Source organism: Corvus cornix, chromosome Z, assembly GCF_000738735.6.
Source record: "Corvus cornix cornix isolate S_Up_H32 chromosome Z, ASM73873v5, whole genome shotgun sequence".
Lineage (NCBI taxonomy): Eukaryota > Metazoa > Chordata > Aves > Passeriformes > Corvidae > Corvus > Corvus cornix.
In genome coordinates this window covers 71,291,620-71,435,798 of record NC_046357.1, presented here as the reverse complement: position 1 = coordinate 71,435,798, position 144,179 = coordinate 71,291,620, and the positions used below count along the sequence as shown (strand labels likewise).

The 144,179-nt window shown below is 39.0% G+C and overlaps 1 protein-coding gene and 2 long non-coding RNA genes across 5 annotated transcripts; 1 reads left to right on the top strand and 2 right to left on the bottom strand.

Moving 5' to 3' along the window:
• Positions 1 to 38,308: 38,308 nt before the first annotated feature.
• LOC120411562 lies at positions 38,309 to 43,964 on the bottom strand. Its single transcript, XR_005603959.1, has 2 exons — positions 38,943 to 43,964; positions 38,309 to 38,843 (listed from the first exon to the last, which is right to left on the bottom strand). It is a non-coding gene; the product is annotated as an uncharacterized LOC120411562 (long non-coding RNA).
• A 23,005-nt stretch (positions 43,965 to 66,969) lies between these two features.
• On the bottom strand, positions 66,970 to 123,037 carry ST8SIA4 (ST8 alpha-N-acetyl-neuraminide alpha-2,8-sialyltransferase 4). 3 transcript variants are annotated; one of them, XM_039566979.1, is made up of 6 exons: positions 122,497 to 123,036; positions 117,880 to 118,011; positions 107,984 to 108,241; positions 95,092 to 95,385; positions 72,677 to 72,750; positions 71,677 to 71,761 (listed from the first exon to the last, which is right to left on the bottom strand). In XM_039566979.1, the coding sequence occupies exons 1-5, from the start codon at positions 122,607 to 122,609 to the stop codon at positions 72,681 to 72,683; spliced, it is 867 nt and encodes a 288-aa protein (XP_039422913.1). In that variant the 5' UTR covers positions 122,610 to 123,036; the 3' UTR covers positions 71,677 to 71,761; positions 72,677 to 72,680. The 3 variants fall into 3 exon arrangements, with proteins under 3 accessions (XP_039422911.1, XP_039422913.1, XP_039422912.1); XM_039566977.1 differs by lacking the exon at positions 72,677 to 72,750 and having other exon boundaries at positions 66,970 to 71,761; positions 122,497 to 123,035; XM_039566978.1 differs by lacking the exons at positions 71,677 to 71,761; positions 72,677 to 72,750 and adding an exon at positions 78,564 to 78,718 and having other exon boundaries at positions 122,497 to 123,037.
• A 132-nt stretch (positions 123,038 to 123,169) lies between these two features.
• Positions 123,170 to 130,893, top strand: LOC109145505. Its single transcript, XR_005603770.1, has 3 exons — positions 123,170 to 123,311; positions 123,920 to 124,036; positions 126,113 to 130,893. It is a non-coding gene; the product is annotated as an uncharacterized LOC109145505 (long non-coding RNA).
• The last annotated feature ends 13,286 nt before the right edge of the window (positions 130,894 to 144,179 follow it).

The following is a 144,179-nucleotide window of genomic DNA, read 5'->3' as shown; positions in this document are numbered from 1 at the left end:
GAGCAAAAATGCCCTTGTATAACATGGTCAACATTTTTATTTCCCCCCAACTCCAGAAGTCTGTTTATTTTTTGTGAAGTACAAGCCTAGAAGAGGTTTTTATGACGTTCAATTACTGAAGGCAATTCTAACATTTTAATTGCACAAGCTTGATCCTGTAGTTCCAATAAACCTAAACATAGTTTGACTCAGCAGGGCTGGAACTACACTTTAAGAAAACCTTCATTTCTCTTTAGGCACTTAAATAGCTTGATGAGTTTTAAGAGAAAAGTGCAGTGATGTTTTAACAAGCATGTCTGACTTCAACAAAATAACTTTTTATTAAAACCAGTAATAGTTGCCTTTGTTTCAAAAACCTAACTGTAGACTATTCAGAGGCTTGAAGGAGTTTTAACAGGCTCCCAGATGAAAAGTGAATCATGAAACATAAAATACTAAAATAGAGCTGAATAAGCAACCAAAATATGTACTTGGCAGCAGAGATGTCTGGAATTTTATTGGTTTTTTCACTTCTCTTTCTCTCTGCTGCATCTGTTGGTGGTGGGAGATGAGATGACAAAATCATTACAGAAATACACAGTCTGAGCAGGGTAACACACAGGCAAATTCTCAGCTTCCTCCTTTCTCTCCCTGGGTGCTGGCCACACAACCATTTCAGCTGCGATCATTGGGTTAGTAATTGAAAAGTGGAGGAGGGTACAGATGCTGAAAATCCCCCAGGAATGGCAAATACAGGGGCTGGGATTTCTTCATCTGTGTGTAGTGTTTACATGTGTCTTGGTTTGAAAGGCAGGTGTCTGCTATGGAAGGCAGGAGCGGAGCCTCCCTTGGAATGGCAGATGCAACCCCCCCTTCCCTCCGAGTTATTATAATTTTGAAATCAAGGGGCTTTCAGGTAAAGATATGGGAAATAGGAATAACAGTTCTTTGCTATTATATATCTGTATGTGTATAACAAGTCAAATAAACAACAATAACCATGGCAGTAACAGCAAACAGAACCATAAACCCAGTCCCAGCCTTCTCGGCTGTCAGGCTATTTCCCCTCGGGTGCAGTTCCGCTCGCAGCCGGCAGGGGCGCTGGCGGCTCCCGGTGAGCAGGGCAGGTGCGATGGTTCCCCCGCGGCTGCAGGGGGCGCTCCGGAGCGAGCTCGGGGAGCACGCGGCACTGGCGGCCTGGGATCCTGGGAAGGGATGGAACAAAGGCTTCACAAACCCCTGGGCAGCCGATCCCGGTGTCCGGCCGGACCCTCGGAAACAGGAGGCTGGAACAGCAGCGATGAGCACAAATCCCGGGTGGCAGACGAGATGTATCCAAACTCAGGAGCTGCGGTAGGAGCCCCCGGAGGTCTGGGCAGGCAGGGCACAGCGGGGTTACAGAGTAGTGAAGGCTCAAAGCAATGGCGGGAGCAGGGCGGCCACAGCCCGGTTCCCAGTGGGGCAGGGAAAGGCGGGCTTGGGATCCCGGGGTTTCTCCGATAGAAGGAAGGCAGCCAAAGAAGCAGCCTCTCTCTCTGTCCAAATGCCGGGAACTGACTACCCACAAACCTAGGTGAAAGAGATGCACCCCTCCCCCTATGGCCAGGTCCTTTGTTTTCCTTAAGCACTCAGTAATTTGTCCCCCTGGCAACATGTATGGGGAAAATTCCTTTAAGAGAAAAACAGTAGGAGAACTAAAACCCCAACAACATGCAGAAAGGGCATACTCTTTCTTATGGTTTTGTCCTCTCTTCTGGGTCCCTAGAATTAATTTTGCAGGCAGATCACTTTATAATATATCACTTGCATTTCCATATTTAGTGGCACTTCCTAGCACTTTTAGCAGGTCCTGCTTAACTCATATTTTTTCATCCATTCTCTTTCTCTCCCTCTCTTCTTCCCTCAAAGGGTACAGCCCTTTTCTTTATTAGCACGACCCTTCATCCTTCTTAGACAAAGACAATTGCATTATTCTTGAAAATATTTGGCACTCTGGCTGTGCCTGGGTATTGCTTACTCAACAGTATGCACAAAGATTTTGCTGCCATGTTATGCCTGGCACATGTATAAACCAGTAATTACATTAAAAACTTATTGCGGAATTGTTAAGAAAGTCTGTGCTACGGCTGGTTCAAAGAGATAGGCAAAATAGTATACAACTTAGGGGCTGGGAAAAAAACCAGGAATTTCTTCCCTTCTGTGCCACAAACAGACAATCATATTTATGAGCCCCAGCCTTCCAGAAGTCCTTGTATGCTTTGATTTCTCCTGTTCATGTTTGTCACCCACAGATTCTCCTCCTGAGGCTTCCCAGAACTCCTTGCTCCTTGAGTGTCACCTGAAAGTGATTACTGATACCAAAGGTTGTTTGTTATGTGAAAATTCAACCTGAATGACAATGCTGAGAAAGGCTGGTAATATGCTGTATGACCCAGGTCTATGAGCTACTAATAAACACTCTAAAAGTAGCAGATTAATTTTGCTAGTTCATTGTGCTGATTCTTCAGACTGGCAGTGTCCTTATGAGTGTCTTCCTTTATTTCTCCTGTCATTTCAGGAGTGCACTCTCAGCAAGTTCACAGACAACACCAAGCTGAGAGGGAGTGTTGATCTGCTGGAGGGCAGGAAGGCTTTGCAGAGGCACCTCAATAGACTGGATCAATGGCCTGAGGCCAACTGGCCTCAGGTTCAACTGGTTCAACATCGCCAAGTGCTAGGTCCTGCCCTTGGTTCACAACAACCTCCTGCAGCACTACAGGCTGCGATAGTGTCTGGAGAGATGCCTAGGGAAAAGAGCCTGGGGGTGCTGGTCAACAGTAGCTGAACATGAGCCAACCATGCCCAGGTAGCCAAGAAGGCCAACGTCATCCTGGCCTGGATCAGCAATAGTGTGGCCAGCCAGACCGGGGCAGTGACCATCCCCCTGTACTCAGGACTGGTGAGGCCACACCTTGAGTGCTGGGTTCAATTCTGGGCCCCTCAATTCAGGACACTGAGTTGCTGAAGCGAGTCCATAGAAGGGCAGTGGAGCTGAACAAGGGTGTGGAGCATCTGGAGCACAGGGAAAGGTCTGATGAGGAATAACTGAGGGAATTTGGGTTATCCTAAGAAAAAGGAGGCTCAGAAGGACCTTATCACTTTCTACAACAACCAGAAAGGAGGTCGTAGCCACGTGGGGCTACGCCTCTTCTCCCAGGCAACAAGTGATAAGTAAGAGGAAATGGCCTCAAGCTGTGCCAGGAAGGTTTAGATTGTATATTAGGAAAAATTTTTTTACAGTATGGACTGTCAAACATTGAAACAAGCTTCCCAGTTTGTGGTGGAGTGACCATTCCTGGAAACGTTCAAAATAAGTGTGGATATGGCACTTGAGGATATGGTTTAATATGAACATGGTGGTGATGCTGGGTTGACAGTTGGACTTTCTTAAAGGTCTTTTCCAGTCTTAATGAATCTATGATTCCATGATGTAGAGTACTTTCTCAATAACAGATGAAAACTGACACTGAATCTTACTATCTTATTTTAGTTGTTAGTCAGGCAGCAGGTGTAAAGATGCCAGGACACAAGCTATTGAGAAACAGACCAGAAGAAATGTCCAACATAAGGAGACTGCTGTCTGCCCCCATTGCAAAATCTTGAAGGCTGTAGAGTGAATGTAGAGTTAACTTTGTCATATCCTGGAATGTGCTCTAATAAATGTTTCTTTCCTATTGAGGTGAAGCCAGCATACTCATAATGGGAAAAAAAAAAGAAAATTAAACCCAGCCAAAAAACTCCTCAAAAGCAGCAAGTTTGTATACTGATGTAGTGAAGAATGGAATAAATGGAATAGGGAGCTAAGAAATATATGTAATTTCAGAGTTTAAAAATCATTAGGGTTTTACTGAAAAAGAGTAAACATTCATCAGTTTGAAAGGGTGGCTGATTGCCTAAATTGTAAGTACAATCTTTCTTTTAGCCTTTAGATGCTTAAAATTTCAATAGCGTACATTTCTGCAAAGTTTTGTGAATTAGCTATTCTAGATGCTAGCTTTTCAACCAAGATTTTCCTCTCATTTTGGAATAGGTCAAAGATCTGAAGAAGTATTCAAACTTTTAGCAGACTGTATTTATAGAAGGGATGGGCAAATACTCAGTTTACAAAGAGATGTGATATTATTTCTGCTTACCTGTGTTTTATTTCCCTCTGACACATAGAGGTTCATCACTTCATATAGAATCCTAGAATCATACACTCATAGAATATGCTGACTTGGAAGGGACTCATCATGATCATCAAGTCCAGTTCCTGGCCTGCACAGGACACCCCAAGAATCACACCATGGGCCTGAGAGCATTGCGCAAACATGACTTGAACTCTGTCATGCTGGTGCTGTGACCACTTCCCAAGGGAACCTGTAGTATAAGTAATATATAATCAAGAGTGTAGAGAGGAGGATGGATGGATGGATGGATGGATGGATGGATGGATGGATGGATGTTTCATCTACTCCCAGAGAGGAGTAGGAATGTTTACCTGACTGCTCTCCATGAAGAGTTTGAGGGAAAGGTGAACAATTTGGAAAAGGAATGCTTCCAGCTAGCAGAGTAAGTCTCCAAATATATCACGCAGAAATTTGATATTTTGCATTAAATAGTAAGTACATGTTTGTGTAGCAGCTCAGTTTCACAAGGTCTGTTCTACCTAGGTTTGCAGACAGATTTTTGTGTTTGTGTAGTACACCAGCAAAAAAGAAACAATCTGCAGTACAGCTTATAGGTTCAGATCCAAAATTTGTAACATATGATCAAGTGTTTTGGGATGAAGGTCAAACATGAAATACTCACATTATTAATTATATATTTTTACTTCACAACAGTTTCAGTTATTGTCAGTATATTCCACTTTTATAGTTTTATAAATCTGAAACATTATCAAAGCAAGGAGGTAAAATAGGAATATTTGTCCTTTGGACATTTTCATCAGTTTTAATTTTCTTTCTGATTCATGTGTTCAGATGTCTATACAACCTCACCTTCCTAGATTTTTTTATTCTCTGAAATGAACATTGCTGACTGCATAGGTCATATGCAGATTGTAAACTGTTTATGCATTACATTGCATTTATGCTTTGATCACCAGCTCTGTCGTTTCCACAGGCAGACACTTGTGATGTCAAAAGTAATGGCAAGACTTATTGGCAATGTCTGCAAGCAAGCTTATAGTCTAAGACAAATGGACAGATTTTTGTAAACTGCTGCAACCAGTCTGGCAAAGATAAGTCACATATTTTTGCTGAATTGCCTTTGTTTTACTAGACAATGATCCTTTTACTGGATTTTTCATGATGAACAAAATAAAGTGTTTTTTTATAATTTTCCAGATTTTTTTCCTAATTGATTTTGTAAAGCAGCTGTTCAGATTTTATCTCTGCATCTGTTCAATGGCTTTTCATGTTTTCTCAAGGTTTGAGCACTTTTTTTGTTCTTCATTGTCCTCAGCTTGGCCTGCTTTAAACTGGGCCCCTAGGGAAAAAAAATACTGCATAAGCAACCTTTATAGTATTCAATTCCTTATCATATGTCACCTTTAGGACTACATTTTGTATTTGTCTTCAGCAGGAAACAGTAATAGATTCTGTAAATCTCTTTTTATAATGTCTTCTATTTATTGCACACATCTAACAGGGCTGCATGTCATACTTCAGTTACTTTGGAGAGTATGTTTAATAACCTGCTGTATTTTAGAGAACAAAGACTGGTCTAACAGCCTTTGCTCTTCACCAGCAGGATTAGTAACACTAGTAAGGCAGAAAATGCTTCTGTATGTGAGCACATGTTCAAAATTGGACAGGTGTGATAAATATTATATATTAATAAAAATCCTGAGTGTCCTGGCATTCTTTTCTGTCTGACACTGTTTTTAACAATGGAACAAATAATTTCTTACTTTGTGTGCCTTGGAAAAGGGTAGTTTTTGAGCATTTTGACATAAGCAGGACTAGTATTTATCAACAATTCACATTCAGAAAATCTGCAATTTAGTGAGAAATCACATATAAGTGAGTGAAAGGACATGGAGAAATTTGTCATCCTCCATATTATTAGCTGATCCGTACACAACCATTCACTCCCTACCCATTCATAGTTATATTACTTAAACACACACATACATGCACACTATGGCATTAATTTGCTAGCTTTCTGTGTGAATGTGCAACAGCATTAAGACTGCATAAGCAACCTATGTATTTCACTGAGCTATAATACTCATTGTTTTCTATTTCTCTTCAAACAAATAAACTGGCACTTCATTTCATATACAGGAGGCACAAAGAGCTCTCTTTTATCCTGCCCAGTGTCCTGACACTATTTCTGCACTATTATTCAGGTGTCATGTCACTCCTGTGTTCCACTTTCAGTAAAAGCTTTGTCTACTTGTTCGGTGACTAATAAAAATTGAAAATTACCTATTATCTGCCAAATTCAGATTTTACTTTCTGTTCCTGTCAAAGCATTTAATATGAGGAGGATTCAACAGGATGGAACAAAAAAAAACCTGAGGAAAGATAAGGACAAGACCCTCCATTAAGTTTAACCTTGCAGATAACATTCTTTCCTCCCTTGAAGAACACTTTTTTGTTGTTGTTAGAGTATGTATCTTAAATTTCATCAAACACTTGAAATGGATTTGGGTTTCTGAGTGTGAACATCTATTGAGTAAAATTCAAAATAATAAATTTAACATAAATCTGAAGTACTGGTATCTCAGCATTATGGAGAGCATTTTGTGTTTTGATCTAAATTACCAAAAAATGGGGTATTCCAAAATATGTTTTGAAAATAATACAATACACAGAAGTACACTTTTGTATGACAAATATTTTGTGCTACTGGATGGACTTTAAAGATTGTTTTTTATACTTGATAGACTCCTATTCCTATTTGTGTGTGAAATTGCACTTTTTCCAGACATCTTTTATTTTAGTAACAATTACTGTAAAGTTGTATAATGTCTGTCAAGCAATTTTTTGGTGCAAAAAATCATTCCCAGTAGAATGAAACATCAAATATCTCTGCTTTTCTTTGGCTCTCAGTTTGATTACATGGTATTGCAGTGGAAATGTTATTGTAAGTAAGTTCCTGGTTTAGCCTGTCTTTTTAAGGGAACAAACATCATCACCGCATTATCTGCATGAGTACAAAAATCTTTCTGCTAGCATCTCTTAGTAATGAAAATGCTGGCCCATTTCATCCAGATGTGGCAGAGAGAGAGGGAGTTCTCACAGGCATTATCTTCCTATACATAAAAGAAAAAAAGAGATAGTCCGGTAGGGAAGAGAGACCCTAGAGAAGAGACAAAACAACAAATCTAGTCTATTAAACAGAACACCAAGTGTGCAGGAGTAGTACTATGGAAACGAGAATGTATAAGTTTGATTGAGTATGTAATGGTTTTTTCCTTTGGCCACACTAACTGTACATTCCTATCAAACTGCCAAAGCTTTCATTATGCATGTAGGTATGTATGTATGTATGTACAATGAAATCGTGAGTTTCTCCTGAAGCAATTAGGAGACTATTGTGCACAGTAGCCATGTTGACTTTTGTGAGCACAGCAGGTATACAGACCTCTGAAGGCTGTTTTATTCCTGTGAAACTGTTAGGCTACCTAGTCATAGCATCTTAGGGTTTGTGCATGACAAAAATCTCAACAGCTTTCCAGCTCCAAAATTCTTTCAAATTACCACTTTGTGTGTATGTGGGATTTTAAATTATTTTCTTTTAGATCCATTCTTCCAATGCAATTACTCTTCAGTAGAGAGAGTGCTTAAAAAGCAGAAACAAATTTCAGATACTATAATAATTCCCCGTGCTGCAGTCTGAAAAAAATTCAGACTTTTTACAAAGGCCCATACAGATGAAGTACACAGGGATTGTTCATCTAAAAAGAAAGATGCTTATTCAAAGAAAATTTATAAATGTGATAAAAGACTGTGCTCTTGGCAGGCAACCTAGCATGGCAGAAGAATAATTTATCTCCGAAATATAACTTGCCAAAGAATGTGCTAAGTATATTGGAGGTCCAGTATTAGTAGCATTGCATGAGGCTCTAAAAGAGAAAAGGATAGAATAGTTCAGTTGGAGGGTGTCACTGTTGAGATGGACATGACACACACAAACCCCACCAACAACTCCAGACAAAAAGGTGTTTATTCTAAAAAGCCAGTGTCATTTATACACTTTTGTATGTTTATCACTCCTGTTAGTTATCCATTGGTTGCTTAACTACTACAATAGATTCATTGGCTATTATTTAACTACAACATACTATTATTGGTTACCTATAGCATAAGCATTCTAAGCATTCAGAAAAATAAGAGGTGCAGCCTTGTTGCTATTTTCTCTTTCTGTTGTTTAGGTTTCTTGCCTCTATTGACACTACATTTTCATGGATAAAAACTAATTGTTTTTCTTCTCACGGACTTTTCTCACAGTCCTTCTCCAGCCGAAGTAACAGGCCTGAGCCATAATTTTACAAAGGCAACAAGGCCTTCATTTTATAAGGTTTTACTTAAGTGCCACAGGAAAGGACCTATAGTGACAATGCAATCCAAGTACCTGACAAATTCAGGGCTGACCAAAAATCAAAGCATGGTATTAAGGTCTATACAAATGCCTCTTAGACACTGACAAGCTTGAGGCATCAACCACCTCCCTAGGAAGCTGTAACTGCCTGTCTGCACACATTCTATACATCACGCTGACTACAGATTGCACCTAATATCTAAAGTTTATATTATGGCTGGACTAGATTTTCTTCCCTTTTTCTTTCCAGTCCTGCTTTTTTTTTCCCCCAGTGGTTTTAACCTTTTATTTAGGTATCTCTTTTTTTTTTGTCCCCTGAAGCAGTAAGTGATGGAGATCTTGTCACTCTCCTGACATATTTTTCCGGTGCCGGGTGGCACTTCTAGGAAATGACAGCTGCATTCATGGTTGATTTTGCCTAATTTCACTTTCCAACCATTTCTTCTTACTATGAATTCTCTGAAAGACTGAAAAGCTCCATAGAATCAATGGTCTTTCCAATGTCGGACTTATCAAGCTACTTCTAAACCCCTTTAAGAGAAATAGAGTAGACTAAATTTTAATCTCCTAACACAGACACTCCACCCCAACAGCTGGCACCACACACATGAGCTGTCACTAGCTAACCATTTGACCATTCAGAAGTAAATTTTTTCACTCTAAAAATTTTATTAACAGAAGTAATGCAGTATCTCTACTGCAGTTGGGGATGACTTATAATGCTTTAACTATCTCCTATTTCAGTAAGCACATGCTTATGTTAAAAAAAACACCAAACATAAAAATCAGTTTTGAAAGTACTGGTAGTAGAATAAATTCTAGTTAAACATATTTGTAACAGTTTACTGAAAAAAATAATGGTTTTTATCGTCATTTTCATGGGGCCAGCTTATCCAATATAAGGTAGAAATGAAAAGTAAAGAAAAAGTAGTCAGACCTAGAAGACCCATTAAAAAATAGAAGGGGAAAAACAAGCCCCGATAAAGATCAAAGCCTTTAGTTATACTATATATATAGATTCTATAGATAGATAGATAGATAGATACTATATATATAGATTCATGGTGCTCATTGACAAGATCTTTCTCTTGCAAGCTTCCTTTCTCTCCCCTCCTTTGCCATTTCCTTTGCAAGTATGGCTAATGAACACAAACTGGGCTGGTTTTTGGCATGCTAGCATTGAACAGCCTTCATTCTTCCACCTAAACATATTTCAACCTCCTAAAAAGGATAGCAAGCTGTCCATTGGAATCAGTTTTTAGAACTCAGTTTTTAAGTCTTAAACTGGGTCTGAGAATCCCCTAGAACAGACTTTCTGGTCCCCTAAAATTGCCTGTGAAAAGTTTAATATTATGACAGAATAGCTTTTTGAATTTTATTACTGCAATACTACCTGTCACTGCTTAATTCATAGCACAGATAAAGTTCTGCTGAAAGTCCCAATACCACCACAGTAAGATAATGGGTAAAGTGTAGGAGCCAACAACTGGTACTCATCAGACATTTCCTCCTAACATTAGCTATCAAAAGCTTGCTGCCAAGAGCTGGAGTCCTCACAGAGCACGAGTTTGAGAGGAATTGGCCCTGCTTGGAGGAAACAAGGATTTGCCATTACTCCTCAGGACCAACTCTGCCATCAGAGCTGACCCTGCTGTAGTCAGAAGCTGGGCTTGAGATGTCCTGAGGCCTCTTCCAGCCTGAATTGCTTTCCCTGTGTGTGATGTTGTGGTACACTGGTCTTAAACCTCCTTACAGCTCATCTTCCTGAGACTCAGAGCATAAGGGCACCATGTCTTCAAATGTGGCCATATGCTAACGCCTTCATAGGCAGTGCCTAGATCTCAAAACACCTCTTTTACTTTTCTCGCCCTTTTTTTTTACAGCTATTCAATAAGTTGGTTCTGCTTCTGCTAATATAGACTATTCTGGCAGTAATGCATTCACTGTGCTTCTCTACCTTATTTTATTACTGTGTTACTCAAAAAAATCTCTAAACCAAAACAGAAGCTCTAGGCTGAACTTCTAGGACATAGGCCATTTCTACTGTCAGATGATTTCAATAAACAGAAAAAAGAGGGTTTTTTTTTCTTAAAGATAGTCTTAAAATATTGTCCTTTAATAATTTCCTGTATAACTACTACTGAGTTTATAGTTGCGTAAGTCTAATTAGTCATGAATATTTACCAGCCAATGATTTTCACTTCACTTGCTCTGAATACATATCTTCCATGTATAACTTCTATTTTTTTTAATGTAGTGTGATTTTTATTGTCAACAATATCTAAGTGGAAGATTTTCTGCAAAGAATATCTGCAAAGAAGTATAAATAAACCAAAACTTTAAAAGATGTGATACCACCAATTTCTCTTGAGAGCAAGATTCTTTGTTTTATAACCCAATATTTACTTACGAATTCATTATTTAGATGTTTAAATATTACTTTTCTAGATACATCCTCTGTACTTAGCTCTTTGCCTCAATTCCAAAACCAGACAGAATCCCTTCACACCTTCCAACACTCCTAACTTTAATGTGAAAATAAAATTTATAACTAAATTATCTAGCCCAATTTAAGTTCTCAAACAAAGCCTATGTCAGATTTCTCCAGCTTTATAAATGGACAGAAGCCCACTCCAAAATCCAGTTTACTTGTATTAAGTTACTGTCTCCTGAATTGTAGTTTAAATAGCAAATAAAATTACATTGTATTAAGTTACAGCATATCCACTATAAAAGTGGCTGAAGGAAAGGAAGACATCTTCTTATAGTTTCTCTAGGAATTTTGAGGAAAGAGGTCTGTTTTATTCTGGTTTTTCTAGAAACAATAAAAAAAAGTTGTTAAAACCTATCCATTACTGACAATATGTCAGGCTCCCAAACACAGCAGAAAAACTGGCAGTCATAGAAGAGGAATGGAGCTGGTCAGATTTTTTTTTTTGCATAAACATGTTTTCTTTAGTAACTGCCAAATTCAAGATTCAAATTGCTTTGATAAATGTAAATTTGAACACAGGCTGAGTATCCTGTCTATTTGGATGACAGGCTGCTTCTAAGTGGAAACAATATGTATGGACTTGAACAAAAAGGAAAGAGAAAGCCTGCACAGGGAATTTAAAAGATTAGCATAATTAGATGGGGATTACAATTATTTCTGTATTAAATGCTTAATTATTTTTAATAGCATTGTCATCTTAGTTTGTGAAAATTAACACAATGTTTTCATGCTTAAATTTCTGATCATAAATCATAAAAATCATAAACCCTCCCATTTTTAATGGATGGAGTAGGTTAAGAAAGGACATATACTGTTTGCTCATGCATAGTGTAATCTCTATAAATTTTTATTGATATAATCAATACAATTAAGTAATAGGAGGATAGAAAAGAATTGTTTTCTTAGAGAATTAGAGGACAATTTTATTTTCTACTGCACAGAGCAAGATTGAACAGACAAAAGGAAGTTTTTAAAATAACATGATGGAGTCCCTTGCCATCATCTCCTGGCCATTTGATATAATCAAAGGCAGCTCAAAAACCTGTCCAAACCCTCAGCTATTCCATATCTGCATGATATCAGTGGGACAAGTCACATGTTCTTTGCCTGTCACTCTTAATTGACTTTGTGGTGTCTTTGTTTACTTCTATGTTTTATGCTAATCTATCAAGGAGTCCAAAACATTAGGTTGGTCATTTCATTTTAGTGAAAGTATTATTGTTTATATTACAGATATCTTAGGGAGCATCATTTACTCACCTAAAAGGAACATACTGAAAATATGAAAACACAGCAGTGCTTGCTATGATAATATGTTGGAATACAGATTTCTTGATGTCTATGAATATCAGTAACATTATGAGTTTCCAGTTGTTTCAAATTCTTTACAGAAGATATGTTGAAGTTGAAACAAATGTAATAAATACCAACATCACTCCATTTCTGAAAATGTAATTTTTAAACTCTTCCATACATATAACAAATGTTTCAGTACAAAATGAACACTCTCTACTTTTTATGTGGCTTAAAGCTATGGGGATGCTGAGAACATAAAATACTTTAGGATATCAGCATTAGAAAAAAAGTTATGAGGAAATATGGAACATATATTGAGTATATTCTGGACTTGATTACAAACTCTAAAGCATATAGTCTGGAAGTACACAAAGTGATACCATAAAATTCATTAAATAACACTAGTAAGGATAGCAGTAGTGATAAGGATAGTTGTATAATTTTCCAAATATTTAGGAGGCTGTCTGGTTTGGCTGCTCTTTATCCAAACCTTATTCAGTCTGCAAACCAGAAGTATGCAACTGCACAAGAGTAAGATGTTTTTTCTGCTCCAAAGCCCCCTTTTGGTTTTTTTTTGTAAATGCCTACACTATTAAAAGGACCAATTTTTCAAAGAAATAAAGCTACTAGGAGCAAAACTTTAATCCTAAGAGAAAGAAAATTCTTTCAAGCTAATCAAGAGGGTTATTGTAGGTCAATGTCCCTGAGCATTACCTTGAACGGATACATTGCAAAGCAGTCAACATTACTTTTATGAAAAAAAAACCAAGCTTAGATTACATATTTATTAAAATCCTGAACTGCTGAGTTCTTGAAGCATCTGACCATGGAGGTTTTCTAAAAATATTTCATTAGCATAAAATACCTTCATTTACTCTTAATAAATATCTTAACATATGACACCACCAGTCAGAAACTGTTTTCGTTCTTAAATATGAATCATAAAGAAAAAAATCTATTCTGTTTGCTTTAGGTTCATTCCTTATGGTTAGAAAGTCTAGTTAAAGGGCTGCTGGTCAAAACTGACATATGAAGCTCATTGCAGTTTCAGCAAAGTTCAAAGTTGAAGGCATGAGAGACAATGACCAAGTATTGGGTTTCTCATCTGGCCACTAAGAACTACTACAATATTTGATCAAAGACAAACAGCTTACTGATGTCTCATAAATTCCCCTAGAAGAACACAATAATTTTGGAAAATACAAGAGCTGAAATACTACTTTTAACTAATGCTGCATTGAAGTGTGTAACAGTTTCAAGAAAGCCTTTGTAAACTGTCAAACACTGGAAAATTTGTATGTGCAATTCTAGTTCAACTTAGTGCCCGAAAAGCTTTTAATATGTGGGGTTTTTTTATTTTAGGTGGCTCAAAATTTTCACATTATAAAAATATCAAACATCTCAAATATCTTTTAGGTGCCCACAAAGGCTTTCATACAAATAAGAAGCTGAAAATGTTGAAGCTGTTTATTTGAGAAAGTGAAAGATAAGAGTTATATCTAAATGATGGGGTTTTTAGAATGTTTTTTAGGTGTTTGCAGTTCTCCAAGTCTGTTTACAATAGTTCGAAAACTGAATAGGAATTCAGCTTTCATTCTATTTTTTGTTAATTAGTTTTAGTGGAAACATCATCATCTCTTAATAAGTTTACAAAGTCAGATTTTACAGCTTTGTAGAAGAAATGCACCCAATTCTTGTATCAACACATCTGAAGAGAATCAGAGATTAGGTTTTCCAAGGTGGTTCAACCTGTCTTGCTCTGACACTTTTTCTGATACATGGTCTCACTGCAATTTTGCTTATTGTCTTTCATACTGTAATTTCTATAGCAAGATCAGATGCTCTTTATTTTAACTTCATGGCATTGGAGCACATCATGGCTGAAGCTTTTTCTCCTTTGCCTCTCCACCATGTCACTGGTTTACTCCTAGGAAGATAAAGCAGGTTTGAACAGCCTGTTACCCACTTTGCATGCATAATACCCAGATGTATGTTGTGTACTCAGGTTTGAATAGCTGCCACTGTAGGAACTTGGCTAATTAGTTTTAGAATTTAATAATTTCCATGGGATTTATGAAGGAGCTCAAACTCTGACTTCATCATCAGGTAGATAAAGTAGGGTGGCAAAATCAAAGATGCACATAGGAGATAGGAATATTTTTTACCTATGTTAAATATATTAAAATTATTAAATTCTGTTCACCGAAAAGCATTCTGGGAAGGGCTCAGCTGCGGATCAGGTGGTCAGTTGAGAGTTGGTTGAGAGTCAGTTGAATGTCGGTTGAGTGTTGGTAGTGAGACAGTGATTGGTTGGGGAGGTGTGAGGACCACATGAATAGGAGGCTGATTGGATGCAGGGACGCATGAGCAACAACACTGCAGCTGCAGCAGCCAATGAGTGCTCTTCTCGTTTAGGTTTCTGTTAAGTTCTGTTAAGGTTAAGTAAAGTTCCGTTGAGTTTTAGAATATAAAAGGACCTGGTTAGCTATTATAAAACGATCTTCTTCGGATGTATAAGGAGGTTCGTGTGTCTTTGTTCCCCATTGGTTTGGATGCACATTTTTTGGAAGTGGGAATTTAAAAATTCCAGACTCTGAGCCATACAGGCAGAAGATTTGTATCCTTGGAGACTTAGAGAGCTGTCAGTTCTCAGACCGCCTTTGACACTTTTCAAACAAAACCTTCAAAAAAGTAGATTCCAAACAAAATTTAAACAAATAGACAAGATGAAATATACCATTATACTCAAAATAAGTAGTTACTATGGAGAGTTTCTTACAGAAATCAATATCTATAGTGATTCGCCCCAAACCAGGCCAAGAGACACTTCTGAGACAAAGTCCAAGAAGCAGGTATTTGCTTTATTCAGCGCGCTGGGTGCATGGGGGATCGCTCCTCCTAGCACACACACCAGGCACACAGCAGTTTAAAATATATGGTTGCAATTGATGTTTATTCATCGTTTTCCCTAGAAAAGGTGTGGTTATGGAAACTATTTCTTAGAACTCGTTATTATCATTAGCATACATGGAGCACAGGCACAGTGCTCCCTGGTAGTCATGCTGAAGAAGGCTCTGTGGTCATTTTGATGAAGGCTGAATGTCTTCCTCGCTTTGCACTTTTCACCTTTCTTTCCTAGGCATGCACAGTCTCTTGATAGCTGTTACAGCATTTTCTTCACTGGATCTAGCAAGTTTTTGTTCCCTATCTTTTGCCAAGTTTCTCAGCTGGCTTCTACATTGGTTACAGTGTATCTTATTCTAGCCTCAGTATACCTGAGCATGCCCAAGTACAATAATTTTCACCCTTTCAATAGTCACAATTGTGATGGAAATTCAGAGCAAACACTTGTTCACCAGTTACTAGAACATCCCTAGATTAATACATGAGACTTCAAAGGAAGTAATTTTCTACTTAACATAAAATTAAATTTGATTGCCTGACATTTTGCCAGGATGTTGTGCCTGAAGAACATACAGGCTTAACAAATTAGGAAACCAAAAGTACATCGGAACCATCGGAACACAAGGGCCTTAGTAGAATTTCTAACAGGGAAACTCTCTGAATCATGCTTTTTGGAAGCAAAGAAAATATTTCCTGTACTTGCCTCTTCCTAACTTCCTTCTCTACTGCTGTGGTAGTTGTCAGTGTCTGAGATGACATATCTGAGCAGAAGCAGTTTTGGTCTTCTTAAGGCTGGGATGTCACAGAAAGGACAGATTTGCTGTGAATGGGAAGGACGACATTTGCTGGAAAAACCAAGAAACCTGAAGTTGTATGTTGTTGCAAGAGTGTCTACTTTTCATTGTAAAAGCATGGAGAAATCTTAGAATCCATCGAGATCAATTGTGACTGCTCAGCTTTACAAAGACATTTAAAGCACATGCTTAAAGGTCTTGTTAAAAGACAGGAGAAAATACAACCAGCAACTTCAGTTTTCATGATCCACAAGCTTTAGTTCAGGTTGAAATCAATTTATTTACCTCCTAGCGAGAAATCAAAGAATGGAGGAAGTACTTAAATACAGAACTCTATAGAAACTCAAATATGAAATGCATATGTTTCTAATAATGGGCCAAAATTTTAAAGACTTTAACTTTCTCAGGTGTCTGTCCAAGTTGTGTAATTCTAAAGCTGCATTCTATTGTTTCAATTTGGGTTTGTTTTTTTGTTTTTTTTTGTTGTTGTTTCAATTTGGGTTTTTGGGGGGTTTTATTTGTTTTGGTTCTTTTTAGTTGCTTCGAATAAATAGCTTCAGTTTGGGTATTTGAATCAAAACTGCAAAAGCAATTTTAAATCTGAAATAAGGCTTTCCACTTTTTTTATGCAGCAAGGAAGGTAAAGAATCAGTTCATTAGATATAAAAAATATCTCAGAAAATTAATATTTAAATAATATCTGTATTTTATTTGTAACCTTTGATAAGGGTTGTGAAGAAACATACTGATATAGAGGATATTACAACAATTCACCTTACAATGAGGGGATTCATTAAAATATAATTTATTTCAGTAATTTTTGCAGTCCCAAGATCAAAAGCAATGGTATTAACAGGTTAGGACCTAGTATCTATATATGTCCAAAAGAAGACACTATTTTTTCATTATTATTACAAAAATACATTAAAATAAATGTACACCCAAAACCCCTCCAAAAACATAACCAAAGAAAAACACAAACCTAAACCCAAACTGAACAATTAAAACCAATTGGTTTCTATGCATCTAGAATAAATTTTAAAAACATTATTCTGTCTGTCTTTTCAATATGTGAGTGTATTTCTAGCAATTCTCAAAGATATATCCATAAAATACAATGGGACACTAAATTAGACACTACAATATGTCAACAGTAATCAATTTGAAAATGGTATATCGGTAAACAACCTACCTTAGCCATACCTTATTTCCACAAATTAGTCAGTTTATGGCACAAATGAACTGTATTAAACGTCCTCATTTTATCTTGCTTGCAGTAATGATAAAGAATATACAGTCTGAAAACAATTAAAGGGAAGGTCGAAAGAACAGCAAAGCCTAATGAACTGTAAGCAGTATTCACAGGTCTGTGTTAGGGGAATGTTTGAAATTTTTAATTCAACACATGTTGTCAGTGAAACTTGCTCAAAGGCAATATTCCTGTGCCCAAACTAAAAATAGGATCTATATCCTGTAATATGGAAACAGCTATAAATCACAGCAGTTCAATTTTTTCTTATTAGCTCTACAACTTACACTGGCAAAGACAATACTAGCAAACACCTGAGCTATACCAGTGGAGCTCGATGTATTGCTGTTACTGCCGCCATGCACTATGTGCATTTCCTCCCCCAAGCCTGAGTCAGATCCAGCTATTCCTGAACCCCTGATCAAACACACTAAGGCTGTAAGATGGTTCTTGGAGACACCCTCCTTGAATAATGCCAAAGGGTCAGAGCTTGGGTTGTTTTGGTAACAAAAAATTGCCAGGATAAGGCCTGTTGCTTTCCAACCTAGTTATGTTTTGAACCTTGTTCTACAGAATATTATTAAATGTCTGTCATTTATGTAGAGAACAGCAGTTCATAGCAGTTGCAGCTAGAAACTGGCTGAGGGAAAAATCAGGTATTCAATCCTTATGAGAGAAGTGAGAGCAAAGAAATACTACCAGCTGTTTTTCTGCAGGATTTTATGTACTCAGTGCATACAATTTGACATAAAACCTCCTCTAAGTAAAACAACAACAACAAAAGAAATTCATTTACTGGTATGAAATACTTACCAAAAAAATATTTTCTATGCTAACTATTTTGACCTATTGGAATTACGTAACATATATAAAGGTTTTGAAACGAACCCTTAAAACCTAGTAGTATTCCTTTGACAATTTTATGATAGGACTGAAATGGTCTTCCTTTAAGGTGCAAAGGCCTTTTTGTTTGTCATAATTTTAGTGGTTTTTAACCACTAAAAAATAGGTGAGGGAGTATATATCATGTAAATAAAGAAATGCACCTGTTGGGTTCCAGCTACCGGTGGTCATTCGGTCATTGGAATCACAGTGGAACCTGGGGTACATACCTGAAAGGCATGTAGGATGGCAGTGGTGTCTCAGCATTAATTTATTTTCCTCTACAAAAGTACTTCTATTTGCTAAGGTGAGTACAACCTTAAAGCAGGTCATCTCCTTGAGGGAAAAATATTAATAAAATACCTACACTATCTAAATTAGATGCTGACTCTTTTCTGAAGCAGAACACATTATGCAGGAGACCTCATTCCTGCATCACAAGGGTTGGAAACCAAAACTCAAACAGCTTCAGATAATACAGTGCAACGGGGTTTTAAAAGCTCTGTTAAATGCCTAACCTAACAGAAATATGAACAATGTAAAAAGTCAATTAAGTGTAATTGATATGCATGCTTTTTAGTTATGGCAATCTTTGTTTTTATACAGGGCTCATAAAGAGTATCAATTTCTCTCAGTCTGGGTACAGAAACGTTTTTGGTTTCTTTTCTTTTTTTTTTTTTTTTTTTTGGCAGCACTTTAAAAATTGCTTGGTTCTTGTAGTTCCATAAAAGCTTTTCACAACAGTACTTATTCTTAGAGCATACTGGCTTCTCTGAAATAGAAGAGGCTTTGGAAATGAAAAGGAAATATATAAGCCAGACAGTCAGATGCCTGAACATCAGAACAGAATTTGCATGGCTGCAAATGCACATTAAATAGTTTAAAACACTATTCAAAAATGGCGCCCACTGCATATGACCATCCCTAGATAATGCATCACAAGAGCTCTGACAAGAATCCCTCCACAGTGCTCAGATTCCCCCCTCTTACCTAGTTTGTTCAATTAGCTCTGCTGGGAGATTGCAAAATGCAAGGAGGAAGCCCTGAGCAGTCATCTGAAGGAACATGACAAGGAGAGGTTCAGATACAATGTTACAGCTCTTTCCTGTGTCAATTCATAATACGTGGAGGGAAGTTTCTTGATAATGAAAGAGGACCTAGAAATGTTTTTCGCTTCTTTATTCTGAAAAGTGACAGTTGTTTTTTTCTTGCCTATTTAATGCTCAGTGGATAAATCCTTGTTGTATCAGGCAGCAAGACCCACGTATCTCTTTCCTTATTCAGAAAATGACTGAAAAAATATCCAGGACTTTTCATTCTCCTAGGCTTTGCAATACCCCAAACAAAATGAGAACTTGACATGAGTCCAGGCTTCAGTGAATGTCATCATTTTCATATCCATCATATCCAGTAAGAGTTTCTGTCACATTCAGATTCAGAAAGGAAAGGCAGAATGGAAGTGGGGGCAGAGAGGAACCTGTGGGTTCTAATTTTCCCATGCAAAAGAAGAAATGGTAAAAGTGAAATGGTACAGCTGTTTAGTAATGCTGTAAAAAGGGTACTTGTTGCTGCCAGAATTGCTAATGGAGAATGACCAGGCATAAATATCTGACTTCAGAAGGGAAATCAAGTGATGAACATCTGAGATTATCTGGAGATAGATATGAATGCAGTCTTTCTTCCTAGGGGTTTTGTTTGGGTGTTTAATTCCTCATTTCCTGCCTTGGCTGTTGTGGACCACCGTCTGAGACATTTATGTTGCTTGACTAATCTAGCCATGATGAAGTCACTACAGCAGTAGATAAGGGAAGACCTTTGGATCTCACCAAACATCTGTAAGGCCTTCGATATGCTCCCCTATGATGTTTTACCTCTAAGCTGGAAAGATATGGGTTTGGTGTGGAATGAGAGTGTCGTGGTTTGAAAGACAGGTGTTTGCTGAGGAAGGCAGAAACTTCTCTTGGAATGGAAAATATGACCCCGTCCCTTGGAATGAAAATATGAACCCCTTTCCTCTGAATTATTATAACTTTGAAATTAAGAGGCTTTTAGGCAAAGAGATGGGAAAAGGAGTAACAGTTCTTTACTAGTAGGTATGTGTATGACAAGACAAACAAACAACAGCAACGCAGCGACACCAAACAGAACCAAAAGGCAGCAGCAGCCTTGTTCTCGGCTGTCAGGCACCTTCCCCTTGGGTGCAGTTCCGCTCCACAGCCGGCAGGGGCGCTGGTGGCTCCGGGCCGGGCAGGGCGGGTGCGGTGATTCCCCCGCGCCTGCAGGGGCGCTGTGGCGCGAGCTCACCGCCTCCCCCTCACGTGGTAATGGCGGGCGGGCTGGGCGGTGCAATGGGCTGCAGCAGGAACCTCGGAGAGGCGGCTGGGACGGCAGGGGTGGGCAGCCCCCTGAGGTGGCAAACAAAATGTAACACAAAACTCCGCAGTCTCAGCAGGAGCGGCAGGGGTCAGGTGGATACGGAGTGCTGGGTTAGAGTGTAGAGAAATAGCCTGAGGCAATGGCAGAAAGCAGCAGGGCTGAGCAGCGGCAGCTGGGCTTCTCAGTAGCAGCTGCCCACACAGCCAGGGAGACATGCCCTCTGGGAAGGGGGGGTCTCGGGGTCCCAGGTTTTCCTCTGAAGCACCTGAATAGATGGTGAGGGTCCTTTCAAGTCAGATTGGGTGTTAATAAGGTCCCAGTGCAACAGCTACTCTTACGAGCAAAGGCTCACCCAACAGTAAGGAAGAAGAAATACAGGGCTGGGCTCCACGGTGGCAGTGGATTCTCCCAGTGGTAAGCAACAGTTTGACCGACCTCCTATGCCGAGGGCCAGAGATCGAGAGAGGAGTTGAGCCCAGCCACTCCGTATATCTGCTCTTCCCAAGAGAAAACCCCTCAGGTAAGAGAGTATCCAGCTACACCCTTCCCCCTCCTTCTCCTCCCAGCCACATCTTTTGTTCTCTTAAGTATTGGTAGTTATTGTCTCTTCGCAACTAATGGGACAAAATTCCATGAGAGAAAGAAAAATAAGGAAAAAATCCTAACCTCCAACAGAGAGATATGTGAGAAACAGGGTAGATAGCCTCATCCAAAGTGTTACAGTCAGTGGTTTAATTCCAGCTGTAATGAATGATGTCCCTCAAGACTCAGTATTAGGAACCATGCTATTTAATATCTTCATTAATGACATAGACCAAGGGATCAAGTGCACCCTCAGCAAGTTTGCAGATGACACCAAGCTGAGTGGTGCTGTTGACAATCCTGAAGGATGGGATGCCATCTAAGGGTGTTGGAGTGAAAGCTCCTCTGGACTCAGGCCCAGAGGGAAGCCAAAGCACAGGGGTTGAATTAGAACCTTTGGACAAGCTGAGATACATGAAGCCACATCAAAGTGAAATACAAACAGAGATTTTTAACTTCTAGTAGAAATATATGCTAAGTGCCTTAAACATTAAAAAGCTGTAGCAGAGACCTTAAACACGGTTCTTGCTGCAGCAGTGTTACCTTTTCACAGAATTCTTTACTTTAGACAAAATATAGATAAAATTATACTGTTCACATTTTTTAGATAGAGCATTCACATAAACGATAAGAGTTGATAGAAACTGTGTACACAAATCTGTGTAATACCTATGTAAAATTTGTGTAAGACTTACAACTGTTAGAATTACACCAGGATAGGTTAAGAAAAGGAAAACTAGAATCGTGTGTTAATCTTATTGGTCAATTAACAAATATAATCCACTCTTCTGTAAGAAAAAAATATATGGAGCATATAGAGCATACAGAATTAGAAGAAGCTGGTTTTGCCTGCTGTTTGCTGTTACTGCTTGCCTTTATCATGTAACCCCCTTCGAACTCTGCCTTTAAGAAAGCTATGAGACTATGAAATAAAGAACTTGAGAAGTGCCCATGAGAACATCATCAGTGTGAAGGATATCAAGTAGCAGGAAACAGAATGTTTTGTTCACTAAATATCAAGTAGCAGGAAACCAGCTGCCTAGATCTAGATAAAAGCCAGAGACAAGTATGTGCTTGCCTAATCCCTATCTGTACTTGCTTAATCAGCTTTCAGTTCCAGGAACTTGAGCATAATGACCACATAAGGAGGGGTCAAGCATCTCTGTGACCACCAGGAGGAAAAAGACCCCCTAGCAACAAGTCACACACGTGCAGAATACCATAAGAAAAGACACGTTAACTGGAAAAGAGACTGTATAAGAAGGAACTGGAACTGGCAGAAAGCGCGGCAATTGGTGGAGCGGAGACTCCCCTGTCGCCCAGCGCTGTATTTGCCTTTGCCTTGCTCGCTTGCTGTTAATAAATAAAATTGTAATTAGCAAATTGAGTCTCAGAATTTATTACAATGAGGTTTAACAAGGTCAGGTGCTGGTGCTGCACCTGGGTTGGGACAACCCCTGGTGCCAACCCAAGCTGGGGATAAACAGATCGAGAGCAGCCCTGCCCAGAAGGACTTGGGGGTGCTGGGGGTGAGAGCCTGGACATGAGCCAGCTGACACTAAACCGTGCCATAAATCAAGTCCCTCCTGATGGGAGAGAATTTGCTGAAAGTCCTTGCAAGGAGTTTAAACGATAAACCGAGACTTTTCCTTGAGTTTCAATGCTTCCAGATAGTTGTTAATTGAGTCTTATCAGAGGAACAGAGCCACTAGCGTGACCCAGGTACAGCATAGAAGACAGAAAAGCAGGAGGGAAGACAATTACCAAGATTTACACACACTTTTAAATATATTTTAACCAATAGTTACTAAAAACATACATTATTTTCACTTTCCTACCAATTATTCAGTAACACGACTAGGAACTGCAGAATTTTCTATCCAATCATTCCAAACTACTTTTACTGCAGAATATGGAGTAGTAGAAGAAGGAGAAGAAGGTTTAGAGAACAACAACAATCCTCCATTTTGATATTTTTTACTCTCTACAAAGAGAAGCCTAAAACCTCTAAATTTTTCACCCTGTGACAATCTTACATAGTAGTCTATCACCTAATTCACACCACTGTATTTTCTAGTTCTTATCTGACTTGGTAATTTTTTTCCAAGGTTTGAAGCTAAAACAGTGTTGTTCAGGGGGGTAAGAACCCTTAAAAACAGCCAGAGAAATATTCTCGGCACTCTGGGTTCCTACACCAGCCATGGGTACTCCCAGCCCAGAAAGCCAAGTGTGTCCTGGGCTGCATCCAAAGCCCCGTGGGCAGCAGGGGAGGGAGGGAATCCTGCCCCTCTGCCCTGCTCTGGTGAGACCCCACCTGCAGAGCTGCCTCCAGCTCTGGGGTCCCAGCACAGGAAGGACATGGAGCTGTTACAGAGCGGGTTAAGAGGGGACCCACAAAAATGGTCAGAGGGCAGGAACGTCTCTCCTATGAAGAAACACTCAGAGAGTTGGGGTTGTTCAGCCTGGAGAAGACTTTGGGCAGATCTTACTGCACTTGCAATAATTAAGTGGGCTTATACGGAAGGTGGAGACACACTTTTTACTGAGGCCTGTAGTGTGAGTGCAATGATTTTAAATTAAAAGAGGTTACATTTAGATTTGATTTAAGGAAGAATATTTTACAAGGAGGATGGTGAGACATTGGAACAAGTTTCCCCAAGAAGCTGTTGATGACACAACACTAGGGGTGTTCAAGTTCAGGTGTGGATGAAGCAATCTGATCTAGTGAAATATGTCCCTGCCCATGACAGGTCAGTGAACAAGATGAACTTTCAAGTGTCTTCCAAGCCAAAGTGTTCTGTGATTCTATTACTGTATCTTCATATGCACAGATAAGGCCTGTATTCAGAATCAGGTGCAATCTCTCTTGATAGCAAAGAATCTCAAACCTAGAAGGTATCTGAAATGGAGTAACTATAGGCTCAATCTGCCAACTAAATACAGAAAAAATCTATGAAACAGCTTTTTTTTCCTTTTTCAGTTTTAACCTAAGTCCGCTGCCATGAGTCACTAACTTAGCAATGCTCACAGTTATTCAAAGACCATATATTTTCATGTTTTGTTGTCCCCAAAAACTTTCCAGACAAATGACCAAGTCCAGTAATGCAGCCTTTCCAGGCAATCATATTTCCTTGAGCACTGTCCACCACTTGATGTGTATCAGGTTCATTGGCAGTTTTGGGAGTCTAATAGGACATAAAAGAAAAGCCAAAATAAAATGCAAATCATTCAAGCACTCCTATGGTCTTTTTTGTTAGCTGAATAGCTGCTGAGAATGTATGATTCAGGGAAACAAGGGTTAACTGAATTACTAAAGGGGCTGCTTGCTAAAACAATGCATATAGCTTGCCTAACATTTATTACATTTGTCAAGTAGGAAAAGGTAGGATACAAGACTATTGATAAGGAGAAGCAGCCATGACCAAAAGATCCTGCTTTGGACCTAGGAACCAGTTCAAACCAGCCTTGGGGTTTGAACTTGGGCCAGGGACTCAGGGAGCATGCACAGGGAAGCAAGGTGAGAAGTTCAAATCGATGAAGACTCCTTACTTCATCTGAGCAAGACTCCTTACTTCATCCCAGAGACCCCTGCATGAGGCACTGCGAAAGCACAAGCCATATGGAAATGACTTTGTGTGGGGTATGCCCAGCCCCTGCCCTGGAGGGAGGCCTGCTGATAAGTAGATTGCATAACCTCCCAGCAGAATCCCCTTGGAAAAGGCAGCACCTTTGGTGAAGGTGAGAGAAAACAAGAACCATGATCCTCTGGGAGACCCTATGTAGATTCCTTGTAACCCACTGGCCTCTATCCTCTCACACCCACCCTTGTATCCCTATAAGATCTAGCCCTCTGCCCCTTTGAGGGGGAGAACTCGTCCCTAGCCTCCCCTTCGCAGGGGTGGGGACTAATAAAGCTGCCTCATGCGGAACTGCTATGCGAGCCTCCCGTCTCTCTCCTCCTGGTCCAGCCTGGGGTTTGCCTCGCAGAAAAAGAGCTGAAGTCACTCTCGCTGAATCACTAAAGAGCTGACAGCCTGCTGAGACAGGCACCCTTTTCTGCAGAGGCATCCCTGGCGGCTGAGGGATTGCCACAGACCTCTGGAACTGTGTCCCTTGCGGGACACTCTCTCTGGATCGGTCACAGCTTCCTGGCTCTGAGCCACAGACTCCAACCCGGCCGCTATAACTTTGGGCTCATTAAAATAGGAAGCGGGGCTAGGAAATGAATATGTATGGCTCATTGGGAAATTTAATGAATATGCAGTTTGTAACTTGATCTATACTGAGCCAAATGGTTTTGCTGGTGCGCATGCATTTGGTGGAGCAATCCACATGTGCCCCAGCACTGGAATAAACATACCTACTTTACTGCTTACTTCAGTAGTGGAGTCTTTCCCGCGTATCATGTATATGACATTTTAATAACTTAGTGTGGATACAATATTGCTGCTAGCAAGAATTTTCTTGCTTCTTTCTAGGCCCATGAGATACTTTTCTCTCTCATGAAGACATTAGCAGACGTTCTATAAACTATGAACCCCTGCGGCCTTGTAGACAGTAGAAAAATATTTTGACGATGTTTTAGGATTCTAGCCAATCACCCCAGGGGGGTGGCTGATCCTTTGTCCAATTAGACTATGAAGAAAAAAGTCTATAAAAGAGTTTGCAAAATAATTAAATAAATCAATCTTGCTGCACAATTCCTGCCTGTTGGATCTCCTCTCCTCTCCTCTCCTCTCCTCTCCTCTCCTCTCCTCTCCTCTCCTCTCCTCTCCTCTCCTCTCCTCTCCTCTCCTCTCCTCTCCTCTCTCTCCTCTCCTCTCCTCTCCTCTCCTCTCCTCTCCTCTCCTCTCCTCTCTCTCTCCTCTCCTCTCCTCTCCTCTCCTCTCCTCTCCTCTCCTCTCCTCTCCTCTCCTCTCCTCTCCTCTCCTCTCCTCTCCTCTCCTCTCCTCTCCTCTCCTCTCCTCTCCTCTCCTCTCCTCTCCTCTCCTCTCCTCTCCTCTCCTCTCCTCTCTCTCCTCTCCTCTCTCTCCTCTCCTCTCCTCTCCTCTCCTCCCTATGGCTGCGGGATACAGTAATAACCTAGGTGTTATGATCTGAATGTATTTCTAGCTTATGCAGAAAAGAGATAACTTAATAGGTACCTGTCCATCATTGTTTTCAATAATAAGGTCAAATTGAACACTTTATTCTGCTACGAGTCTCATTTGTTTTACCAATTCTGTGCTTTATTAATTTATAGGCTGGTGTCATAATTTTAATTCTTTGTACCTGTACAAGCTGTATTTTAAATGTCAGATTTTAACTTTGATAGTGTCTCTTTAATTATATTGAGTAATAATAACATGATTAGTTAAACTGTGTGACTATTAGCATTTACAACAGCATCTGGAAGACATAGTGCACTTAAAATATAATTGGTTTTTGACAATTTTGCATGGTCTTGGGTAACTGTTCTTTTAGAGCTTCTCAATAATGCTTAATTATACTAGCTAAATATGTAATTTTTAAAAACTTCATTTAGCAAAGTGTCACAAATCACCTTTTCCGATTAAATGGAAGAATAAATCTCAAAAAGCCTAGGAGGTGGAATCTTTCACATGACCATGTAGCTTGATGCCATGGGTGGTTTCACAGAAGTATATCACATCCTCTAACATAAACATGTCTGGTATGTTTCAGCTTTGAAGTGTTCTAGTTATGCAGTCAAACAAGGAGAGGGTTCTCTGTTATAACAGGCTCCTTGAAAAGAGTTTTTAATTTCTTTGGCCTTTAAACATCTGCTAACTCTTGCTGAATATTTGAAGGATGATTTATTCTCTCTTCCCATCACCACCAGAAAACTACACCTTTCTGCACACTAGAAGTACAGTGTCCGTCTAAATCATCAATGGCTCTTTTTGTTAGACAACCAGATGCTGTTAGTAGTTCCTCAATTGTCTGCTAAAAAGAGTTACAATAGCTTTACTGTGGAGGTGAACTAAAGAAGAATGTGAAATACAAATGAAATATCCATGAGGTTTCACTTTGTTCTCTCTCTAAAGCTCCATTTCCCAAGAATGTGAATCTCGGACTAGCTATTTCAATTTCTGAGACAATTTTTTCATCTACATGGGTATTAAAATCAAGACAATTCATTTCTTTAAGTAAATCTTATCCCTGATTGTGGCATTTAAGTAAAACCTTATAAAATGAAGGCCTTGTTGCCTTTGTAAAATTATGGCTCAGGCCTGGTACTTTGGCTAGAGAAGGACTTTGAGAAAAGTCTGTGAGAAGAAAACCAAATAATTTTTGCCCATGAGAGTGTAGTATCAACAGAAGCAAGAAAGTTAAACAATAGAAGGAGAAAACCAGCAACATATCCACACCTGTTATTTTTCTGAATGCTTGAATGCTTATGCTATAGGTAGCCAATGGTAGTATATTGAAGTTAATAATAGCCAGTGAGGCTACTGTAGTAGTTTAGCAGCCAATGAATATGTAACACAAATGATAACATACAAAAAGTATATAAAAGAGCTGCTTTGTTTAATAAACAGCTTTTTGGCCCTTGAAAGAAGCGCTGTCCATGTGTGTCGTGACTGCCCCAACAGCGGCACCTGATCAGTTTTTTTAAAGTAAGTTTTCAAAATGTTTTCCCTGCAATTTGTGAAATAATACATTTAGAGTGTTTGGATAACTGCTGCATGGTTTTTTAATGGTCACTGTCAAGCAGAAATGTGTGTACTCATGTACAGAATTAGGTTTAGATTAAAGTTCACTCATCATAGAGAGCAAAATAAATACTGGTAAGTTACTTATTTGTTTAAAAAGATTTCAGTGGGCAATAAGCAGAGGTCTAACTGAATAAAAATCACCTGTTTGCAGAGTATCAGTACAGGACATATACAATACCTAAGCTCATTCTGAGGCCTTAAATGGGTTTAATACAGATTTAGCACGGTAAATGAAAGATTTCGTTTTGTTTTTCCATTTGTGTTGTATCTTATTTGTGCTACTGAAAGTGCAGTGTCTGTTTTCATATGAATGCTATTCTGTACAATCACAAAGGCCGCAATTAGCAGAGGCAACAACATTTAAGTTTTTTTGAATCTTACAACACATTTTGTACCACATCCATTATAGTTGTAAAGTCTTCCATGCATCTCATTGTTCCATTTTATTTTATTTTATTTTATTGTTTTATTTTATGAATCAGTTTTGTTGGGTTTTGTTTAGTTTTGGTCAATTTATAATTTAATTAGGGAAATGGCTAAAAGACCTAGCAAAAGTAATTTCTAATAATTAATTCACTGTAAGGTAATTGTGTTTAACCAACTTTATTTAGAAATTAAAAGAACTATATACAATGCTCTATGACAAATTAGTAATGCAGTGCTGGTATGATGATTTATTAAGTCCATCATAATGATGGAACAGACTCAGTGGGAGAACAGTACTGTCTAAATAATGAAAAATTGGATTTGAAATCTAGTTTTGAAGGCCACCATAAATTATTACATGAGATGCTTGTCTGATAAGCACTTGCAGACAGCTGTAATACTGGGATTTGCCAAGAAAGAAGTTGAAGAGAGATGGATTCAAAGACAACTCAGTGAAAATGTTCCTGCAAAGGCTTTGCTAGTAAGTATGTAAGAGATCGCACTGAGGGGATTACCTGGCAGAAGTTCTTTAGTTTTATCTACCATCTATTTCCTGGCACTGCTCATGTGTTTAAAAGTAGCCAAAAACTGTTGCAGAGGGATTTGAAGAAGGCAACCTTTGCATATATTTTCACTGAAATGTTTCACTGTAATTCTCCCAAGCTCCACAGAGCTGGATGGTTGAGCTCTTCCTGTGTAACAATTCAAGTAATGTGTTTCTACTGCTCTGCATAACAGAGATTAATTCAATATTTAAAATACTTTCTGTGTGTTTATAAAATCAGTCACCTTTGAACCACATCTGGTTCGTCAAAATATGGATTAAAATCAAAAGCACTTGTGCAGGTGCATTTTGCATTTTAAGGACCTTTTTATGTGAGTTGGTATAGGACCAGAGATGTGGTTTGACACTGGTTAAAATGCCAGGCAGCCACGAAACCCGTTTACTCACTCTCCTCTGCTATACTTGAGCAGAGGAGGGGTAAAAAAAATCCGAATGGTTCACGAGTTGAGATAGGACTGGAAGAAAACACTCTAAGGGCAAAACAGGTTCAAATTTTTAAAGAAAATTTATTATTAATAGAGTCAGAGGAGGATAATGAGGACTAAAGCCTTTAAAACACATTTTTCCCCCTAGCCCCTCCCTCCTTCCCACTGCAGCGCAGGGAGACAGGGCGTGGGGGGGTTTTGGTCAGTTTGTTACTCAAGATCTTTTTCAGTTTGCTCAGGGAGAAGTCTTTTTTCTGCTATGCTGTGAGTCCCTCCCACGGACAAAACAGTTTTCCCAGAACAGTTGTGGCGTCACTTGTTCAACGGGTTGCAGTCTTTTAAGGATAGGCTGTTCTAGTTTGGAAGCAAGGGCTTTCTCTCTCTATCTCTGGAAGCAGGGACCATCTCTCTCTATTCAGATCTCCCACTGGATTACAGCTTCTTTTGGCCTCCACTAGCTCTGGCATGACATGTTTCCCATGGGCTGCTAGCGGATTTCTACACTCCCTGTGGACTTCACAGATTACAGGGGGACAGTTTGTTTTATCATAGTCCTCACCATGGCTTGCAGAGGAATTTCGACTCTGATGCTTGGAGCACATCTTCCCCCTCTTTTTTTCCACTGACCTTGGTGCCACCATGTTGTCTTTCCCTACATGCTCCTAGAAGAAAAATTGCTGCTCATAAGTACTATTGTCAACAAATTCCACCGATTCAAAGATTTCTGCAGGGTCTTGCAATGCCAAGAGGTTGATTTCATCTAGGTTCTGCATCGGGGAATCACTTGCCATGTTTTAGCTGCCAGCTCTGTGGCGCTGCCGCCGCCGCTCAGGCAGCGGTGCCTGCTGTGGCAGTGGCACTATTCTAACACCTTTCTTCATGCAGGGTGCTGGGAAGGAGAAGCCACAGCAGCGCCTCACCACCCCTGGGGAAAAAACTGCACATACGCTGTTTTGATTTTCTTCTTAGGTACGTCATCACAGAGGCATTACCAACTTCTCTAATTGGGCCAGCAGCATGTCCATCTTCAGAGCCATCAGAGATTGGCTCTGCTGAACATGATGGAAGCTTCCAGCAGCTTCTGACAGAAGCTGCTTGTGTGGCACTCCCCTGCTACCCAAAACCAGGCCATGTAAAACCAATACACCCGGTATTTTGCACAGGGTCAAGCTGTTAATTTGGTCATTATATTTCTAACTATGAAAATCTCTTTTTCTGAAAGGTTTGTCTTTCCTGGGAATAGCTGAAAGGTGAGTTATAAGCTGTCAGTACTGGTTTCAAGTAGGAACAAGGGGGTGCTATAATTTCACTCCAGTTTTTATAGAGACAGAGACTCAGATATTCAAGTAGTATTTTGCTTTTCCAATTCTTTTGCACAGTAAATGGGGACAGATATTTTGGCATTGTACAGTGTCCTAAAAATTTCCTTTTTTCTTTTCACCTGTCTGTATTGTGTATTGCTGAAGTGTTACGAAATAGCTTTGCTTCTTTATCATACTTACCTTGACACTGACTTTGTTAATAGCTCAGTGATTCACTGGCTAATGGCAGGTTTACAAAACAGCAGACAAGAAGGGCGTCAAAAGAACTAGGCAGCCAAATTCATCAAAGATATCTAAATCAAGGGTATAAATTTACTCTGTAAATATTTGGTAAGATTAATTATCCCAACTTTAAAATATATTAATAAGGTATTTATGAATACTCTCCGGCCAACCACTGCTTCATCTACAACTTGAAACACGTGCAGAAGCCAAGTGCATTTTCTACCTGATGCACAGAAACACAGATTTTTCATTGCAAATGCTGATAAGAGGGCTAATATCTGTTATAAACAAAAGACTTGTAGATTAATATATAGTTATATGTTATGTCAAAAAAAGAATAATCACTAAACAAATGCACCTAGTGCTTCGAATTTTTTTTTTTTTCAATTGGTTAGGGTTTTTAATCTGATTTCTTAGCTGAGATTAAATGTTATCCAGAAAAAAAAGACTGATAAGGTGCAGTCACAAAGATATTGTGGTTACTTAAATGCCTCTCCAGACCTTGTACTTTGATCTGTGGTCTGTATATTAGTGTCCACTAAGTCTTCTTCTCATTGTTGCCTGGCATAAGTAGCTACATGGGCTTCAAGGAGAGCTAAGTGTGATACTTTACACTGTCTGAAAGGTACAAGTCTGGGACCCTGCTAGAACTGCACTGTCTGTGCTGACTTACTGACAGTGTGGGGATCTCCCACACAGTGATGCATTGTCTCATATAGAATTGCCCCTTCTCCTGTGTTTATTTCAGGGACCCCTGACCTGTAGCTTGCAGCCATGTGGCAGATCATCCACACACCGGGAGCTCTGGCTCTCACTTTGTGCTTTTAGCTCTGTCTGAGGTGTGGCAAGTACTTTGCTCACCTCATTTCTTTCCGACCAAATGTTCAAGACTGAGCAGAACCTGAGAACTTCTGTTTTACTTACATGAAGCTTAATGAGTAAAATATTCACACTGAAATCAGTGAGTTTGGATCAGAACTGAAGGACATGCTCAAACATATGTAAGTTTTAGGTTGGTTTTTCCTGAATAAGCATAACTGTAATCAGGTTTTGCAGTATTTCATTCTTTCACAGCAGCTACCACCACTAAGCTGTAAGAGCAGTGCTAGCAAAATCCCTTTCTGTGTATTTTATATTTCTTCATAATATATCTTCATAATATCTTTATGTATGTAATAATGTTTCATATCTTCATCTCTTCTTGCTTAGTATATTCCCAACTGACCTGGAAGTTGGGATCAAGCGTAACCTGATAAAGTTTGCCAATAATACAAAGCTGAGTGGTGAAGTGGGCGCTTTGGCAGGGAGAGCCACCCTGGAAGAAGACCTGGATAGGCTGAAAGAGTGGGCTAACCAAGTGAGGTTAGACAAGTGTGAGGTAATCCACCTGGAAAAACATAACCCAGGAGTGCAGGACAGGTTGGGATCTACCTGGCAGTGGAAAGGATCTGGGGGGCAACAAGCCCATATGAGTGAACTCTTTGATGATGCAGCCAAGGAAACCAATGAGATGCTGGGCTGTATCAACAAAAGCATCACCAGCAGAGACAAAAAAGTCATCTTTCTAATCTACTCAACTCTGGTCAAGACACAGGTGGAATACTCTGCTCAGTTTTGGTCTCCACTATACGAAAAAGATGTGGACAGGCTGGAAAAGGTCCAAAGAAGGGCCACAGAGATGATCAAGGGGTTGAGCAGAGAGCTGGGTTGAGCTGAGATAGCTCAAGAGGCTGAGAGAGACAGGTTTGTTTAGCTTTGAGTAAAGAAGGCTTAGGGGAGGCCATGTTTCAGTATTTAAAAGATTACTGCAAAGACAAAGGAAACTCTGTTTTTATGAGGAGTTACATCGGAAAGACAAGGGATAATAAGTTGCAAGTTACTCATAGGGAGATTTCAATTAGACATAAGAGGAACATTTTTCGCAATGAGAACAGTCAGACATTGAAATTATCTCCACTGAGAATGGTTAATTACCCTGACACTAGAAAATTTTAAGACAGAATTTTAAGAGGAATGCTGAACCAGATGATCCTTGAGGTTCCCTTCCAACCCAGTATTCTATGCTTCTATGATTGATATCACCCGGGATATTTCAGCTTCCTTCCCTTAACATTCAGATGTGGAAAAACAAAGCCAAGTGCTTATATTACAGAAATTTTGTGTCCTCTGTACACATGCTTGCAAAACTATGAAGACAAACTCTAATTCCATGATAACTAGACATATAGATAGAAATAGTGTTTTCTGCTGTGAACTTACAGAGCTTTTTATTTTGTTTTTCCTATAAAGGAATAGAGATAATTCAGAGAAGGAAGGGTTTCATAGTATTAAGTAAAAGTATTTATTATTGAATTTAACAAGCCTGAGAATTTCATAGGAGGAAGTGTTTCCTCCCATTTATCCTAGCAGTTGGTATTATAAAAAGTAGATCTGTAAGTGCTCAGTAGTGAATATACTTCTTTACTATGTTGGCTTTCTTTTTTCCTCTCTGGAAAACAGATATGAATCTCAGATACCAATTTTAGATAACAATATTTCATATGTATTTTTTACCAGCAGCATCTTGGCAGACAGCTCATAGTTTTGGTGGCGGCTCCAGACTCGTCCCTTGGTGCAACTAGAGGTAGTGATCTGAGTTACCCTCTTACCCAATATTGTTCAATAATGAATAATTTTCTTTCAGGTACCATATTTCCCTTCATGCATCAACTTTCACAGACTGATCTGCAGTATGAAAAAGGCCAGGAATTGCTAGAACTTTATGACCAGTTGGCCGCATATAGAACCATTTAATCCCTATCACTTTATTAGCATATGTTTCTGAATTTCTTTTTCTCTCTCATTCTTTCCAAATCTCACATGAAAACAAATCCTTTTTGCCCTTCAGATGATTTCAATGCTTTATCTCAAATTTTGCTCACATCAATCAGTTCACAAAAATGCAAGAAAAGTATTTGGTATAGAGCTTGCCTGAAAAAACTGCTGTGAAATATTTCCATATATTGTAAAAACTGCAGTCTGATTTTTTGCCTGTTCCACATCAGTAGATGCTTTCATTTTGCATCAGTTTTCATGTTATATAAATCACTTTACACCTGCTTTTTAATACATGAGATACTACTTGCTGTGCCATATTAATCAAGGAAGAGTTTTTGGGCCTGATAACATCTTTTACTCTGAGTATTAATACATAATTCATCTTGGAAAGTAAGCAAATTTGACCTTACTAACCTTTGAAAATGAGAATAGTTAGAAATCCCACACAGGCCTGGGATCAAAGTGAGCATTTAACAATCACTGCATCATGGGACCAGATGAGTTGAAATAATCTGTTAGTCTCCCTTGCCACTGCTTTGCTACTGGAAGGAAAAGAAGGCAAAACTGCAATTTAATGGAAAGTTCTGTAAAGAAAAATACAAAACACATTTCTAAAACCTTGGGTTTAGTGGCAAGCATTTATTTATTTGTAGAGAGATTAAGGAGTGAATAGTGAATCAAATACAGATTGACTCTTCCCTGCTGAACAGAGGAAATGTCTATAAAAGAAGTTGCCAGGTTTGTCTCTTAAGTACTTTGAGTGAACCTGTCATACGCACATGGGAAAGCTGTCAGCCATAGCTGGTGCTCCAGAGAGGCAGAAACAGAGAAAAACACGTGTGAATAGCCAGAGATCTGCCGGGATGAACCACGCTTCTCATAGAGATATGATGGAACTCCGTTTATTCTATTGCTAGTCCCATAGTTATACCCTAATTCCCCAAGCACACATAAGCAAGCTCCGTACTATTGGATTACAGCTACTGTTCATGCGGCCTTTAATAGCAAGTGATTGGTTACAGGTTAATATGCACACGACTAACTAACATAAGTCTTTCTCTTTCTATGGTCAGCATCCCCCTCCCCAAAATCCTGTTGGCTTGCCACATCAGCATTGCTCTTTTCTTTTTTCCCTAGCCCAGGACAGTTCACTAATATAGCTTGGATTGTGCATGTATACATGTCCCTGTTCACTCAGCCATTGCTCTACAATTCCCCCTTTTTCTTCTTGCACAAGCCAAGCCTGATGAACAACTTTCTCTAAAGCTTTCCGTATACACCCAAAACCACAACAAATTATTATTGCCACAGTTACTAGTGTAGCTAGCAGACATAATCTTTCTTGAACCAGGTTTCCTAACCATCCTGTCAGACCGAGCAAGGACAGCCACTCAGAGAAGCTGTCTGTATGGATCTGTATCTTTTGAAAAGCATCCTGCAGTTCTGAGAGCTGTCGATGGATACTCTGGGATGGTCTGATAGGTTCATACAACACATACCTTCAAACTCTTTGCAACCATGGCCGTGAGCTAGCAATAAAAAATCAATTGTGGCTCGATTTTGTAGTACAGCATACCTAATGCTATCTACATCAGTTAAAAGCTCATTTAATATATGGGAAGTCCTATTAAATTCCTTTTCTGACCATCAGGCCAACTTTTTCAGATTGTTATAGCTGTGAGCTGCAGCACACCCTGGGTTAAAAATAGCCAATGGTATAAATGCACTCAAACTCATAATGTTTACCTTATCATTACAATCTTTATCAAATGTGGAAACACTACGCTGGTATCTATTCTGCATCCTACTTTTCCAACTTTTTGATGCCGTAATGTTTTTCCATGCTCGTATAGAAGGGGCAAACATAGTTAGCTTTCCCAGGTAGCAAAGACCCCCAGTTGGACTATGAGGAATCCCATTCCATGCTCTATCTCCACATATCAAGAACACTCCAGGAGGTAAAACCTTTCCTCCGGTTGTGTCAATAGACTCAGCTCCTCCCAATGTGGCTGGCATGTTCCAGCCTCCGATGGAGTGTCCTGATATGTTCTGTCTCCATGGAAAGGAGGCCATGCCCTGTCGTGCCTGATAGTCCTCCCAAGGATCTCTGAAGAAGAAAACCCATGACCTGTTGGCATATTGCATTGGAGGCACCACATTGGAACAGTTGGTCCACGGTGTTGCGTTAACAAGCGTACTGGGAAAAAGGGACCCATAAAGCTGTAGCTCTTGAAGAGGCAAGGTTGCATTTTTTGTTAAATTGGCAATAATATGGGTTTGCTGCAAGGAGTGTTGATAACTAAACCAACAACCTAAGCACTCGCCCTGGTTTCTTTTGTTTTGCATTTGTTGCTTCACCTTCTCATTAATTTTCTCTAGATCTGTCACCCATTTTTGAAACGTGTCCTCAAGTGAGATCCATGGCACTCCAATTAGACATGTGCGAAATGGATCTGCTGCCAACCCCATGGCCAGAGAAAAATCCATCTGGTTTGCCTGGTGAGCCCATGTTACCCACATGTTTTCTCTTTCTGACACTGAAGTTATCACAGCTTTACTCAGGGTGAAAGTACCTGAGAGGAGGAGTCACATGTAGGGCACCATGCCTGGGTTACAGTGGTCTTTTTACTCACTTGCAGGCGTCTGATGGCTTCTTTCCCTGCCCACACTTCCAAGCTTAGTGAAAACTCGTGTGGATCCCTGAATGAGCTAACTCTAATCTGTTGTGGTGGAATTCCGAGCACGATAGACTCACACTGCCTAAAACTTCTTGTCTCAGGCACTTGATAACATTCTCAGCATAAACTACCTTGCTTGTCTACATTCCAAGTTCCCCCAGTAAGCTCTTCCCCACAACACCCACAGCACAAGTGCAAGCACAAGCTATTATAATAGCGTAAACAATTTCTGCGGTGATTAGCATGCACACTTGGTGACTGTTCCCAGACTCCGAGTGGTCGTCCAAATGTGAGGTCGTCAGCCACCAAGCGAAGGTTCACTTCCCAAAGGTTGGGAACATCTGCTGTACGTGCCACGTCTTGGCTCAGTTGGTCATGCACTCGCTGGAGTCACTTTTGTCGACAGCGGGACTGGGAGCAGGCTTGGTCCATCTGCTAGGAACCCATATTGGTCCGGTATCTGTAGGAACACAGCTATAACCTCGACCGTTAAATAACAATGGAGCCAGCGCCCTCCATTGTCCCATCCGTGGGTCTTTATAACAAATTTGTACCCCTGGGGTGGCTTGTAACTTAATATGGCTGTTATGTGTGACTATGGGGGGTGGAGCGGAGGGCTCAACTTGAGCCCATTCCTGTAGTTGCAGGGCCGTCTGGGCCACACCCTTTCGGGACTCAGTGGCACCCTGTTGTGACTCCTGCTTCCAATTGAGCTTTTCTTCCATAGAAGACAGAGCACAATCAAAGTGTTGTTTCATTTGATGCATTGCCTCTTCTACTTGATGAGCCCATCTTTCCAATGCTTGTAGGTTCACGCAAGATCCTGGGGGATGAGCAGGTACCTCATTTGTCGCTTCTGTCATTGGTATGTCATCATCTGGCAGAGGAACGGTCTGTGGCTCGGGATGAATCTCTGTTGGCAGTGGAGGTGGCGGGCAAGCAGGGTAGAGGCACGGTTGACAAGAAGGACCGCCCGTTGCTCCGCCATTGACTGGTCGACTGTAACTTCCGTGTTTGCCTTCAGTTTGCTCTGAGGCATGGTGGTGGTAACTTCCTCTTTTGGCTCTGATTGCAAGAGCTCTTTCTCCTGCTCCTGCAGGAGCTCACTGGCAGTCTCAAAGTGCTTCTCTGCTTTCTGCCTTTTTATCGCGCTCGGGCTTTTAAACAGTCCACTCAGCCCCCCGCGCTGTGTAGTTTGGGCAGGAGCGACAACCCCAGCCAGTGTTGCAATCGCCTCCACTGCAGCTGCAGCTACTTTCGATTCGGCTTGCATATTTTTCAAGGTATTTATAACAGTTCTCCAGGTGGGCCCTAAGTTTGTCATTTCTTTCCCTTTTCCCCAGACAGTACAGTCCCACAGGTGATCCCCTACTTCCCTCCACTCGGCTGCATTGAAGAGGAAAGGGGGTACCCGCAAATGTCCATGCTCCCACGTCCATAAAACTAGCTTATTTAGATCCTTTTCCTTGACTTCCTCCCCTTGCTTAGCAAGGATACTGAGGAGTAATTTCTGTGCTGCCGCAAACTCTAAATCCATGCTAGCAGGGTATGATGGAGGGAAGGTAGCGACCCTTCTTACCGGCCTGACCGACATCCTTTGACTCACGGTCGACACTCTCCGCCCGCAGTATCTCTGTCGCTTGTCGTCGTCACCCTTCTTTCGGTGATCAGCGAGCGTATCTTCCTCTGAGGAACGGTCCCTGGTCGGGCGCCAGAAATAGCCAGAGATCTGCCGGGATGAACCACGCTTCTCATAGAGATATGATGGAACTCCGTTTATTCTATTGTCAGACCCATAGTTATACCCTAATTCTCCAAGCACGCATAAGCAAGCTCCATACTATTGGATTACAGCTACTGTTGATGTGGCCTTTAATAGCAAGTGATTGGTTACAGTTTAATATGCACACGACTAACTAACATAAGTCTTTCTCTTTCTATGGTCAGCATCCCCCTCCCCAAAATCCTGTTGGCTTGCCACATCAGCATTGCTCTTTTCTTTTTTCCCTAGTCAAGGACAGTTCACTAATACAGCTTGGATTGTGCATGTATACATGTCCCTGTTCACTCAGCCATTTCTCTACACGTGTGTGTGTGTGATGTCTAATAAATAACAGAAACATGAAACCTGACAACTATTTGCATGGTTGCATTCTCAGAATCCCCAAACCCTACATTTTTCACAAGAAAAAGTAAATCACCATTTTCAGTGGAACCTGGGGTTCAGCAATTTTTTAGATGATGTATCCAGCTAGTATGAGTAATACTTACCATGTATTCATCAGTAAGCGCTGAGCTACTATGCAGAAAGAGGGGGTTTCCTCTTACATCTTTACTGGTTTTGTAAAAAAGAAGTGAGCCATCAATGTAAATTATGAAGACGTGACTTAAGTGCTTCATTCTGGAGGGAAATTTGATGGTGAACCCCAAACTAAATAGCCATCTTGCAGTATTTTAATTCAGGAGGAGAGAAATGGGACGATCTCTTGCATGTGTTTAAGTACTGTAGAAAACATGTCACATAAATATCAAATGGTTTATCCTGTAATTTTGTAATCGATAATTAGATTGAATGCAGGTTGTTTAAAATACCTTAAATAAACTGTGCACTTCTACATGCACCTCCCACTGCTCCACATACCTTTTGAGAAATTATTTTTTCTGAGAAGACATCTCTTTCTCCTTTCCTTCTGCAAGTTAAAGAAATTTCCATACCTGATTCTATAGAAAATAAAAAAAAGAAAAAATTAGATTCTTTTTTCTTTAGCTGCAGCAATATGATCAGAACAATAATTCTTGAGCCCAGAGACAATCCAATCATCTAACATATTAATTGCATCCATCTTTTCCTATGGGATTGCATCTCTGAAGCATTGTGGAGAAAGGAGATTACTTTGCTTGTGATGATGGGGCAAATTTGTTTATGATATTGGAGCTTGCTTCGGGAATGACATACCACTGTACTGGGAAATGGTTCAGGAATGACACATCTCAAGTTACTAATTAAAGCATACCCCATATGGAAAATGTGTATTTGGTGGTTGAAAAGCATTTTGGTTAACACACTTGAGGAAGCTGTTGCCTAATGATTACTATGCTGAAAACCAAATAGACAAAATCACACATATAAACCACATGAAATTACATGAAGAAAGTTACACTGTTTTCTTTCTGTAGTGTCACAACATCAGAACTTGAATGTTTATAACTTTTTCAAGCTAGATTCTCAGAGATGCTGAACAGAAACATATTCTCCTAAGCCAAGGTGAATCACACATTCAAGAATATGCCGTTTGGATTTTCATACAAATATCAAGGCCTTTATATGTTCTTGGGTATTCAAGAGCAGCTCTTTTCATCATTGAAGTCTAAGTATTCAGAGTTGAAGGCCCTATATCATCTAGTCCAATTACAACTCTTTTGAAATATCAGTTCAATCCTTACTTTCTAAGCAATTCTTAAGTACAAGGCCTCTGAAATCTGTTACTGAAAACCATGCTCCTTTTCTAAAGAATTTTATATATAGCCAAAACTTCTTCAGTAGTGTAAAAATGGAATAAAAACACTTAATGGTGATGCAGATCTTGAAAGAATCAACTCAATATTTGTAAACCCTCACATGAAAATTGAAAATGGACATTCACAAATACAAAAGTTTTCATTTATAACAACTACTCTAGAAAATGTTGATCATGAAAATATGACAACACAAACAACATGCAGTGAACCTCTTCAGTACATAGAAACAAGAAGTAATTCCTCAGTGCAATAAAATAAATAACATGGTGGGAGATTTAGTTATTACTAGGACCCAGCAGAAAAATGTATTTTTTACTTTTAATTGGATGGGGACACTGAGGAGAAGTGAGATTTGGAGCACCAGCCCTCAACTAAAGGAACCCTGGAGCATGAAGGATGAAAGCTCCTTCTGGAAATACTGAGAGGCTTAGCTTGGAGCTATGTTTTTTGAAGACAGGCTGCCAAACTTCCGTATATTTCCTGATTTTTAAACACCTGCCAGCATCCAGCCAGTGTCCTTTCACAGCTTATAATGCTGCTCTCTGAAGACTTACAAAGATTTGCAGTCTCTTTGCATTTTACCTAACATCTAAACATCAAAAAAGGGCTCAACCCATATTTTTCACTTCTCATTCTTCCTACTTCTCTCCGTCGTGTAACTCCAACTTCTTCCAAAGGCAGGTATTCCCTGCCTTCCAGTCCTAGCCCAAATGACAATAGGATTTGTACATCAATGATTTAAGAGATTTGCTTGTGACTCTGCCATGGAGAGTCACAGACATACGGCTGTGGGTTCCAGCAGCTCCCTCTCAGCAGCAGCACCATGACTGTGAGTCCTTGTCTGCCTCACATACTGCCCTGGAATCAACTGCACTGCCATCTGAGAGCCATGGAAGTCACAAGTGTGATTCTGTGACAGTTTTCTAACCAGTAAATTCAGACTAATTAATCTCCAATGAACTAAACAGCATTTTATTTATATATTTGAATTTATTTCAATTTATTTCTTTCCTTTCCTCATCTCATTGTAACTTTCAATTATATATTAATTACATAACATACTGCTACAAGATTTGCTGGCTTTAATGTTTTGCTTAAAAACCCCTGTCTTATAATGTTTTTGCTTAAAACACCCCTCTATCAGATTTTATGATTCTTTTCCAGTTATACACTATATAAAAATGAATTTAACTGCAATAGGTATATGAACAAAAGTATTCAAAATAGAGGACAGATGTACAGAGTAATTTTCCCTTGTATGATATGAATCCAAGTTATAATATTTTTAGCAGATTTTTCTAGATTACTTAGTTCTTTTTCTTTCTCCTGACTTTCATTCTCCCAGCTTTTTGAATCACCTTTCATAAGTCTTCTCTTGCTTTTTGTATTTTAGTAATAATGCTGTCCCAGTGGCTCATTTTTGAGTGTAAGGTATCCACTTATCTGTGGCCAAGTCAGAAACTATAATGAAAAGATGTAACTGTACCTCAAATTCCCTGTAACAAGGCAAATGCCACCTCTGGTGTCTTTCAGCACAGATTTCTTGTGCCTGTGTTGTACAAAACAAGGTCTTGCTAGAACAGAAAATCTGCATACATGATGTTTAGTGTATCCAAGATTATAACTTAACTGCATAGCTATGCCATAAGCGTTCCTTAGGCCTCTGTTATGTACCCCAAACCACAAAATCTGAAAGGTGGGAAATAACCACCTGGAGGTCATCTGGTCCAATCTCCCTGCTCAAGCAGGGTATTACAGAGCGTGTTGCTCAGGATTGTGTCCAAACACACTACTTGTCTACCTCACATCCATGACATTGAATTTACCATCCAAAGAGACACCCTAAGTCTTTGTGGACTATGGCACATGGTCACTTAATCTAGTCCTGATTTGTCAAGAGTTAAGTTACAGATCCTTCTGTAGAAGGAAGCCAGTTGCACCATCCAAATATAAACCTGGAAATGGCGGTGATGACACAACTATTGCTTGAGACCAGATTTTGCGGCAGCACATGCATCTGTTGCAGGTCTGGATGGCTTATTGACTCATGTGAACACAAACTATCTTGCCAGGATCACGCAAGGGCTTTTGCTGATCTATGACCTGCTAACAAACATGGAAGATCAATTAAAGGTTATTAAGTGCCTATTATCATGGAGATCAAATCAATCTGTTTCAGTCTGTGTAAGGATGTTACAGAGCCAAACTAAAAAAACTTTGTATATTCCATGCCATGCTTTCTCTAGTTCTCATCTCTGTAAACACATGGATTTTTTCACCATCGTCATGCTGAGGATATCGCTGGAGAACACTGGACCAAATGGATCCTGCCAGCTGTGCTTGCATTCATCCGCAGACTCCTTGTATCATACTCAAAGAAAAAATAAAACAAAATAATCTTTCCTTGCCATTCCTTTCTTGTCTCACAACCATTCCAACAAACTCAGCCTGAATTCCGGGATTCTAATTCCTCTTCCAAAGCTTTCAAGAATAAAAAAACCCCACCCAACAACATGATTTTACTTTCTTTCTGTGTCAGGCTGCTCTTTCAGCCATGAAAATACTTTGTTTCTTCTGTCAAAAACTGGGGAAAAAATGTGGGTTTTTTCCTCCCTTGCGATCCAAAAGGTAGCGAGATGTACTTCACTCAGTCCTCTCCTTTCCCAACAATCCTGCATAGACTGTTACTCTCCTACAAATGAAAATATCCTGTTAGTTAGCTACCTAGACTTCATTCTCTTTCATTCACTCGATAATGCTTTTTTCCCCAAATAGCCATGTATGTATTGGTTCACCAGTGAATAAATAGTTGCAGCCCCTCATGCCAACACCTGCCTTGGGACCTGAATAGTACTGAGCCATTCTTTCCTTCCTCAGCCACATTGTTATGTCCTAGGGCAGGTTAATAAAAAAACTTAAAATGGTGACAGAACAGAGCACAGCTGAAGTCAAAATATCTCTTTATTGGATAAAGAGTGCTAAACTACAAAATTCAAATACTGAAGGCAAACCCAGAAGATTTTCTCATTAATGGGTAAGAAGAATGGGTCATGGAGCAAAATAACAATCATAGCAGTAAAATCCCTAGATAAATGAACAAGAAAGAGAAGTTATTAATAGAAATGAATGGTGACCAAAAATCTGGGGAATAGGAAATACAAACATCTATGGGGTTCTGCAAAATATAATGAAAATGAGGATGTTTTGCAACATAGCCCAGGAAATGTATCTACTCTACCTAGAGCAGTTCTATTACCAGCAGACAGTGGTCCTCTGCCAAAAGGTTACCAGGGTAGCTCTTGGCTAAGCAGAGGGAGCAGGAGAATTATCAAGAGATTTGGCAGTGTCATAATAACACATTGCAATGCAGTGTTCAGGTGTCTCCCTATTCCTGTAGCTTCCTTTCCTTGCAATACCCATGCTGGCCTTCACCGTAAGATACCAGCAGGAGTTGGTGGCCAATCTGTTCTGCAGTGCCTGTCATGTTCAGCAAGTATTTCTTAGTCTTTTAGTCTAAGTTTTCTTGTCATTTTCCATTGTCTCATTGGCATCAAAACCAATCCTTTGTCATTTAAGAATCCAGGGAAAGAGAGAAAGCATCTCTTTACTACTGCCTGGGAACACACAATATTTGATACGGTTGCCCAAATCAGTCTTCACAAAGAGCAAGCACATGTCAAAATTCCCTTTAAGAGTATGTCTGAATATGCCACAATGTCAAAGCACTGGGCAGGTGCCTTATAGCTTTTCTTTTTTTTTTATTTGGCCTTTGTCCCAGAGAGACAGCAGTGTGCCTGAGACTGCAGCTCCTTTGGGAATTTATCCATAAATAAGGGCTTAGAAGATCAGCGGGAAACAGATAAGTAATATGGTTGGGAATTACATTGCAAAAAGTTGGTTGGTTAATTGAAACTCTTATTAACTATCAGTCAAATGTAGTGTAATTTGAAGAAAAGGTAAGGGAGACAGAGGTAAATAAACTGCTAAAACTTAGCAACACAATGGGAGATGGAAAAATACTAAATATAAAAATCTATCTCCAAACTCATACTTTGCATTTATGTAAATAAGGTTTGGGCACAGAGAGTAAAAGAAAGGACAGTCACACCCACTTGACAGTATGACCTCCTGCCCCTGCTTGACTTACTGGAGTGACATGCTTCTTACTGATTGCTGATGTTAGAACTTTTGGAGTCTGAGAAGTTTCCAGGCTCATGGGCAGGTTTTGCCCTTCCTCAGTAAATGATCAAATTGCTACCAAAATGCTTGACAGAGAGAATAGAAACAGGTAAACATCCCCAGTGTGCTTGCCAGTGGCTTCAGCCCTTATTGCCCCATGGGGGGAGTGAGAAAAGGCATCCCTGTGATCCAGTTCAGACTGGAACTGGATCTGAACATGGACTGAAACAACACCAAAGTCCTTGTGTGACTGTCTATTTTCGTGACAAAAGATAGGCAGATTCTTTGGAACATGAATATACTTGTGAGAATTTTACTAAAAAGTCTCAGACTGACAATTAGAGAGTGAGCAAAATAAAAAGGAAAATCAGCACATGCCAAAACTAATGGCATTTCAATTCCCTTAATGGAAAGTGCAGCTTTCACTGACAGCATGTCCTGATGCTGTCAGGAAAAAAACAGTCATCCTTTTTCTTTAGCAGAGTTCAGTAAGTGAAGGAATTACACTTTTTCTTTTCTACAAAGGACATTTGTAATTTAATTGTGGTAGAATGATGTGTGTCAACACAGAAACAAAAAAAGTTAGGAAATACAACTGGCTGATGTCAAAATGAGAGGGAATGTGCAAAAATTGGCAGTATCAGGGTACAGACTGTTGAGGCACCATAGGGAAATAGGGAGAGAGGAAAAACTAATTGCAGAGAAATATAGAGCATCTTCAAGAAAAAGTCTTCTCAGAGCCAATGCCTATTTGCTACCTGTTGGTTTTACTTACTTTTTTTATTTTATTTGCTTTTTATGCCAAACTCTTTCTAAAATGACAAAGTGGAAGTGTGCAAAACTTTCATCATATTAACCTACAAATCATAAAAAAACCTAGCCTTTGCTTTTAATAAAATACATCAGTATCTAAGACCAGTAGAACAAGAAACTGTGTTAATTTTAACATTCATAATTTGGCAGTCTTCATATATATGTGTGTGTGTACGTGTGTGTGTGTGTGTGTGTGTGTGTATCAAACAACTAATATAGAGGCAGGCTATGGCCCTAAAAGACAATTTTAAGACAAGTCCACTGGTTAACAGTAGTTCAGAGCAGGAATGCTAGAGATACAATGTGACTCTGTGATTTCAAGTAGAAATGTTTGGAGATGGCTGAAACTGTGGGAAGTCACTGACAAATGAGGAAATTCTGGATTGCCTCCTCAGATAGTATAAATCAGGGTGCAGCAAGCACTGTGCATCTAACCCATGAATATAAAGAATATATTTTTTTAGCTTACAACTCTTCCTTTACTTTTGCAAAGATAAAACCACAGAACACACAAAAAAGAAAATACATCAGTAGAAATACAACCACCTTAATACCGTGTTGTCATCACATTGTAGTTACACTTGTCACTAAAAAGTAATCAGCTTTACATTTATCTGCCATTTTTTGGAATACTTTTTAGAGCAGACTCATTTAAGCCTTGTGCAAAAATTGACCTCCTTTTGTCATCACTAATTATTGTTTCTATTTTTTCCCCCAGGATTTGCTATTTACAGGGTTTTTCCTCAGGAACGTATAGAATGGCCTGGACTGAAAGGGATGATAAAGATCATCTAGTTCCAGCCCTCCCATCATGGTCAGGGATGACTTCCAGTGCCCCAGGTGGGGTCTCACCAGAGCAAAGTAGAGGGACAGAATTCCCTGCCTGGCCACACTGCCCATCTCTCCCAAAGGGTGCATAACTTCCACCTGCATTTGGCAGTAGTAATTTTCAGACATATGTAAGAATCTGAGCGCAGAAATACAGAGAAAGGCTTTAGGGACAAATGGAGCTTGCATTGATGAGACACTTGGCATATGTTTCAGCAGGCTCTTGGACTTCTACAGAGAATGTGCATACACACATATGCCTACACATGCACACAGAGAAGAGACAGTCTCTTTCACTGATGCCTTGAAGTGGCTACCTGAAAACAGAGGCTAGACAAGATTAAGGGAATAAAAGCAGGTATTTATTTGAAGGGCCTTCAAAGGTACACCTTGGGCAGTCAAAAGCCTCCGAGGGGCTCCACCCAAGATGGACCATGGGTCATGGGCTTTTCACACTTTTATAAGTTTGGTCCATTGGCACATCAAGGTTAATTCTCCAATTATAATTTCAGGTAGTGATGTAATTACCCCAAGTTTGCTCCTCTTGTAAGAAGCTTTAGTTTACATACTTTGGGGCCTGAGACAAGGTGTCCTTGAGTTCAGGCCCAGAGAGGGTTTGTTATGTCTAACCAGCATGAGAGAGCAGTAGCTAACAGGCTGTATGAAGTTTTAGAGTTACATACTAAGCAGTATGGGATTTGAAAAATATAAAAGTTAAAACCTAAGGCATCATCACAAGGGAATTTAAGCACATCCATCTCTTCAGTATTTTCTGTTAGCAATATTAAGGATTTTGGTGCTCAGTGTGCTGGTTTCTGTGAAAACATTTTTGAGAGTCTATATCTCCCAGTTTTCCATGGGGAATTTAGTTACTTGAACTCAGCTTTTTGAATTTTACATCTGAGGAAGAAGTTGATCTTGAATGTATGACAGTAGAAAGTATCACAACATTTCATCCTTTCTTGGCATTTGATCCAAGACCTTCACAAAGTCATAGAGCAAGAATTTTTGAGCTGTTTTAAGAGCCTCTTAGCCCAGCCTCTTGTATGCTCACAAGCTGTCTCACTGGGTACTGATACGATTTTCAAGTATAGGTATTTCCATTTCCAATTATATTTAACTTTTTGTCCTGGTTTGATGCTGGCTAAGAGCCAGGCATGCACGAACAAACTCACCTACATATTTTTCTCTGCTATATCTGAGCAGAGGAGGGGGAATTGAAAACTTCATTTTCATGAGTTGAGATAATGATTATCGAAAAAAACCCCCACTTTAAGGCAAAAGAGGTTCAAAACTTAAACAGTATAAAAAAGATTTATTATTAACAGAATTAAAAGTAAAAAGGGCAATGACAACTGAAGCAAACCTTCAGAACACCTTTCTTTCCCAGTCCCTCCCTCTTTCCACCAACTGCGCAAGGAAAAAAACATGGGGTTTTGGTCAGTCTTTCACTCTCTAAGAATCTTTCTTCAGTATGCCTAAGGAAAAGAGTTTCTTTTGCTGTGCCATGGGATCCTTCTCACGGGAGATAGTTGTCTGCGAACTTTTCTAGTGTGGTTTTAACTTTCACAAGCAGCAGTCCCGCCCAAACCTGCTGCAACATGAGTCCCTTCCACGGGCCAAGCAGTCTTCCCACAACTGCCCAGCACAGGTCATTTTAGCTCATGGGGTTTAGTCTTTTAAGGATCAGCTGTTCTAGTTTGGAAGCAAAGGCTCTCTTCCTCCATCTTTAAAAGCAAGGGTCATCCCTCTCTGAGTTCCTCACTCGATTACAGCTTTTCAGCATCCACACGCTCCAGCGTGCTTACTCTTCCTCACGGGCTGCGTGTGGATCTGTGCACCCCGCCATGCACTTCATCAATTATAGGGAAACAGTTTGTTGTATTATAGTCCTCACCATGGCTTGCAGGAGAATCTCAGCTGTGGTGCTTGGAGCACCTCCTCCCTCTCCTTTTTTTTTCACTGACCTTGGTGCCGCCATGTTGGTTTTCCTCATGTGTCCTCACTTTTCCTTTTTCTCTGACTTGGAAGAAAGTCGGTATCTGTAAGTTGCAATTGAGAGGTTGATCTTGTCTGGGCTCCACACTGGGGAGTTACTTGCCATGTCTCTCACTGCTGGCCACGTGGTCCCTGCTGGCACCGCACAGCCAGCCCCAGCTGTGTGGTCCTCACTGGCACCGTACGGGTGGCTCCAGCCTTGGGATGGCCTCAGCCGCGTGGTCCTGGCCGCAGGAGGGCCCCAGCTGTGTGGTGCCAGCCCTGGGAGGGCCGTGGCCATCCAGTTTTGGCCTTGGGAAGGCCTCCACCAGGACTGGCCCTGGAGGCTGCCTCACCACTGCTCAGGAGAAGAAGGAGAACTTCCCATGGTTTTTCCTTCCTTAAATATATCATCACAGTGGCATTACCAACTTGTCTAAATTGGCTAGTAACCTGCCCATCGTCGAGCCTTCAGCGATTGGCTCTGTGCTAGACATAGAAGTTTTGAGCAGCTTTTCTTCTGCCCCCACTAAAAATCAGGCTGTGTTAAACTGACACCATTTTCTATCTAAGAATAATGCAGTTGGAATAAAACATCTTTGCCCTATGACTAACTGTGGAGTAAGTATTCTATAAATATTCTGTATTGCTGTTTCTCCCGAGGAATGTCTTGGTAGGGAGTTAATGGAAAGACTGTCTTTCTCTGTGGTAGCTGTGGCAGTTCTTCTATGGGTAAAACAGCTGGAAATATGATCAGAAAGATATCTCTTGAGTAATTTATTTTGGGCTCTGTCCTGGCATGGAACTAGGTACCACAACTGCATTTCCAAGCTTTATACCTCATCATATCTTAAATCTCTCCAGGTTACAGGTAATATAATGTTCATTAAAAATCCCTTATTCTCTTTTCTATGTATATTGCTGAAAGTCTCCTTGATTTCCTTACAAAAATACAACAGATAATTTATATACAAAGAATTTTAAAATGGGAAGTGCATTCTATAGAGGCAGAGGAATGAAGTTGTTGTGCCTCTTGGGCTGGTGTAAAATTTTCAAGCATTATGGACAACTGCTTATGGGTATATTTGTTTTTCAAGGAAAAAATAAGAAAGCAAGGGGACAGTCAAGCAAGTGGAAGCAAGGGAAACTGCCTGCCACTAACAATTTCACTTGCATTACTATCATTTTACTAAGAACTCCCAACTTCAAACAGATAAGCAGATTGAAAGGATCAAACAGCTAGAAAATGTTTGGAAAAGCATGTAGCAGCTTGCCTCCCTCAACAGTCCTGCAGAAGGCCATGAAGAAAAAGGAATCACTTTATTTACGATGAATTTCACCATTTAGATGCACCAGCTGGACTAAAAAGTGTGTCCAGACATGATCATTGCAATCAGGATAGACCAATCTAAAAGATGAACAAAGCTGGGTTCTTCCATTGTGTGGGAAAGCAGCTCAAAAACCCTAAGAATACCTTGGAAAACACACTCCTCCTAAATACATATTCCAGATTGGCAAGTGTAATACACCCCAGTCTCACAGATCACCGAGTCACCTCTACATCATGTATGAGCTATTTATTATACTAATTCTAAAACACACGATATGCTACAGAGTCAGTGTTTGTTCATGTCAGTTCATGCTTTATGCATTGCCTTCTAATGATGCAGAACATTAAATCTGATGCCTCAGCTGTTGTACATTCACACAGTGAATTTTCATAGACAACATACTAGTGCTTTTATGCTCCAAATGCAAATACCATATAAGGATATTGACAGACTACTGAGATACAAGTTTTAGCAATAATTTCCATGAAATGGAAGAAAAAGTTAAACATACGTTATCATGACCTGGTCCTAAAAGAAACTGAGGAAATGCATTAGACACACAGCAGCTATTTTAATTACCAGTTTTAAAGCTTCACTAGTTCTTTCATACTTTGTGATTAATGAGCTTTTATAACAGTTTTTTATTATCTCCAAATTAAATTTTCTCTCTTTTTTACAGGAAGTTATGAAGCAACTCAGATATTTTATTGTGGAGATGCAGCTAGAAAGCAGAAGTGAGAGCACTGCTAAAATCATGTCAGAAGTAGACGCGCTAACGCTGCTAGGACGCAAACCGTGGCAGGCAGTAAGGCCTATAATGAAACAGCATAAAAGGTATGCTTGGTATGTACCTGTGATAGTTAGTGCTAGCTTCTAGTTTTGCAATGTTACTAAGAAACATAGATATGGTTGTTATAGTGATTGCTGCTTATATAACTGCTTATATAACTGAAAGGTATAAAAACTCAACCCTGTATCAATAAAATCGGCTTATTGCATCCAAGCAATCTGCCCCGTCTCTTTCATTGCTGACTGTCTCGCGACTGTATCGCAACATTTTATTTCCAACATACAACTGTTTTAAAAAATAATTCTTACCACAGTATTGTTCATCTGAATAGCTAATAAATAGGAAGAGCTTCTACCACAAGACCAGTATTTCTCGCTTAGTTATTGTCAGCTCTTGAATGAAAATAAAAATGGTTTGATAATCTAAATTCCTGAGCTTATGAGCTAGTGCCTTGAGAAGAGATTGGGATACTGCAATATTCAAATATTCCTAATATTCATCCGAGATGACATGAATGCTTCTGTGCTTGGTAAAATTCTTCACAGTGTTTTTCTTTCATGTAGTTTTTCCAATACCTGCTCAGCAACAAAGGCGAAGCTTTGCAGTAGAGATCCTCTCAGAGGTATTCTTCTCTTTAAATGGGAAGCCATGATCCAAAGAACTTTGAAACACTAAAATGCCATGGAATGCAAATGGAGCATATGTATTTTGAGGCAGACCTCTGTGTCAGGGTTAGATAATGAGAAATTGCTAGTTTCTCCTGGTACTGCTATTATATTTCATGACAGATCACAGATAAATTTGTAAACCCTCAGTCAAATCACAGAAAATGCTGAGTTGGAAGGGACCAACAAGGATTGTTGAGTCCAGCTCCTGGCCCTGTCACACCATGCACCTGAGAGCATTGTCCAAACACTTCCTGAACTCTGTCAGACTTGTTGCTGTGAGCACTTCCCTGGGGAGTCTGTTCCAGTGCCCAGCCACCCTCTGGGTGAAAAACATTTTCCTGCTATCCCGCCTAAACCTCCCCTGACACAACTTCATGCCATTTACTTGAGTCCTGTCACTGGTCACCATAAAAAGGAGATCAGTGTCTGCCTCTCCTCTTCCCCTCACAAGGAAGTTGTAGACCACAATGGAGTCTCCCCTCAGTCTCCTCTTCTCCAGGCTGGACAGACTAAGTGACCTCAGCCACTCCTCATATGGCTTCCCCTCTAGACCCTTCATCATCCTCATGGCCCTCCTTTGGACATTCTCTAATAGCCAAATAATTTTCTTCTATTTTGGTGCCCAAAACTGCCCCCAACACTCGAGGTGAGGCTGCACCACTGCCGAGCAGGGTCGGACAATTCCCCTCCCTCACCTGGCTGGTGATGCTGTGTCTGATGCCCTCCAGGACATGGTTGGCCCTCTTGGCTGCTGACTCATATTCACCTTGCCATCGACCAGGACCCCTATGTCCCTTTCCACAGCTCTGCTGTCCAGCATCTCATTCCCCAGTCTGTCCATATATCCAGGGTTGCCCCATCCCTAGTGCAGAATCTGGCACTTGTTTTCATTAAACTTCATATGGTTTATGGTTGCCCAGCCCTCAAATTTGTTGACATAGATCTGCAGGGCCTCTCTGCCCTCAAGGTGTCATTGACAAACTTATTTAGTGTGCTTTCAAGTCCTGTATCGAAGTCATTTTATGAAGATGTTGAAGAGCACTGCCCTTGGAATGGAGCCCTGTGAAACCCTACTACTTACAGGTCACCAGTCTGATGCCACCCTATTCACTATCACCCTTTGTGCCTGACCCATGAGCCAGTAGCTCATCCATGAGATGATGCGTTTGTCATACTGGACAATTTGTCCAGGACACTGTGAGAGACAATATCAAAGGCTTTACCGAAATTCAGAAAGATGATTACATCAACTGCTTTCCCTTCATCAATAAGATGGGGAACTTTGTCATGAAAGAAAATGAAGTTTGTCCAACAGGACTTTTCCCTCATGAACCTGTGCTAGCTATGACTGATGACTATGTAATATCACTTCTTTCAAAGCTATTACTCAAGATTTATTCAACATCAGTGAGATCAAGAGTAAGATTTTAGTCAATTCCCAAAGGACTCCCTTGCCAAAATTACTTTCTGATAATCTCCATGTTATTATTTTATATTTTCTTGAAGCCTCTGGCAAAAGCTAAACCAATGTCACTTCTTATATATCATAAGCACAGCCACAACGCATACCATATGTAGATCTAAAACTTGAAGATTATTAAAATAAAATAATGTAAGAGTCTGCCAGGTTCTTAGGCTTACTAGAAGGCATCCAATGTCTTTACTGCTTAGTATTACTGCTTAGCCATTTGTAGTGGTTTGGTCCAAAATACTCATTACTGTTTACCTTCTGTGAGATAAGAATTAGGAGAAATGCAAAGCAGGCACCAAACTTGAAAGAATATAAAGAAGTTTATTAACAGACATAAAAGAAGAAAAAAAAATCATACCACACCTTCAGAACTCTTCTCCTCCCCCCACCTTCCTCCCTTCTTCCAGTGACAATGTAAAAATACAACCCTTGAGATGTTCAGTCTGTTTACCACTTCCATAATAACCTTGTTCAGTCTATTTAGGAAGAGAAGTCTCTCTTGTCCATGCTATGAAAGCATTATCACAACAAACAGCTGCCCGGGTTGGTTCTCTGCTCGCATGTGAGTCTCTTCCCCCAGCTTGCAGCTTTACCCACAACTGCTTTCAAGGGTCCACTCTTGAAGTTTTTTGGGGTACAATTTTAAGGTTGAGCCGTTCAGAAACAAAAGTTCTCTTCACCCATCTCTGGGAGCATTTCATCTCTAAGAACAGAGGCCCTTCTCCTTCCCTGGGAGCAAAGGGTCCTCCTCATCTTCATCTCTAGGACTTTCTCTGGGAGCATTTCTAGGAACTGAGGTTTTCTCCCTTTCCATTTGGAGCAAAAGTCCTCATCGCTTCTATCTCTCCCTGTTCAAACTTCTCACGAAATTACAGCAGCATAAGCATCTGCCTATCTCAGTGCAGGTACTTTTGCTCACAAGTATGAGTTGAACACTCCACCCCCCACGCCTTCATGAAATCACAACGGGTACTCTGATACATCATAGCTTTACAACAGAATTTCAGCTTTAAGCATCTCCTATTTCTCTTCCCTCAGGGTTTCAGCTCTTCACAGCACTAAAAGGGTCAATCTCACCTAGGCCTTGCAGCTGGAATGAAGCTTATTGCTGTGGGTCACATGATCTTTTGCCAGACAGCAGTGGGCAGCTTCCGGCTGAATCTTGGCTGCACTGGAGAGGGGGAGCCGCCTGTCTGCACATAGCAGGGCTGTGGGGGGCGGCCACGGGTGGAACAGGGCCCATCTCTCCAGGATGGCCGTGGCCCGGCCCGGCCTGGCCCAAGCAGGGCCTGGCTGGGCCCACTGGCCCCCGCACGGGGCCCGCAGCCACCTGTGCCAGCACGGAAACGAGAGAGAGCTGTGGAGGGGTGTTGTCTATTCTTAAGTGTGGATCACAGAGGCCGTCACAACTCTAAGTGGCTTAAAGAATTGTCCATATTCAAACTGGCCAGCTGATAGGTTCTGTCAGGTCACAGAGGAAGCTGTAAGCACCCCTTTGCAAGAACATCACTTCCGGGACTATGCTTGCTAACCCATGACACCATTCAAATTTTGATGAGAGAAGTGAGTTAGATGCTAACAACTCTGCTTTGATCATTCCCAAAGGTAGTAAGCATCTAAGATCTTTCCCCCATGAAAAATTGTTGAAGCATAACAGGCCACATGTTCTTTCCATCCTGATATGCAATGAAATTTCCATTCCATGGAATATACTGCCTGATAATTAATATGGTTTGGTTTCACTGCATATCAAGGGAACATTGTTACTTCAATGTAAAACTTCAATATAAAATACATATACATGAGAAGGGCTTGACTAGCTTCACCCTGTTAAAGCAGAGGAGACTTGACCCAAGAAATGAGACATCAATAATTCGCCTGATAGGAGTCAGATTTCTCTACTTCCATGTGATCCATGTGGAAGTTAGAACCCAGAAATCATGTTTGGAGTTGATTATAGATTACCATACGGGCCTATAAACAAACTTGCAAGGGCAAACATTACTATGAATCCTATGGTAAAGGCAGCCGTGTAACTTCTGTCCCTCCTTCCACAACTCTTTTGTTCTACACTAGCAAGCTTTTGCATAAAAACCAGAAATAATGAGAATTAAACCAGGAGGGAAAACAAATGCTAGGCTTTCTTTAGGATAGCTTCTCAACACTGGTAGAAATGCAAATGTCTGCATCAATTTTCTGTGGCATTTTTTGCTTCCATCCTCATTTGTCTCCTATGTGAATTTTTGACAGGAAGTTTTCAGTAACACCCCCTCACATCATTACAATAAGGGCCCAATAGCCATAAAAAGTAAAAGTGATAATGTGCTATTTTAGTTGCAAATACTACATTTCATCCCTGTATAATCAGTAGTTTTACGAATAACATTGCAAGCAAGACTGTCATTCTGAATAACAGTTTTCAAGGGCTTAAAGTAGAATGGAACAGGAATAAAGCTGGGTGTATCTGTGTGTGCAAAAAGCACTGATCAGGGTCTCCACAAAGTCCCATGAACTCCATTACCTTCTTTTCTATTTCTACAGTGTGTGTGATTTTCATTTTTCTAATTCAAAGAATATCCTAACAAAACTCCTGTTCCTGAACTTGATGTTCAGAACTTTCCTGGTCTGCTTCAAAAATGAAATCATGGTCAAAAAAAACGTCAGATACAAAATTCAACCAAATACACTGGCATCCAAGACAGTCCATTTTGTGTCTACAGATTTTAGGTTCTTGGCTACTGTGACAGCAGTGACAACTATAACATTTAAACAGTTTTTTCTCCAGTATGGTCAGAATAAGATATAAAACAATTTATCCAAGGAGTACTTCTAATCTTCATGGTTTTTCCTACATGCAAATAGTATAAATATGACCTAAGACTAGTTTAGTCTTCTTTGGTTACCACTAAACTGTATCACTGCAGTCAGAAACATGCAGCTTTAAAATCAGAGGACCAACAGCAAAATGAAGTTTATTTGAAAAGGCCCTTAAAAAGAACTGTGATTACTTGGGCTCATTAAATCTATTTTTTTACTACCTTTATCTTAGATGAAAGCTTGTAAGACCCATTTATCTGGAAAATTAATTTTAATGTAATTGAAATAACCACCAGAACTACCAGGAATGAATCCTTTATGTTATTATCTTCATTTTGATTTCTTTAGCTCAAAGGAAACAAATGGTCAAAGTTAAGGGACACATATGCTAACTTTTTCATTTAAATGGATTCTTTTTGTGATGAATAGAGGTGTCTGCAAGGCCCTTTTTTGTGCATTGAGAAATGCAAACAGCAACAATAATGATGGCTCTTCAGTAAAAACTGTAACTCAAATAACAAGATGAAGCATTTTGCTAATGTTCAAACTGTCATTGTTTCCAAAATGGTACTTCTTTTTCCGTTTTGAATCTTCTGCTCACTTCCACTTTTTTGCTATTATCATATAAAAATAATAATAATACATAGAATACAGAAATCAGAACTAATTAACAATCACAACATGATCTGGATCTGCTTCTGAGAAATGTCTTTTAGTTTCTTCCAGAGTTTCATTGTGTATGAAGCATTTTCTATTTTGATACCAGAAGCGCCATCTGTACTTTCAGTCCTTCACAGTTCTTGGTTTTTCTCTGAGCTGAAAAATCTATTTGCCATATATACATATATTACTGTAGATAGAGAGGTATAGATACATATCAATGTACGTGGACTTCTCAACTCCTTTCTTTCCTGGTGTTTGATATTCCACTTGCTGTGTCATCCACAAGAAGAAGGAAAGAGGGAGGCAGACTTAGTGAGAAGTGTAGAGCCTACAGACTTCATTCTAGAAGAATATGGCTTCGCAGCCTGGTGTTCTGTTATCTTTGTCTGACTTATGGTGCCATGAAATCTTCCCAATTTTATGATTTTGTTGTCAAGACACAGTTGGTCAGCAATGCCTACTCTGGAATGGTGAAGTGAAAATGGAGCCTGAGGGAGCCTACAGTATAGACAAGCGATACACTTTTCTCTAGCTGAGTACAGTTACTTTGAAACCTGCAGCATCTTTGATGCTCAGTTTCCTTCCTGGGGAGTGGGTCTGTAGGACTCAGCACACTGGAGCCACACAGACCTACAAGAGCCCTTAGAAGGTACCTGGCAGCAGCATTGTCTTCTTTGTGAGCAGATCTGTCCCAGGAGGTGAAACAGATGTCTTCATATGCCTTTCAAGGAGAGGACAGTGTGGTTCTGTCCAGCTGCACCTTTAATTGTAGGAATGTTAAGTTATGTGATAAAAACTCACCTGCACAAACAGAGCAGCACAGAGAAACAAAGCAGGTGTGGAAGGCCAAGAACACACTGCCTTGCCATTTCTAGGCCCATCACAGGACTCATTAACACATTGTCTTCCTGAGTTCAGAAGAGTCCTGGGGCACAAATACAAATGGGAACCCAAGACAAGGACACAGAAGGGCCCCTGGTTTTGGTCCCTCCCAGAGCTGCCTCAGGAGAGACCCAGTTGCTTTGTCCAGGCATTAAATTCTTTATTGTCCAGGCATGAAACCCTTCAAGATAAACCAATTCCAGAGCACCTTTCAGACTGCATGGTCACTGCCAAAGGGAAACAGGACATATTACAGCATGCAGAACAGCATTTTGAGACAAGTCTACCTATGGGATATATAGTGCAGGAACCACAGGAAAAGAAAGGGGATGGATTTGAATGATTTAAGAGAAACAAGAGTGGGAAAATAGAGGAATAAGGTAATGGAAAAGGGTCAGTTAAGTGTAAACACTTTGCTGGGAAAAATGTACTAGGAAACACACTGTATTACAAACATTTACATGCTGTTTATTCAAAGGTTCAAAGTAAGATAAAAGAATTTAGAATATACGACAAGTCTAATAAATTATAGAGGATAAGCCAAATATACATTTTCCTCTAAAATGGGGGAGAGAGGACTGTATTGGTGGTCTGAGTTACTCTATGTCTTAGACAGCAAATGCTGTTTCTGTAATCCACCTCTTCCATTCACCACCTTGCGTAAGTAGGTGCCTTTTCTTTGCAGAGAAAAGATGGTTAACTAGTTGCTCCTTTCAACCACTTACCTTTTGATAAACAGCATTTTATGGATTGAACTCTGTATTTTGCAAGAATAATGCAAAACCAAAGCAACAATTTCTAGTGCCTTCAATAAATTCCCTCTGCGTTTCCAGAAGAGGCAAGTTGTTCTGTACAGTCTACATGCAAGAGATCAGAACAGCTCACTCTGCAGCATAAGAAACCAAGAAATAGACCCTAAAATAGTACACATAGCAAGAGGAAATTACAATACTTGAGCTCATCTAACAGATTGCTGTTTCATAAAGGGTGTTACTGGTTTAATCCATGTAGTGTAATTTTATCCCCGATGTAATACATATGCAGTGGCAATAAAGCTCACTAAATGTCATCAGTCAAATCAAGGTATGCAAATTTAAAACAGAAATGCAAGTCAGAGTGAATGGCATTTCCTATAATCGATAGCTTGGCTTTGTTGAACTTTGTTCTAATACTTCAAAGAGACTGGCCCTTCCAGATTCAGCAGTTTTCAGGCATAAGAAAGACTGATACTTTTTTCATTTTAAGATGCTACTGCCATTCCTTTCATGAAGAAAAATGTCTTACTGTCCCCTTACAGGTTGCAGACCAAACTCTGAAGTACATTTCAGGAGCTTTTATTTTGCTTAATTTGTTCATTATTAAAACCCTAAAGATAAATACAAAAGGAAGAACAAAATGCTCATAGCACTTATTATTACTGCCTACTGCTATTTAATTTTAGGCAGCATAAAGCTGTTCATATATAGGAATGCTTACTGTGGATTTTGCAAACTCTGTAGGCTACAAAAAAAAAAGACATTTAAAAACTGAGTTTTATGGTAATATAAATATTAACCAAGAAGGTAAATGTTTTTTTTTATTGGGGATATTCTGCATCTGGTGCTTCTTTCCTCACTATTCCTATTACATTGACCTCAATATGATGCCACAAAGACATTACTTTTGCACTTCCAAGCACACATCTGGTAAAATTTTAAGTAGATGCAGTTATTATATCATACTGATTTGGAGAGTACCACAAATATCAGTAATACTCAGACCAATCACTTTCCTCAGCAACTGTCCTTCTGTTGTTCCTAACACTCATGACAAGAATGGCCTAGTTGCAGATGATCTAAATTCTTTAGTTAAAGAATTTCAAGTTGGTAGAAGGTCCCCTGAAGGGGCCAGACTGCCAAATAGGAAACACTATACTGAGGGATTCAGAAGGAATTTCAGCTACACATAACCTCTTTTAAACACAGACTTAAACTTTGAGATCCTTCAAGTTTCAACTCAGAAACCTTCATTTGGATAATGAAGACATTAAAAATAAGCAACATCTTTTTATTTATCTAAATTTATCATCCTGGATCTTAAACTTGTTCCACTGACAACAGTATAAACTAAACCCACATTTACTGGAAGTTCAGGTTTTTTCTCAGGAAATTCACTTTATTTTAAAATCTATAAACTTCCATGTCTCAAATGGCTATGAATGAGTATATTTAAGATAAAAATAAGAAAAAGTTTAGTTTCAGAACTAAAGACTGAGTTTAATTCCACAGTTATCTGAACTGTCAACAGTACATACAGGACATGATAGGTAACTTTCAAACCTTCAACTTTTCATAAGCTTTTAGCTGACAAACAAATTCATCTAGAAGCTACTTAAAATCTCATATAAAAGCACAAAGCACACTTTATAAGTAGCTTGTTCCAAATTAAAAAGACAAAGGGAGCTAAAATATTGGAGTATTGCAGTAAATTGAGAATGACAACAATGTAACTTTGGAATCCAGATCAACAGTCTTAGAAATTAACAAATCACCCAATAGTTGTAAATCTTTATTATAGCCTTTGTTATATATAGTAAATAAAAATAGATATGTATTCTTGTTGTTGTTCTACTGAAAATCAAGTATCTATTTCCATGCATACAGCTTGAAATCCTGGTGAATCAACCAATATAACTAAAATTTAAAAATGCTGTCTTTTAATCTTGAAATCAAATAAATATATCAATATATGAATAACAAATTGGAAAGAGTCAACTCATTCAAATAATGGAATATCACAGGTATGATGTTATCTGAGTTAGTACGACCCCTCTGAAACAGAAGGACAGAGCTTGACATCAACATGAGTCTGCAAATGCATAATTTTAGGCTATTGTTTTCTAAGCAACAGGTACAACTAACTCTTATCCTGCCTAAATATTCCTTTCCAAAATGGAATGTCTTACAATCACTGTAACTTTATGTGGTAAACTAATTTTACAAGCAAGCATAGATTATGGCTGCATTAGTCTTTGTCAGAGCTAGTGTGATGTTCAAAGCAGAACAAAAAACACACCATGAGTCTGAAATACTCTACCCCAAAGCAACAAGGGGCGATCAAAAGCTCCCTGCCTCTACAATTAGTAGGGATCAAATGCTGTTCTTTCGCATACCACATAGCATCACTTTTAGTTAGTAACTTCACCTGTGGTTATCCTTTGGCTTTGGGCTTGGTACAATGAGTCCTTTTTAGACTCTCAGTACAGTAAAGGCTTCCATTATGATGTGGATGCTGAAGGAAGACACATATTTTTGGTATCTATGAATACCTAATTTAACAGCTTGTCTTTTTTCCCCCTTGGATACTTCCAGAGAATTCTTTAAAACAAAAGATACATTAAGTTGTTTGCTCTGGATCTTAAATCATATATGCATAGCCCAATGATCACTTATTTCTACTGTTTATTCTGATTATCTCTTGTTTCTATCAGTAAAAATTACTTCAATGATGTTATGAGCAACATCTGGAAGGGAGATGTCCTCACAGGCACAGCATTAAAGTCATTATCCCATTCCTCTTTGTGATGCTGAACCTGCTTAATTTCCCTTGTTTTTATTTTTTCACTGAACAAACAACTAATATTTTCTCCACACACACACACAATTAACTTTCTTTAGTTTCTTTACATTTCCATTACCCAAACAAATTTAAAAGTAATCATAACATTTCTTGTTTATTTTGAGGAAGCAGAAGTAATTTTCTTTATTTGATCAAATAAAACTAATTCTTGGGAATATATCTCTCACTCATGAATTTATATTCCTTTTGTATCAGTTAAACAATAAATTAAGAAACAGTTTGCTGATTTAATTTTACACAGAGAAAGCCCAGCTTTCTATGTCAGTATTGTTATTGTAACACAGCTTGCAAAGTAATATCCAAATATCCATTTCTTTAGAATAGTTAGATTTGATTTTGCAAAACTGAGTATGTGAAAATAAAAATAGGGGATATTTTTAGAAGTTTTTTATTTAACTAATTTCTGTAGTTGTTCTATACATTTTTTTGTACAAATAACAGTTTAATTTCATAGTTTTAATCAATATTTCTCAGTGTAAAATGTGTATTCTACATCTGCCAGGATTCAAGACTAGATCATAAACTGTAGGAATTTTTCTTTATTCTTATTAGTCAGCATAAAATATATCTTTTTATTTATGAAGAAAGACAGAGTTTTTTGTGCTGGACCTTCAGCTACTGATCTGATTAAGCTTTTATCCTGAAAGATACACTGTTTTAAAATAACATTTCATCTTCTTTTCAAAGTAAGGCCATCCATGCTTTATTTTTCCCTTCTATATTTAGGAAGTAAAATCGAGCAACAACAAATACTATGGAATTACTATTTTCAAATATGCTGAAGAATTCTCAATTAGCCCAATGTCTTAAAATCGGTTTTAAATTTAGACCTAAGATCAGTCCTATGGAACAAGCAAATTTTCAGGCATCTTTGCATGTGCTGATATGAACCCAAGTTAAATAAGACTAACTTCCATAAACTCAAGCCAAAAATAAGTAATCTCACTCTCAGATAAGATGTGTTTTCAATATCAGATGGAATTTCCAAATGCAAATTCTTGCATCATATGAAACCTCTCTTCTTCCACATCATTCAGATAAGCACTGGTGCAGGAAGTGAAAGAAGGAGCAAGACTTTCATTTCTCCTATAGATCATGTGGAAATTCATTTGCAGTCTGATCTGAATCTGTCGACTTCTCCCTTTCATTTTTTCTTCTCTTGGAGGAGAATCAAACAGCATAGAAGCGAAATGAGATGAAGTCTGTTTGCAGGAAAGTACACATGGAGATTTTAACCTCAGCTGGGGTAAATCAGCCCTTTTTCCAGCAAATCTCACAGAGGTCTGGGAATATACCCAGGCTGAAGGACTGCTCTGTTTTGAATAAAAATGCAGACAGAAGTGGCCTTCTTAGCTAACAAGGGATATGCGCGCTGAAGTTAAAATAATTGCCTTAGTAATGATTAATGGAGCTGTAGACAGCACACCCCTAATGAAGTATCTACTAACAGCCAGTATCATAAAAGACTTCCTTTTTCATCTCAGTCTACACATAAGGGGATTCTATACCCTTGATGATGAAAGGAAGGTAAAGCTTAATTAGCTTTAATTTAATCACATTTAATTAATGTGATTAATTATCTGAGAACATGTCAACATATAAGAAAAAGTAAAAAATTGTCACTGATTTATAAGTAATTAAAAATCCTTTGGGGAATATTATATGCATGCCACTAGGATTTATGTATATATATTTAATATATACACATTTCTCTTCAAAAGATTAGTGTTACATATAGGTTTCTATTTATATGTGTATATTCTAAACCTATGAAACACATGTGCAAGTGCACATTCACAGTCAGTAAAGCAATAAACTAATTTCATGTCAGTTGGGAATAAGCAAAATGTAGAACCTCTGGGGTAAAAGTAGAAAAATACTGAAAAAATCTTCTGTGGTGTAGAGAACTTGATCTGCAACAGACTAGCATCAGCAGGAAGTCAACAGTTTCCTAGTATGTCATCTTCCTGAGGTTAAAGAACATTAAAAATATATTCTTTGCTGTCCTGTATGTGCTGTCAGGGAACCCTGTGAGTCCCTGGTAGATGGGCAGGAGAAAAAGCAGACCTCATAAACATAGTCAAGGGTCACGGACAAAAAGAATTAAGAAACAGTAGGCCATCAAAGCACACAGACCCTACTTAGTCCCATCATTATTTGCCATTGTAAGCATAGTGAAATAAAAGTCTGCACTTACAGAGAGTGGTCATCTTCCAGTTCCCCAGAACTTCCCCCTTTTCCTTGGGATATCAATGCTCCAGAGACCTGTCAAGTTAGATTTTATCCTATTCCAGCTTAACTCGTTTGGGAGCTATCCATTCCATCCATAACCAAAGATAAAACTCTGAGGCAACCATGCCAGGGGACTGTAGAATATCATCATTCCAGTCTAGAAAGCCATTTCTCCTTATCACATTCCATATTTTAAATTGTTTTATTTCTAGATTTTGAGGGTCTGTAAATTTGGAGAAATTGAACAGTCTTACTTTAAAAGTTAACATCTTTGGTTACAGGTCCCTGTACAAGTATTTGTTACAGTCCTAAATTCAGGCATGTACAACTGAAAGCTGAGCTGACAAAGTGTAACAATGATACCTGGTCACTGAAAACAGAAGGATTTTTGGAGTGAAAAGTAAATGCTACTGGTTTTATGTTGAGCTTTTGATGGGCTATCCTCCCTTGTTGGATGAGGGTGAAAGAGCAGAGGAGGCTGCTGTCCTGCTAAAGTTCTTTATTTCATGGTCTCAGTTTTCTAAAGGTAGAGTTCGAAGGGGTTACATGATAAGGCCAAGCAGTAACAGCAGCAGCAGCAGGCAAACACAAGTAGAAAACAGCTGCTTCTTCTTCTCTAAACTTGCAGAAGTGTGGATTGTTAATTGACCAATAAATTGACACACGATTCTAGTTTTCCTTTTCTTAACCTATCCTGGTGTAATTCTAACAGTTGTAAGTCTTACACAAGTGCTACATAGGTATTACACAGATTTGTGTACACAGTTTCTATCAACTCTTATTATGTGAACACTATCTAAAAAATGTGAACAGTATAGTTCCATCTATATTTTGTCTAAAGTAAAGAAGTTCTGTGAAAAGGTAACACTGCTGCAGCAAGAACTGTGTTTAAGGACTCTTTGCTGCAGCTTTTCAATGCTTAAAGCAGTTAGCATATATTTCTACTAAAAGTTAAAAATCTGTATTTCTATTTCACTTTGGTGTGGCTTCATGTATCTCAGCTTATCCAAAGGTTTTAATTCAATCCCTGTGCTTTGGCTTCCCTCTGGGCCTGGGTCCAAAGGAGCTCTCACTCCAACAGTTTTAAGTTTTCGTTTGTACTGTCTGCTTTTGAACATATTTGCTGTCTATCCATGTGTGAATAAAATGCAACAGCTTGTGAAGAAGTAAGGGTTATTTGTAATTCGTTAAAGGTTTCTGCAGATTTTTAAATTTTTCTTTTGATGCAAAGTGAGGCCAAGGTGATAATGAACTCTTTCTGTTTTGTTGCAGATGTGTTAAAAGGCTTTTGAGACTTAAGAGGTAGTTTAGAAAGGTTTTTAGCCCTGTGAGAGTGAACATATTTCCTTTCTCACATGCACAGTTTGCAATGTTGTCACTCATTTGAAGAAAAGTCCTTTCCCCTTCCATCTATTTTGGCTTATGCACACAAAATCCACACTAAGTCTGAAGGGAAGGGAAAAGCTTCTTCATTTTGTTGCTGTTGTGTGACATGACCGCTGCTGTGGTTTTTACCATCCTTGGCCTCTTAGAAACTCAATTTCTTCTGACATTATAATGAAACATGTTCAGTCTTAGACAGCAGCACACATTTGTCACTGATGCCAAATAGCCACTTTTCCTTTGGATTGCCTAGCAGTGAGATGTAGGATCTCTTTTCTTCTCAAATAGCTTGTTCCCTTTACTCATACTTCACCTTGTTCCTTGGATCCTAATATTCATTACAATTCCTCAGTGGAAGTTAAATGATCTCAAGACAAATGTGTGAAAATCAGCTAAAGTGAAGAGGTAGGAGCAAACATCAAGATTACATCTGGTGCTCCAACAGAGGAACTTCATGTGAATACTCAGGTGAGAAAGCAACATACTTGGTTGCAAAGTTAAACTAGTTATAAACAAACAAAAGAGAATTATGATTTCTTGATATTTCAGACACAAAAGGTGTTTTAAAATATCATCATCTGCTAGAAACTGCTGTTCAAGACTTACGCATGTTACTATTACTTCTTTATTGTTGTAGCTGTTGAGTAAAATTGGATTGAAGAACGATTCAAACTTTTTATATACTCTTTAGTAAAGAAAAAACCCCTGAACACTCATTTTCCCCTCTAAACCACAACTCCTTGCCAGGAAGTTTTATCTAAAGAAAAAACAGAGATACAAAAATTGAAATAGGTTAACACAGAAAGAATAGTAAAGTTAAGGAGATAGATTTTTAAGGGAAATAATAACAAGAATTTAACACAAATATGAAATAATAAAAATAGATACATAATCACAGACTCTTCTTGCATCACATCACCTACATATCTAACTAAACAAGAGTCAGTTATAGCTTCTTTAACCATATCATCAGTTGAACAAAAAGCTCATCCACATGAAAATAATTTTCTCTAAATATTGGCAGAATATTTTTTTTCAATTCATGCCATTATCTGGAAAAGAATTGTAGCCAGACAAGGAGATGACATTTTTAGAATATGGAGTTTTGTTTCTTACAGCTCACGCTATTATCTAAATACTGTCTTGTTTACAATTACTTACTGCAAAGATGTACTTGTTCTGACAAAAACGCAATCTAAATCCAAACTGTGTACTTTGTAAGTACCATTTTCTTAAGGGTAAAAAAATCAACTTAACTAGGTGAATTTTCCATTTCTTTACTTTTAGGTGAACTAGAGAGAGAAGGAAGTGGGTCTGGGGGTGGGGAGAGAGGCAAAGCATGAGGGAGAAATGGCTGGATACAGAGGCTATGAGAGAGTGAGAAATACAGTGAGAGAAGCAGAACTATATGAGAAAAGAATGAAAGAAAGAGGAAGAGATGGAGACATAAAAGAATGAGGGTGAGTGGAGAGAAAATGTGCATGAGGAAGAGAAGAGCACAAGGAGCAAATAATTTTTGATTTATTAGTAAAACTGAGAAGGATTTATGACATCTAACGACATATAAAAAAACTTCTGAAGAAAATTAAATGTTTTCCTGCCATAAATTTTCTTATTTTTGACTTGGATTTCATCTTCACTTTTAGAACCTCCCTCAAACCCAAAACCTTTCCCCCTTTTGACATCACTTTCAACCAGCTACTTTCTCAAACATTATACCAGCTCCACTTAAGAGTACGGCAAAGCTGTGATATCAGATGACTTCCAAAAATGCATTTCTACCAGCAAGCAGGTCAGTGGGTCTCACTGTGACAGATGCAGAGCTTAATCTCCCCTCCACACTTTCTGCTGTGAAACTGTGTAGGTATTTGGGTACTGCTGCTTTAAGCACTGTGATCTACTAAGCATGAAAGCAGTATCTCTATAAAATACATGTACCTGAGAATCACACAGTATTATGTTGCTATGAGAAGAATCAGAAATTTTATTGTAATTTGGAGTACAGAAGCAGGGCACAAGCAGGAAAAATCCCCAAATCCCCACAGGCAAACTTCCAGACCAACCTCTATATGTCACCTTCCAAGATTCAGTCTGCAAGAGGTGGTTCATTATATGCACCATGTGCACTAAACAAAATAGTCTCTTCTGATTAAAATGAAAACCATGTTTTAACAAGGTGACCTCAGCAGCAGCACTTCAGCTGGGCTATGGCTGCTGTCTTTGAATGACTGATTTGGCTCATCACAGATGCTTTTCTGAGATGTTAACTACACACTCCAAGCAGAAAAAATTCATTTCTGATGGCGCCTTGCTCACACAGTGTGGAACAATATGAATGGAGGCCTGAAAATTGTGACTAACATGGAATTCAAAGCTTTTGTCAGAACAAGTAGACAACCTGCAAGTGAGCAACAGAGATGTGAAGGGTCGTTGAGCACTTCCTGGTGAGCTGTCACTAGCTCTGATCGAGTGGCCCTAAATTAAATGCTCATTCAATAATTTTCATTTATGTGTGATTTGCATACTCTTTTCTAGAGGATTTTTCTGGTCTCATCTTAAAACATTTGCTAGGTTGCAAGCAAAAAGACATGCAAAACATCCTGAAAATTATAAAGAGATCATATTCTGGTTTAATCCAGTCCTATGTCAAAACACAGTAAAAAATGAAAATGGGACAGTTTCTCTGCTAATGCTCATGTGCACCCTCTTTCATCTTGGCCACCACAGGCCAGGGTCATCCACATCCCTCATCAGCACTCCAGCAGCTGGCACCCACTCCTCTCACGACAGTTCCCCAGCATCTGGCACTGAGTCCTTCCAGCATTACACAGAGAAGGAGGTAAGAGAAGATTTAAAGGAGTTAAGATAGACTGGGGCAATCAGCCTTAGCATACTGACCCACCATGGTTTACATGCAACCATCCCCTTTTCTGTCTATTCCACTTCTCTTCCTCCCCTGCACATTGCTCCATTTGCAAAGACCCACCGACTCCCCTCCAGCATCCTGGACCCTCAGGATTCCATCCTTATCAGTTGCAAAGTACCATTTGCCCACAGTTTCTTGATAGCTGTTCAGTGTGACTAATGAGGTTGGCTTCTTCTCCTTGTCTCCATTATGATTAACCTGTCTGGTTTGGGTGTCCACATACTTTGCTTCCCCCTTTTCCTTAGTATCCCATTTGACAAAGTCCTTGATCAGAAAATTACACTGGAATAAAAAATCCTACACTGTATATACCCTTACCATTTTCTGTGACTCATCAGTTTTGGTTCTCATCTCTGCCTTCCTTATTATTGGTCAGACAAGTTTGTGTCTCTCTGTTCCTGTTTATGGCTTCCTCCTTTTCTTAATATCCCTTTTGTGTTGAGAAAGTCCCTGATTAGATACCTTAAAGGAGCAGACGCTCTTCTTCCACAGATTCTTACAATTAGCACAAGACTGATAAAATTACCGTAACGGTGTTACAAAGGAATATGGAACAGAATATACCAGAAAATGTGAAAGAAATTTTTTTATTTTTCAGTTATACAAATAAAAAACAATCCCCATAGATGTACTTGAAATAATACTAACAGTGTCAAACATGACAATTCTGAGAGAATATGTATCAATACTTTAAACCACAGAAATTGTATGATATACACTCAGTAGCAATAATACTGTGCTGGAATGAAGCTCTCTGTAAACGCTCTTCCTTTATCTACATTTATAACAATTGTGCTTTTCCCTACACAAAGTAACAGTGCTCTCAAAAATAAATAATGTGCAATTTCAGAGTTCTATCCTGAAATATGCTAATCTGGATCCCCATCTAGATCCTGGACATGTCTCTCCCAGGAAAGTCACCGCAAAGTGTGCTTAGCACTTTGCTAGATCAACCACTAAAATAGGTACCGAACCCGCACCTGTTTTTCTTCAAATTGCAGTCAATTAGAGAAAAAGTACTGATCTCAAGCACATGTTGCTTATATGGTTTAACAAAAGAAGGATACAGTATTATGCATCAGTCTCAGATTTGAAAGGTTCAGTAGATCTTGTATCTGGAGAGTGGCTCAGAGCTGTGGGAGAGAACTGTCCCAAAGCTGAAAAGGTAACAATCAAACATTTATCTATTATTTTTATGAAACATGAAAGACTGTCACAGAAACATTAACATGTATCTTAATAAGCAATTTACAATCAATTTATCTGAATGAAATCAAGTTGTTTAATGCAAAGCTGCCGTAAGCTTTGGAAAAATACACATGTTCTGCTGTCTTGATTTAATTTCCAGTTCTTATTTTTAATGTACATTTAAGAACCACAGCTGGCAATTGAAATAGCTGATGAGAGGATAAATTTGAGGAACACTCAGAACACAACTGATTGGCATTTCAGTTGTTTCTCACCAGGGCAGATAACATTACAACGTTAGGGATCTTTCTTTTTATCCTACTACTTTGTATTAGTTGTTGATAGTGTTGGATTATAAAAGTGGTAATTATAATATAAAGCGATCATCTGCTTTGTGCTCTGTGGGCAGCAGATGTGTGAATGTAGAGAAACAACAGGAATCACCTAAGGCAGCTACGGAGGCTTAAGCTGTTGGCTGCTGACCAGTGAAGGACCACAAAATGAAATCTGTTCCACCTAAAAGCCTCTGTACAGCAGTTAAGCCTTTGCTGCTATGCCCTGGGTCACCTTTAGGGAAAAAATTACATAGCGGAAGTAATCTGTCTTTTTCATTTAGGTCCTGGGGTGCCTTAACAGAAATGCTCCAAGAGCCCCAGGAGGTACAAGGGAAAGGTAAGAAGGGTGTCTGCAATGAGTCCACTGCTACAGCTTCCCAGCTGTAGAGTGCAAACAATAAGGAAAATCCTGGGCATGTCTCACCTCAGGTTGCCTCAGACCAAGCAGAAACTGGTGGTCACAAACCATCTCAAAACAAACAATTTGTAGCACAGCAAACCACACACCAGGGAGCCCCTCAGAATCTTTGGGCTCCACATGGACGCAGGTCTTATACAAGAACAATAGTTTAAATTGACCCCTAGTACTTGTGAAAACCTGCACAAAGACCACAACTGCTACTTGCCTCAGAGAATGGTTTGAGACCCACTCCTCACTACATCACACCTCAGCTCAGGACAAAGTGAGGCAGGTGAGGAAGAGATGTCCTGGTGTAGAGTCCCATGGTTTTGGAAGGGAGGCACACCTAGGTGCTGGTTTGAGGGGAGAGTGCTATGAGAAGGATGAATACAGGTAACAGCAGAGAGCCCTGAGCCCATGGCTCACAGTGCCCAAATGTGCAGTACTGAAGATGGAAAGCCTGCAGAAGATGAGGTTAAGGCCCAGTTTTGAGGAGGTATGGGAAAACTGTTGTCTTGGAAGTAGGTGCTACTGTCATGTCTTGTGCCAAACCAAGTCAGAGAAATTTAGTGATAGGGTAAAAACCTGGACTCCATGGCTTAGGTACTAAAGTTAACTTCACTTGTGGAAAATCAAATGTGAAGCATGCAGAACAGGCGTAGGCCAAGATTTAATTTGTCTGCTGACTTTTAAAGGCAAATTCTGTCACCTATCTTTCTATTTACATGATATTCTTTTCATTTATTCATTTACACAAATATTTTTTTTTACTGCCAAGGAATTAGAGAGTCCCCATGGACTTTGTTGTCAGATACATAATCGATTGGCATATTCAAACCTTCCATGAGGGGAACAAAATCACCTGTCAGTTAATATTTTAGACTACTTGAGCTTCCTGTTTGTCAATGGCCTGACACTAGAGAGAAGAAAAGACATTCCCAGAAGAGAAAGCTAAGCAGATTTTTCTCTGAGCTTCTGATAGACTGGCAATCTGTGAATTCTTTATTTCAATAGCAACTTTGTCAATGTATGTGAAATATGCTTTTCATAGCAAAACCCTAACAGCAAGAACAGGAATATGTTCACTCTCCATCAAAGAAATAACCTTGTATTAAAATGAAGGCATACATAAGTGAACAAATAGCACCCTCTGGTTTATCAATAACAAATTAAATACATTCCAGTCTCCATAGCTGTTTAGCTCCTCATGATGCCTTGGTTTCAGTGAGTTTCATGTTAGGACCACTTATCACACATTAGCATGTGGCCAAAGTAAACTGTCCTGGGTACGAGAGCCTGGTGAATAAGGAAAGATGTTACTGTGTCTTACATATAGCAGAACTGACTTTCTACTTCCTGTAATATTTGGCTGCAAGGCAGTGATTTAGCTACCAAATTTGCATAATCACAGATCTCCAATCATGCAGGACGAAATACATGAACTTAAGAGGAGAAAATGGGTAATAAAGAGCATTTTCAGCTAGTAAATGTTTGTGAGTGTGGTGATACATATGAAATTGCACAAACTAATTCAAAATTCAGTAGATACACTGAATATCATATTTGGAGACCAGGATCTAATGTAGATCTGAAAACGTAACAAGAAAATACCCATACATTATACCTGCATACCTACTCCCTAGCCAAGGAAAGATGTGAAACCATTATGTTACCCATTTATGTGCTCTTTTAGCACTAAAACATATAATAGGATAACAGGTTTTGCTTCTTAATGTACGCTGTACTGATACTCCACCCTCTCCTATGCTCCTGTAATTTCTTGTTCTCTTTTTTTGGAAAGAAGGAAGTGAAAGAACTCTTGGTTTTGTGGATAAACAAGACTGTTGATCCAAAAAAACCACTGTGAGATAATGCAGCTCTGTGATATTTCAGTCAGTTACACATCAGAACATCTAGATGATACAAAAGAGTTACATTAAATAAAGAGATCACCTAACAGCATTAGAAATTTCAAAGAATTGCATGATCTGCAGTTTTTTCCATTAATTGGCTAGGTCTTTTTTTTCTTTAGTTCCAGTGTCACCTGAGTTTCTTTAGACTTTTCCTTTCTACCAGGAATAAAACTGTATATATATACACATATATATTTGAATGTATGAAGTAATTTCTTTACTCCTGCAGATTTTTCTGAAGAATTCTATATGCAAAGTCAGTAAAGAGGCTTTGCTTTGAGATGCTTAAAAAATATAAATAACAAAGAACATGTTCCCTTAAGCAGCAAAGAAATAGAAATCCACACAATTTCTCCAAGATAAGGAAAAAATGTTTATAAGAGTATCTTTGGCACCGAAAAGAAGGGCACCCTCTTGTATGTCTTCAAATCTGTACAGGAGAGAAAAACTTCTCTTTAAGTCAGATCAAAATGATATCTGCGTGGTTTCATGTAATGGGTACTGACAACAGGAGCTAGAAAAACAATCGGGATGTTAAAGATTGTATGACAGCAGGATACAACATGATAACACTTGATAAAATATTTGATGTTCCCCTCCACCCTCCCACGCTTATGGATCTTTTTTTCTTAAGACAATTCCATAAGATAAAAACATTTACTTATAACATGCTTGAAATCTTGTAAGGACTCCAAAATTTAAAAGCAACAAAACCCAACCAACGGCAATAAGAAAAACAGCAACAAAAGCTGAGGTTATAATACAAGATCAGAAACAGTTCTCTGACTGAAGGCATTTACTGATTTGTTTGATCTTACAGACTTCACTTTCTCTACTCAAATCTATCATGAAATTTTCTGCCAAAGCCTGATTTATTTGCTCAAGTAAATATTCCATCCACTGGATATTCTTTTGTAGGTTGTCTGATCACAGTGGCAAATTGGCAGGTTCTTTTTCTTCTTTAATACATGATGAATGTGTCACTGCATCCTGTAAACACTACTGAGTATACATTCAAGCTTTGTTCTTAGTGAAAGTGGCACTTACTTGAATCCTTGCAGTCAAGATAGCTTAGTTATATAGCACTTTACAGGTATAATAGCTGGTTATGTACTTCTAATATAACACCTTTTTCCAATGGCTTAGTGGGTATTGAAACAAATCCCCACTGTGGTCCCACTGCCATTGCACATCATCTTTATGATGAGATGGGTATTCTGTATTTATTGTACTTTACATGTGCTTTATTGCTGTACGCATTTCTCTGTTGTTAGTTTAAGTGCTCCTCTATTATGTAACACATACAATGTTTTAAACTCTAATGGCATCCTATGAGGACTGGCACTAGAAAAGTACCGATACTTCAGATCATCATAATAATGATACTTGACTGGTTTTCCATGTAAATCCTTTGGGAATGGCCAAAATCCATACAGGTGAATTTCATCACAAAATCTGGTGGCAAGTGTATACATGAGGAGACCAGTGCTGGGTCGTTTAATGTGGACCTTGTTTGTCAGCCAATAGCTGCAAAGAAAGAAAAGGTGCATTAAGAAACTCATATAATTTCATGTGAATAAATCCTGTGAACTTATTTTATCTACTATGCATTCATTTTACACTATGAAAAGGTGAAAGTCTCCTTTTCTCTAAGCTGAGATCATAATGACACTTCTGACGCACTTTTATTCCTCCTAGAGGAGCTTAAGGGAGACCTTATTTAGCACAGTGCTGAAAAAAACCTGGCCAACTAAGGGACTTAGTTCAGGACTGAATCCTAACACACCACCATATCTGCAGAAGCTAGAAAACTGCAGTCAACCTCCTCAGCCAGATCAGAGAACAGCCTCTTGCTATAAAATCTGACCTGTTGCAGTATCCAATTCATGTGATCAAGTGAGCCCTACACTGAATATTTTATTGGCCTGGTGATTATTTCGCAGATTGCTTGTCTAAATAGCAAATGGAAATGATAAACGTAAGTTGACTGTAACTTCCAGAAGTCAGAAGTGAAGCTTGATTTACTTGCTTGTGATTAAGCACATAAAACTACCTGTTGCTAACAGCAGTCTCCAGATAAGCAACATCTTACACTACTGATTTTTAAAAGGCTTTGTTTTGTACTCAAACATTCACTGGTCTGACTTAGGCTACGGGATAGTTTTCCTGGGCCAGTAACAAGAAGTCTGATTATGGCTTTAAAAGCAGCAGAGTTTTCAAAGAGACAAATGGAAACTTAACTGGATTCCAGCACATAGCTCACACTGGTATCCCCAAAGTCTGTCACCGACATTGTTCTAATGTAATCTCTAACCTTTAAAATCAGAACTTCATTAAAATAATGCCAGCCTATTACTGGTAAAACACTTCTCCCAGGTCTGATTCAATAGAAAGACTGCTAGTACTTTAGGGAAATAAAAAAGGTCACTTAGATTCTTATACCTGGTCATTCTGCTGATTTGGACAAACAACAGCCATGCACACAGCTGTACTGATCAGACTGTGGGAATGTGTGACTGCAAGTAAGAGAAGTAAGTATTAGCATTGCCACACAAATGTAAAGCCACTGCAGTGTGCCACTGTATTCTTAGTTGTAGGCTGTGAATTGCTTCTACCACAGTCTAAGAAGAAGGTCAAGGAAGATAAGCCTCACCAGACTGGAGTTAGCCTTGTTTTAAATGGGATTACAATAAGGCTGGAACTTAAAACTATACATCCAGAGTGCTATAAAGGCATTAATGATGTAGTAGGAGGAACATCCCACCTCCCAGTATGAAACAGGACAGCAAAACTATATCTTTAATCAAAGATTAAAGTATTTTTAAAGCACCAGATAATATGCAACAGTTAATTTAACCACCCTATTGAAACTGGCCTTCTCAGTTTCATTCTTTGCCAAAACCATAGCTTTGAATCACAGATACATATGCATATGAAAGCTAATTTGGTATTTTTGATTGGGTTGTTTTTTTGGGTTTTTTTTCTGTTTTGGGTTTTTGTTGCTGTTGTTGTTGGTTTGGTTTTTTTTGTTTTGTTTTTTTTTTTCATTATACTCAAGTTCATTCTTTAAAAGGTGACGGACCCTGCAAGCAGGAAACAGTTCTGGGCTGAGTGACTGCTTCTCCAAAGCCAGCATAGGGAATGACTCAGAATTCTGCTTGGCTGTAAAAACAGGATGGTAAAAAGCATATTTAAGGAGTGAATGTAACTGGGAATGGGTACATCTACAAATGACACATGCATATATCATTTTTCAGTATCTTCATAAACATGATTTTTAAGACATAAAATGCTAAGCAGTTTGTTTCTCACTCTGATAAACTGAAACTCTGTAAGACAGGATAAACCAAAGGAGGGACTCCATTCTAGAAAAGAAATGTTTGTTTATCGGAAAGCTGCTGAAGAAAGAAATTGGAATGCTTTTAGCACTTCACAGATACAGCAAAACAGATTAAAAATAAAAGCTAATTATTTAATTTTTGTGGAAATTGGTATTTGTCTCTTGAGAAGTCAGTACTTTAATCCCATGCAGTCATCCATCTACATGAGTGTTTCTAGCCAAACAGCAATTAAAACTGATGCATCAGGTACTACAGGGTACCACTGCTATCATTCCAGCTGAATTTCACCCTTCCAGGTTGCTCATGGCAGAAAATCAAATTAATAGTATACAGGTAAATGTTTGAAAAGGAAACTACATCTCACTTAAGCATTTCTGTCCAGAAATAAGTACGTAATTAAGGAAAAAGATGCAATGAAGACCCTCTTAAACTTTTAGAGTATACAAGCATATTTTCTCTTCTGTTTGTTATATTCAGGTATTATACAGAACAGAAGTTTAACTATTTCTTATTTCTTAAAATTGAAAAGATATCCAAACTCTCTCTATATAATGAAAATATAGTACTTGCTGTAATTACTATAAAAATTTTGTAACTTGGGATCGATTATACTTAAAATGAAAAAAAAAAAGTAATGCAACAAATGAAACAGTTGGAGGTGCTCAGTGCTCAAGGCTGATGCTTCCTAAAGATCATCTATCTCAGCACATTCCTGGCTCCCAAAGTCTGCTTGAATTAATAAAATTTTCCAGAAGTGACAGAAATCACAAGTAGTCTTTGTGATTTTTGTTCTGAAAAATACATGCAAACTTTTCAGTTGCTCAGGTAGCTATTCTAATGTGAGGTTGAGTTAAGGCTGATTAGGATTGATTGATGTTGTAGATACTTTAACCAATAAGCATCTTTGTACCTGTTTTCAGTTTCCAAAGTTTTATTACAGCTTTAGTTTAAAGCATAAAGATACTCTCCTGATCTACTTTTCTGGGATGCACTCATTTTCTGTTTAAAATTACAACGTGAAGGAAGCAACTAACTATAGAACAGAATGAGAATCTCTCTTGTTTCTCATAACTAATCTCTAGGTCTTCACCCATGACCAATTCCTAATTTTCCAGCTGGATAAGGAATCAGCTTAACTGACAGGACTGGGTGGATCTTACCATGTTAGAAAATAGGCATCGCTGTGAAGACTGTAACTGCCCCTGCAGTGCACCACTACACACACTCGTTTCCTTCATGCCTCATGCTAAAACAACTCCTTTGTGGGGCCTAAAGGCTGAATTTATTGAAGGTTACTGAATGTGCCAATGCATAAACACCCTTTAAATCTATAATTTTTGTGACTTGAAGTTGAGTAGCTCGAATTCAAAGAGATCTCACATCAAATTACTTTAAAATAGATGGCTGATGGTAGTGTAGTAAAGACATTGGCAAGATACCATGAATTTCAGCTTATGCTCAACAGTTAAGAGTAACCTCTAGCGGTAAGTGAAAAACAGCACAAATAGAGAGTATCCTGAACTATCTGCAATGAAAGGAAGGTCAGGTCAGTACTTAGGTCCATGTATTGCATTTTATAAAATTGTCATTAATAAATACCATGTTTGCAACAGGTAACTAAAAAATGCCACAGTACATTGTAAGAGTAAAGGTCACCCTGCTGACAGTAGGGGACTGCTAAAAATGCCTCTTCCATGTAAAAAGCTATATTTGAGCTGGTACTGGTTCCTGTAACAATGTCATTGTGCTCCTACTATCATTCTGTCTATTTTCACCTCAGCTCCTCATCCCAAATCCAAGTATCTTTGCCTCCAAAACTTCTCACCCGCTTCAGACCTATTAGTTAGTGAGCCATGGCAACACATCTGAGACCTTTCACACAGTCCAATATAGATCTCTCTTCTAGAATCCTTTCTTTGTACATGCACACTTTAAATAGATTTCACATGCTTTTAAAATCTGAACAGTGATCTCTTGCATGTTTCACTCTATTTTACATTAAAAAATGCATATATGCATTCTAGAAGAATTTAAGTAGCAGAAATGTTAGTCATTAAGGAGTAATATTAACATTAAGGAGTAATGTTAACATTAAGGAATTACGCCAGGATAGTAAGCAAAGTAAGGAGTAGCAGCAGGATCACAGAGCAGGGCCATCAGAAGGAAGGTTTACACGGCATCTCACAGTGAGAAAGTCCTTGTACCTCTTTGTTGAAAAAATGTGTTTCACTGGATTTTTGGGCTGAACATGACCTTGATGGGATGCAGATTTTTGATATTTCTATTAGTACTGGAGAGAAATACTGTCAATAATGGATTTGTGTCGGCCTTATTCTAGTACTTTCTGATGCTTTAGACATACATGTTTTTTCCTTCCTTTTTATTGTTATTACCTTAATGAAACCTAGTTCTTATATGCAGTTCCACACCATAAATAAAATAAATGTTTTAAAATTCTGTATGTAAAAATGTAATTTTTGTCAAAGATCCTTCTTTGTCTCTACTGTGATAACATGAAAAGCCATAAAAAATAGGAAAAAAAATTATTTTAAATTGAGGCACTAGTACAAAACCTAACATCTCAGTAATAATGACTTTTACAAGAATCATGAGATTATTCCTATTGGAAGGGATGTCAGCAGACCTCTGACCAACCTTTGACAGATCTCAGTCCAATCTCTGTCTCCAAGTAGGGTTCCTCAGCCACTGCTGGCTGGGCCTGTGCTCCAGCTCAACTAGCTTTGTTGCTTTGTAGCTCTCTGCTCAGCTTGCTTCAGTTGGCCAGTGTCTTTCCTGCTTTAAGGGGCCCATAGGTGCTTGAGTACTCCTTCTACACTTAAAAAAAGCAGTGAAGAAAGTAAAAGTGTGCCCTGATGAATATGAGATACATAAATTATTTACAACCATAAGCATTGTTAAAAGATTACTTTGACACTTATATTGGTCTTTGAGTTTATGGAACCTCAATATTTTGGCCTTTAAAAATTCTGCCAGATCAAAATAACCCCCTATGGTTAAATATACAGTCAAATCCACCAGACTTTCACCTATATCTAGCAAGATATCCTCACATTTATGAAAATTGAATGTTCTACTATCAGCATGATTGCCAGAGGAATGTCAATTGAATAGCATGTTGCTACCTGATAATGACTTCCTGCAGCCATTGACAAAAATTAAATGAAAATAAAACCATAAATATCTGTTTTAAAAATAGTTAATGTTAAAATGATCTTCTGGAGAGACTCTATTACAATGACTAATACATACAATAATTGATGCCAATCATCATTACATTATATGAATACTGGGGAATTCACATTACAATTGTTTATCCTGCTACTGTGGAATAGATGACTTCTGACTAAATTAAAACATGAGATGTGCTTTCCCATGGCTGTACTCAGAATGAAGTGCTGTCTCAGACAAAGAAAATCAGATGTGATGGGTTACATTCAAATACCAGGTAATTTAGTGTACTTAGCATATTTATTTGCCTTATCTACAAATTCCACAAGATATCATAGTATAAATAGATTCAGAATCTGGTTACATATATTTCAATGGATTTTGAATTCCTTGTTCTGGACAGGGCTGAATCTGAGGAAACATTCATGTTTCAACTCTCAATAGCTCCAAAGATTATATACTGAGCTCTGTTTCTTGAGATGTCCAAGCTGATCTTCAAGTAAAACTACTCAACACACCTGGCTGTCACTGAAATTCTGTTCCTTTTACAGACAGAGAAAATATTTTTAAAAAGAGCTTTCTGAGAAATCATATATGGAATTTGAGAAGTTAAAATATTAATAAAAAGGTAGTGGAAAAAAGATTTTGAAAGATGACAAAACATCTCACTGTTACTCAAGAGTGTCTGTGTGAGAAGCTAGAGGATGTATATTGTCTTGATCACACTTCCTCAAAAAATACTTCACAACAAGACAAAACAGAGTAAAGCAACATACGCTATCAGAAGAATAAAGTAACTTCTGTATGAGAAGAGAATAAATAGAGTAGCTTGAAAAAGAGACAACTAGGTGGGGAGATGGCAAAACGCTCCAAAATTAGGAAGTGTGTAAAGGTGGCAAATAGGAATTTAACTACTACTTTAACATAAGCACTGTAACATAAAGCGCTATGGACTCATCTGTCCTAGGGTGATGTTATGAAGCCACTTTATGCCTTAACCGTCCGCTCAATGCCCAAGGACGCTGTTTCTCTAAGATGGACCCGGGGCTGGAGCCATGGGACCGAGTGCGGGGCAGTTTAACAGGGCCCAGCGGCTCCAGGGGCTCGGCAGGGCTGGGGAGGGAGTGCGCCGGGAGCGCTGTGCTGCTCTTTGGGTTTCCTTTGTGTTCCGGCTAGCTGGAAAAAGGTTCTGTTGGATTTTTTTCCTGTTCCTTTTTCCCTTTTCTTCCGCTTGCCTCACTGCCTTCCTTCCCTCCTCGCTGGTCCGGGGAGCCTGCAGGGGTGGCCCCGGCGGGCCCGCGGAGTCGCCCCAGCTGGTCCGAACCCACGTGTCTGTTCCCTCTCCGGGAACGTGTTGTAGTTTGAGGGGTTTTAAGAATCCTGTTCTACCCTGTTTTGTTTGTGTGTTAATAAATAGTTTGGTTTCTTTTTCCCACTTTCACTTCTTGAGACTCATTTGTCTCATTGACGGAGGAAAAGGGGAGGCCCTTTTCCCTTCAGAGGGGACACTTATTCCAGAGTGTTTCCTCCTGAAGTTTTGTCTCAAAAACTGAGACATCAGTAAAGTCATTTATTAGCAGGTCTGAAATAAACAGATGGAAGTACTTTTTACACACTGTAACACTGAACTGGGAATTCATGGTGTGCAGGTTTGGGCAAACTTGGAAATATATCCTCTGAGAGAAGGCAGGTTACAACCATCCCTCCCCCCACCAGGTTCGGGAAAAAAAGAATTTTCCTTGAAAGAAAGTGAAAGAGATAAAAACTATTTATTTAACAAATACACAGGAAAAGGATAATAATGCCAAATAATAATAAAACCTCTCACTCTGCTGAGAGAAACCTTGGAAAATTTCAGAGTCCTTCTGTAGATCTCCCTCTCCTTGGAGCTCGGATGGGGTGGTGGGCCCACCGCCAGGGCCAAGGCTTCAGCAGAAAATCCTCCCAATGTATTCTGATGTTGAAGCCGTCCAGCAGAGAAGAAGGGAAAAATCAGACCCCCAGAAAAACAAAGTTCAACTCTCCAGAAGAAAAGGAGCTGAAAAACTGGCTGGAAAGCTGGCTGGAAAGAAAGCAAGCCAGGTGCTTCCCTCCGCTCTCTCTCTCCTGCTGCAGCTGAATGCAGAGAGCTGTCTCTATGTGTCCTTGAAAACATGAAAACAAACTGCAAAGCGGCTTTGAAGAAGTTTTGCTCAGTTTTGTCTCTCTCCCCTCTCAGGCTCAGTTAAAGGCATAGAAAGGCATAAAACTAATTTCAGGGCATAGAGAAGCGATATGGGATACAACATCATAAAGTAACCCCAAGACACATGGCAATAGAATGTTTTGGATGCTGTTGGCCAACTAAAAAACCCACAACTTGTCAATGTTCTCAAACCCAGTGGTGCTGATGAAGCTCTTTCGCAAAGGTTTGCTAAGCTGCTGGCCATGGGAGCATATATCACAGGGTAATCTTTCCTCTGTTTCTAATTTTTCTTCTAAGTTTCTGTGTTGGCACCTGGCACTGGTTAAGTCTACAGGCTAGAAAGGGATCTCTTAAATAGCCACTTTTATGTTCTTGGACCCAACATCTGTTTTCTAAAGAAGGTGTTAGGGCACCTAACCTATCTTCCTCAAACTCAAAGGACAAATCCTTTTCTTGTGCTTTCTTGTCTTCAGTGGGATTAATCACACCAATGATATGAAAAACCCTACAAGTGACCCTCTCAATTTATGTGAATGTTTCAATTAAAAATGGACTATTTGGCTTTTTCTTACTGAGATATGCTTTGCGCAGAATGCTGCACAAGGAATCTAAAGTGTAAAATAATTAAATTGTGAACAAGAACACAGAAAATGTGACAGCCAGCACAAAAACACTGCTGAGTGTTTGCACAAGATCTACTTGACAGTTTTCAGTGTACAATATTTTCAAAGAGCATACATAAAAAACCTGTTTCATTAAAACAAATGAAGAACTGAAACTCCATCAGAGCTCTACCCAAAAAGTCAGGATTCTGTCCTGATCTGATCTGCCTCTTTAGTAGTTAGAAATATTCTCTGTGATATACTGCACTACAGGACAACAAGGGTTGTAAGTAAGGGCTACTTACTTACGTCTCTAGTGAAACTTGCTAAGAATATCCATCGATATATTTTTAAAATTATTTAAGCCCTTAGGAATCTATTTACATGAAAAAGAGACCTGAACCTTTGCCAGTAAATATGGTTAGTCTTCTGGTGCACAGAGACTGAAACATCTATCCTTGCTTCAGAATCATGAAAGTCATCAACTGACATTCTAGCACAGTACACGCCTCTGCTAAAAAGTGTTGCTCGCTCAACGCATGCACAAAACCATTTTCAAGAATGAAACATAGCCTAATTTTAGAAGAAATAATCTATAAATAATTTGAGATCACAGATACACTAGACGTGCACACAGACACATAGCAAAGGTGCAGCAAAACAGACCTAGAGTACATTTTACAGGCTTAGAAAGTCAAGAGAGACACTTTTTCCCGTGTCTCAACACCCTCATGATAAAATATTTCTGCCTTCTATCTAATGCAAACGTACCTTCTTTCAGTTCAAAACCACTGTCCTTTGTCCTATCACTACAGACCTTGGTAAAAAGTCTCTCCCTCTCCAGCTTTCTTGTAGGCTCCCATCAAGTACTGAAAGGCCACAATAAGGTCTCCCTAGTGTGTTCTCTTCTCCAGGCTCAGCAAGCTCAGCTCTCTCTACCCTTCTTCAGAGGAGGGATGCTCCAGCCCTCTGATTGTTTCTGTGTCCCTGCTCTACATCCACTCCAGCAGGTCCCTGTCTTTTTTCCCGCTGAAGACTCCAGAGCCAGATGCAAGACTCTAGGTGGGGTCTAAGCAGAGCAAAATTGGGCAGAATGAAGTCCCTCAAATTGCCGGCCATGCTCCTTTTGATGCGGCCCAGGATGCAATTTGCTTTCTGGACTGTGAGTGTATATTTCCAGCCCATATACATATAAAGACATGTTAATGTTTCCTTCAGGTTAAGAAATTCTAATCTGCTCAAAAAACCTTTTTAAATTTTTTTTTTTTTAATCAATTTGCAGCCATAAACTAGAATCCACTAGTGATAAACAGGATCGTGACAATTTTTCTTTTACTCCCCATACAGACATTATAAATTAATGAATTACCTTCATAATTATACAATGGAAGTCAGTGTGTCAGTGTGTGAGTTTAAATCAACCTTTTGATTAATACAGATTGAACCTGCATCAAGTAAACTATTTTTTGTTATACATTTGTTAAAAACTGCTAGCACTACTGGCTTTTTTTTCCCCCTTACAATTCCAACAGTTAAGATGACTCCTTATTATTTTGTATTTTATCTTGTTCCCTGAAACCATTTAAAGATATGTAAATATTAAGGACTAAGATAAAACCTTAAAAATGTTGGAGAACACTTGAACAGTGTGACTGTTAGATGTACAAATGGTGATCAACAAGCATACATATGACTCTGAGTATTTGAAATGTCAAATAGGAGATGTTTTTAGATGGTACATACACAGGCAAATCTAAGCTAAATACAGTGTCTGTAGCAACATACAGTAGCAATGATAAAACAAAAAAGAGAAAGCATCTGATTAATTAGGAAGAAATAGAAACATCAAGTTGAATACCAAATCTAAACAACTATTTGCCTTAATTTTATAGTTCTCCTTTCTTCTGTGATTCATTCTTTCTGCATGAAACCTCAAAAGATAAACTACTTACCTATATCTATAGTTATAAAGCACAGCTACAAAAGAAAAAACCCTGGAAAAGTTGTGTGGGATTGCCATTCTGGAAAGAACACTGGGCCCAATTCTAAGAAAACATGTATGAAATAGGTAAAAAAAGGCAACTATATTTCAAATAAATAGGGCTACAAATGGTTTCAGAGGGAGCCAGTGGCCTTTTCTCCTCTTGTATAGGGCGTAAGTATTACTTATTATCTTCTCTAAAAAGGATACTGGTATTAGTTTGGATTAAACAGAAGCAATGAAGCAATGGGATGATTCGTAATCAGATAGAAGATAGCACAACAATATTTTATTGGTTTTGAAAACTATATTTTCTACTCAGTAAAATAAGACTACCTACCACTCTTCTACACACAGAAATGTATGTACAGGTAGGGGAAATAAGCATGGAAGAAGAAAAAAGTGTCAGGCAAAAACCCCCAAATGTGTAGTGTACAGAAAAACCCCAGCATTTCCTATCAGCAACATGAGAAGGCAGTCACAGGAAAGAGATATTGTCAGGTTTAGGACATTTATAGCCTAAGCTTGTATTTTGACTCATGTTCATGCTGGGTCTGTTTTAGAAGCAGACTCCTCCATTGAAGGAAAGGCTTGGCTGTGAGTGATAACAACTGCTACAAAGAATTCCTCTGTTCTTCACTCTTCTAGGGCTCCTTTTCCACTTAGGGGTGGCATAAGAGACAGTGTTACTAGTCCCTACTACTGCAACATTTTATGGACCTAGGGGTTGATCCAGACCGGCTGTGACAGCTGGTTGGCTTCCTTGGCAGGGATTTTGTCTGTGGCATCAGGAAGGTTGATATCAGCAGCCATCTTCAAGTTGAACAACAGCAACACAAGCCGACTCTGTGACCTCTTCTATTGCTGGAGCTAAACTGAGAAATCTGAACCCAAGAGCATACCCCACCTGGCCCACAGGGGCAACTTTAACAGGCAGAGATCAGGCAGGATGATAAATGAACATCCTACTTTCTATCAGCCATATTCCCTTCCCGAAAGAGCCCTTACTATACTTCTTAGAGTAGCTATTCAAGACTCATAAAGACTATTGAAGCAGTCCCTTGACAGGAAACCTTGATAATGTGTTGCAGTGGGGATACTGCAACATGCATATACCAAACCAGGAGTCCCGTGGAAAGGAAATATATATGGGCAGACAGATTCTTGCTAGCTGTTCCAGAGAGATGTTTATTTCTCCAGCCGCATGGCCGGGGCTCTGCCGAGGAACTGTTCCAGTCACGGGACCAAGGGTCCTTCTGCCCGCGCAGGGAACACAAACCAACCCATGGGAACGAGGCTGAGCAGGGGCAGGGAAGCCCCGTGTCTGTGCCCTCAGGGCCCCTCTCCCAGGGCTACACGGCGGGGGAGGGACCCCAACAATAATGCCTTAGGTAAGCAAAGGTACTGCAGCCAAGAAATGAATTTGACTCATGTTCCGCACAGTAACTTGGTTACACAAAACCAATGCCATTGGGTATGCATAACCAAATGTTCATGTTAATCTTGAACTTCTGTCCTTTGTCAAACTGTGTCCTGGGGTTCTGACGTTTTCTAGGAATTGGTGAGGGCATAACAAAATGGCATAATATTTCATGAAAAATTACCACAAAAAAAGAGTCTATTTCCCACGCCAAAGATAGGCAAATGGAGTGAAAGGAATTTGGTTTGTAAAAAGAGTGTAATGATTGGATAAAACTCTTCAACTATATTAGTGAAAACTTGTCTGGGAAAGCCATGTCAAATTAAAAACAGGGAAAAATCTTCTGTTAGAACAAAGATATAACAAATTCAGTTAAAGGATAGTAGACTAAAAAAGAATTATGCAATCTTACTGCAAAGTTGTAACAATAATGTGTATCAGACTGACTAGGGACATTGCTAAGTGCTTTGAAACACACAGGTAACTTTAGATTAAATTAATAAAATACGGATTTCAAAATTAATTTCAAAATATTAATTCTTAATATTGTATGAAATAAAATTCATAATATAAAATATTAATTCTTCTTATTTTATGAAGGCATTACTACAACTTATAATTAATTAGCATTTTTCCTATGAAAATTTCAACAGAATATTACTGGAGGAGTGTAATTAAAATTAGTAACTTGTCCTAATTCTAGCTTTCACCATTAGATCTAGTCTTTCCTACTGAATGAATATCTGTTCTTATGCTAATGGCCAGTAAATGTATTTCTGTAACAGAAAAAAAATCCTATCTAACTAATTTTCTCCCTTTTCAAAACAATGCAAATACAGTCATGCTCAGAAGAAAAATCTAATACATGAACAGAAGCTCCAGACCAGCTGTTTCACCTGACATGACTGCCATAAAGAGGAGGTTGATGCCAGAGAGCCAGGTCTGTATTCTTGAGAGACCATTTTCTAAAAACTTACATCACCTGTTAAGTCTACCTTAAAAAAGAAAAACCTTGGTGGGAAAAGTGTCGAATTTCCATTCTGGAAAGCATATTGGGTCCAATCTCAGCAAAACAGTTATAAATGTAGGCAAAAGAAAACAATTCCATTTAAGTAGAGCTACAAATGGAAGTACGTTTTAGAGTTAATTGCTTTTAGAGGGGGTCAACTTGGGGTTTTTTGGTCCCTGCTATGGAATTATTATTATTATTATTATTATAATTATTATTATTTGTCCCTGAAACAGGGCAAAATTCATAAATATGATCCCAGGATGAAGACTGCCCTCATCTGAAAGCATTTCATTAATGGCACTGATACTGAAATTAATATTGAAAAGTGCAGCCTGTAAATTTGAGAATATGTTCAGGATGCTCTTTGCTCATTGGACTATAAACAGTTTCAAGCTGCTTTCAGCTTGTGCCCAACTGCCCTTTACAACAGAAGGCAATAATGCCCATCATCAGGTCTGGATACAGTAAACCAACATGTTCAGTGCTATGCTACTTGTTAGACTAACTTCAGTTTTACAGAAGAAAATCTGGTCACTTTTGAGATTTTATAAATACTATCTGAAGTCTCCTATTTAGAGATTATTACAGAAAATATGCATTACAGGTCCTTAAATTTGATCAGTGCAATGAACCAGAGCAGATTAATCAGATACAAAAGCTAATGATTTTACTGTCTGTCTAGGAGTGATTTATGGTGGTAGCCTATTCCATGATCTTCTGCTTTATGCCAAAAATGGTTGCTATAATGGTTGCATTAAGGCCCAGGACTGTGGGGGGGGGGCAGGGAGTGCAGAGCTTTGGGGTTTTTGGTGGGCATTTTTGAAGACTCACTGCCCAGGCATTCCATGGCGCTGGGAGGTTTGGTTTTGCTTGGCTAGCTTGGTTTTATTGGCCCAGGCAAAGAGCTGCTCCCTTTCCTAGCTTGGAGAAACTGCAGTAGAAATCTTTCAGCTGCCTCAAGGTGAACTCAACAGCTGCAGGTCTGAGACTGGAGGAGTGGGACTGGTGGGAGCAGGGCTGCCCCGTTCCAACCCCAAGCCTCAGGGATCCAAGGCAGAGAATGCACACCAGGAGGCTCCAGACCAGCTGTTTCACTTGCCATGACTGCCATGAAGTGGAGGTTGACGCCCGAGAGCCACCAGGTTTTTGCCTACTGCTGGAACTCCTCTGTGGAAGCTCCACTTCCCTTAAGCTGGCACCATCTCACACCACATGTCAGGAAGGCATATTTCTCCAACATTTCCCCTATTCTCCAGGCATTTTTGGGTTTTCATTCCTCTGTGTGTGTGTGGCAGGATGTGAGTTCTGACAGTTTGGTGTTGTTTTTCTTCCTTGTCTTCTGGATGTTTTGTTGTTAATAAATGGTTGGGGTTTTTTTCCCACTTCCTTCTATTAGTATTCATTTTCTACTGGTGCAGGGGGGTTGTTGAAACCCTTTAGAGGAGACTACTCATTACAGAGTGTCCTCTGTTAAATTTGTCTCAAAACTGAGACATCATCATAAATCCCATGGTTCTCAGTGAATTAAGCAACCAGAAGAGACAGGCTTCTTACAAATAAAAGTATACTACATCAGTAAATGAAGGAGGCAGAAGTTACTCCTTAGGATCAAGATTACACAAAACCTTTGACTAGTCAAAAGCATTCACTGACGCATGTGCAAGCATGTGTTGAAGAATGTGTTTGAACAGAAACAATTTGCTGCATCACAACTTAACGTGGAACTCAGTGACAGATTGCCTTACAAAATCCATTAAATATGAAAAACTCACTTAAACAATACACAGGAGTCCGCATGCTGTCATGTCAAAGGACCAGTGTCTTTAAAGAATGAATGCTGCTGAGTGTTCACATTATTAATTTCTAGCTCCACTGAAAACAATGCCAACCAAAATGCCCATTAAATAGCAATGAAATGTGACTGGAGTTCTGCCAAACCCATCTACTGGTCTCACTTACATGCAATATACCCAGGAAAAAACTGTTTTCAGTCACTACTTCTACAATCCATCAGAAACAAATACATGACACCTATGTGGGAGGCTGCAGATCCCACTACTGATTTTACAAGCAGTAATTTCCCAAGAGAAATTCCTGTGATTTTCAAGTAAGAAGATTAATGGATGTTTTTACTCCACAGAGATTTTCTGTCTTGAGCTTGCTTTCTGATGTGACAGTCTTCTGCATCATCTTCTCTTTTTACTATATATGAGGAGCATAGAGAAAAATGACAAAAGATTTTGCCATTATTGGTTAGTATTAAAAAAAATTAGAAATATGTCCTCTGCATTGTACAATTTACTTTATTTTCTTTTTGTGAGTTTCATGCACTTTAAATCTGTACTGCATCAATAGAGGCATACAGCAGGTAGGTAGCTACTCTTTTTTACTTTATTACTGCTGTTATATATAAATGAAAGAAAAAAAGGAATCCTGAACCACATCATATACCCCCTTCACTAGACTGAAAGATTAAACAAAGTAAAATTTTAAAAAAGGAAAAAAAAGGTTCTGTAAACACATTTATTATTTTAAAAGGGAATAGTTCTCACTTTATGGATTAAAGCCTTTCAGAAAATCTGAGCTTATTGCTACTTACAGTGCTATCTTTGTATATTGTCAGTGGCTTTACTAAGTTACCATCAACTATGTAATTAGCGGTCATTTGAAGCGAGATCTTCAGTCTGAATTCAAGCTACTCAACTTCAAGTCATCAGTGCTATAGAAACAAAGTGTGTTTACACATTGGCACATTTCCCAGATATTCTGTGCCCAGAACTTGCTTTGCATATTACCAACAAGTTTATAGAATTTGAAAACAAAACCAGAAAGACAGATTTCCTCTTCTCTTTCACCACTCCTTCAGAGAATGATCATCATACCAAAATAGCAATGATGGCTTAGCAATCTCATTAGTTAACACAAGGAGATCTGAGGCATAGTTTTGTGCTCTTCACCAGACTTTATGTATTATCCTTGCTGGTGAGAAGCCTACTGTTCTCTTAACAGATTCATTTGGAAACGATGTTTGCTACTGACAACATCAGAGAGGTGACATTAACAAATGCATGAACCAAATTGTCCTCTACCCATATCCTCTCAAACCTGTTCTCTCTCTCCTGAATTAATCCAGTTCATTTTCTAATAGATTCCAGAGCCAGCCAGCATCATCTGTCTGGATCTGTTCCCACTGTGAAACACCCCTGGGGGAAACCCATAAACTACAGCAAACCCACTCCTCTGTGGAAACCCATGACAAATCCCTTGCAGGCAGCAGAAATCCCAATTGCCACCAGTGATGTAGGGGTCAAGCCTGCATTTTGTTTCCAGTGCCAGCATGCAGCAATCCCCTGCAGCAGGCTGAGCTGCCCCATCTGCTTGGCACTCATTTCTCCATAGCACAACTCACAGCTGTACTCCCAGGGTTTCACACACTCAACACAGCTTCCAGTGGATGCCTTTCAGAGAGGAGAACGCACTGCAGCATGGAGAGAGGGCTTCTCTCCTTTACCATGTCTTTATCAGACCTCAGGATTTCTCTTTAGTGATTTTTAAACGACTGCTAGCTCTGCAAAGGAAGGTAAAAAGTAACACTGAGATTATTTTCTGAAAGCTTCTTGTCATTGAGAGCTATGTTCTGTAAACCACCTTTGTCCTATTGTATTTGTATGCTCTGTCTGTCATAGACTAAAAGGTGAAAAAGGCAAGCCCTCACCTGTAAAGTTAATGCCACACATGACTCTTTCTACTGCCTTGTTAGCCTATCTGTATGTTACATTCCATCTGAGGCTAAATAATTTGATACAAGCATAAACTGTGCCACCTGTTGGTTTCAGTATGACTGTGAAACATCCACTACTTCCCCTCTGCCAATTCTGCTAGTAAGTGTGCCCACACTTATACTGAAATGGAAAAAAAAAAAAGGAAACAAAAACCTCCACCTTGTGAGCCTCCAAAATGTTCTGAAACCAGGGGCTGCACTTGTTTTCAGTAAGGCCCTATCTCAGATTCTTTTACAGGCCCTCTTTTCTTGCAAAAGATAATGATTACTCATTTTCTTTGGAAAGTCCCCAGTATCCCAGAGGTAGACAATGCAGTACAACTAAATGTAAAATGAAAAAGCAAGTTCTAGAAATAATTTTTGCTAAGTCCATTTTCTTTGACTACTTCACTAAATATATGATACAAAAATGCAAATTATGGCACTTGCTTCCACTAAATACAGACTAGAAAACACCAATAAGCTGTTTCCACAGTGCTCATGAGGTATAGAAACTATAATATTTCTATACAGAAATATTAAAGAAAAGTTAGAAATGAAAGTCATTAATTTTTACACATTACAGAAGTAACTGTTATTTTCTTATTTTTTCCTATGGCTTATTAATTCACTTGTGGAAGACAGAAGGACAGATCTCAGAAAAGGACTTCAATACAGCAGTGTTACAGTATTAAATTAGTAATGTAAATCCAAACAGCACTAACCTCCCACTCATGTATAAATACGTCCTTATGGCTACAAATGAGGATAAGGACAGCAGAACACCTGGTAACAGGATTCACAGGAACAATCTCTGCTGAAAGAGACACACAAGACAGAATGCAGAGGGACAGAGACTTCAGTCTAGAATGGGAAGGAAATGAGTACTGGTGAGAGACTTCAAATCTTACTCCATCCGAAACACAGGCACTTCTAGCATCTACCTCAACTATGGTGTGCCTTCCAACACCAAAGAAGCAGAATCCAGATTTAACACCTGATGAATCAGTTATTTTGTTTGAAAACATGTCCTGTTCTTAAAACATCACACAAGGCATACCAGCACTGACCTAACCCTCACAAGGGTCTGTAATAGAGCAATGCTCACCCTTTTTCTCACTTTCTAATTCTTTGATGCAAACTGAAACAGGCTAACAGGCTTCTCTTAGCCTCTGAAAAGCCTATAGATGGCTGATGTACCCAATAAACAAATTCCTTCTCCCACATGGTGGCCTGACACTGCCCAGATGCTCTCACTCCCCTCCCCACTCCTCAGTGGGGTGGGGAAGAGAACAGGAAGAGCAAAGCCAAGTAAACTCAGGGATCAAGATAAAAGACAGCTTACTAGGTGAATGAGCCACCTCCCACTTTCTTCTTCTGCTACCTCAGTTGTATTGCTTGCTGAGCATGATGCTGGATGGCGTGGCATTTCCTTTGGTAAGAGGGAAGTTTTGAGGCTGTGCAAGTGCCATTCAGACACAGTCAAAACACTGGTGTGTTATCAACAACTTTTTACCCACAAATAGAACACACAGCACCTACATTTTGGCACAAGTGTTCGGGAAGAAGGTAGTAGCCATTAGTCTTGGCACTTGGTAACTCCAGAGAAAATATGTCCAGATGTGACTCAGTGCTTCTGATCTGAAACACTTAAATCTCTCCCTCTATACCAACAAGAACTCAGAGACTTCAAACAATTCTTGAAGAAACTTATATGCATTAAAAAGCAAGGCTACAGAAGACACTAAGCCAAATTGCTCCTTCCTATACTGACACCACTGTTTACTATTGTGCCAGCGTATTATTTCACTGAAACACTATTCATGTTAACAACCCAATTACTTGAATTGACCAAAGCAAAAGGCCAAACCATACAGTGCATATAGCTATAGCTTTATATTTATAGCCATAGCTTTTTATATTTCCATATTACGTCAGTAGTTAACTAAGCATTTGAAGAAATCTGTTACCAGCTGGATGCTTAATGCAACCTCTCCTCATCACAGAAGCTTAGTAAGATCAAAACTAAATGCACATGTCTTTAAAAACCCTTGGTAGGCATTACAATCAAAATAAAAACAGCAGAATTTTTATTATTGTCTTATCTTAGAAACATCACTTTAAAAAACAGGAAGGAAACCTAACAATTTTCTCATGCATACGCATTACAGCCAGACTCAACAGATAATTCATCTCATGTGCCAAAAAAATCCCAAGAGAAGCTGTTCTCAGTTCTATTAATACTATATGGTAACATCACTCTCTGTGGATTCCACCCCTCTCTGTAACTTGTTCATCAAAAACAGACTACAAAAACTGTTTCTAGTTTACTTTTCAATTGCACAGCTACAGTTTTTGTTTGTTTTGTATAATATGATCAAATGAGAGTTGTAACACATTTTTATGGTTTTCAGAAACACAGGTTTTATGTAAGGAAAATAAATTCTAAAAAGAACCCCAAACCTAGAATTGAAAAATAATCATAATCAGTACCAAAATAGTTTTCAAATAAATATAAATTTGCAGATGCACTGTCGGAATAAACTACATGTTACTTCCTGCTTAGCTCCTAGGACTCATTAGCATTAGGTACAGTGCTGTTGCTCACGGTAGATAAACTAAGCAGCCAAACTTGAAAATGGAAAATTTCATTCCTATTTTTCTTATGACTAATTCTGTTGCTCTCTACTAGTTGAAACCTGAAATTCAATCTGAGAAGAGTAAGTTTTACAAGTGTTATATAAACATTGCTGATAAGGAACAAAACAGTTGCTTCAGTAAGAGAGGAAACTGTTCTCCCAAAACAAAAACTCACAGAAGTTTATTGTCAAAAGGTAAATATGAATAAAAAAAGTAGATAAAAATATCCCTATTACCATGGTAAGTTTTTCTTGGCTTACCTGGCAAAATGGACCATGCAGTGAAAAATATAAAAAGGCAGTTTAGTGCACAGTTCCACCTTCATGTGCTCTAGCTCAACTGTGCTTGCCTCTAAAGAAAACTCTCTCTCAAAAAGTGAGATATCCCTTGACAGACCTTGCTAAATCTTTCAGAAATGTGATAAAATAGGAGAACTTGTGCAAAGGAAATAAAAGCTTCTCCTGAGAAACTTTGAACTATATCCTTAAGAGATGTAGGGATACTGCAGCTCTGGCAAGTAGCCGCTAGACTGAAAACTCAACCCTGGAGTGTCTCCACTTCAAGAACAGGAACATCACTTCCTGCTCTCTGCATATGACAGGATATTGGGATTAGAAGAACAACTTCACATAATAGATTAGGTTCTTAAAATCAAAACTAACATGCATCCCATTTGTTTGTGTAAGTTAAACAAAGCCAGTTCCAAGGATACCTTATGCTAGGGCACAAGGGTACTACAATATAGAACTCCTGTTTTTAATGTCCACATACATAAAAAACAGGATTGTATTCTACTGAAAAGAAGCTAGTGTGAAATTTTTTCCCAGAATTTTGAATATTTATATACAAGATGCATAAGACACAGTAATTTTATATTTAGAATTCTACTTTTAGCTTAACGGCCATTTTTGTAATATTTTGTTTTCTCAGGTGATTTATTAATCCATTTATTCCAAAACATCCTTTCTTAATAAATACATTTTAGCAGTAAACTGAAAAGGGAAATCTGTTAGCAGGAAGAAAAGAAACAGAAGTGTTGACAATATAGATTACTCACAGTACTTATTTCTCAGCACAGAGCTGCTGGAGAACAACTTGATTTCTGCATGTTTCAGTTTCTGAAAGTATTTTCTCTCTAATTCCCAGAGTAAAGAACTCTGAAGATGTGGTAAAGTTGTGCAAAAGGTCACAACATCCAAAGAACAGCTGTTTGCTTTCACTAGTAAAATAAAAAAGACCCTGCACTGGGAAGTGACCATAAATAGGTACAGCATACTCCTTACAAACGCAAAACTCAAGAGATTTCAGTGGGAGTTGTGCCATGTTTAATGCAGGACGATACTGCTCTTTCACAGGCAGTATCAAAGAGGAAATAAGCAGAGCACAGGCAAATCCCACAGGATGTCCGTGCAACTGTTTCATACCCAAAAGATGGGAAGGAGACTAATGTGAGGCAATTTTAGTGATACTGCTGCTGAGTGACTAATAGCTCAAAACATCCACTTTCCTACTGGATGGCTTTAGCTGGAAAAGCAGCCAAGAAAACATTCTTACACATCAAGATGAGCGTGAGAACTTTGTTTTGTGTATTTAGGAGAGGAAATATGAGAAAAAACTTCTCAGAAAACCAGTATATTTTAAATCTGTATTGCTTGGCAGGGCAAGGGGGTGGTGGTGCTCAACCTCTTCAGCAGACGTCACCAGCAGAAGCACATTAAAAAAGAGCTGTGCAAGGCTCTGGGGGTTAACTGACCTCCACCCAATGTACCAACTACATGTTTAGTCTCAGGAACCCTCTCTAATCCCTCCACGGATCTGCAAGGCGGGATCCATAGGTGAACATCCTGCTGATCCTACTTTTGAGCTTGGTTGTCTGCTGCCACTTGAAGTAAACAACATGATCTGGACTCCAATCCCAGCATGCTCAATTCCTATTTGCCTGCTGTTTAATCCATATTCAATTACAGCTCTGCTACTGAGACAAGCCTCTGTACAGACACTTTCCACACCTCAGAGAGTATAACTTCATTTGGAAACTTACTACAAATAATCCTAATGAAATAGTTTGGCATTAAATCTCAGCCTTATTAATAAAAAAAAGTTTCTGAAATTAGTCATTGAAGTAAATTTTAAAAAAGTTTTGTCGTTTGTTCATTATAATTACTTTATAATTAATCTTCTTGGCAGTGATATTAGAGAGCAAGTAAATGTTTTTAATCAGTTAAGATGCTCATTTAAAGATCTAAGTTACAACTTGAACTCTGTCATGTATTGTCTCATTTATTTTGTCAATATGTGCAGAGTGACATTAAAAGCTCCATAAATTAGCTTTTAGGCTTTTAGAGACACTTTATAAAAATCATGCAATGGCTCCCAAATCACTTTCAAAATCTAATATTCAAAACTTATTGATCAAGAAGTGAAAAAGCAAAATAGAGAAAAATTATCACAGGAAATCACAATTGATCTAAATCTACTGAGGAAAAAAATCTGAATCCAGTGGCCATTTATGATACTACTGATTTAAAAAGTAGTTATCATGTTGGACTTTGTATGTATATAATCCGGTTTTAAAACCTAAAATCCTTCTGAGATTTTAGAGGAGCAGCCGTCACTCACAGAAGTTTTATAAGGCATGAAAGCAGCAAAACAGTAGTTTCTTTTTCCAATACCACATTATCTTTTCTTTTTTAATCCAAAAATACACAAATGGACAGAAAGAAAAGTTTTTAAAATTATCTCAGAATGCAATAATCTGATCAATAGCAACTCTGGAACACTACATACTGCTCATAAAGTTTCTTTCATTAAAAGAGAAGGAAGAGCAGGAGTGAGAATTTCATTACAGTGCTGTGATTGTAGCGAAACTGACCTGTTTTTAGATAAAACTCTAATATAATTTTATTCTTCATTAGGAATGAAGAATTTGGCCTCACTAGATCAGGAGTCTAAGAAACTTTATATTCTGCCATTAGAAAGTGCCTACACCATATGCTTTAAAGACTAATGAAGGAAAATTTTGACAGTTTGATACATATAAAAAGGAATACAGACAACACTTTCCAAACCTTGAGCCTGCACCCTTCAGCATAGGACGCTCTCTATTTGTATTTAACATGTCAGGCTGGAATGATGAACCTTATTGATGATTAGATATGAAATTATTTGGCCCTAAATATACCATAGTTCCACATTTTATTAAAATTTTAGGTTCATTACATCAAAGAACTCTTGATATCGATTTAAATTTACTATGGAGTTTAAAGCACAGATTCAACAACTGGACGAATCTATGCAGTCGTATCAGATGACACTGCTAGGTATAATCTAAAATACAGTTGAATCCAAATTTTCAACAATTCAGATGGCAGAGCTTTTGTTGCCTCATTCAGAGAGGCAATGTAGGTACTAGCAATTTTTTTAAGATGGAGCCACCTGAAGGACCTTCAAGTTAGCCAGCTTAAAGACTGCACATTCTGAATTACCATTCACATTTGATAATTTTGCCCAGATTTAGAAGTTGGAAATTAAAACTGTTGTTTGTAAACTGGAAGCAATCTCAGACAGATTTATATACACATATAAACCACCATACCTATGTATTACAGACATTTTGAATATTTGAAAATTCAACACAATCATGGCCCATAAATAGCTAAAGTCTAAACGTGTAACAAAACGGACTGAGTAAAAAAGTAAAGGTTTTCTGAAGGATTTCCTAATTTCAAAGGCAACAGATTATTTTTTTTCCAGTGCCAGGAGTGCACCGGGAAGGGAATGCAGCAGGTAATCTATGAGACATGTCAAAATATCCTGAAGAACAACTGCTTTCTAAGCTTTATTCTCATACTACATTGGGATGACAGTTCAAACATGCTTTCTAAACTTATCTCTGCTGCTGTAACGGTAAGAACAGGTACATAATCAGTAACTGGTGTACAAGTTAATAGCAGTACTTTAAGGCACCTTCCTAAACCCCACAAACAGACAGCAAATTTCAAGAAACTGAAGCTGAATACTACCATTCTGTCATGATTTGATGTACAAACACATTTCATTACCATCATCTTTTGAATGATTTTCAGGCATAGCCCTATATACTTGTAGTATATAGTAGTGACAAAGGCATTGGAGCCTTCATCTGAAAGTTTTGTTTAATTATGGGGTTAAAAAGAAAAATATCTGCTCACAGCACAGATATTTTTTCTAATAAGTGGTTTTGTTAACATTTTCAGTAATTCTGATCAATGTTTTTTAATTGACCAAGCATCTGGCCAAATTCAAAAGGAGAAAGGTTGCTCCAAATCCCAGATGTTTTATGAAGGGGCTCAGTATTTTCAGATCTGCCAGGCTTCATTATTTACAGGATTGCTATCTTACTCCTGATGCTATTAGATTGTATTTTTTATCTTCACAGTTGTTTCCGAAAGAAAACATGTAGCACTTTCATTGTACACTGAATTCAGAGTATTTTTAAGATTAGCTTATCATTAAATGATGATACATTTTCGCACATAAAAGTGCAATTGGAAAAGTTATTTTGCTAATGCATTTCAGCTCTTTGCAGCAGAGCTGGCTAAATGAGTGGCCAACATTTGTTACCAAACAAAATTATCAGAAATGCAATCCATGCTCCTTTTGACATTCATCTTTTTTTCTGGCTGCTAGGAATTCTAATTATGAGCGTCATTGTCCTAAGGACAGACCAGTCTTTTCCATACACTTACCCTCTGACAGCATGAATAAGTCTCAGTGATGGATAGGCGGTTCGCACTTTCAATTTATTCTTAAGGATTAATGCATTAACCCACTCCACATGCTTCTCTCCACCTTTGACCATGAAAGCTGGGATCCAAAGGACACTGTCATTCAGCATGGATAGTCTATGCACAAATTTTTCTCTGTCACTCTCATTCCGAAAGCCTCCAAATGCTCTTTGTACAACTGATGGGTTCATGGTAATAAAATCAGATTTCGTTCCCACATCGGCAGCAAACTCCACCACAGGAGCTAGATTGCACCTGAAGAGGAAGAAATTAATGGAAAAATGAAATAAATATGAAACATTAACTCAGAAAAATGTGTGCCGGAAGGGGAAGCTGAAAATGAACATGCAAGCCCAATTCAATTTAATGTGAGAAAAAAATACCAGTGATAATAGGTGTGATAACACATAGTATTTTACTCAAGTTCGACAAGGATCAGACAAATTTTGAAAAACATTAAGTGTACAGAATGCTGTGAGAAAAAAACCTCCTCTTTGTACATTTGGAAACCATATCATCATGCTCTAGAATTCATCAACATCTAAAGCAGCACTTGTGAATAATATGCTTTCTTAAACCTGTTAACTTTCATTATTTGTTTATCATGTCACCAACAGCTCTCACACAAAGAAAGCCATGCTAGCAAGATAAGGCATAATTTGTACAGTTTAGTCCATGCATTTTTATTTTAGTTTACTTACAACACAGTATGTAAATATTATTTGCAAACTAACTTTACCCCATATTTAAATGAGCTTTTGGTACTTTGGTTTTTGGTATTATCACTGTAGTTGATAAGACGTTCTGAAATTTGGTATTTTTATTTGACTTAGAACTGCAATTTTTGAAAAAAAAGTATTAAACTTGAAATTTCTCCTTCATATCTAATTTTCAAACCTTGTTTAATTTTGCGGTAGCTTTGTGCTTTTTTCTTAGGGTTGAGAAGTTCTCATTATGCCATTGTTCAGCAGATTTTTACCCCAATTATATAAATACATACATAGGTAATCACACATATGCATTGAATGCAGGTGACAAAATGCGATTCAGAAATTAGTTGTGATTTCAGCAACCAGTATGACCTGACTGAAACAAATCATCTCCACAACATCCTCAATGAATTAGCCTATAGCTAGTATGCCCCAAAAATGTATCCTGACACAAAAATATTTTCATAACTTAACAGACTGCTCTGAGGTAAAGGATGTTGAGGTAAAGGATGGTAAGAAGCAATGTTGGAACGGGCTCCTCCAGAACATTTACATGTTATCACATTCCTAATATAAATAGTATTCCATTAATTCTGCAATTTTTTATCCACTAGTTTCTTCTAACGGCCAGGTGTCCAATGACATACAAAAATAAGTCACCAGTACTTAACACCAATTGATGACCTAGTCCTGTCTGATAATACTAATTACCCAGAAAATAATTTTCACTGTGTAATTATCAGTTAAAGAAATGGTCCTATCTTCTTCAGAAAGACATTTGTAAGACTATAAAGCATATATTCCTAGGAGATAAAGAAGTCCAAGTTTCTGAAAACACGTGGGGAGATGTAGGCTAAGGAAATAGATTTACATTCTTCCATATCTTTATACTTCTATTCCACATACCATCTGGATGCATTTCAGGCTGCTAAGAGTAGTATCTTCTAGAAAACGGTACTTAGGGCATGAGAACTCCAACTGAATTCAGTATTGGCTTTGTAAATTGTTTATGAAAACCTTAATGCACAAACTTATAACCTGCCATTATTAAAAGTTCGTTAAAATCTAAAAATAAACATGATAAAATAATCAAACCAAGTACTTAAAATCAACCAATCAAATGCACTGAATTACTGCTGCTTTTGAAAATACCTCTTTTAACGGCAGACTGCACTAGGGATTTGCACAGTGGGTTTGTTTTAGTAGTCACATATACGGACATGATGAAATCTATTACTTAAATATGTAAGATAGGTCTTGACATTGCAAATCCTGCTCTGAGTCCAACTTTGAGAAACAAACCATGTATGTACCAGCACCACCATGTTTAAAAAGCTGTATGACATATGCAAAGTGTGCACATATAAGTCTTACAGTTCTAATATGATTCCTTACTTTTTGACAGCTCTTTTCTGATCTGCCAACAGCACCAGTGCCTAAACCTTTACACTTTAGTTTGAAAACAGCTTAAAAATGTAATTTCACCTAAACTCTGGGAAAAAAATCATCATAGGCGTACTAAGTACAAGGTGTCCTACCTTGCATGTCATTACTGCTACATCAGTAACTCAAATCTGTATTTGGGAAAGTGTAAGCAGTATACATTTGTAACTTACTGCATATTCAGATTTTTCAAGTATATCTTCAGAAAATAATCAGCAATCCAAATACACTCAGTAACAATAGGACTGGAATGCTTTACCACCCTTATTGTAAAATTTCTTGCTTGTAACTAGTCAGAATCTACCCGCATTCAGTTTAACATTATTGCACCTTGTCTTGGTGCGATAGGCTGGGCTAACAAGTTTATCCCTGTATTTCTTCTATGTTTCAGGGCTAATAAAACTGGCTACTGTGTATTTGTATATAGGCCTGAGTATATGTATATAGCTTTTACCTGTTTTGGAGCTTTTATCTTAACCTCTAATACATCTTTATGCTATGCCACAGTTTCATACTGTTGTTGGAATTTTTAAGTTTATTTTGTTAGAAGATGTCAATGACCACCCACCAATTCTAATGATTCTTTCAAGAAAACTTCACATTCAGAGGCAAACATACATATACTAATTTTCTTTTAAGTGAAATTAAGAAGCCTATTAATTGAACAACTTTTAAATAGTCAATTCAATACCTTTCCCTTGTATTTTTTAACTCTAGCTGATTTGCCATAAGGCACAGAATGCCAAATATAATCACAACAGTGAAGAGATGGTGAGGGGGTTTCTGCACCAAAAGCTTTACCATTACATGCCTAGGGATTTATTCACTGTAAATAAAACCATATTTTTATTGGGGCTTTTTTTTAGGAAGAATATATAGAAGATTGTAATTTACTGAATTTCCTCTTTCTCACATGCCACATTATTAGTACCTTGCAACATATGAATGCTTAAAAATTGACACCAAACCACAAGCTTCTTGCCATCACTTTCCTTTCATTCTAAAAACAACTTCAGTGTTGTCCTCATGATAGCATGCAAGTAAGCAGGCTACAGGTGAAAGCTGAGCAAGACAAACTTGCTATGCTACTGTTACTGAGAATATGGAAATAGTAATTAAGAGTCATACTGAGCACTGAATATTGACTTAACTAAGTAAATAGCTGAAAATATGAGTATTGAGAATATATCACATTATAAAAAAGTTTGTAAATCTCCTAAATCTCCTTCTCCAGAGCAAACTATTCACTGTTTCCAGACAAAAAGATGAAATGAGTTTTCTTCCAGCAAAAATAATTTTATAAAATAATGGTTTTCATGATTCCTTTTTTATTTTTTTCCCATAAAAATTCAGTTTTAGTATTTTGTTTGAAACAAACAATCTTATGGTTATTTTTGTTCTACATAAAAGTGTTTCATCAGAGGCTCTAACTACTACTTCTTTTCCTTGCACAAAACTAGCAAATAATTAGTTACTATCTGCTCCCTTACTTCTTCTAAGCACTATCTGTATCAGCAGTGTTTAGTAAATGGTCTAATGAGACAAAGATTGATACATTTTGGAGAGGGGGTTAGAAAAAAACCTAAGTGTATGGGAAACATTCATAATTCATGTGATTGGCAGTATCATAGGCAGTAATACCCATGGCACCTCAAATTAATACTGCAGTCCCTGTTCTTCCCATTACATCAGACCAGACCGTAGACAAAACCTCTGCACAGCCATTTCAACAGGGTGGTTACTCTAAACTTAGTATTAGGCATCAATCATATTATTTAGGAAATCTGTAAGCTTACAGAGGCACCTAACGTACACAAATACTATGTACAACCATGGTGCTAAAAGGCAAATATATCTATAAAATATTCCCAGTAAGAATACAGGGGTTCCCACACATGAGCTTTCAGTGTGATAAAAGATTTTCAACTGAAAAATGCACTGCAATGCTATCACTAAAAGGAGCACTGGGATAAAAGGGGAAAATTAGGTAATTTCTGAAATATCATGCAGTTATTTGAGCATGCATAAAACAACTGAGATACTAAGACACACAGACCAAAAAGTCTCAGTGATTGAACACCTGCTTCTTCCACAACCACCTGTTGCATGTATTAGTTACAGTGGATACGTTAAGAAGAAGTGTGGGTAAAAAACTGGTAATGGCTGTTGTTGTATGCCATAAGAAAAAAAAGAAGAATGGAGTAGGTGCTCCTACACAACACTTTTACCAAACTGGGTGATCATCCCTGGGTTTGCTGTGCCATCTTTATGGCCCAAACATATCCATAACATACATGGTCTTTTAGAGAACAGAGCTTAACAAAGAAAATAATGCAATCAAAGTACAAAAATATGCTCAAATGAGAATCAGTTATTCCACAGAGATTCAGTTCAACTTGCTTTGTCACTTATAGCTCATGTATATGAATACAAATGTCCAGTACATAGTATTCATAGACCGTATTTCAACTTAATTTCAAATAAAAACCATTAAAATTTCCTCGGGTAAAATGCCTATCATTTCAATTTTATCTGACACTGAGAACCAAAAGAATATTCTACCTACAGTAGAATAATGCAAGAAATGGCCACGAATCTGTACATTTCTTAATCCTCTAACAATTGGTGGACTTGAGGTTTACAAGTTGAAATAAATACTTTAAAATACTATAAAGCCACTGGAAAGAAGTGTTTTATACCCATGCTTTGTTTTATTAGTATCTTCTCCTTGTAGAGCAAAGCCAAAAATATTACACAGTATTAACCACATACATTCTGAGAAGTCAAAAAATGAAAATCAGATCATTGCTGGCAGACATATTAAACCTTTCTGAAACAGAAGGCATTACACCTACATTAGTGTCAATAACATACACTCCTTCCTGAGTAGCCTGCAAGGTTTTATATCCAGATTAATATCCAAATTCCTGTAAGAATCAAAATAGTAATCTTGAATCCAGTAATTCACGCCATTTCTAAGAAATAATTGGACATGAAAGAAAAATTAAAGGCTCGAGCAAGTAGGAGAGGGAAAAAAGAGTTTAAGACTGAAGACAACCTCACAGCTGGACTACGTTCTACTCATATTACATGCAAGAAGCATATTGCCCTAAGACTTCTGTGTATGAAGCACATCTTCTCACCTGGTTCTCCAAATAAAGGTGTGCAGCAGTGCTGTGGTAACTTTCCCACACACCCAATAAAAGGGAGATTTACAAAAAAAACCATGCACAAACTTCCAATTTCCCCCAACAAGTGTAACTATTAGTAAAGTGTATGGAGTCTCACATGTTTTGCATACTTCTTTGGCTACTGAAAAAACTAAAGTTGCTTCAAATTAACCATAGGAATCTGGAGTAACAGTGAATCCCCTAACATACCCACTTCATCTCAGTCCTTATCCATGGCACAATAGAGGATGTCTCATGAGAGTGGGAAGGTTAGAGGCTCAGGTACAGCATTGCAGATTCTATTCACATGCAACAATCACAAGGGGTTTTTAATATGTGCTGTGTAAAATATTGTCTTGATACACCCTTTCACAACACAAGTTCACAAAAATACTGAATATATGACTTCACTACGAAGATGGTTTTTGTAACTTCATCTGCCAATAAACTTCATTAATTCCTGTTGCCCATATTAAAATTTATACTGGTAATCAATAAATTCTTTCTTCCCAGTGTCTCCCTTAACACCAGTGAACTGAAATGCAAGTTATCATCAATTGACATAGCATAGTGAAGTGTCAGAAAAAGTCTAAGTGGCATTTTAGAAACAGCTGCAAAACACATTATTTACATATATATTGTAAGTCTTGCTGCAAAATTACACCTGAATTAGTTTTGCTGTTCTTCCCAGTACTATTCCTTTGACAACAATATAAAGCAATGAATTTCTTTCACTGAAAGTTTTTTGCATATATAAAAAAATTATTAAAAAAACCTCACAAAAATTACAGCAATGAAATATTGATAATTATATTTTCATGCATGAAAAACTAAGAAATGGAACTTAGTAGTATCCTGAACACCTGTACCTTTGCCTTTTGATGTGAAAATACCATCACATATGACTATAAACAGCATATTCTATAGGATAATTATGAAGATCCACAGAAATGTTGTAATTCTGATACAGAATTTTTTTTTTTAAATCTGCAACATTATGAGGACAGAGAGGGTTAAAAAAATCATTGTCCTTGCAATAAATTCAGAAAAAATTATGATTTTCATTGTTTTGGAGAAGCACTTTGGAGTTGTTAGAATGGAATGCTAACAGAAGTTTGAACCTTCCAAAATGGAGATCAGCTAAAAAGGCAGTTATTTAGATTAAGACTGTTCTGAACATTTTCACCCCTTAGAACAGTCAATGGAAAAAAAAGCATAGCATTCTCGAGTTTCCAACTGTTCAGAAAACACTAAATTAAAGGCTCTGTATTATCAACAGTAGGAGTAAGTGATTTTAAAATAATGGTATCCTTTTTTTCTTAGGATAGTTATAAGAAGATTCAAGGAAGATTCATGCTAATCCTATCTGCTCTACAACTGGATGCTTATAGGACACGTATTTATTTAAGCAGCCTTTTTGGAACCCATGATCATTTGGGTAGGGGTGTAGAGAAGTGACTTCTTACTGATATTTCCTGAGCGTTCTGGATTTCTGTCCTTAAATATCCTCCTAAATCACCTACTTAAGGACTAACTTCTTTAAAATAAAAACAACAACCCTACAATGTGGCCACATGAGTCAAGCCCTCTCCAAGGCTCTCCTGAGGTGGAGACCACCTAGGCCTGGCTGACTGGAACAGCTCCACCAGCGCTCCCCTTCCTCAGACACTCAAATCCCTGAGCAAGAATACTGGAAGTGATGGCTTTTCTCTGCTTTCATTTAATGTTTCAGTGTAGTGTGACAAGTTTAAGGAAGAAACAGAAGGCAAAAATAGAGCTGCCACATTTTAGATCTGAAAAAGGTCTAATGAGCTAGTCATGGTGTATTCAGATGCTATTTTTAGAGGAAGGCTCATGCTTTTAAATATGTCTGTTAAATTGGTAACTTGGCTTTCAACAGATCTGCTGGCTCTAAGGACTGTTCTAAGTACATTTTAGCTCTATTTGGCGTAACAGCCATGGTCCAAGCAAGGTGTACTAAAAAATATTTGGACATAAAAGCTGATATGAATTACAAAAACAAGATCCAGAATATAGGTAAATTAATATTCCAAATATCTTTATTCTGAAAAATTTACAATGGTTTCTTTTTCCTTGCAGCTGAAGGAACAACACACATTAATGAAACTACTACTAATTTCTTATTATTAATTTAAATTGCTGTCCTGAAATAAGACACCACACCTCATCACGGAATGCTTAGGTCTGTCCTTTTCTTCTGCCTGACCATATCTGCTGTTTTCTGCTCATACCACATATGATGCTTGCTTCTGCATATCACAAGAATCAATACACTAGGGAGAGAATCAAAACAGAATTGTCCTCCCCTATGTACAAGACATACCAAGACATCTGTTAAAGGATATATTCTTTCCTCTCAAAAGGGAAAAAAAAAGGACTACAAGCTTTTTCATTTCCACTTCACTAACCACAGGCATGGTCAAGTTAAAAAATGGAAGTCAAACTATGCTGGAATATAGAGCTACATTTGCCCAGCAAAATTTTATCACCAGTGATGGCAAAAACATCCATTTGGTTCCTAAATGCTGACAGAGTTAGCAGGAAAAGGATTGAAGAAGAGCCTTAATGTATTTGGAAACCAGCTGTCAGAGGAGCTTGAGGACTGGAGGAAACAAGAACCAGGAGGAGCGGTTCTCCAGTATGTTGATGACATCTTGATAGCAGCCAAGATGCGAGATGACTGCATCGAGCTCACTGTAAGTCTGTTGAACTTTTTAGGCCAGAGAGGGTATCGGGTCTTGAAAGAGAAGGCACAGGTTGCCAGGGAAACGGTAGTATACCTGGGCCTGGAAATTTTCCATGGACATCGACAACTCAGCAGAGAGCAGAAGGAAGCCATCTGCTGATTTCCAGAGCCCTATACCATAAGGGAGATGCAGGCCTTCCTGGGAATGGTAGGTTGGTGTTGCCAGTGGATATCAAACTATGGGCTACTGGTAAGACCTTTATATGAGGTCCTTAAAGCAGCTGAAAAAGGGACAATCATGTGGACACAGAATGCCAGGGCTGCATTTAAACAGCTGAAACATTCCCTATTGTCAGCCCCAGCTCTGGGACTGCCAGACTTGACTAAACCTTTTGAACTCTTTACACATGAGCAACTGAATGTTGCTCTGGGGGTACTGGCACAGCACCTTGGAGACCAGTGAAGAGCTGTGGCCTATTTTTCAAAACAACTAGACAAGGTAGCCCAGGGTGGGCCAGGATGCTTGAAAGTTGTGGCAGCAACAGTCCTTCTGATACAGGAGGCCCATAAATTCACACACTGTCATGTATGTACCCCATGCAGTGATAAATGTACTGGAGCAAAAGGGGGGACACTGCCTATCCCCTAGAACACTCAAATACCAATCTGTATTGTTAGAACAGGATGATGTTACTCTAAAGACAACTTCTCTGGCAAACCCTGCGATGCTTTTATCATCCACATTACTTGACAGTGTGCCTGAGCATGACTGTTTGCAGAGAATAGAGGAAACTTATTCCAGCAGACCAGACCTGAAAGATGTTCCTTTGAAGGATCCAGACTGGGAATTGTACACTGATGGGAGCAGCTTCATGAGAAAAATATAAACTAGGCACTTCAATCCAAAGAAAGAAGCAACTAATATCTTTTCATGGCTGTTCCTTGTCAGAGCAGCCCTAACCTATTAAAAAAGCTTCACTCAACAGGCCTGTTCTCCATACTGTCCAACTGAAATGAAAGGGACTTTTCCAGAAGTGGTGTCACCACAAGAAAAAACACAATATATTTACTAGGGCTTGTTTGACTGGTTGGTTTTTAACCAAATAACTCCAAAACTGAACTTGGCCTCTGCTTTTGAAGAGGTCTCATCATGAATGTAAAATTAAATCATTAAAAAAAAAAGCAAATACTTACTCTGATTTTTTATATTGTTCAGATTCTGAAACCAGAGTTGACCTGTTTGGTACATACTGGCTGCCAGAAGTAATTCCAAGTAATTACTTGGCAATGCTTAGTGTTGTTATTTTACACTTGCCCAAAATACAGCTGCATTTTTCAGAAACTCCTATGTAACCACTGCATTTCAAAATATACCACTTACTATAAAAAGTTCATCTGCTCTGTAAGACGAAATGCTAACTCAGCCCTGGCTTGGTAGTTTCAGCATGAGGAAGTGCAGACAATGTGGGAATAAGATGTACTTTTTCATCTAATCAGATATTTTGGAATGCTTCAGACTCTCTCTGGGTATAGCATCAATATGCAGCACACTTTAAGTCAGCACTAGAAGAGTAATAGGGGCACACAGATCAATAGTTCCTAATGGGGTATAAAAGCACGAGAAGTAAAAAGGAAAGGTAGATGGGAAACAGGAAACAGTTTCTAGTCATCACAGTTTGAGATTTTTTTTTAATAGCAGAGTCTCTATACTTCCCATTTTAATTAGATGGACCACATTTTCTATGGCCAAAATAAGCATGACTACACAATCTTGTGAAACTTCTGTGTGTTTATCCATTATTATTAACACCTTCACACCACCTTTATAGGATACTGAATTCATAATACTGCAAATACTGTTGGATGTCTGTTGTGTCCTCTTCACTTTCACAGACCTTCACAGTCAGTTTTACCATTTTACCATTAAATCAATGGTATTGTTGGTGTTAACTCTAGCATAAGAACTGCTCCTCTATGAAAAAAATCTCAGAGACACAATTTTCCTTCAGATCTCACACCCTGCCCCCCCCCACCATAAAATACAATCAAAATCAACTGAATATATTTAACCAAAATAGTATGACATACATGTCACAGCACATAGCCATAATGCACTTGGCATCAGAAGATTCTACAAAACTGTCTTTCACCAGCCTATACACCTGGATACATTCAGTAACTCCTTTCCAGGATACCATCAGGTGGCACCTAAGTGAGGACATTTTACTTCTAGAGACATCACACAAAAGCAAAAAGATCAACAGAGTGTCATGGTACATTTTAATGCCAGAATCCTAACAGCAATATAGGTAAGTGCTTACGAAGCACTCCAGAACTTCCTAATTACACTATGTGATTACATATTAAGTGACGTACAACTGAAACATGTAGGAAACTAACTCTGACAAATGATTTACTTTTTTCTTTAACTTCAGTTACAAACAAATTCCTTGCTATTTACTTTAAACAGATGCTATGTAACTACACATGCACCGAGACTTAATTAAATAAATATCATATAGTTTAAATTATAATAGGTAAATTTCTAAAACATTTTAACTTTCATTTGTAAATAAATTTTTTTAAAAATTTAAAGATCACTGTATTGAAACACCCTATAGGCAGTAGGGCCAAGCATGTTATTCCCAGAACATTAGAGGTTATTAATCACAATACTGTCAGACTCACTAGTTGTTACACAGATCACTTTAATTGTCATATACCATATGAGAGATGTTTCATGGAATTATAGAATGGTTTGGATTGAAAGGGGGCCTTAAAGATTATTTAGTTCTAAATCCCCCACCGTGGTCAGGGACACCTTTCACTAGACCAGGTTGCCTTCTCTAAGAAAATTTTAATCTAGAAAATCTAGTATCTAATTTTTTCTGTAGTCCTGTTAAATGAATCAAATTTAATCTCAGAGACAGTACAAAAGTGTATAATGTGCCATAGGCTAAATGCAGTTTAAAACTGTGGTAATTTTGGATTTCCTCTGCAATAAGTAAGGATGCTAATTTGAATAACTAGTGGTACAAGTAAGACAAATAAGGAAAATGAAAGAGAAGTGTGTAATTGCTTCAGTTACAATTTGCTAAAATACCTTTCAAATGAAATACAAAACTCATGGATATTCTACTTTTATTTATGTACTGCAAGACTGTAATTTCTTTTCCATGTCCTTTTACTATTTATTGCCACCATCATTCTTTAACGTGAAAAATGAAAAAGCAAGTAACTCGCAATGACTACTATTTCTATATTGCTTTCTGTCACAACCCTCCTGTTTTCTCCCCTTTCACCCTTCTCAAACCAAATAAATTGAAACCTCCGCTTCAAAAGCAAAAGTACCCATCTCTTGCTCAGCATTTTCTACGTATCGCTAAGCTGTCAAATGAGGCCAGCTTTGACATGATACATGAAATCCAAAGGCACTCTATTGTCTCTGTTCTGAAGAATGAATAAAAAGTGAAACATATAAATTTTTTCCCCCAAACTGCAAGAATAGATTTTTAAACCAATGTGAAGGGATATATTTGGGTGACTTTCAACTACCCCAGTGGCAGCCTGATTCAACATCAATACACCACACTACATTTTACTACATGCTACACAAAAATAATGCAGTAATTTACAAAAGGCCACCTCTGTTGACCAAAAGCTAAGAATGAGTATTTTTAAAAGAGAAACCATTTTGCATTTATTCTACCAAGACCTCTGTAAGAACAATTTTGTCTGGACTAAAAACAGCAAAAAGCAAAAATAAGTAGTGCAAACCTCTCTCTCTTGTGCAGAGGCACATGGCAGCACATGGCAGCACAGAGAGGTTTGTCTCCACCAGACCCTGGGGGGAGGAGGTGTCACACAGCAGAGCCCTACAGCGAGGAACCTGCCAGGAGCTGACAGATGGGTGAACAGCGAGTGATCACCCCACAGAAGGACATTGAGGAAGTGTGTTGCTGATGTGGCAATACAGGATAGGTCATGCCATATAAGGAAATACTGTGCCTTGGAAAAATGTATAAAACCAGCTCATTCCTTTGAATAAACGATTCATATTCCCTGTTGGTCTGGGTCCATGATTCAGCCACCAACACCCTTGTTTTATTTTCACTATAAAAATAATCTTCTTGTCAATAATACAGGCATGATTTTAAATTTAGGGAATCACATGCTGATGGTTAGTGTTTCAGATTAATTTCAGATAAGGCTTGTAATATGTACATCAGATTAAAACATTTCTCCTAGCTTTTCTCCAAGAAACGTAGTAGCCTGCTGTGAGGGATTGGTTACGTGAAAAGGGACATATAGATTCGGGATATACAGATTCTTTGCAGCTTACTGATCTGAGAAGCTGGCTACGTGAGAACGGGCACATAGACCCTTGCAGCTAGCTGAGCAAGGTCTCACAGAACACTGCACCACACATCCTGTGTAACAACTGAAGTTACAGAATATTACATGTATCTTGTTCAGTAACTGAACCACCGTTGAGTCTTACTGCTGAACTATGGGTTTATTTGCAGAGCCAGCAAGGTTAGGTTTTGGCAGCAAAACAATGGACATCTGTGGTTAGAAGGCCAGGGAAAAAGGCAGAACTGCTGACCACGAAAGGGGGTCTAAGGAGGGGTTTAGAATCAGCTTAATCGACGTGAACCACTTAGAATGCGCTGTTACGAATATGCATAAAGCCTATTATTGTTAGTATATAAGGAGTTCTGGTACAATCAATAAATCGGATTCCTGCTGATCACTCATATTGAGCGTCTGGGTTTCCCCTCTATCGCGACAGCCTGCATCTTCAACAGCAGATAAAAACTTACCTTATTACAAAGTCATGGCTATCAATCTCTTTACCACAACCGCTCTTCAGAAGGATGCCAGAATTCCCAACAACTGCACAGGTTTTAAATCGGCGATTTTTCATCGGGGAAACTTCAGGGAGAAGGCTGTGCAAATCCTGAGAAATGTTTAGAGTGCGACGTCTGTCCAGTACATAATGAATTACATCTCCTGGCTTGAAGCTGCTTTTGACCACTGAGACATCTCTTTCAGCATCCAAAAACTGAAGAATATTCTTCCTGTGTTGACAGAAAAATGCACAGATAAAACCCAACACTCCCTGCTTGAATGGAGTTTATCTAACAACAGTACAAACTGTTCAAGGCATTCAACCTAAAGCAGAGGGTAGACAGTGTCAGTCCTACTAGGGTCATTTCCCGTGCTCTAGGATGGAGTTAGAACAAAGCTGTTAGGATGGTTCACACTGTGGTTACAATGTAACACACAAATACTGCAGAATTAGAGCTTAATGACTTGTATACACAACGGCACCAAGAGACGAAGGGAAGATAACTGCAAATTTGAAGGCATACTGTGTTTGATTATCTTCACAAAATTCTGGAATTAAGACATTTTTAAAAAGGACTGTGGCAGTTTGTTTTCATAAAAACACAGTTACATATATGATCAGGAAATGTCATCTTTTACAAATCAGCTTGGCCTAGGAAAGGCCATGTTTTCTTACAGATTCTCATTTCACCATAAGAGTAATATATTCAGTTTAGCATAAACTTCCTCCTCATTAACTGAAGTTTAGCTAAAGCTATCCTAATTAACTTGATATGAGAACACACTCAGTCTTTTCCACCAATTGGAACAAACAGCTTAAAACATATTGCAAATTAAACTACTGCAGCTCAGGATCCAGTCAGGTTGTTAGCTGAACTCAAAATCACTTACAAACTTATCAAGACTTGAAACATTTATCATCTTTTCTGCAATTAATTGTTTAAACTATTAGACAGGTTCAGACACGCATGACCAAAACATGAGGGTTTAATAAACTACCATGGATCAAGTGAACTATGACAGTTAAACAGTTGCATACTCCCAGCCCCCAGCAAGTAACTGATGAAGAATGTTTGCTTTTATGTCAACTGAAAAGTGAAATCATGGTATCTGTTTATGGGGCTATCAGGATGCTCTGCCTAAGTGGTGGTAAAGCAGCTCAAACTTGCTTCTATTTGCAAAAGTTATCAGTGCCGATGGAAAAGAGGGTGTTGAAGAATGCTGAAACCAGCCTGACTCATCAATCCCGAAGTTAAACATTCTATTCTGAAGAACAGTCTTTCCTGACAGAAACTGGTGCTGGTGAGGATGCAGCAGACAGAGCTCCTGATAATGGAACCAGCAAGTGACAGTGCTGGTAACTTAAGTAAAGCTGCTGGGCTGATACACCTGACTGTCTATCACTTCATAGTACAAAAGCCAAGGCCCTCTTTTTAATGGCAGAGAATGCTTACATACCCCTTCTTGGATGGGGTGTGCATGTAGCTTCCTCCCTTGAATGGGAATCCCCTTCCAGATTACTCCTTAAGGCTGAGTAAAAGAGACTTGCCCATGGTCACTGGTATGAGTAAGTACCATCAATTTCTACTCGATTATTTTGCTGGCTTTAATATTGTTGCTTCAATATGGCTTCAGTAAATAGTGAACGATACTAGAAGTTATAACTATACTATGCATTAAATAAAAATGATCTTTTAGTCTAATCATTATCATTACGATAATCAATAAATAATTTACTTTAATAACTTAAGTATATTTGGTTTGCCACCCTTGAGTCTGTGGGACAAAGTTGTATAAAGGTTCAATTACACTTGCACAATCCTTTAAACATAAACTGTTGACCAAGTCTGGGGCTAAGATTGGATCCAACCATACCTTGATTCCTCTCTGAGAAGGAGGTTAGCATGCAAGGGGTTTAGAAAACAAGTTCTATACCTCATAACTCAGTGAGAGGGATTCTCTAAAACTCTGTTTAAAGCTTCCATTCTGCCTGTGACAAGTGGGGGACTGGGGTCCAAAAACTGGCACATATTCAATACATAGGTTCAAAAGAGATACTTAATGACTGCAATGCAATGACTAACATATGCAATGACTAATACCTGCACTGGCAGTGTAGAGCAGTTTCAGTACACCCTTGACATAAAAAGCTGAAAAACTCCCCAGGAAGAGCTGCAGGAGCCACTGATAGTTCAGGATTGCAAGCAAGCAAGGCTTTTACAAGCTTGTGTCCATCTCTGAAGCAGGTATGTTTGTGGAGAAAGATCACATCTGAGCCAAGTACAACACTCTTATAGAACAGATAGGGAGTGTGCTGAGTTGGGCAGGGTATTTAGTACATAATAAATCTACTTGAAACTTTTGCCTCTGCAAGTCTAACAAGAAAAGAAGAAATTCACTGTTGTCAGTAGGTGAAGTGGAATTTAAAACAAAACAGATATTTTGTTGATGAAGAGAATGTTATTTCTGCATATTAAGCTTCTAGAGTGGGACTTCCTTAGAGCATATCAAAACAGGAAAAGACAACTAGAAATGTTATTCTAGCAGTTGCAACACTCAGTCACAGCCATAAAGAGGAAATAATCCCCCACAAGTTAAAAGGGATGAACTACAGAGACACCCATACTCACTAGCCAGCTCGTGTTGCTGCCTCAAGAAAGAAGAGTGTGTCTGAATCTTGCAACCAACAACACCATGGAAGTGATCTTAAAGGCCACAGAAGAAGAGAAACATAAAAAAAGGGTTTTTTAAGTAATTCCTCTCATTTCCTAAACTTGCCAAAAAAAAAAAAAAAAAAAAAAAAAAAAAAAAAAAGAATATCTGGTCTGGGTAGGACTATCTGTTACAGCTGTCACATATGAAGGAAGCAGCATCAGAGCAAAGGCACCTTTTGCTGAGGCACATGAGTGACTCAGAATAACAAGGCAGGATAGACAATGTTAAAATCCTGAGTGTAGCTTTTGGTAAGGCCAGGCAAGATATTGCTGTAAAAGGAAGACTCAAATTTGGCCTTTAAATTGAATGGACTTTAAATCTCATTTGGTTTGATAGCTTAACTTCATGGGCACTCTGCAACAGATACATCAACTACTATAAAACAAAACAGAGCAAGAAAGAAAGAATTGCCCAATCTAGAAGTATTAAAAATTACTTCAATTATTCATTACATAGGAAGAGAGCTACTACAGCTGCGCTGTAAAGGATAACATGAATGCATCAAAAGCTATTAACATCATCCAGCCAAGCTATCAAGAGACTCATTTCACGTGAACTCTGACTTGAGAAGAGTCTCAAAACCTCAAAAAATTATGTGAAACATACAGAAACTAGATTTCCAGCTACAAGAAGTCACATGATCACCAGAAGATTTGCTTTAGTTCCTGACGCCTAGAAAAAATTGGCCTGAAACTGTCCATGTAAGCAAAAAAGTAGCAACATTTGTGCATGAACAGTCTCTTCTGTATTATTTTAAAAAATAAGAGGAAGACAGTGAAGTTATGCAAACAGTACCAAAAAAAGTAAAAGCACCTTGGCTTCCATTATTAATTTGGTTACTTACATTCAAAATTCATTTATCTATATGCTGATAAAAGTCCTCCAAAGAATTTCATGTGGACCTGAATTAGAATCAGATAATGAACCACCCAACACAGCTGAAATTTCTAAAATGTCTAAGGAATTTATTTTTCAATAAACATTGAGATGGGCAGAAGTTACTAATCTTAGTATCTTTTCACTTACTTAAAAATGTTTTCTTGTCTGAAGCTGTCATTAGCATACTCAAATGTGCACACAGATATTGCAGTACACAATAGAGTCCTTGTATAAGAGACATGCAATAATGCTAATATTAAGATATTTTTTATGGATTCATCTGGTGGCATCCAGGTATCTTCTAATACTGAAAGTAATATGATAAATAATTCAGAGTCCATGCTACTGTTTTAAGTTCCTCTGTGCTACTGACTCAGCCATACCATGGGGATAACAGCACTTCTGATTTTCACATAAGCATTGAGAAAAAAAAATACAAAAAATAACAAATACTGAGCATACATACATGAGTGTCCCAGTCAGTCCTGATGCTGATTAATAACAATAACTTGTTTAAACCTCTGTTCTATCCCACAAAGAGCACTAAAAATAGCACAACAAGGTTATTCTGATTAAACAGACATGACAAAATAATGACAAGTAAGTGCTAATCCACTTCAAGCTGCATATTAAATTCAAAAGTAAGCTCGATTCCACCGAGGGAAAAGAAGAGCACGATTTTTAGTAAACCTTGAAGAAAAGGTGTTCTGCAACCATAAGCTAAAATGTATAAACAAACAGTTTCATTTGAGGTGGTCTTCAAGTTTTTTATGACAAATGAAACTGTATCGGGGTGTGCCCTGAGCCGTTTTGTGGGCAGGTGAGACTGATGTGACTCACCCTTAATTGTAGCCAAGCAGCTGCAACATGTTTACGTGACTCAAAAAAACCCCACAGTGTCATACTATGTGGCTGACCTAGGGTTTTTCTTTGATAAGCAGAAACAGATCTCCATAACATTTAAGTACCAACTGAAACTCCCGGTTATCTGATAAGAGTTCATGCAACAGATAGTTAACGTCTCTGAACAGCTTTCCAATTGTTAAAACTATGTACTGCTCTGGGGCAACATGGTGAGATTTTTCTCATGATTTGCATTTTTCTAGTTTTATTTTGTACTGTGGTCTTTGAACTACAAAACTTATATAATCTCAAACTATTCTTCATCTGCCTCAGAACTGTGTGAATGAAGGTAAGAAAACAGACCACTTGAAGATTTGTAAGATTACAAAAACATGTATATTCTTAGACATTCTCAAGAAAGACCTCCAATGCTTTTTCTGGGAAAAATCATTTATTTAGAGGCTGGCACTGCCATAAATCCTTGCTGCTGGACTTCAGTGGACCCCACGTGTGAGGGAAAGCCTCTGGAGCACATCCTAAGTGCCCAGGAGGGTTCACCAGCAAACACATCATGGAACAGAGATGGACTAAGTGTTTACTTAATCCTCTCTGTGCCCACTGAAGATGTGCCTTTATCTACATGTCCCCCAGCCCATGTTTATCTAATATGTTCCTAATAATCCCTTGTGGTGGGGACTAGACAACCTCCCCATGCAGCTGTCAGTGTTTCCCTAGCCTTACTGGAAGGACAGTATTCCTCAGACGTTTTCCACAGCAGCTGAGGCTGCTCTTGGTCCTCATGCCTTGCTTGTGAAGGACAGACTACACCTAATTCTTAGCAATAGCCTTCATTTACCTGAGGATAAGAAACTACTCAACTATTTTTTTAAACTTTTATGTTGTAGATTTCTAATCCCTCCTCTTGATCTCCTGCAGACTCTCTCTAACAGGCCTTCATAGACAACTTGATTTTCTAACCCTAGCAAGTCCTGACTCTGATTTGCACTCCACAGCTGGAAGGTAGAAAGTGGCTCTCAGCCTTTGGAACCACCATGGAGTACAGCCTAGATAAAACATGATTTTTGCCGCCTAGATTAGTTTAATTAAAAAACAACATGTAGGAACAAACTCTGTGGTAACAAAAGGTCACAGCTTGCTCTTGTACATGAATAGGGTTCTAGCTCCTGTTGGTTTCTTGAGGAGGCAGTGAGGACCACAGGTATTTGCACCTGTGCTGGGTTTTACTTTAGTCTGAAAGGAAGTTTTAAGACACGCTCTTCCAGGAAAGCAGCATTTAGAATATAGGATAGTTTGGGTTGGAAGGGTACATGAAAGATCATCTAGTTCAACCACTAAATTGGATTTGTTAAAAACATGCCTAACTACAAATAACCCTGGAGTTCCCAGCTGATGGAGGCCACACAAACAGAAGTGCTATAATAGAAGAGAGTGGGCATGCAAAAGGAAAAGTGGGCTTTTAAATAGACCGTGACTCAACTACTGCTTATCACAGGAAGGTTGTTCATATACCAGCTTTTCATGAAGATAAGCAAGGTAGAGTAAGATAGATTGGCAAGCAAAAATCACCTGAGGTTTATCATGACTAAACCAGACCAGAGAACCTCAGATTCCACGTCTTTGGCACAAAAATTATCAGAAGCAAACAGTGCAAATGGCTTCAGAACATTGTTCCAAAAGCTTCAGAGCAATTGTAGTGCTCCATTGCTCGTTCCGTATTTACTGCTTGTACTTTAGGGACTTATCACAGCTGTTTCAGAATAACTTGTAAGACAAAAAATTATAATAATCGGAACCTTTTGAAGGAGGAAGATGCTTTTTTTTTTTTTTTTTTTTTCTTTAAATGCTGCTAACATCTTACAAGTTCTCACACTTTCTGACAGGAAATATCCTCTGTTAAAATGCAGAGATAAATACATTCCCAATGTACTTTTAAAACATTTTGCCTTCCTGCAATTCATAACCCTCTTCTGCTCCTTTCAACATAAATTCCCATATCTAATCAGAAGTAAATACAAGAAAGTCACAGATATTGACCTGTGTCACAGATGTGTTGTCATCAGCCCTGTGTGGAAGGCTTCCCCGGATAGGTTTGTACCATCTCAGCCATATCCCTACTTTCTGAAACTATAGCCTTCAGTACAAATGAAGTCTCTTTATTTCCATAACCATAAGGAAAACCTTCACATTGCCACAGAGAGTCAAAAGGACTTAAAACATAAAACCTTAGCAGATGGTGGACTCTTCTTCATGGCTAAAATAATTCAGATAGAAAGGGGAGCCAAGAGAGCAGTCTTCCTCCCTTTCTTCCCTTTGTCACAGGAATTATCAATTCTTCTTCAAAGAAGTCGCCAGCAATGAGAAGGTAACATCAGTTGCAAAAATCACTCTCCCACTAAAACAGTCATTGTCAAGGCAGCACATTTCACACAGTCTCAAGTAACTAGTAATATCCATAATTTCCATCTCAATCACAAAGTCTTAAGCCTGCTTAGCATCTCCAAAGGGCTGCTGCCCTCCCAAGAGGGCTGCTACACTCCACACACTGCCTTCTCTGGCTGCAAAATCCTAGAGCACCAGAAACCCAGTGGAAGCTTTCCAGCCTTCCATGGGGTCCTGATAAAGGAGCTTTACCACTCATTGACTCCTATCTGAGCCTGGCCTTTCCAAGAATTCCTAAGGCCTTTGAGGCTGATAGACACATCACTAACCTGAGCAAAAATGAAATGGCCAGAGATGATGCCCACAAAATCAACAAAGCAATAGCAAAGTATAATAGTCTAGATGCCAGTCAACAAAGTTTGACACATCACTGACCAACAGTCCTTGCACAAAGCAAAACTCACTATAAAATACTTTTTACATTTGAAAATTGCTAATGTGGGTGGCAAGCTAATGTAAGACACAAAAACATCTGTCATTTATGTTTTGACTGTATATATGACTGTAAGTTTAATGAAATATCTTTATGCTGTATACTAATGGCTTCACAAATTATTTCTCCACTGCTTAGAACTGATGACATTTTATATATTATTCAACAGGCACTAGCTTGTTTTTTGTTTCTCTCTTACTTCCTGTGGTCAACCTCACACCACAAGACCACCAACCACTGTTGACGTTAACAGCTGCAATTATAGACTATGCATCATCTTCATGGTCTATACAGTGCATGTAACATTCTGGAGGGCTGAGCAGTTAGTTAAACCACAAGAACACCGCAGGACTTTGCTAGACACTTTTAAAGTTACTCCTGATAGGTGCATAAGTGTAAAACTACAGCTAAAATGCTTCTTACTGCTGTAACATGGAAGAAACATGTATAGCAAACCACCTGTAAAAGTGAGAGAATGTACACAACTTAGTCAGCATCAGATTGAAAGACATCTAAGGGGTTGCATGTGGCTTCCTCAGTGAAAAGCATGCCTGACATCCCTCCCTCACCACTGAGAACCATAACTGAATGTGCTGTGCATGTCAGCAAAGAAGATTTCTGGAAGACTATGCCTAGCTGGTAGCACTGACTCCTTTCATACAGTTCATGTCAACTTTTGGCCTTAAGTCACATTAATCTAAAATAATTTACTGGTTCACACCTACTCTCTGCCCCAGTGTTCATAAAGGTAGCCATTTCCTCTGAAACAAGACTGGCAATGTGGACTTCTAAATAACCTCAGCTTTATGCTCTCTATGGTACAGAAAATCTTACATTACAGTAGAATCTCTACCACCTGTGCTTAAGCTGGTGTACAAGATGCACTGTTTTCTTCACTCTGTTAATGAGACAAAAAAATCCTTCCCCACACAATATTTTAAAAAATCCCACATATCACAGTGCTTCTTAAGTACACAATAGTAATTTATTAAATAAGAGAAACTTCCCCCTCTGGAAAACAACAAAGAAAAAAGTTATTTTGTAACTCACGAATTTAGTAGATTGAGATGACATACATGTATTAACAGGATGAAAAAAACTAAAGCATTCTCTCTTTGTCTGAATGATAAAGTTTGCATTTGAACAGGTGGAAAATTAGCATAACCCAAGCTCAATTTTCTCTCTTAATTTTAACCAAAAGGTTATTGTAATATTTTTCTTGTGTGTTGTTTGGCTTGAGCAGCAAAGTGTATTGGTTTTAAATGGTTCTCAAATATGATACTCAATTTTTCAGTAAAATGACTGGGAATAATTCTTGTCTCTACTTATAGTCACTCACTCATTTCCAAATCAGTTTACTTCACAAGTAGAAAAAGCTATTTTCTCCCAACTGCCAGACACATAACTTATGATACAGAAATTTCTAAGCTACCTTTATCTTCTGCATGCTTTAGAATTAGGGACATAAAATAGCAGTCATTAAAAAAATCTCTAAATTCCTCCTTCAGAGAAGACATGCTTTTATACATGGAAACAGTGCCTGTTTAAGGGATTTGTAAACTGCCCTTTAATTAAAAAAAATTTTTAAAATGTAAAATTTTAGAAGTAGAAACCATATTTTAATTAGATCAAATTTCTATTCAACATCTTAATATTCAGAAAAGCAAGTCTAATCTTCTATGTGATTATTGTTAAAAATAGTTAATTTCCCTCATTTTTCATAGAACGTGACACTCTTAGTTATCCACACTGCCAATCCATGGTCCACATGCTTCTTTCATGGGCCACCTTCCTGATGAAAATGAGGAAGATCTGACATGACACACTCAGAGACATCTGCTTGCTACTCTCTGTGGTTCCAAGGTGCAGAGATCCACTGTAAATATTAAGCCATATCAGAACTATCATCACATTAACTCTGCTACTGGGTTGCTCCCTCAGCATGAACCTAAGGCTCTTTTTGGCCTTTCTGATCTCAAGAAAGGAAACTGCATAAAACACAGATACTGTCAGTGTCTCTGACCCTGTGATGTGGACCAGCCACAGTCACAACTGGATTCACAGCACTTGATGGCCCAGCTATTGACTCCTGGATCTGAGCTGTCTGCCTAAGCTCTCTCTGTAGTCAAGGGAGGAAAATTGGTATGCCCAGGGTACTTACACCTGTTCTGTTTCAAACTTTTAGGATGAGAGAAAATCATGTCCTAAAAACACCAGTTTCTCTCCACTGACTGTGGAAGAGTTCTAGACAACCAGCTTAAATATGGACATGCATAGTGTGGACACTGATTGCACAGGTTTGACAGTCACAGCCAGATGAAAACATTTTATTAAATCTTATGAAGGATGACTTGACTTTGAGGCCTAATGTAATGCAGTGCATTTTACACTGAAATCTAAATAGATACAGTTAAAAAACATCCACCTGCAAATGTAAACCAAATTACTGGTTTATAGACCAAAGGCATTATAAAGCAACATGAATGAAAAGCATTATAGGCAGGGTGAAATTAACTGCTTTTAATTTAAGACACTCACCTTATTTCCATTACCAATGAAGAATTGATTTTCCAACCTTCTACAGCATGTTGGAAGATTGAGGAGCCACCCTTTCGAATTATCTTATCAGAACTATTGATCATTGATCTACTCAAACTCAGTTCACCATATCTGCAATGCAATATAGAAAAAAACACAATTACGTCAAGGCTAACTCCAGTTTAAATAATTTACATCCTAAGCACCATCAATATATCCTTTTATTCACAACAAAAATAAGCAATTATCTCTCAGCTTTCTAAAGAAAATAAGCTGTAACTGAAAAAAAATCTGTGGGATAGCTATCTGTAATAGTTGAATATGCAAACTAAGAGCTTAAATATGTTTATATTTGTAATGGAATAGACATAACAAGAACTACAATAAAATCCAAATTGTGAATCTGGACAAAACTTCATTATGTTTGTGAAGCAGATTCTGCACTTCTAGGTTCCAAATTTTTTGTACTAAACTATGAATTAAGTGTTAAATTTCAAGCCTTTGCCCAGCAATTGCTCATAATCTGCAGTACTGGCTTAATAGATATCTTTGGCCTCCTGCTGATGCTAAAGATTTTTAAGCATGGAATTCTGGAGTTTAATGGTATACAAAATATAAAATTTCCCCAACACTTCACAAGACTTTTGCATACATCCAAACCACCCCAACTGTCTTATCCTGTCCATTAGCCTTAGGATTATAACTTTTTGGCCATGTAATCTTAAAAAATAAATACAGTAAGCTTTGGGTGATGACCATTGAACACTTGGTGAGCTAGCACAAGTTGCAGTGATATTAGCCAACAGGATCACATAAATGGGACAGAGAAACCCAAACGCTACAAGCACAACTTAAGTTGTTAGGACTAAAATTCTTTTTTATCTCCACATCTTTCCATTGTCACCCATACTGTTCCCTTTTAGATGCCAGAGCAATGTTCAGCTGAGTTCAAACACAGCTGTTAATCACAAACATATCGAAGTTGCTGGATATAAAAATCTACCACACAGAATGTCTTGTAACTCAGCAGTCTTGTCACTCAGATGTGCACAAGACAATAATACCAAAAAAAAAATGTTTGTTTGTTAAATAAGCATGCTCTGAAATACTGCCAATAACAATAACTTAACCTGGAAACAGAATATGTGACCATAGCCCTTCAAAGAACAAAATGGAAAGGATGTGAGACTGTAAGCTTTCCAGGAATTGCTGAGTTGTGTTTTTCTGTGGCTATAAGTTCTGATAACAATTGGCTCACTGCCGTTAGTAAGAAATACAGCAGCATTACTGCTGTATATATAAAGCAAAAATATTTGGTAAATTATACAATACACTAAACACAAGCAAGCTAACCTGTAGTGGGACATAATTAAGCTAAATTAACAAAACTGGTAATATGTAGTAATTTCTAGAAAGTGCCGTCATTGCAAAAGCCCCTATGACTATCAAACCAGTATCATGCACTTCACCAAAACCACCCTGCATTACTCGCAGCTCCCCTTCTCCCTGCAGCCCATACCAACACCCTGCAGCCCTGGCATCACACCGATGCAGAGGTAAGGCTGCCACCTACCGAAAACCTACAACTTCAGATACAAGACCTGTATGCAAATTACCCAAATCCTGCTGACTTGAAAGCATGGGAGGATGCTGCAGAAGTCCCTAAATTCAATAGCCAGAATCCAACTGATACTTTTTGCTACATTGAATTTTTTTATTACCTAAAACTTTTCCAAAATGGTTGTAATAATATTGATTACATATATATTACTGCATGTATTTTCTAGATTAATTGAGTGCATGCATCTAAAGGAAAATTACCAAACTACGTCCAGGTAAAGTTCTCAGTTTAAAGATACTTCAAAGACGTCTCTAGTTTATTCTGGGTTAAATATTATTTAGTAAACACTTGACAGTGAAACAAGTGACAAAACTTAGCAACAAAATGCATTGCCAACACTTAAACCATAGCATTTGAAATGTGGTTGACTTCCATATTCACAATTTACAACTGCAGTGAGCTACACAGATTGTACATTGAAACAATGTTAAATTACGTTTCTATGAAAGAAGGTCCTAGGCACTTTTTGTTAAAGTTACTACTATGAACACAAATGTGCTCACTTACATCCTCCTCTCCCTTTTACTGGATTGTTTTAATTTTCAGTTAAAGCAATATTAAATAAACTAATACATAAAAATCAAAAACTTTTTCCAGGTAATTCTTCATTGTGTAAATAACTGAAAGAAATTTGGATTACTTTGTATCTTCTAGAATCACTGCAAATCCTCTCTGATGTAAATGAAAGAGCTGCCATACTGTGACAGCAACTTACAGCTGACAATGTCAGCCTTCACTTTGGATTACCTTGCCTTGGTGACCAATCAGACCAACATATTAAGACTCTCTTCTGATGAAAATAGTTCATTAAATAAAGTAACTGCTTTCAGGCATATTCCCTGTCAGTAGAAGATGACACTGCTTAAGAAATACTACGCTGCCCATAAAATGCATGTTTCATTACTTGTTTGACCTTTAAAGGGACATTACTGTCTATTTGAAGCAGGGCATGCTTCACAGTAATTGTCCTAGCACACTTTTCTATGAGAGCACACAGCTGGTTTAAAGTTTATAATGTAATTTGGAATATAGTCAGTGTATTTTGTATTGTCTAGGATTTACCTCTAGTGCACTAATAACCATAAAATGGACCACCTTGCACATCCATAACTTCTGAAAGTAAATCATCCCATGAAAAACTAACTTTACTTGCCCACATGGCCAGTCAAAAATAACCCGTCTTGAACTCCTAATTCAAGAGAAAGGCATGTGTAACATCAACAGGGGCAGCAGTAGTGAGCAATACATTTTTAGGGTATTTTTTTCTGCTTCACACAGTAATAAAGGGGATGACAGGCTGTGACAAGAAAAAATATTTCAACAGCGAAAGTAGTACCATACGGTACAAGAAGTCTCACTGATAAAGAAACAGATATCACAAAATGACTTGTGAGAAGTATATCACAGCTACATTTTAAAACATTTAAATATGTTTGTTAGGAACATACATATTTATAACTAAGTACACTTATTTTCTTTCACTGAATATTAAAACAACACTTCATTTTAGTAAGTGTTAACTTGTGTCAAACAACGTGCAGTAAGTTGAAGGCAGTTTTTTCTTTGCAAACTTATATAAAGTAATTTCTGAATAATTTCATCAGTTCCCACTAATCTGAGAGGAAGGAGCACATACTAAGAAACATGGGTATTAAAGGCAATTCTCCCTCACACATTCATTTGCACCTGTGTTTTCACACAGCTGTAACCCAAAAATTCTAAACTTCTGTACAGCGCCTAAGAATACAGATAGCTTTGTGGTAGAAACTGGGTTACACCCAGGCTGAACAAGAGGAAGAGATACCAGCAAGTTGTGAAAATCTTGAATAACAAGGGAAGCAAACATCGCACGCACAGAGGTGAGGCCAGCTCCTGCTTCGGCACGTGCCGGGGCCACAGCTGCCCAACCGTGCCCAGTTGCCTGCGTCCCCCTACCGCACCACGACTGGGAAAGAGGGATGCACTTTCTGTCTTTAACTCCGGGGCCAAGTAGGCTGTAATTGCCTCAGCTTCCTCTAGGCCTGTACGGATACTTACAACCCCCTTATGCCTCCTCCTTAAATTAAGGCAAGGGGACAAAAATCTCCCCACAGTCGATATGCACAAGCAAACAGAAAGTGTGAGCCCCTGCTTAGCTTTTGCTGATTTCATTAAACGACCAACAAATTTATGCATTGCTCCAGTGAAAACAAAATCTTATACACCTCCTTGGAAAAACCAGCTTGGCTGAAAACCCAGTATCTCCAGAGAATACCTGCAAGTTGGGAGAAAAATGAGGAACGCAGGCATTCTCGTACATAACGAGAAAGCTGAGGTGCAAACAGAAAAATGGCAAGGGACTCTTTGCCTTTCTTTTTGAGTTAATGACAAGCAGCAAAGGGAAAGTATGTAACAGACGGTCTCGGAGAGGGACCAGAGTTTCCAGTGGAGGAAGCTCGAAAGCTAAAGGGGATGACCACACTCTCTCAGAGCAAGAATCCTTGAGGAACAGCCACGTTAAGCACAGCTCCCAGGCAAACTTCAAAGACGGAAGCAGGCGTTCACCTGCATCCCGGCACGCTTGCCTGCGAAAGGCACAACACGCTCCCGTGGCTGCTGCCGCCACCACCTCCGGCCGCCCCTGCCTTCGGGGCAGCCGCGGACAGGTGAAACTTCCCAGGAGCCCCCCGTTTCTGGGGGTGAGAGGCAACCTCAGCAGCTGCACAGCTCCCGCCCTTTCCCGTGCACTCGGCACCCTGCCTGCGGCCGCCGAGCCCGGACAGCGAGCCCCGACAGCAAGTCCCGCTTTCCACCCGTCCCGCAGCGGCATCCGCGCCCTCCGCAGCGCCCGCCAGCGAGAGCGCCGAGCTGCGCTGGCACCGCAGGCTGAGGGTCACAGCCCGAGCGGCACCGGGGCACCGGACGACGCAGGCGGGGACGCGGAGGTGGGCCTCGGGCAGGGACACGGCCCCGCTGCCCCCTCGGACCGCCCTCCCGGCGCGGCGCCCCGCAATTACCCGGTGAGAGGTGCCTCCTGGTGCTCCTCGTTCCGCGCTATTTCCTTCGTCTTATAGAAGATGAGGAGGAGACTTACGGTGCACACAGTCCACCTCTTCCTGACGGAACGCATGTCTTCTGCGAAACGCGGGCCCCCTCCCCCTTTCCCTTTGTTTGTCAGGGGTGTGCAGGAAGCAACTGCACACGCGGCACGAATTGCTAAAAACACGGCGATGTATTTTTTTGTTGTTGTTTTTTTTCCCGAAATAATTACAGAAGATAAAATAAAATGTAAAAAAAACAACAACAAAAAAATAACAACAAAAAAAACACCGAAAAAAACCGGGCACGAGCAGAGGCTGGGGGTTCTTTGGCGTTTAGTTTCTCTCTTTTGCCCTGCCAGACAGCTGGGCTCGCAGGCAGTAACTCGCTCGCTCCGACCGGAGAGACGTGACCGTGGCGCTGCTGCCCGCTAGCCGAGGAACGCTCCGTGGCCCCGCTCCACGTCCTGATCCGCTGCGGCGCCGCTCGGCCGGAGGCGCGGCCGCTGCCGCCCTCGCCGGGGCGGGGCGGGGCGGGGACGGGCGGAGCGCGGCCAATGCGGGCGGATCGGGCGGGGCCTCGGCGTGGGGAGGAGAACGGCGGGCGCGGGCGGTGCCGGCGGGGCGAGAGGAGGTGGGGGAGGCTGCTGGTAGCTCTGCTGTGTTTGGAGAAGGCGTGCCTTCCTCGCCTGGGTCACATTTTGCCCGTGTCGTCAGCTGGGCGTCTGAAAGTTAAAGGGAGGGATCGTCAACGCTGTGCCGCTGCAAAGAACACGCTTCCTTTTCAGAGAAGGGTGAGGGGTTTTGTTCATTGGATTTTTTTTTTTTTTCCTCTCTCCAGCTATGGGTGATTGTGGATTGAACAAGGCACTGCAGGTTTTTCCTGGTCTCCGTGCCCCAAAACGCGCAGGAGAGGGCGGAAATGCAGAAGGGAAGCGGCGTAGCCCCCGCACACACCCGCCGAGAGCCGCGGAGTCTGGCCAAATCCACCGCCCATGCCCTGCTCCCCAGGGTCTTGTTTCATCCACACGGTCTCAACACGGTCGTTATTTTCCTAACTTCTGCTGGGACGATTTCTCTGACATGCGGGGGGAAAAAAAAAAAAAAAAAAAAAAAAAAAGACAAACCACGAAACCCGAAACGAAACTAAACGAAACAAACCTTTTGAGACTGATAATGCAACACGAAAAATAAATTATTAGCTATATCCGCATTTCTCAGTATTGTTTTGCCTTTTTCAAAGTGAGTGAGCTGCCCTGGAAATACACTTACTCTGTGTGACAGGGATCTGCCCGCAGCCCTGAAGTTTGCTCTTACGGAACAGGCAAGACCAGTACCACTCTTCTCCCACGGGGACCCAGGAAGAGTTTGTGACAAATCTAGTGTGACTTTTCTTTCCTAGCTTAAGTTAAAAGCAAGAGCTCACATGATGACAGAACCTTCCCTGGGTCTATTTGGTCTGGTATCTTGTGTACAGAACTGATCCATAACAGACAGGAGGATGCAAGGAAATTTGGAAGTAAGTACAGATTTTTCCTCCCCAGGAGAGTACTCCCTTGCAGGCATTAGGAGTGAAGAAAGGCTAGAAAAGTTGTTGAAAATCTTTGGGCTGCTAATAGGTGTTATGTTAGAAAAATCAGTTGTGTGTAGTAAGAAAGTTTTAATTCAGTCTCAGTGGAATGGAATGGAAACTGAAATTTCCTTCCACACAAGCCAGATCAAGCTGCATTTTCTGTACTCTTCTCTGCTGTGGCTCTGATAACTTAGTCTCAGAAAGTGATCTTTGAAAGGCATCAGCAGCAAAAGGAGAAAAACCCATTCTATTTGTGAGAGTGAAGTTCAAATTTCACGTTGTATAATTCCTGACATTCTTTTCTAGAAAAAAAAATTGATTCAATGCAAAACCTTACTTAATACTTTGTGAAAACTACATCACATGTTCAGACTAAGAGTCAGGATTCTGTCAGTGTTGTTAAGCCTGTTGAACATCTGCGATGATTTTTTTAAATATACTTATATAATTTTTGTATATTAGATTATTTCTGTAGTTAGATGAAATCACTGAAAATAGGTGTTGAAAATGTATATAGAGGATTCTGAATTCACCCATCTTCAGAGGTGGTATTACTTGGTTCCACACACAAATACCAAAGGCAGCTTACTATACAGTTAGCCACAGCAGCTCCTTGGTTTCATGCCGGGCCGCATGTATGTTCAGAAAACAGTGTGCCTCCACTTTCTTCTTCTCCTCCACCTTCTGCTGCACCCCTTCCTCCCTGAAGAAGGAACCCAGCTCCCCTGCTGCTTCATAAGAACCAATCCTCACCCCACAAAAGAAATCCCTGCCTGCATCTAAGACACTTGAGAACTGACAGTGATGTTTATGCTGTGCCTAGCAATGCACTTTTCTCTCCCTGCTCAGTCTGGTTGCAACCAGTCTGACTGAAACTGACCAAAACAGTTGAAGCTCCTAACCATCAAGACTCTAAAGGTTTTTTCTCATTGCTAGAATGTAAAACTGTCAATTTATACTTGAGTAATATATGGAGAAAACCACTTCTCAACAAAAGCACAATGTGCATAACAAGCTGTGGCATTTTCCTGACAATTTTGGCTGTTCCCATGCCTGTCATTCTACTACCGTGAAAACACACTTCTGGGTCAGAAAAAGACTGTGGCATCTTGAGATATGGACCAGCTCATCTCCTGCAGTGATTCACTGTCTTCACCTTCTGCTCATGCCATTCAAAGTTCTGATGTTATCTATATAACAGGGTCGGTCCCAGAGTCACAGAAGTTGCTGTAAAGTGGATTCAGAGCAAGTTCCATTCCTCTTCCAAATCACTCCTGAGCTGTCATTCAGAAATAGGTTTACAGCTCTGACTACAACGAGGAGGACCCCTCTCTTAGCTCCTCTGCTGTTCCTTGGGTTTCCTTCCTGGTATCGTTTTATTCTCTAGCTCTATGCTTCTATAACAGGCAGACACAAATAGTATATAGATGTATAGCACACATATAATATAATTCAGCCAGGTGTTACATTTCATTTACAATGATATAATTTATTATTACAGAAAATGAGTTTACTGTATAGAGAGTTTAAATATTCATATCTAGTATTTCACTAATTCCTTTAATTATCTTTCTTTAATGTGTCATCAACAGCACTTCATAACTCGAACAAACTGTCTAAATTATGCCTTGAAATTATTTCCTCTTTCTCATACATCCTAATGATATTTAAATAATGAATTGCATTTATATCAAATAGTGTGGTTTATTTTACATGAATTAGAGGAATGGTTTATCTCTATGAACCCAGAAACATATTCAGTAAATCCTATTTCATGGCATCTGGTGATGACAGTAAAATTTCTTTTATGAAGACTACTGGAGGAGCAAAAATGTGAATAATACAAATAATCACGCATTTAAGCATTTCAGAGTGCTAATTAGTTTCTATGGCAAAGAGTTCTTGAAGGACTGCATTTCATGCTGAAGAAAGTGGCTAGAAACTTGAAACATTTATGTTTGTTAATGCATATTATCATATAAAGTTCTTTTTTTCATTAAGAGTATTTCGTGTTTTATGTAGGTGCCAGAAATACCTTCTGAATTAATTCAGCCTGTTTTATCACTGAGGACAGAGAAACACTGGAAGAGATTTCCTGGGGAAGATGTAGCATTTCAATCGCTAGTTGTCTTTAGGACCAAGTTACAGAAAAATCTCTGGATTTTTAACTCAAGGTGGAAGGATGAATGAGGTAAATTTGTCAGCTACCCTCTAAATATTTTTTTTAATGTATCATTTTAATGTCAATCTGATCAGGTTACAGTGACTATGGCTTTCTGATTTCTGTATAGTAACTTTTAACAAAAAATAGTCAACATTGTGGAAAGGTCATGTGTTTGTACATCCTTTTGTTTCAAGAGCAGGCAAGGCTGATGTGGCATTCTTGCATTTGCTTAACAACATTAACTCTGATTTAATCCTATGGAATGTGTTTAATAGTATTAACTGTTCAACTTTTTGTAAAAAAACCCAACTAAAACAATGAATGATACTTTGTGAAATTTTTAAGTACTACTGCTACTTCAATCTGTTATAATTTCAGACTTCAATATCCTTCAGTATTTTCATTGATGGTTCAAACAAAGACGCCAGATACCCCCATAATTTCTTAGTATTAATGTGCACAGAACACTAAAACTTTACAGAATTGCTCTTACAGACTAAATTTGACTATTATCTATGCTTCTTATTATCATGATCTATACATACTTTCATCAAAATGTGCACGTCTTGAAATACTATCTCTTCCTGTTGTAGTAGAAGTCCAGTATTACATTTTTAGCATTACTGGCATTGCAAATAGCAGCACTTCAAATATTTCAGATTTATAATGCAACAGCTTTTCCAAAGGCAGCAGAATAAAAGATAATGCACCAAGCTGCATTATTGCATAGTTATTCCATATAGGACTCAGGGTTAGGGTTGGTGGATATTAAATTTCTCTTGATGTTCAGAGGCACAAAAATCAGGTCAGAATCCATATTCCCATTCACCTCCCTTTTCACTTTTGTGACTAGAATACAGTGATGACTTAGTGTTTATAATCGCCTTGCAGAACAACCACAGGATCAATAGTGAGGAGACAGTTAAAATAAACTTAACCCAATTTCTCAGCCATTTCTTTTATGTGTGTTATAGGAAGAGCATGTATTTTTCTCTGGAAGAAATTCTGCAGCAGTTCCTTAGGAAGTATGAGAACTAAATCCCAATGAAGCCGTACTCTCTGTTTTACATTCTTTTGTGCAGTAGTGTATTTAGCCAGTGCAGAGGTCCCCAGATAAAGTTGCAGTGCAACAGCAAGAAAGGAGTTTTAATTTAGGGGCATACACTGCTGTGTTTTTTTGCATTGCATACTTCCCTGATCAATGCACACTTTTATATAGTAGGAAAATATTAACCATGTTTATATTTCAAGCAGAGTGATCATGCAGATAGGGACCACTCTGATATTGTCAGTTGTCATGATGTTCTCCAGACTTTTGTGACATAGATATTGCAAAAATTCCACAAACACTGGTTATAAAAATGCTAGTTCTATGCTAATTCAAGATGGCTCTTGGCTAGTATGCTTTTCAGGAAGGCTAAAACCTCACTACTTTTAATCAAAATGTCTATCACATGCATAGGGACTATACATGTGAAATTTGATAAGGATGAGCTACAGTACTTCCCATATTGTATTTGAGTGAGGCTTGAGACAAGCTGTATTTTTTGTAACTGGGATTAAGAGAAAAATTAGGGAGCAGAGATAAGGGTTGAAGAACACTGGGAAACTAACAGAAGAGAAGGATAGAAGAAGAAGTAGATATAGAAGAAGGGTGAGGATGAAAGGATTAAGGGGTTGGCAACCAGGAGAGAGAGCAACAGCTGTATCTGGTCCAATAAAAGAAATGAGAGGGAAAGTTCAGAGTCCAGAAAGGGTACAAGAACCTACTTAAAAGGTTCTTAAAACCTACTTACTTAGGTTACAATGTAAGATGTAACCAAAAGTATGTATTCTATTACCATCTTCATAAGCTTTTAAAACAAGTGGGGTAGTGTTCTTTATCTTCTCCATGAGTCAGCCCTGGTAACTCCCTCCGGGAGCTATCTCTTCTAATGGGCCATCAAGTCTCACTGCATGACTCAGAGAATTACATCATCCCATTGTGAGATGCTCTGCTCAGGAGGAGGAACCAAACATTCCTACCTGTATATAATCTGAGGCTTGGAACACCACAGGCAGCACCTACCACTGGATTCCTAGAGGGCAAGAGCTCCATAACCACAACTGGACCTCCAGAGAAGGACCAGACTTTACTACATGATCACTGCTTCGACAGAATCACATCCGTCACTCCAACAGGACAGCAGCCACTATTTAATTGGACTGCTACCACCATCCTGACCAACGGGATATCAAGTTGTATTCTGACTGTCAGTTTAAGCCAGTGTTTCTGTACTATTGCCTTTATTTAAATTTTCCTATTAAATTGCAGTTCTGACTTGGAATATCCCACTGGTTTGCTTTCAAACTAGTACAAATGGAGAAGTATAACTAATTCATGCCTACTGAGTAAACAAGGTAAGAAATGCTGTGTCTGCTTTTTGTTTTGATCTGTCCTTCCTGCAAGAACATGCCCCTTGTCTCCCTTACTTGAGCCTGTGTGTGTGCCTGAGCCTGCCTTCAAGCTCTAAATTCACTTCATTGATCAGATACAATTCTGTTTTGGAGTTTGAATGAAGAATTTCTCTTTCTAGAACATAAAATATGCCTTAGCCTGGAAACTGCTTTTTACTTAGATACTTCTTTTAGGTCAAATGAAGGAAAGTTAAGTAAATTTCTGGCCATATTTCCATGCTTGCCGTTTAACTTGTAAATTGCAAACACATCTAAAACCTAACTGGATAAACATTTACAACTCCAGAAAGCAATCGGCTTTCTGGTTACATCAAACCCCCAACTCCTCTCTTCATTAGGGCAACAGGGGAGCTTTTCCTTCAGACTGTGAAACTAGCAAAAATGGTTTAAAATATTTCCAGGTAAGACTTAGGGAATGAATCAAGAAAACCTGCACTACTGTCCAGCCCCACTGAGACATTCCTTATGAGTTATGGGGTATTTCTGAGAGTTTCAACAGACTCTGTACACCTCCTTATGATATTGGTTGATCTGGACATATTGCTGAAGGAGAGGAGAAGAAAGATCATAGTTATATGTAATCGTTATGTTAATCCTAATTTGTCTGTGTTTGGTCATGCCTGCAGTGAAATCTTTTCCAAAATGTTTCTTCTTAGGTGTTAAGGTTAGGGTTTAGGTTTGGGGTGAGAGATCAGGGTTGTGTTTGGAGTTAGAGTTAGGGTGCCTAGAGTTAGGGTTATGGTCATTGCAGTTTAGGGTTATGGTTAGGGTGGTAGGGTTAGGTGTTAGGGCCTAGGGGTTACAGGTTAGGGTTAGGGTTAAGGGTTGTGTTTTGGATTATGTTTAACTCAGCTGTACTGAGTCTGTTCTGGTTTTAGGTGGCCTCAGATCAGTGAATCCTGTAGAACTCCTCACTCTGTTCAACATCAGGAAGATCTGAAACTGTTTTTCCTGTGTGCTGGATTTGACTATTAGAATTTTCATCATGGTGTCTAATAAGCAGATAGGTTTTGCTTTTGTCCTGAATACAGGATTGATAATATAGACATGTTTTTGTTATTGCATAATAAAGGCCTTTTCTGTTTTTGATACTGACAAGGAAGTTGTAGGTGTGCGGGAAGATGGGAGGAGACACAGGCAGGACAGGTGACCCCAACTGACCAAAGGGATATTCCATACTATGTGACTTCATGCTCAGTATACAAAGTGGGATGAAGAAGGGGGAAAAGGGGATGTGAGGGGATATTTGTAGGGATGGTCTTTGATGTTTGTCTTCCCAAGTCACCCTTATGCATTATGGGGCCCTGTTCTCCTGGAGATGGCTGAACATCTACCTGTCCATGGGAAGCAGTGAATTAATTCTTTGTTTTGTTTGCTTGTGTGTGTGGTTTTCACTTTCCTTATTAAACTGTCTTCATCTCAACTGCTGAGTTCTCAGGGTTTTACCCTTCCAATTCTCTCCCCAGTTCTACTGGTAGGATAGTGAGTGAGGGGCTGGGCTGCTGGCTGGAGTTTAACCACGACACCCTGTATTGGTCCTGTGGTATTCCCAATGGCCCTCCTGAGCTAAGAAGTGAGATCAGACTTAGGTAGGTCATCTCTGTTCTTGCAAACTCTTTTACCATGGCATAAAATGTCCGGATTGATTTTGTCGTTTTATGATTTAGGCAAGCTTCTGGGGCTGAAAGGCCTGGAATCACAGCAGGGTGAACTTAGGTTTCCACGCAATCCCAAACCCCTGCATAACAGTGTGGTTAGTTGTAGTTAAGATATGTTTGTGACAGGGCATATCCCTCCTCTCCCCACCACAGGTGGCTGTTGCAGATAGGAGACATAACCCAGGTGGGCAAGGCCCAGTGGGTATCATCTCCTGGCACCAAAAGTCTGCCAGCTTAACAGACGTGGGAAGAGATAAAAAAAACCATAGGTGACCAAAAGGCCTGTTTTTACACTATAGAAGTACTACAGTTTATCACAGAGGCAGAAGTCTCTTACACACTCCTTGGGAACATGCGAGACGATTTCTCTCTGAAGCTTGGACACAACTTCATGGTTACTTTTCTGGAAATTGAAGGAAAGGATTTCGATGTGTGCCCCTTCAACAGTTTGGTGGTGAGAAACATTGGATCCTAAGATATACTATTTCTTCGCTAGCAGTAAAATTAATAGGTACCTTTAACCCTGCATGTATAATACTAGTATTTCCTTTTGTCTTATTCCTGTGTAGTAATAGTCTGTTTTAAGTCTTACGTCTGTTAGTTTTGTGTCTATTAAATAAACAATTCATTCTATAACAGATTGAATCAGCCATTTTTAAAGAACTTATGAATGAGAGTGGGTCTCAGGGTGCTGGCCACCTCAATAACACGACTGCCTGCTGCCAGAGGCCTGGGCAAAAGGCAGGGACTTATTTAAATCCACATCATCCATTCACAGCAATGTTGTCACAACACACCTGCTCCCAGTCTGCTCTTCAGTTGTTACTGCAAAAATGAAGTTCAAGGAATTATATCAGAGTCATAATAATACTTGCTTTATGTCTATTGATGTAGAGTTTGCATGTTGATTTCTTTTTCAGAGTGAGTAACCATGGTTTTAAAAGCAAAGGTATAGCATTAGATGACTTTTTTCTTCATTTGAAAAGCTACGCTTTAGTTTCATTTATTTATTACACTTTGTAACATACTACCTCATGAAGGGAAAATTATTTCCTAAAACATTTTGGTGGAATTATGAGCGATTACTTCATGAATTTTCCATGACTGAGAACAGGAAAGAGATTTTCTGAGCAGCTAAATGGTGGCTTTGTGAGGTTCTATTATATTTTAATAATAGTGAATGGCCTCCCAGTGAGAACTATCATTTTAATAAAAGTTTCCAGCCAGATATCAACCTAGGCTATATAGATTTGAAGATGGGGAAAGAACTTTTTTTCTGAATTCAAACCACAGCAACAGCTATTCAGTCTTTGGGAACTAATTCCCATTTTTTAATACTGCTATTTTAAATTTTGCTTAATTTAATGCTGTTTAAATTGAATAGACAGTACAAAATTGCCTGGCTTTTATTGCTTTGTGCTATATAAAGTCATACAAAAGAGTTTCCCATATGCCTTCAACTACATTTTCTTACATATTTCTTTGACAGTAAGAACACCTTAAACACCTTAAGGCATTTTCTGAGTTTGACAACATCTTGTTGAGATTTTTTTTTTCCTTTCTTTTTCCTAAATGGAAAAGTGTAGTTCAACAACACTTTTATGGCATCCTTATAAATTTCAACAAAAAGAAACCTTCTCCATATCCAAAACTAAAATTCTGGTCATTGGGACAGGTCAGACCTAACAGTAATTTATCCTGTTCTGCACTCACCTGGCATACAAAGGATTTAGACTCAAATTCCTGTAAAAAAAGGGATTTTTGTTTGTCTTCATCAGTAGTTTACAGACCTGTGTAGTGCTGTATTTCCCCACTCCTTTTCTTACTAAATGTCTGCCTTTCCCACATTTTCCTCCCTTCCCTGCCCCTAGTCATGGCCACACCCTCGGGTTCTCCCTACTGGTTCCAGTACCCCAGTTCCATCCATGCACTGCCCCTGCGCCATGAGACCATTAGTCCATGTGCTCTCTCCACCCCCCACGTCCCCATATAAAACTCCATGCTCCCTGACCATGTGGTCTCTCTGCCTCTGGGAACTGGCTTGTCATCATGTGAATAAAGTTCCTCTGAGGTCCCCATGCAGAGACCTTTCTCGCCTCCTTTATCGCCACCGTGTTGTGGAGTCGACAGCTAGCTGGAGCAGGAGCGCAGGGCCGTCCAGAAGGATTGTGGGAAGTGGAACAGCCGCTCTCCCTGAAGCAGCTCCGCGGTGCTCTCCAGGAAGGTTTGTGGCTTGCTAAACCAACACAGGAAACCACACACCACAACAGACCTTATGGACCTTTATGGGCAGATGAACAAGCAAGCCCTTTTTGTTGACAGCTAAGATACCTTAACATAATCTCTTATTTGCTGCAGACAAAAGCATGTGTGCAAATTTTTACTGCATAACCAACAGATGCTGTAAGTTCACAGTACACCCTCTGCTGTGGTAAATTGTGAAGCTAATTCTCAGCCTGCGTTGCTATGATGAAGTTAATTTTTAATGTCTGCTTTCAATGACACAGAAGTGAGACAAAGTAGTTTACAACATGACCTGCCACTTAAAACAAGAACCCCTTCCTCGTCTACTCCATTCCAAGAAGGCCTGTAAGTAGTAGCCTCTTCAGTTCAAGTCATTCTCTTAAATGCAAAAATTTCCCCGTATGTTTTATTTCTTTGCAAACTAGGATTTGGTGTTCCATTCAGAGATGACTAGGGTCCCAGGTATTTAAATTCCCGTGGGAAAACCTGCATCAGAAATTTTCAGTCTGCAGAGAAGACACTGCAACCAATCTGGGTAAGAAAAAGCCACAAGAAAGTTACATTTCCCATATGTCAGCCAGGTCAGTGGGAAGACATGCGAAGCGGATCTAAGGTTGCGTTTCTGATCTGCTGATGTTGATGTTAAATTTTGATTGACTTCAGCAGTGTTAGATTATCGCGTTGGCTCACCTAACTTCTAGTCATATACTCAAGATAGGCAGTCACTAAATTTAAAAGAGCCATATCGAAAAAGATATTTCTTAATGTTCCCTAGTCTATTTCATTAAATCTCTTAAGATAAAAAGTTTTAAGAAGTATTTTATCACATAAAAATTGCAGTAATAATCTAATCCTTTTACTTGTAGTCTCCTCAAGGACAGTATTGAGGGCAATAATTTCTTCTGTATTTTGATGACTTGGGAAAAGCATACAAATTCTTAACTAGTCACAGTTATAGAAGTCCTTTAGAAGCTTTTCAATGTTGAGACTTTTTCTTCTGAGGAAGTATAAGCATTGTATCCATTTTAGAGACTTACTCTTTTGACTTTTATAAATACGATTTGCATTAAATAGAAGGCAGAAGACTTTTCAGTTTTGCTTAGACAACTTTATTTTTTAATGCTCTTTAAATAAAATGTCACAAAATCAAAAATAGCTATTTTTGATAGAAAATAGCAGCATCACTGTTTTTATAGTTCAGAGAAATACTATGGAAAGTAAATTTGATTTACCAAGCTTATAATGAACTGTGAACTTTAACATTACAGCAAAAGGAATATTTGAAATCATTGGTTTAGCCTTAAATGAAATAATGTGTGAAGGGGAAAAAGTATATATATAGACAAACACTTGTGAAGTGCTATAAGTCACAAGATGTGAATATTCTCTAATTACAGAATTACAGAGGAGGAGACAAATCTGAGTCTGAAGTTCCTGAACAGGAAATCACTACTTAGCTGGGCAGAATTTTGAGAACTTATTTTCCTCTTTTTTCTGACTAGAGAGTGGGAAAATGTGTGTTGGTCTTAGGCTAAAGAAAGGTGTATGATGAATCTAGATCTGTGTCCAGAAACAGGTACTTCAAAATTATTTTTTCAGCTGCTGCAAAGTCCTGTAGTCTTGTTGTTTGCTCTCAGTGGAGAGTTTCCACAATGCAAAACACAGATGAGCCACATCTAGGTCTGTTCTCATCTCCATGACCTTTCCTCAAAATAGAAAAATGCCAAGCAGAGAGAAGAGGAGACAGAAGAGAGGTGTGGTATACAATGACAATCCTCCGTGGCAGTAACTGGAAATTGCTTTGTAGTGAGGTAAGTCCTAGCAGCCTAAACTCTGGCACAGAGCACAAAAACATTCAGTACTTTCAGAGGAAGAGCTTAGGAAGCTCTTTTTTTCATAGTGGTATAATATTAATGTTGAGTTCCAGGTGACATTTGCTTCCCCCTAATCAATGGCTTTCAGATTTTATAGTATATTATAGTAGTATCTTTTAGTACAGGTGCATTGGCATTCAGCTTTCATAAGCACTGTGATACCTTAGCCTGCTTGAACTACATCACTGCAAATGGGACTGAGCAGCACATTTCCCTGAATCTTGGGCTGGACAACTTAATGCTGGACATATCTCACATCCAAGACTGCTAGCATTTCTGCCAGCATCTCAGATTATTACGATTTGAGCTGTGCATCCTGCAAAGCAGCATTGTTAGGGCAATGGTTTTAGAATTCAGGCTGATATTTTTGCAGGAAAAAACTTGCTTATTTGGAGGGAATTAGTAGATTCTCAATCCAGGGAAGCAAGCAAGTTGCTGATTAGTGAGCCCAGGCTTGCTACAAAAAAACCCCAAACATGACCTTGTTCTTTGCTAGGTTAACTTTCATCACAGCTGTGCCATTCCTGTGCTCTTCCCCTGTGAAATTCTTTCTACAGGACAGCACAGAAAGCAATTTGATGACATTGACTCTCACCAGATGAAACATTGTTATGTATTCACAGACCACTTTCTCCACTAACAGATCCTACACCACACAAATGTTCCTTTTTTCTTATCCTCAATAGATACATCTTTTCTGGCAGGCTAGCAATTCTTTGGGTTTGTGAACATAATGGTTTTTTCCTTTGTCTTGACTCCCCATATCTAATCAATTACCCACGGTATTGCTTATTGGTTTTACTCTCTCTCCTGTATAGCAGAGGAAGTTTTTTAACTAACTAGACTGTGTGTCATTTGCTCAGTTTCATGTATAGATTTGGCTTAGTGATTGCTTCCTAAAGGTTGAAAAAGAAACTCTGGCAAAATTATTTTGATCCTTTACCAATCAAGTGAAAGTAGCATTTTCATAAGGTGAAACTTTATAACCATGCTGAATAGTATTTCTTAACAGTAGAGTCCTGTATTTAAGCATTCTTATATTCCACCAGAGAGATGAAAGTAGAGCTAAAAATACTACATTTCAGCATGTTCTGCAGACCCTTTTCTTTATCCACCCTGTGCATGCTCAGTAGTACTGATCAACCCATGCAAACTCTGACACATGGCTTGCACCTCTGTTTCTATGTGTCATGTAATACAATGGCTTCCTGCCTGTCACAGCCTGTATCTCTTCGTCTCCTTGACACTGATATTTACATTTCAAGATCAGAATATTATTTTTTGAGCAAATTTGAACTCCCAGTTGTTGTATGAAAGTACTCTTAATTCTTATCCCAAGTTTCTTCTTGGTTAAGTGAGTTTTAGCAAGTTTTAGCTCTCTCTCTGTTTTAGAGGGCAGCTCTGTATTCCAACTACTATCATTGCTCTCAAGAAGGATTTGTTTTAATCAATTAAGACTGCAAGACTTCCTCCTTTTTTATTTTAGTAATTTCTACTTTTCAGTTGAAAACTGATATGCCCCCATTCCATATTAAGTAAAGCAGACTTTCTATTTCTGTCTCAGGTCTCAAGTGAATATTAGCTGAAGCTACCACTTCAGTCAGCCCCTCATAATTAAGCCCCTCCACATTTTAGTTCAGCTGGAGCACTTGCCTGTCCTCTTCTTCCAACCACCATGTTTTTATATCCTGTGGGAATGCTCTTCTTTGGGTAGTCAGTCCATGGCTGCTCTGCCCTTTCTCAGGCAAGAGTGAAAGAACTTTGCCAGTCTCCTTGTAACTTGCCTGGTGTGTTAATGATTTCCTTTTTTCAGAGTTTCTGTATCTGAGAAGTGAAACACTTTAAAACCAGAGCTCCTGATTGAAGCAGTACCTACTTTTGCAGTTGGTCTTCTCAGCTGTTTAAATAAGGTTGAAACAGGAGGGAAGGTCTGTCAGCAGAAGCCAAAGTGAGTATCTGGGCTTTTTCTTCCTTCTTCTAGAAAAAAATCGAAGGTGGAAAAGAAAATGTAGGTTTTTTAGATCTTTTGAACTTGCTTTAATGCTTAGTGATTTCCTTCAGTGCCAAAACAATGCAATCTTGTGGATGCTTTTCTCAACAAGTTTCTGGACCATGTGACTAAGATCTGTAGGAGTAGATGTTTAATTCAGCAGTTTCCAGCAACAGAGACTCCTTAGGCTGTGAGACATTTGACCAGGCCCAGAAAATTAAAATTCTTCCTCTCAAAATCACTTCTCTATGCCGTATTTCCATTACATGGTTTGAGAATGTCTTGGGGTGACTTTATGATGCTGTATCCCCTATCACTTGCTCTATGCCAGATATGATTCCTGTGCCTTTCTGTGCCTTTCTATGCCTTTAAGCTGGGTCCGAGAGAAAGGGAGGGGAAGCCGAGTGGATTCTTCAGTGTAGTTTGTGTTCAAGGACTCACAGACTCCCCTGCGTTCTCACCGCTGCGGAGCCGAGGAAGCACCTTCCTGCTTTTCCCCAGCTCTCGACTCCTTTTCTCAGGAGAGAGAGACGGAGAGTTAAAATTCTTTGCTTTTTAGCTAGCTTCTTGTTTGTTAGCTGAAGCAAGAAGTTTTTCCTGGGACTGTGGTTTCTTCTTCTTCTCCTGGAACTGTTGAGCTCTGGTCCAGAACACCATCACCGGGAGGCCCCACACTGTGGCCCAGAGGGGCCCACGCTGCACCCCAGCTCCAGAGAGAGCAGAGCCACACCTACAGAAAGGACTCTGAATCTAACCAGGTTTTTCTCCACAATGAGAAGGTTTATTATCTCTTCATTATTCATTTTGTGCCTGCATGCACTTTGCTTGTTAAATAAACAGCTTTTTTTTCACTTTCCTCCAAGAAATTTCTTTCCAAACCTCTTAGTGGGGGAGGGGCTGCTGAGACCTGCCTTCCGTTAGAGGAGATGTTAATTTCAGATGTTTTCCTCCAAATTTGTCTCAAACAGAGACAGAGAAATAAAACAAATACTTAGCAAAAATGAAGTAATACCTCCATATTCCCTCCCTCTCTGTCAGTCTGACCCTCCGTAAAGCTCCTTTTTTGCTTAACATTGCAAATTACAATGTTAAGAAATTGCATGTGTGAAATCCTTCATGTCTAAAAATTCAGGAACCTATAAAATATTCACCATGAATGGGAAAAAAAATTATAGATTAAGTTATTCAAAATTTAAATAATTTTTTGCTCTGTGCATAAGCGGTTGAGGGGGATATGCAAGGTGGTCTGTGAAACTGCAGACTTGCAATATAGCTGTCATCCATATTTGAATATCCCAGCCAGAAGTTACTCAGTGACCATAATTAGCATGACATGAAAGGCAACACACAAACTTTGTGTGAGGAAACAGGCTTGCTCTGAAAATCTTGGCAAATACCTCCAAGGCTAGTGAAAACTGTGCTTCCCAAATGCTCTTGTTAGCAAGCGAAGGAAGAAAGAGACTCTACATAATTAAACATAGGTATTATAATAAGAGTCACAGAAGGGTAAATCACTGACTGAAACAAGGTGTCTCTGCAATGAATGGGTCAGTTCTCAAAGAAAAATGCTGAGGAATGCAAGACAAATGGGAATAAATCACACAATCCATAACAGCAGCAATGAGAACATGTGTAAAAGAAATACTGCTGATGAAAAAAGAAAAGAATTTGAAATTGGTAGTGATGCAGAAGCATTTGTTGGTTAGGATTCATTGTAGATATACAAGGAGACGTCCTCCAGTTAAATCATTTATTACAGGAGCACAATGAAAGTAGGATCTAAAGTTATTACAAGCATCCATGGTTGGCTATGGAGATGATGAAGGGCCTTGAGGGGAAGACATATGAGGAGTGGCTGATCTCACTTGGTCTGTTCAGCCTGGAGAAGAGAAGACTGAGGGCAGACCCCATCGCAATCTGCACCTTCCTCACGAGGGGAAAAGGATGGGCAGACATTGATCTTTTCTCTGTGTTGCCCAGTGACAGGATTCGAGTAAATGGCACGAAGTAGTGTCAGGGGGGTTTAGTCTGGATATCAGGAAAAAGTTTTGGAACCACAGCATGGTTGGGCAGTTGAACAGACTCTTCAGGGAAGCGCTCACAGCAGTAAGTGTGACAGAGTTCAAGAAGTGTTTGGACAATGCTCTCAGGCCGATGGTGTGATTCTTGGGGATAGTCCTTTGCAGGCCCAGGAGTTGGACTTGATGATTATGATGGGTCCTTTCCTACTTAGAATATTTTGTGACTCTGTGAAGACTTAAAATTCTCTTTGTCCTGGATGCATTTTGCATTTTTGTAGCAAGATGAGCTATTTTATCACTCAGGGCTTCAAAATGTTTTCAGATTTTAGGCAAAAGAATAGTTTGCTAGAACAGAGTCCATTCCAACAATTTTTACTCTTGGTAGACCTAGATCAGTCTGCCACAAAAAACGATTGAGGACAGTGCACCATTTGAAGAGAACTTCTATTTATAGGAAATGCTCTATACTAAGTTATCTTTATTGTGTCGAGGTTAACTTTGGCTCATTTAAGAAAAATAAATTGGTTCTACTGTTGAGTAAGATTTTTTTATATATTCAAGCACAGATTTACTTTTGTTGTAACATTTTTATTTGAGTAGTAATTGAATCTCTAAAAGCTGATTTGATTGAAATATTACCCTGATCACCTCCATTTTTTTCACGCACATTTTAGGATTTTCAGTTCAGCCAAAAATCAATTACATTAACTTAAATAAACAATATGAGGAAAAAATTTAACACTGCTCCCCTGCATACATGCAATGGCTATTAAAGAGGTTTTTTAGAAGTAATTTCCTGATTACGGGCTTTGTGGACACTCTTATGTATCTCTAAGCATTGCATTAACAGCTTATTTATGGACATGTGCATATGTATCAGACCCTACAGTTGGATTTTATATACTGGCCAGTGCTTGTAAGGGTGTTATATGAGGTGATTCATAAGTCAATATCAAGAATGTTCTTTACTGCTGCTTATAGCTGGCTTATGAACACAGCTGCTGTGTTCTCTTAGAACTCAGTGGTGTGAGAGGTACTTCAGAAAAGATTCTACCACACTTTACAGGCAGCAGAGAAAATCAGAGACGTTTAATCTTCAGTGTTCTTAGGTCCTTTAGCTATGCTTACAAAATAGCAAGCACATGAAGGAAGACAGACCCAAGCATTGCACTGCAATCTGCATACATTATGACTGTATAAAATTACATTCATATTAATGTTGTATTTTTTTTTTATTTTGGATAGAGGGGGTTTTGTCATTGTTAAAATATTTAAAAGGATTTCAGACTAAAGCAGGCTATTTAGAATAATGTTTAGTCCTAATAGATAATATTTCTTTATATTCATTCTCAGGGTTTTGGGGGGTTTGTTTTTTAGTGATTTTTTTTTTTGTGCATTTAAGAACAGATGGAGATACTTTTAAAATGACATAGTTCTAGTCACAATCTAAAATTACTAACAGGGTGCACATCGCCCAATATTTATGGCAATAAATACAGATTAAGGAGATGTGCCAAATGTAGGAGGAGTTTTGTGTATTAAAATACATATTCAATGTTTCAAGAAAACCTCATTTAATGCCTACACTGGAATGAGCAGGAGACTACAGCTATCACATTATTTTAAACAGCTGCCCTTTGGAAGGACTCTCATAGTGCAGATACTTAATCAACATTTAACATTACTTATATGGAAAATTTTAACAAGCTGTTGAATTAATCAATCAAGAACTCAAACCTCCAAAGCAGAGCAGCACCCAGCCAACATTACAAAAGCTATCTCAGTCTCTACCCACATGAGCTGAAAACAGCAGAATCAAGCCATATCTCACTTGGATTTTACATTAGTGCCATCCTAAGCACCTACACATCAGTCATGGTCAATTGACTATGGACATGCTTTCCACTCTGGGGCCTGGATTAAAGACTGAAGGATGAGTAAGAGTCTAAAGCTAAAGTACTTGCTTCTTAATTTCTTAATTAATTTCTGCTAATGAGGAAATATTTGTGTTGATCCCACTATCTAAATATAGATTAAAAATGCAAAAATAAAAAAGTAGACTGGGATGTTGATAGTACTGCAGTAGGATTCTTTTCAAATGTAATACTGTATTTTATTTGAACAGTTTCCAAGAAAGCATACTCTGAGAATATCTGTTATGTCAGGTCCTAAAAATCGAGATGGGAATGAACTACAATCCTGGCAGTTAAATATATATAAGCTGTCTTGGTTTGAAAGACAGGTGTCTGCCAAGGAAGGCAGGAGTCTTCCTTGAAATGAAAAAAAAAAAATTGCAAACCCCTTCCCTCCGAATTATTATAATTTTGAAATAACGGGGCTTTCAGGCAAAGATATGAGGAATAGGAATAACAATTCTTAGTATTATATATCTATGTGTGTATAACAAGGCAAACCAACAATAACCATGGCAGTAACAGCAATCACAAACCCAGTCCCAGCCTTCTCGGCTGTCGGGCCCTTTCCCCTCGGGCAGTTCCGCTCGCAGCCGGCAGGGGCGCTGGCGGCTCCCGGTGAGCAGGGCAGGTGCGATGGTTCCCCCGCGGCTGCAGGGGCGCTCCGGAGCGAGCTCGGGGAGCACGCGGCACTGGCAGCCTGGGATCCCGGGGAGGGATGGGACAAAGGCTTCACAAACCCCTGGGCAGCCGATCCCAGTGTCCGGCCGGACCCTCGGGACAGCAGGCTGGAATGGCAGGCTGGAACGGCAGGGATGAGCACAAATCCTGGGTGGCAAACGCGATGTATCCAAACGGGGAACCCCCCGGAGGTCTGGGCAGGCAGGGCGAGCAGGGCTACAACGCAGCGAAGGCTCAAAGCAACGGCGGGGCAGGGCGGCCACAGCCCGGCTCCCAGCGGGGCAGGGAAGGTGGGCTTGGGATCCTGGGGCTTCTCCAGCAGAAGGAAAAGCGGCCGAAGAAAACAGCCTCCCTCTCTGTCTGAATGCTGAGACCGACTGTTCCCACACCCAGGTGAAACAAAAAGTAGCCAGCTTTTTGTTTTTCTTACGTATCCAGCCTTTGTTCCGCTAGCAACATGTATGGGGGAAAATTCCTTTAACAGAAAAAAAACCAAAAAAACAGGAGAGCTCCTAAAACCCCAACAGTGCAGTAGAGCATCTGTTTGAGAGTTGCAATTTGAGAGAATACATTCATGACACAATTGCTTTACTTTCAAATAAAAACATGTTATAAAGTTAATGTGTTCCAGTTAATGCTCTCCTTACATTTTTATTAAAAGTTACTACTATAGGAGCATGGCATGAATATTGAACATTAAAGATGTTAATGTCTGGAGCTGAGAGCCACATAAGTGCTAAGTGCTGGAGCTAATGAATTTACATTTTAGGGCAAAGTTGTGTTCTATGCAATTTCCACAATTTTTTCTTTTCTTTTGTGGAGAAAACAAGTATTTTTTGTCATTTTTAGAAAATGTTTGTAAATGTTACTGTATTTTCTAATGGGAAACTTTGTCACTGATCACTGCATTGTTGTCCCACTTAGTCCAAAATCACTGACTTAGACAGTGCCTTCTATGTAATACCATGTTCTATCTTCCTTAATCAATGTGTATTGGGGTTTATCCCCAGCCAGCATCTAAGTACCAAGAAGTCACTCACTCACTCACTCTCTCACCCTGCTCCTTTGGTGGGATGGGGACGAGAACTAAAAAAAAATAAAAAATAAACCTCATGGGTTGACATCAGAACAGTTTGATAACTGGGTGGATATATTTGGGATTTATTAAGAATAATGCATGAGTATTTGGAGTAAAGCTATGTGAATGGAGAGCACTGAAAAACTTATGCTGAGTAATATTTACAGTGATAAAACCTATGAAATCAACAAAGAAGAGAAGTCCAAAGTCAATAGGTTGAGCTGAGCTCTATTTTTGTCATAAATGATAAAATAAATGTGTAGAAAAGACTGTAATTTCTTTTAGTTATCTTGTTTATTCATCAGACTGTATACTGAGAAATAAGCTGAAACTTGCTGTTGCAGTCAATACTGTATCTACAAAACCAGGCAAACTGGAACTAAAATGTTCCATGACAGATCCTTTGCAGAGAAGCAAACAGAAGATTTGAAATATTTTTCAGGTATGGTTGGGGGCTCCTCAGCATAGTTTTAATAACTGTGTTACTTCAAAAGAAAATGTGCTGATTTATAGTGGTGCCACAGTCCAATACTCTCTGACTGTGTCCTTCTAGATATTCCCCAGAGGGAAGGCTACATTTAATGTAAAATTTACTTATTTGAAGATGATGTTACATGGGATTTCTGTTTTACTAGATAAATTAAATGAAAAAAAAGTGATAAAACAATGAAACAAAATGTGCTGAAAACATAATACAAATGTGGGTTAGTCAGTCACTCCATGCATCATTCCATGACGCGTCGTGGTACATTCATGAGTACCTTTGGCCCTCTCCTGTGAGCCTTTTTCCATTCCTAATATGGAAAAAATACCTATTGGTCAGGTAACTGTACAGCTGGTACTGCAATTTTATTTTCCTACTGCCCTCTCTCACATTTTCTGGGGGGAAAAAGGTGATGAAAATAGAATGCACTACTCAGGCCTGCAACTTATCAACATGAGAAAAAGAAAGAAAAGGAGGTAAAATCAAAAGACTATTTTCTTTAGTACATATATTTTTCAATGGAATTAGCCTAAGTTGTCGGGGTTCCTCCCCCCGCCATGTAGGGAGAGGGGCCTGGGGTGGGAGACACGGGGTTTCCCTGCCCCTGGTCAGCCTCGTTCCCCATTGGTTGTTTTGTGTTGTCCCATGACTGAGAACAGTTCCTCGGCAGATCTTCAGCCATGCGGCTGGAGAAATAAACATCTCTGAAACATCTATCAAGAATCTGTCCATATCTATTTCTTTTCCATGGCCTCCTTGTTTGATACATCGTGTTACAGAATCCCCACTGTAGCAAATGGTGGAGAATTGTGAGCAGAACGATCCCCGATCCCTAAACGACTGATGTGTGAGTAAACCCTAGAAACTTTGGATTCCTCTTCTTGCTTTTGTTTTACTATTCCATATCTAAACTATGGAGGAACCGTGGGAAGACTCTTGGCTCTCAGAGCCACATATGGACATCTATCTTAAGCTTGAAAAGATTCTTGAACAACGATTCGTAAATTTTAGCTTAATTTAAGCTCAAATGGAACTGAAACACTTCCTGCCATGGTTGTTTATGAACTTTTTCTATGTTTCTTGGGATTTAATTCTTACCAAAGACTTTTGGAACGCTGTTTGGACACAGTTGATTTTTGAGTCAAAATATATGCCGATGGAAGAATATTTTTGTGAATATTATTTAATTACCGAGACTGTTGAGCAATGTCAGCTGTGTCCTGGTGAAGGGAAGCCTGGCTCAGGGACCGTGCGGCCCAGGCCACGTGCACCGAGTGCTCTGCGAGCAGCAGCGAGGCAGTTCCCCGCGCGGCGGCGGAACGACGCGAGCCGCAGTGTCAGCGGCAGAGAGAGGCGCGGCGGGAGCGGCGGGACCCGGCGGTGCCCGCCCGGCCCCATGCAGTGTGTGGTGGAGTGAGCCCCGTGAATGCCCAGCCGAGAGAGGTGGCGCGCGGTCGGTGGCTGGTGGCTGTGGCGGTGGAGCAGAGCTGCACCTAGCCAAAACGCGCGCTGGAGTGGGGCACGG

Bases quoted from the DNA above. Each gene is read 5' to 3' on its own strand.
- ST8SIA4 (XM_039566977.1), bottom strand. From the start codon at position 122,609: ATGCGTTCCGTCAGGAAGAGGTGGACTGTGTGCACCGTAAGTCTCCTC. The intron at 118,012-122,496 runs GTAATTGCGGGG...ATTGCATTGCAG, and splicing joins CAGGAGGCACCTCTCACCGG to ATATGGTGAACTGAGTTTGA. The intron at 108,242-117,879 runs GTGAGTGTCTTA...CTGTCAACACAG, and splicing joins TCATTGGTAATGGAAATAAG to GAAGAATATTCTTCAGTTTT.